General features: G+C 43.4%; 4 protein-coding genes and 2 long non-coding RNA genes across 9 annotated transcripts in view; 3 read left to right on the forward strand and 3 right to left on the reverse strand.

Annotated features, from left to right (window-relative positions):
* Positions 1–68,065: 68,065 nt before the first annotated feature.
* CRYGS (crystallin gamma S) lies at positions 68,066–75,257 on the reverse strand. Of its 2 annotated transcripts, none has more exons than XM_040252679.1 (3): positions 73,959–75,257; positions 68,812–69,054; positions 68,066–68,412 (listed from the first exon to the last, which is right to left on the reverse strand). In XM_040252679.1, the coding sequence occupies exons 1-3, from the start codon at positions 73,977–73,979 to the stop codon at positions 68,140–68,142; spliced, it is 537 nt and encodes a 178-aa protein (XP_040108613.1). In that variant the 5' UTR covers positions 73,980–75,257; the 3' UTR covers positions 68,066–68,139. The 2 variants fall into 2 exon arrangements, with proteins under 2 accessions (XP_040108613.1, XP_040108623.1); XM_040252689.1 differs by lacking the exon at positions 73,959–75,257 and adding an exon at positions 69,646–70,689.
* LOC120872384 lies at positions 71,027–93,992 on the forward strand. The gene is made up of 4 exons (XR_005723235.1): positions 71,027–71,111; positions 80,940–80,975; positions 93,671–93,762; positions 93,850–93,992. It is a non-coding gene; the product is annotated as an uncharacterized LOC120872384 (long non-coding RNA).
* TBCCD1 (TBCC domain containing 1) lies at positions 75,956–98,829 on the reverse strand. Its single transcript, XM_040252665.1, has 8 exons — positions 98,724–98,829; positions 95,815–96,193; positions 91,324–91,479; positions 88,555–88,921; positions 86,605–86,791; positions 85,970–86,467; positions 79,566–79,716; positions 75,956–76,615 (listed from the first exon to the last, which is right to left on the reverse strand). The coding sequence occupies exons 2-7, from the start codon at positions 96,148–96,150 to the stop codon at positions 79,587–79,589; spliced, it is 1,674 nt and encodes a 557-aa protein (XP_040108599.1). The 5' UTR covers positions 96,151–96,193; positions 98,724–98,829; the 3' UTR covers positions 75,956–76,615; positions 79,566–79,586.
* A 21-nt stretch (positions 98,830–98,850) lies between these two features.
* DNAJB11 (DnaJ heat shock protein family (Hsp40) member B11) lies at positions 98,851–117,378 on the forward strand. Of its 2 annotated transcripts, none has more exons than XM_040252710.1 (11): positions 98,851–99,037; positions 102,276–102,732; positions 104,639–104,795; positions 109,377–109,474; positions 111,196–111,328; positions 113,087–113,229; positions 113,991–114,073; positions 114,940–114,997; positions 115,958–116,069; positions 116,294–116,453; positions 116,916–117,378. In XM_040252710.1, exons 2-11 carry the CDS (start codon positions 102,665–102,667, stop codon positions 116,978–116,980), a joined length of 1,077 nt encoding a protein of 358 aa, XP_040108644.1. In that variant the 5' UTR covers positions 98,851–99,037; positions 102,276–102,664; the 3' UTR covers positions 116,981–117,378. The 2 variants fall into 2 exon arrangements, with proteins under 2 accessions (XP_040108644.1, XP_040108654.1); XM_040252720.1 differs by having other exon boundaries at positions 98,880–99,042.
* Positions 117,379–135,755: 18,377 nt separating this feature from the next.
* LOC120872405 lies at positions 135,756–142,487 on the reverse strand. 2 transcript variants are annotated; one of them, XR_005723240.1, is made up of 4 exons: positions 142,054–142,487; positions 136,743–136,938; positions 136,418–136,631; positions 135,756–135,957 (listed from the first exon to the last, which is right to left on the reverse strand). It is a non-coding gene; the product is annotated as an uncharacterized LOC120872405 (long non-coding RNA). The 2 variants fall into 2 exon arrangements; XR_005723239.1 differs by having other exon boundaries at positions 135,756–136,631.
* AHSG (alpha 2-HS glycoprotein) overlaps positions 140,286–143,604 on the forward strand; it is a 7,203-nt gene continuing 3,884 nt past the window's right edge. The window contains exons 1-4 of the mRNA XM_040252733.1: positions 140,286–140,599; positions 142,676–142,786; positions 143,108–143,192; positions 143,559–143,604. The exon at positions 143,559–143,604 is cut by the window's right edge and continues 118 nt beyond it. Of these exons, the coding sequence (XP_040108667.1) occupies positions 140,387–140,599; positions 142,676–142,786; positions 143,108–143,192; positions 143,559–143,604 (455 nt within the window). The 5' untranslated portion in view covers positions 140,286–140,386. The remainder of the gene's footprint in view (positions 140,600–142,675; positions 142,787–143,107; positions 143,193–143,558) is intronic.

The following is a 143,604-nucleotide window of genomic DNA, read 5'->3' on the forward strand; positions in this document are numbered from 1 at the left end:
TTTTTCGGCAGATTCACTTTTACTTTCAGCAATTTCATTTTCAATCAGTGTAATTAAAGGCAGTAGGAATCGCTTTTGGCAAATGCAGGCCAACAAGCTGATGACTGATCTTTTTCATTTTGAGAATAATCTTTCTGCTGATGCAAGTGTTACTGAACTATTAAGAGTGTTTTATAGGCTGTGGCAATATTGGGACAAATTTCTGATAAATTATTTTGAAATATATATTATAGTACATCTAGAGCTGATGATTCTTATGAAACAATTTTTCTAAAAAGATTTAACTCTTCTTACAAACCAGTTTCATGTAGTCTGAGTTTAATTTTAAAGGAATTTTATACAATGGCATTTTAAAGTTTCCACTTGCATTTCCTATAATTTGTGAAAGTCATACATGAGACTCAAAGTGGCCAGCCTCGTGATTTTGTATAATTCAGAACATCTGTTTATGTATTCTATTACTGTATCTTTAATTACAAGGAAGATTAATTTTATAATTGTCTTCCCCATTTAAAATTGGTTCATCTAAAGCTTCATTTGAAAAGTGTTCTTTTCCATTGACTGCAATAATCTCTAAATATAATTTCTACTCTTGTTCAGTTGCTAAGCTGTGTCCAATTCTTTGCAACCCCATGAACTGGCACCCCACTCCAGTACTCTTGCCTGGAAAATCACATGGACGGAGGAGCCTGGTAGGCTGCAGTCCATGGGGTCGCAAAGAGTCGGACCCAGCTGAGCGAATTCACTTTCACTTTTCACTTTCATGCATTGGAGAAGGAAATGGCAACCCACTCCAGTGTTCTTGCCTGGAGAATCTCAGGGATGGGGGAGCCTGGTGGGCTGCCATCTATGGGGTCGCAGAGAGTTGGACACGACTGAAGCGACTTAGCAGCAGCAGCAGAATTCCAGCATGCCAGGCTTCCCTGTCCTTCACTATCTCCAGGAGTTGTCTCAGACTCGTCCATTGAGTCAGTGATGTTATCTAACCATACTCTAAGGCTGTGCATATTTGCCTTGCAATTTTGCAGCAGTTTTCAAAACCAGAATCCAAACTCTAAAGAACACTATAACTCCCTGATACGCTTTATTGCCATGTGAATGTTTTTATTTTGTAATAATTTACTAACAAAGTTTCCTCTCTGAGCTTTGGCTGCTCCTATTTTGGTGTTTGGGCCATGGAGTTATTATTTGTGCAGAAGCTGTAGGGATGGGTTCCGAGGACACTCAGGCAAGCTGACCTCCCTCCAGTGGTCCTGCTGTTGCTGCTCCCATGCAGAAACCCCTCCTTTCCCCTAGGGCCTGGCTGCTAGGGCCACCACTGCTGCTTCCGCTGCTACAGGCACAGTCATCGCTACCAGTCTTGGCCCAGCTCCCGCCCCAGCCAACCGCTGCCCACTGCCCACTGTGGCAGCAGGGACCATTCCTCTCTGGCCTCACTCTAGGGTGTCTCTCTTCCCCACAGTCACGTGCTCCACTGTCCCATCAGATTTCATTTATAAAGCATGAGTTCTAAGATAAAGTGATTAAGAATTCATGACAGCAGCAGCAGAACATTAAACCAAGCGCAGAGCCCCTTGTGAGGAAGGGCCCAGTGTGACGGCTCAGGTGGCACACCCTGCCTGTGGGGAAGGGTCAGGTGTGTGATAGGGGTCCTGTGTTAGACTTAGACATGTATGGGCACACAGAACTGAGAAGTAGAAAGGACCCTGCACAGGGACTTGCTCAGTTTTTCCTGTGTGAAATACACAAAGAAGCTTGTGCCTCAGAGGGGAGAGGGCTGGGAGAACAAGAGGGCTCAGTTTCTGGACCCTGGCCCAGCTCTAGGGTCAGACACCCAACTGAGCCCTTTGCAGAGAGGGGTGCAGGCAGAACTGAAGGAGCCATTTTTCTCAGGGACCCTGTGATATGTGAGAACCCCACTGGACTGCTTGGGGGCGCAGGCAGGGGGTGCTCAGGTGACTGCACGGAACAGAGAGAGCCCTTCACAACTCTGAAGGGAAATCAGCCAATCAGCCAGTTGTTGGCCCACCAAGAAGATCTGGCTCCTCTGTCCCCTGGGGCTGCGGCTCTTCCCTGCAGACAACAGTGACCATAAATATGGGGCGATCCTGACTCCAAGGAGGCGTCCTGTTTTGAGCTGAAGGGGCAGGGCAGGAGAGGAGAGACCTGCTGGAAGCTGGCAGAGTGGAAGATGATGTGTGAGCTGGTGTGGGACTATCCAGGAAAAGGAGCAAGACCCCCTACTGTTGGACTGGAATCATTACCAGACTCTGTAATCTCAGGCTGCTGAGGTCCGGGGGAATGGGTTACAGATAAGATCGTGGTTTTGAGTATTTGAAGGTCCATGAGATGGTGGGGTGGGCGGAGGGAGATCAGCTCTCTAAAGAATATCAGTGTGTGTAAACACTAGTTAGAGTGTGAACCATTCTAATGTCAAAGCCTTCAGGGCAGGAAGAGGCTACCTTGAGTCAGTTCCAACAATACTGTGTGACTCTGGGTCCAAAATCTTATACAGAGGATATAAGAAGGGAGGGGGGTTAGGGGAGGGGAAGGAGTGTTTTTCAAAGTGCTGCTGGAGGACCACCAACATCAGATATATCTTGGAGGGAGGGTGTTGAAATGCAGATTCCCAGTCCCCTCGGAAATTCTCATTCAGTAGGTCTGGGTGTGGCCTAGGCATCTGTATGTGTAACACATACCCCCTACAACCTCAACGTGCACTAGAGTTTGAGAACCATGGGAGGAAACTCTTCACAGCTGTGAGACTTGACAGCTCTTCGTCCCAGCATGTTCACTGCGCCCACAAAATGCCAACAACAACTAGAGCAGAGGGAATCTCTGCATCTACAACCCACACAAGTCCCCTGAGCCTGAACAGTAAATATTAGAGAAATGAACAGGGAAAGGAATACATTTCCTATACATTTCTTTAGCCTGAAAAAAATCTTTTTTTCATAAAAACACTTCAAAGGTTTTTAACATCTCTCTTTGCACTTAAACGTGTAGGCAGCCTTCCCCACAGCATTTGAAAGTGTCCCTCTGTAAAGGGGACACTTGACACCCAAGAACTGGCCTACCACTAGCCCCATTCAGCACGGAACTCACACTTGCCCATCAAATATCTCCTTGCTCCACTTTTACTCTGTTGTGTCCAGTCCGCACAGAGACCCAACAGAAGAGGTGGTATCATGAACAACTTGCAGATGAGCAAACTAAGGCTCAGACAGAACTGCTTAAAATCCCACAGTAAGTATGGAGCCAGGATTCAAGCCAAGGAAGATGGGTTCAAATCCTGGGCTCTTCCCAGGGCTCCCTGTGGGAACGCACTGCCCTCTCCCTGGCTTCAGCAGAGCTTTGTGAAACAGTGGCTCCCTCCTTGCCCTGATGAGGAAGAAGAAAACTGCTGAGCTTCGTGTGCCTTGTCAGGAAGATGCTATAGTTACAAATGTAAACTTCTGTAAGGTTCAGGCAGACCTTGGAAATGAATGAATTGGATTCACTTGGCATATTCAGCATATACAAACAATTTTTATTTCACAAAGAAATCCTTTCTAGTTTTTTTAAGTACATGGCCTCCTCTGTCTAGCTTTCATTTTTATCACCTTTAAGGAGGCATGAGAATATGAGAAAAGGAAAATATTTCACTTTCATAAAAGGTAGCATTTACAATTGTTTGATAATAGGAGAATGATAATAACAGGCAAGCAGTAGGCAATTCCAGTGCTGAGGAGGTAATAAATACCATAGGGATAGTATGGAACTAAAAAGTCCTTGTCTAAAGGGTAACATGGAATACAAGATTCATAATTCAAAATTAGTGTTTTTTGTGTATCAAGAATATGAATGCTGGAGGATATATTCACCAGGCATAACTGGACAGCTTCTCTACCCATTTCCCTAATACAGCACAATTACAGGTTCTATGGAGTACTTGGCTGCAGTCTCAAAAATGACAGAATGATCTCTGTTCATTTCCAAGGCAAACTAATCAATATCATGGTAATCCAAGTCTATGCCCCGACCAGTCATGCTGAAGAAGCTGAAGCTGAACGGTTCTATGAAGACCTACAAGACCTTTTAGAACTAACACCCCGAAAAGATGTCCTTTTCATTATTGGGGACTGGAATGCAAAAGTAGAAGGTCAAGAAACACCTGGAGGAACAGGCAAATTTGGCCTTGGAGTACAGAATGAAGCAGGGCAAAGGCTAATAGAGTTCTGTCAAGAGAACGCACTGGTCATAGCAAACTCCAGCAACACAAGAGAAGATTCTACACATGGGCATCACCAGATGGTTAACACTGAAATCAGATTGATTATATCCTTTGCAGCCAAAGATGGAGAAGCTCTATACAGTCAGCAAAAACAAGACCAGGAGCTGACTGTGGCTCAAATCATGAACTCCTTATTGCCAAATTCAGACTTAAATTGAAGAAAGTAGCGAAAACCACTAGACCATTAAGGTATGACATAAATCAAATCCCTTATGACTATACAGTGGAAGTGAGAAACAGATTTCAGGGACTAGATCTGATAGACAGAGTGCCTGAATAACTAGGGATGGAGATTTGTGACATTATACAGGAGACAGGGATCAAGACCATCCCCATGGAAAAGAAATGCAAAAAAACAGCAAAATGGCTGTCTAGGGAAGCCTTACAAATAGCTGTGAGAAGAAAGGAAGTGAAAAGCAAAGGAGAAATGGAAAGATATAAGCATCTGAATGCAGAGTTCCAAAGAATAGCAAGGAGAGACAAGAAAGCTTTCCTCAGAGATCAGTGCAAAGAAATAGAGGAAAAGAACAGAATGGGAAAGACTAGAGATCTCTTCATGAAAATTAGAGATACCAAGGGAACATTTCATGCAAAGATGGTCTCAATAAAGGACAGAAATGGTAGGGACCTAACAGAAGCAGAAGATATTAAGAAGAGGTGGCAAGAAGAATTGTACAAACAAGATCTTCACAACCCAGATAATTACGAAAGTGTGATCACTCACCTAGAGCCAGACATCCTGGAATGTGAAGTCAAGTGGGTCTTAGGAAGCATCACTACGAACAAAGCTAGAGGAGGTGATGGAATTCCAGTTGAGCTATTTCAAATCCTGAAAGACGATGCTGTGAAAGTGCTGCACTCAATATGCCAGCAAATTTGGAAAACTCAGCAGTGCCCACAGGACTGGAAAAGGTCAGTTTTCGTTCCAATCCCAAAGAAAGGCAATGCCAAAGAATGCTCAAACTACTGCACAATTGCACTCATCTCACATGCTAGTAAATTTATGCTTAAAATTCTCCAAGCCAGGCTTCAGTAATATGTGAACCGTGAACTTCCAGATGTTCAAGCTGGTTTTAGAAAAGGCAGAGGAACCAGAGATCAAACTGCCAACATCCCCTGGATCATCAAAAAAGCAAGAGAGTTCCAGGAAAACATCTATTTCTGCTTTATTGACTATGCCAAAGCCTTTGACTGTGTGGATCACAATAAACTGTGGAAAATTCTGAAAGAGATGGGAATACCAGACCACCTGACCTGCCTGTTGAGAAACCTATATGCAGGTCAGGAAGCAACAGTTAGAACTGGACATGGAACAACAGACTGGTTCCAAATAGAAAAAGTAGTATGTCAAGGCTGTATATTGTCACCCTACTTATTTAACTTATACACAGAGTACATCACGAGAAACCCTGGGCTGGAGGAAGCACAAGCTGGAATCAAGATTGCCGGGAGAAATATCAGTAACCTCAGATATTCAGATGACACCACCCTTATGGCAGAAAGTGAAGAAGAACTAAAGAGGCTCTTGATGAAGGTGAAAGAGGAGAGTGAAAAAGTTGGCTTAAAGCTCAATATTCAGAAAACGAAGATCATGGCATCTGGTCCCATCACTTCATGGGAAATAGATGGGGAAACAGTGGAAACAGGGTCAGACTTTATTTTTTGGGGGTCCAAAATCACTGCAGATGGTGATTGCAGCTATGAAATTAAAAGACGCTTACTCCTTGGAAGGAAAGTTATGACAAACCTAGACAGCATATTAAAAAGCAGAGACATTACTTTGCCAACAAAGGTCCATCTAGTCAAGGCTACGGTTTTTCTAGTGGTCACGTACGGATATGAGAGTTGAACTATAAAGAAAGCTGAGCACAGAAGAATTGATGCTTTTGAACTGTGGTGTTGGAGAAGACTCTTGAGAGTCCCTTAGACTGCAATGATATCCAACCAGTCCATCCTAAAGGAGATCAGTCCTAGGTGTTCATTGGAAGGACTGATGTTGAAGCTGAGACTCCAGTACTTTGGCTACCTGATGCGAAGAGCTGACTCATTTGAAAAGACCCTGATACTGGGAAAGATTGATGGCAGAAGGAGAGGGGGATGACAGAGGATGAGATGGTTGGATGGTATCACCGACTCAATGGACATGGGTTTGTGTGGACTCCAGGAGTTGGTGATGGATGGGGAGGCCTGGCGTGCTGTGGTTCATGGAGTCGCAAGGAGTTGGACACAACTGAGCAACTGAACTGAACTGAACAGGTATTATTTTATCAAGCTCCTAGGTGGCTCAGTGGTAAGAATCTGCCTGCCAATGCAGGAGACACAGGAGATGCAGCTTTGATCCCTGGTCAGGAAGATCCCTTGGAGGAGGAAATGATAATCTACTCCATTATTCTTACCTGGAAAATCCCATGGACAGAGGAGCCTGGCTGGCTACAGTCCATGGGATCACAAAGAGTAACAAATACAAATTGTGATCCCCTCTAAGAATCGCCTGGTGATCATGTGTGGGGAATAGCATCCTGACACTCAGGTTAGAAAACCCAAGCAGGCCTTAGAATTAAAGAGTGGCAAACTTTATAAAGGGCTTGAAACAGCTAATCATAAAATGAATTTGAAAAGGGTGACAAAATTTACCCCATCAGATGTTAAGGTCCTATCCACTGGGTGGACCTAACTTCCTTTCCTGCACTCCTGACAGGCAGTGCTGTGGTTTGTGGATGAGCTATTTCTTCATCAGGTGGGGGAAGCTGCTCTTAGCTCCAGTTCAAGAAAGGCCCAATGTTGCAGAGTTACCTATGTTTTAAAGAGAAACTTGAGATCAATATTCTTACACGAAACTTCAAAATTTTTTAAAAGTTGCCTTGGATTAAAAATAAACTAATGAAACCCCACATGGACCAAACACAGCAGGTCTGGCAGTCACCCTCAAGCCTACTATTCTGCAGCCTCCATGTGGAGAGGGCAGTACACAGAGCAGTATCAGTATTGGGGTCTGGAGATTCCAGGGCAGCAGGTAATTGGAATGAGACCTTCCACCCTTCCCCTCAAGGTTCTGTTAGGGGAAGCACACTGATTGAAACCGCCCACCCTAGCCAGGCACCACAGTAACCATTTGCATGAGTTGTTTTATGACAGGAGATCCTGATAAGGAATATGGAACTAATAAGCCACCACCAACAGGAAGAGTTCGGGAAAAGTTGAAAGGAGACACCGAGTGTCCGTCCACTTGCCAGCATCCCTCTCGCTAGCATCCATCTTGGCTGAGTGATGCGTGTGCCACCAAGAAAGACTCTGAATTAGAATGATTGGCCAAAGACCACCCGGAAACTAACCCCATCACCATAAAACCTGAGACTGCGAGCCATGCAGAGCAGTTCTCCTGGGTTCCCTTACCCTACTGCCACCAGTAGCTCTCCACCCGAGGTGCCCTTTCCCAATAAAATCTTTTGCTTTGTCAGCACATGTGTCTCCTCAGACAATTCATTTCCGAGTGTTAGACAAGAGCCCAGTTTCTGGCCCTGGAAGGGGTTTCCCCTTCCTGCAACAAACGGCGACTCTGGTGGGACTCTTCTTCTCTGAGACTGACTTCCTGACCACTTCGGGTACTCAGGGGCCAGCTTGCCTGCCAATGGACCAGACCCAGTGGCTGCAACTGGGACCCTTTTGTCCCTGGTCTCCTTCTGACATGGACAACTGGCCAGAGTGCCCCGACCGGTAAGGAACATGACACTTGATTGACCTCTCTCCCATTTTTCTAGTCCCCCGGTCCTGGATGCAGGAATCTGGTCGAAGGGCCCTCAGCCTGAGCTGAGGATTGGAGACTGATCACCTCCTCTTGGCAGAGAACTCGAATTCTGGTTCTGGTCTGGTCTGATTTCTGGTAGGGCCGAGATCCAGTCCTCCCTTCTCTGGAGGCCCAGGCTAAAGTCCCATAACGCCTGGGTATCTGTAGGTGGCAGGAGACATCTGTAAGGCCATCCCTTTCAACCCCCTCTCCCGCCTCCTTCCTCTTCTTCTTTCAACCTGGCAGGCTTCCTTTCCTCCCTTTGAAATCTTTGATCTGAAGTTCTGTGTCTCTATAGGAGGTTTTCTGAGAGACTGTATTCTTGTATTTAAGGGAGTGTCTGATGAGGACTGGCAGGTTTATATGTGTGTGTTTTAACTCTGTGTTCTGTGTTGTTATTTTTGATGGCCATTTTGCTTTGTCTGGCCACCATTGGGTTTAGACCTGCTGCCATTTTGTTAAAACTTGATTTTCTTTCCCTGTGCTTTGAGACCAGGTTTCTCAGGAACACTTATCTAGACCGTCTCTAACTCCTGTTCAGTTCAGTTCAGTCGCTCAGTCACGTCCGACTCTTTGAGACCCCATGAATCGCAGCACGCCAGGCCTCCCTGTCCATCACCAACTCCTGGAGTTCACTCAGACTCACATCCATCGAGTCAGTGATGCCATCCAGCCATCTCATCCTCTGTCATCCTCTTCTTCTCCTGCCCCCAGTCCTTCCCAGCATCAAAGTTTTTTCCAATGAGTCAATTCTTCACATGAGGTGGCCAAAGTACTGGACTTTCAGCTTTAGCATCATTCCTTCCAAAGAAATCCCAGAGACTAAGGGAAAAGAGGAAAAAGACTTTAAAATTTTTATTTATTTCAACTGTTTTTTTTATAAACTAGTAAATTTTATATTATAATATCTAATTCATGACTAAACTTAGAAAATGAAGCTAGATCTTGCACCGTGTCTGTCTAAATATGTCTTGGTATGTCTTTGTCTCTGGGTAATATTTTTGAGGTTAATTTATAAATGAGCTCTATTTATTTGGCTTTAAAAAAGGTAAGTGCTTACAAATCAAATAATTCTAAATTACACAATAAATTCCAGGTTCATGTGAACTGGGAAATATTCAGTATTAAATACCTGATATTAATGTTTGTTTGTTGACCTATCTAATATAACATGTCTTAGAGTAATTAACATTAAGTAGAATATTTTCATTGTACCTAGGTTTAATATAAATTAAATATTATATCTGTTACAAGTTTGTCAACAACAAAATTACCTCGAGTGAAGAAACTTCTAAAAAATAATGTAAATGAGATATGAGCTTTTATATGAACCCTCTTAAGAATAATTATTCTTTAGAAATATCTGTCTAAAATAGTCTCTCCAGATTGGTGTAACTTAAATTTCTAAGGGTTGTGCCAAGCGTGCTAACTGTTGGCAGTCTATTAAATAGTTAGGTCATTTCCAAATAAGATTTTGAAACATTTACTACTAAACACTAATTTCCTTTTACAGAGTAACTAAAGAGATTTGGGACTATAAATGAATAATGTTTGGTGCCATCCTAAAATGTTCTAAGAAAGCAAGGGTTTTAGAAATTATCACTGGTATTTATACTCACCAATCTATAAAATGCTAATGTAAAAGTTAGTTCTTGGTTGCTAAAGGAAAGTAGGAAGTGTGTTTTCATTAAAAAAAAAAAAGAAGAAGAAAAAGATATGAAAAAATACTAAAAAGTGTTACGCATAATCAGGACTTTCTAAAACTGGATGGATTACAATTAGTTAGATAAATGGATTTTGTTAGAAATGACACAGCCATAAGAAAACTGGTTAGGGTCAACTAGGTCCAAGATGGTGGAGCTGACTTTCACTAGACCTTGAGCCTTGGTATTTGGGCCTATTGTGACATATCAACAAGCTAAATGATACACCCATCAAAATTGACTAAATCTGACCAAATGTTCTAAACACTTTTAATTGATCTTTTCAATAAAACTTCCTAAATAGAATTCTTTTGAAGTTCTTTTGACCTCTAGCTAAATTTGGGGTGTTTCAGAGGGCCCCTGAAACATCCCAAAGAGCGATATTAAACTGTGTTTATTTGGTTGGTTAAATTACCTGAAAAAGATTGTCAAATGAGTAATAAATCCACTCATGTTATAATGTATGGTAAAATTACTAATACAGATACCCTAGAAATTATATGGAGTTCTTAACATTCTGATATATCCTGGTATTCTAATGGAAAACCTGATGACTTCACAAAAGTTAACAAAAGGACTAAATGAACCTGCGAATATGTTAATAACTTTTATGGTTTCTATCTGAAAAATTATGGGTTTTCAGGGATCCTACTCTCTGAAAACCTTCTTCTGAAACTAATTATGACAACACTTTGGTAAAATTAAACGTTATAAACAAAACAATTATATTTTTTCTCTATCTGACTCCTCCAGAAATTTGAAATTCTTAGATTTCCAGTAAGTTTATCAAATGAGTTAGGAAGGTTATCTCACAGGTAAAAAAATCTCAAGAAATTTTTGAGACCTTAAAAAGGGAAGAATTCACCTACATTTGTTAGGTAAAATCTGTGATAAGCCTTTGGTGTGAGTTTCCCAGCCCTGTTTTATTTTAAAAGTTCAGTCTGAGACTCTATAAATGTTTCAGCAAAATAAAAATTATATAATCAATTATGGTTAGATAAATCATCAGACCCAAATTAGTGAGAACAGACCTATTTTGTAAACAAACTAGCCTTAATTTGGTTATATTTGATAAAAATGAAGGTAACTTTAGGGAGAAAAAGATATTTCAAAAAATGTTAAATCCCAGTTTGTTAATGGAGGTCTGCATCTAGTAAGACTCATCTCTTAGATAGTTCTTTGCTGTTATGTGATATTAATGTAAAATTTAATTGAATTCTTAAAGAACACCCTAAGTTTGTTTCTGAAGCTTATCTCAGTAATCTGTCTTTGGATGAAGATCAGATGCCTCATGACCTGCAACCAAGACTGGAAAAAGACATAATTTAAGGGACTGTCTCCAACCTGGATGGAAGGACTTTTTTTTTTTACCAGGTACTCTTAACTAACTCATGCACAATGAAACTGAAGGGAAATTAACTCTTAGATTAATTCCCACTTCCAAAGGCCCCTACACTGGATTGGTCTATAGAGAAGACAGCTGACCTGATCTCACCTTAAAATGATGCTCAAGCAGGAGAAACTACACTACACCAGGATGAGAAGATGACATCAGAGGTAAACAGCTTGCCCAAGATGCTGGACCTGATTCGTATGGTCATTAATGTTTTCTTGACTTCTTAGACCTTTGCATATAAATCAAATGCTTTTCTATCATAGGCCTGATTCTATGCTAGTTTTAGAAATCAATTCAATTGTTCGGTTTGTGGCCAATTACCTGTGTCTAGTTCTGGGTTACCTTGTTAAATTTCTCTACTACAAGACTCTAACTGGTTGGCCCTGAGAAAATTTACTTAAAAAGAAATTATAGTCATATTCAGGTTACTGTGATATTACTAGATGGGATCCCCTCACCAGACCAATTAATAATGCCTGCTCTGACTCTGGCTATAAATTTGAGCTTTTTTCTATTACTCAAGCTCAATCAGAGCAACAAGAAAAGTTTCAGCAAAGGAGGAAAAAAATCTCCCAGAATTATGGGATGGATTTATATAGATAACACCAGGCTATGGTAATTTAGGTTCAAAGTCTCCTCTGTGTTGGAAACAATTAAATCATACTAAGGATAACCAGTCTAGTAACACTAGAAAACTGGGTTATGTGCCTTATAGACGATGGTGCCAATATATAATTTCCCTGGAAGATAAAGTTTCTACAGAGCTGACCAAGTCAGATGACCTGAGATATACGGGGCTACATCTAATGGAAGCTCTTAACTTAAGTCTTACTTGCGACTTTACTAATACTGCTGGCTATGTTATTTGTATGTCACCTATTTTACAAACTTACTGTTTCTTACACCGTCAAATGTGTGTGTGAGGCCTCTAATAGAATAATATGTAGTCCCATATGAGATCGATGATGGTAACAGTGTAACTCTAGATATGGGAAGAAGCAACAAGAGGGAATATTTTCCTGGACCAAGAGGCTAGTAAGACAGGTGGTCCAGAGAATTTGGGATACTGTTTTATGGCCTAGTCCAGTAACAGCACATTGAGTGACCTGTCAACAAAATCTTTGCCAAACCTGAGAATGGACATTCTCAGCACCATGGGATAAAATGGTCATGAAATGCCCCCCTCAAAATCATGGTCAAGTTTATGAGTAAAAAGGGGCTCTGCCAACTGAAGACTGACACTTGCCATCTACATCTACAAAGATTAAATCATGGCCGCTGCAACTGCTGACTTTCAACGCCCCTGAAAGGAGTTCAGAGTGAGAATCACGAATGAGGCACTCTTGCTCTGGGAAAAACTGGCAGAACAGGCCTTCAGATAGTTAGATCTTTTCAGGAGAAGATTTTATGAGTCCCAATTCTTGCATCTTCTCATACCTAGAGAAACACTGACGTCATTAACTGTGAAATCTGCTTTGGCTGTTAAGGAAAAGTTTACAATTAAAAGTCAAAATAGAGTAGCTATGGTTCAGATATCCTGGGAAATAACTAGGTGATGCTATGGGTGTACTTTCAGATTAGACCTGGTATTGCTAAACACTTGAGTTTTCTGAGTCATGTGAGGCTTGGATGCAACCATTCTCAAAACTATGTCTGTTGGAAGCTAGTAAGCTTACTTTTTATAAAACTAGACATCTGGCTACCTGGCTACAAGTCTCCCTGAAGTGCCAGGTCCAGACTGGGTTTCAGGCCTATTCTTCTAAAAAGAAATTAGATTTATTTTGTCTACTAAATTCCAGTTATCACTCCTCCAACTGCTTCTAATTGGGTCTGTTATACCAAAATGGCAGATCAAGGGATTGAGATTTTAATCATACAAGACTCAGATCTAGAACTTGGAACTCAGAAATTCCAATTCAGTGTCTCTACTCCAAGCTGAGGCAGTCCTATGCTCCATTTTGACAGGAAGTTATCACAGTCATAGTTGCCTAGTTCCCTAAATTAAAACTGAGTAGAACTCGGGCTCTGGAGTAGAGATCTGTTCTGTGTTCTCCATTTCTTGTCTGTAAGATATAGGCTTCATTCAGCCTCCTTGACCTTCCCTGAGTTCCAAAGGGTGGATTCAAACCATTGCTAATCAGGGAAGGGAGGGGATACAGAAACAGGAGAAACAATCAAAGGTTGGTACAGCCTCCAGACAGAGTCCTGGTTCCTACTCAAAGAAATATGCATAACAATGTCTTTGAGTTCTTCTACAGAACTGGAGCCCCAACCCAGGTGGAGGATGGTAACTTCACACTGAACACAAGATTCCTGGAGCACAGCTCTGTTGCCTCACCACCAACCAACCAAAAAGGGTCACAAACCCTGCAACCCTTACCCCAAATGTTGCCTTCTGTTTCCGGGGACCAGAGATGACCTGTTAGGTCTCCTGTTTGGTCCCTGTCTATTTCATCTCTGAGAGGGGCCAACAGTTTCAAACTAAATTGCTCTTATTATAAGGATGAATGCTGGTTTCAGGCAAAAAAATACCTTGCCTTAGATCTGGTAGAGAGAGACATCTGCTCTGCTAGGCAGGCCTACGCCCATGCACAGCAGGAAGAAGTTATAGAAGAAAGAGACCTCCGCCCCAATTCCCAAGAAGTATCTTGAGTGTGAAGTCTCTCAGGGGGAAGTTGTTAGGGGAAGCACACTGATTGAAACTGCCCACCCTGCCCAGGCACCATAGTAACTATTTGCATGAGTTGTTTTATGACAGGAGATCCTGATAAGGAATATGGAACTAATAAGCCACCACCAACAGGAAGAGTTCAGGAAAGGTTGAAAGAAGACACCGAGTGTCCGTCCACTTCCCAGAATCCCTCTCGCTAGCATCCATCTTGGCTGAGCGATGCGTGTGCCACCAAGAAAGACTCTGAATTAGAATGATTGGCCAAAGACCACCCGGAAACTAACCCCATCACCATAAAACCTAAGACTGCGAGCCACGAGGCAGAGCTGTTCTCCTGGGTTCTCCTACCCTACTGCTCTCCACCCGGGCGCCCTTTCCCAATAAAACCTCTTGCTTTGTCAGCACATGTGTCTCCTCAGACAATTCATTTCTGAGTGTTAGAGAAGAGCCCAGTTTCTGGCCCTGGAAGGGTTCCCCCTTCCTGCAACAGTTCCATCCCTGGCAAGAGGGACCAGAATAAATCAGCTGGATAGGATCAGGTGAGGGCAGGTCAGGGGCTGTGCCTACTTTGTGAGGGGAACATCTTCATCCAGGTCTGTTGCTCCCCATCTGAGCGGGAAGAGTGAACCCTAGAACTCCTTGTTTCAAGACTTTTTTCCAGCTGGCTGTGCGGTCTGAGAAGTCCCCTCTCCCCTCCAGGGTGATGTGTCCTCATCACAGAGGGTCAGGAGGTATGAGCTCTAGGATCCCTCCTGAGCTTCGTGGCTTTCTGACCTTCAAGAGACAGATGATTTTCAAGCATCCCTGTGGAGTTCTCTCAGGGCTTCTTACCAGCTGCTTCCCACCAGCCTCATCAAAGACCTGCACCATTTGTTCTGCCCTCAACCTGCTTATCTGGTTCTCTCCTGCTGCTCCAGCTGGGTCCCCACAGGGTGTGAAACCACCTACTTTGAGGTGCAAAGTTTCCAAAACCAACCAACTGTCAGGAAGGAAGCAGTTAATGCATGTGTTTTCTCCTCCTACCCCTGCATGGTGCTCAAAAAGCCTCTTCTAACTTTTTCTCTTCTGAAACAGATTTTCAGAGATTTTATTTAAAAGCTGATTGTTTAGCTTCCCACCGGATTGGCTCCCCAAGCCCGGCTTTCTTCTCTTTTTTATTTAATAAGAAGCACAACGTACTCCACACTACCATGTGCCTGGCACCCTCTTCCCCCCGCCCCCTCCAGCGGGTCCGTTCAAGTTCATCATCTCACTTCACTCTGGCTACCTTGCAAAGAGGGCATGGGGAGTCCTACGTTACATATGGAAACACTGAAAGAGCCTTGGAGTAGCCAGCACATGCCTAAGGTTCCCCTGCCACACACACACATACACACACACATACACACACACACACACACACACACACACACACACACACACACACACACACTATGTTGGGACTTCGGTTAGAATGGGTCCTCTTGTTTCTAAAGCCTGTGTTGCACCCTAAGTGCCTGTGGGTGCAGCATGAGAAGGCAAGTTTCATCAAGGCTGGGATCTTTGTCTGCTTAATTCAGCTCTCAGTTTCCAGCACCTAAGGTAAAAAAAACAAAACAAAAAACCCTGGCATGTAGTAGACATTCAGTGAATATTTTCTATATGAATGAATGGAAAGTGAAAGTCAAGACCAGTGGTTCTCAACCCAGGCTGTACACTACAATTATTGGGGACCTTTAAAAAATGTTGCCTGGGCCTTCCATGGAGAAATTTTTCATTTAACTGACCCTGTAGAAACCGAAATCAATATTTTTAAAGGTTTCCCAGATGATTCCAGTGTACACACAAAGCAGGATTCTCCACCATAGGCATGTAGCAGGGAAACTGATGACCAACAAGAACTTGGGCCTCTCACCCACAGCCCCTGAGCAGCTCTCCTCCCTTTCTTCCTGTCCTCCTCTCCTGTCTCCCCAGTAAGAGATTGTGAATTGGAAGCTTTCTGGGCTGTAGTGTAATTTCCACTGGGAAACATTTAGGAACTAGATTTTAGATAGAAAATAGACCTTGCATGATACAGGGTGCTCAGGGCTGGTGCACTGGGATGACCCAGAGGGATGGGATGGGGAGGGAGGTGGGAGGGGGGTTCAGGATGGGGAACACATGTACACCCGTGGCAGATTCATGTCAATGTATGGCAAAACCAATATAATATTGTAAAGTAAAATAAAGAAATAAAACTGAAATATATATATATAAAAAAAAAAAAAAATAGACCTTGGTTACGACCGAGGAAGGCAAATTCTAAACGGCATTAAATCCATCCAATCACAAACCATACAACACTAATTAAGAACTTACGGTGTTCTAGACACTGTATTTTGCCCTAGAAGTGCCCAGAGCTTACCCCAAAGTCCTCTGTGATGTGGCCTGATATTTGAGAAATTTGTCTGAGAATGTTTCAGAGGAATAGCCTGACCTTGGTGTCAGAAGCCAATTAACTCCTAAAATTATAGTGAAGCATTGCCTTTCTGTCTAGTGGTCAAAGAGTGACTTTTATTTAAAGATTTTCCATGCCACATAAGAAAGCACTTTATTAAACACTGCTGAACTGATTCCTAATTGTCCTCTTGCTTGCATTTTGCACCTGTAATTTTATACTTTTTAATTTTTATTGAAGTGTACAGTGGCAGATTTTATTTCCTTGGTCTCCAAAATCACTGCTAACAGTGACTACAACCATGAAATTAAAAGACGCTGGCTCCTTGGAAGAAAAGCTATAACAAACTTAGACAGTGTATTAAAAAGCAGAAACATCACTTTGCCAACAAAGGTCCATATATAAAGGTCCAAAACTATAGTTTTTCCAGTAGTCATGTATGGGATGTGAGAGTTGGACCATAAAGAAGGCTGAGCGCCGAAGAACTGATGGTTTTGAACTGTGGTTCTGGACACTTCTGAGAGTCCCTTGGACTGCAAGGAGACCAAACCAGTCAATCCTAAAGGAAATCAACCCTGAATATTCATTGGAAAGACTGATGCTGAAGCTCCAATACTTTGACCACCTGATGTGAAGAGCTGACTCATTGGAAAAGACCCTAATGCTGCGAAAAATTGAGGGCAGGAGGAGAAGGGGGCAACAGAGAATGAGTTGGTTGGATGGCATCACTCACTCAATGGACATATGAGTTTGAGCAAACTCCGGGAGATAGTGAAGGACAGGGAACCTTGATGTGCTGCAGTCTGTGGGGTGGCAAAGAGTCAGACAGGACCTAGCTACCAAACAAAAACAGCATAGTTGATTTACAATGTTGTATTAGTTTCAAGTGTACAGCAAAGTGATTCAGTTGTACATATATTTGTATATACTCTTTTAAAACTTTTTATTTTATATTGGAGCTTAGCTGATTAACAGAAGCAGAAGATATTAAGAAGAGGTGGCAAGAATACACAGAAGAACTGTACAAACAAGATCTTCATGACCAAGATAATCACGATGGTGTGATCATTCACCTTGAGCCAGACATACTAGAATGTGAAGTCAAGTGGGCCTTAGGAAGCATCACTATGAACAAAGCTAGAGGAGGTGATGGAATTCCAGTGGAGCTGTTTCAAATCCTGAAAGATGATGCTGTGAAAGTGTTACACTCAATATGCCAGCAAATTTGGAAAACTCAGCAGTGCCCACAGGACTGGAAAAGGTCAGTTTTCATTCCAATCCCAAAGAAAGGCAATGCAAAAGAATGCTCAAACTACTGCACAATTGCACTCACCTCACATGCTAGTAAAGTAATGCTCAAAATTCTCCAAGCCAGGCTGCAGCAATATGTGAACCATGAACTTCCAGATGTTCAAGCTGGTTTTAGAAAAGGCAGAGGACCCAGAGATCAAGTTGCCAACATCCCCTGGATCATCAAAAAAGCAAAAGAATTCTAGAAAAACATCTATTTCTGCTTTATTGACTATGCCAAAGCCTTTGACTGTGTGGATCACAAGAGACTGTGTGGATCACATGAAACTGTGGAAAATTCTGAAAGAGATGGGAATACCAGACCACCTGACCTGCCTCTTGAGAAACCTGTGTGCCGGTCAGGAGCAACAATTAGAACTGGACATGAAACAACAGACTGGTTCCAAATAGGAAAAGGATTACGTCAAGGCTATATATTGTCACCCTGCTTTTTTAACTTATATGCAGAGTACATCATTAGAAATGCTGGACTGGATGAAACACAAGCTGGAATCAAGATTTCTGGGAGAAATATCAATAACCTTAGATATGCAGATGACACCACCCTTATGGCAGAAAGTGAAGAAGAACTAAAGAGCCTCTTGATGAAAGTGAAATAGGAGAGTGAAAAAGTTGGCTTAAAGCTCAACATTCAGAAAATGAAGATCATGGCATCTGGTCCCATCACTTCATGGCAAATAGATGGGGAAACAGTGGAAATAGTTACAGACTTTATTTTGGGGGGGTCCCAAAATCACTGCAGATGGTGACTGCAGCCATGAAATTAAAAGATGCTTACTCCTTGGAAGGAAAGTTATGACCAACCTAGATAGCATATTGAAAAGCAGAGACATTACTTTGCCAACAAAGGTCCGTCTTCTCAAGGCTATGGTTTTTCCAGTGGTCATGTATGGATGTGAGAGTTGAACTATAAAGAAAGCTGAGAGCCCAAGAATTGATGCTTTTGAACTGTGGTGTTGGAGAAGATCTTGAGAGTCCCTTAGACTGCAAGGAGATCCAACCAGTCCATCCTAAAGGAGACCAATTCTGAGTGTTCATTGGAAGGACTGATGTTGAAGCAGAAACTCCAATACTTTGGGACCTGATGCAAAGAGCTGACTCATTTGAAGAAACCCTGATATTGTATAAGATTGAGGGCAGGAGGAGAAGGGTATGACAGAGGATGAGATGGTTGGATGGCATCACCAACTCGATAGACATGAATCTGGGTAAACTCCGGGAGTTGGTAATGGACAGGGAGGCCTGGTGTGCTGTGGTGCAGACGTGACTGAGCGACTGAACTGAACTGAACTGGACTGAACTGATTAGCAATGTGTTTGTTTCAGGAGTACAGCAAAGTGATTCAGTTACACACAACAATGTATCTATTCTTCTTAAAATTCTTTTCCCTTTTAAGTTGTTACATGTTCTTTTTCAGATTCTTTTGCCTTATAGGTTTTTGTGTGTATATGTAATTTTAAAACCTTTGAGAGCAGGATGTATAAATGATATTGATTTTATTCTAGCCCCCAGACTCCTCCAATGCCTGACCATGAGGATCACAGGAACAGTGACTAGATATTTTTAACAAAGGGTTTTTGCAAAAGCTCAACAAGGAGAACCTCGCCCAGGGATAGAGGTGGTGGTGGGATTTTCTGAGGGTAGTGAGCAATGTCTGAGCATCTTAGAGAATGATCATGCATTAAACAGGCAAGGAGAATCCCAGGCTGATGGGAAAACATGAGCAGAATTGGGTAAGGAAAAACTACAGGGATTCATGGCAGGAAGTGGAGAAAGATGAGGCTGGAGAGGCAAACAGGGGCCAGGAAACAGAAGGCCTTTTATGTCATGGGAGCAACTTGGCCCTCATCCTGAGGGCAATGAGAGCCCATAAAGGATTTTAAACAAGAGAGTGACATAACCGTATGGACAATGAATTTATGGGAGCCAGGAGTGCAAGGAGGTATGCCATTGTACTCCTCGGGAGTACACTGGGAGACCACTGTTAACGGTCCAGCTGAAGGACGATGTAAGTGTCAGTTAAGACAGTGATGCTAAGAATGGAAGACAGGAGAGATATAAGGAATAAAGTATGGCTTCCCTTGTAGCTCAGTTAGCAAAGAATCTGCCTACAATGCAGGAGACCCAGGTTTAATTCCTGGATCGGGAAGATCCCCTGGAGAAGGAAATGGCAACCCTCTCTGGTTTTCTTGCCTGGAGAATCCCATGGACAGAGGAGCCTGGCAGGCTATAGTCCTTTGGGTCACAAGAGTCAGACATGACTTAGCAACTAAACCACCACCATCACCAAGGCATAAAGTGGCACTGAACTCTTTGTTCCTCTCATCTCCTCTTGTCTGCGTAATCTCTCTTTGCTTTCTTAACTCCCTTCCTTTTAATGCCTTGCAACATTTTATTTCTACCACCTCTCCCTTCCCAACCTCTTCACTTGTCAATATAGCAGGATATGTCTTTTAGTTGCCAAATTCTACCCACTCATAGCTTTTGGTCTAAAGAAATTATTTTCCTGAGAAATAAGTAGACAAATTTGTGTAGGTGGCAAGGAGCTTTCTAGAAGAAAGAAATCAAGCCCCTAATTGCTTTTGGTTTTGAGGCTCAGTGTTTTCAGAACTCATGTGATGAGTTTCAGTATTAAAATGCCGATTGGCCACAAGCATTCATTTCTTGCCCTAACAAAATTTTCTGAAGTATTTATTTATTTATTGAGGTGCTCTGGCTCTTAGTTGTGGCATGTGAATCCTTAGTTTTGACATGTGGGATCTAGTTCCCTGACCAGGGATTGAACTTGGGCTCCTTGCATTGGAAGCTTGGAGTCTGAGTCACTGAACCACCAGGGAAATCCCTGCCCTACCAGATTTTTGCCAAAATGATAATAAAGGAGGAAAAAATGGACACAAGAACATAGAGAACAAGAAAGCAAACAGCAGATATGACATTTAAATGAATTTTTGGAGGATGGAAAGCAGATAAAATAGTGGTCATTGACCTAGCAGAGAGGAGCAAATGATAACTTAAGGGTCTGTCACAGAAAATTCTTTTATCTTTTAGAATGAAAAATCCGCATGCTCTTCCATCCAATGGTCTCTCTTCTTCTTGGAATCTATCTGATAGAAGCAAGAGTCTATGGGGATATAATCATTATTATATTTAATGAATTTTTCCAAGTGGCCAATCAAAACCAAAATTAAAATCCAAACAAAAGGGAAATAAATTTAAAAACAGCAACAAAACAGCAGGGACTAAACCGGTAAAAGGAGATAGACCTGTATAAGAAGACTTGGTGCATTTTTTCATATTTTTCTCCTGCCTCCCTGGTCTCTGGTCTGCAAAGTAGTTACCTGGAATGCAAATGGGTTGATGGTGGCGGAGGGGGATGTAAGCCATGCAGAAGGAGAGCAGGGAATTAGGGAGCAAAAGACTGCAGTTAAAAGGGTATGTCCCAGAATAAAGATAGCATGCATGAAACCCTCATTCGTGTCAAATGATACATGTATATATACAACATTTATGTATATGCAAAATACTGTCAACAAATTGTTAATGGGACCTTTTTGGGGTGATGAGATTTTCAGTGATTTTTTTAAAGTTCTTCCTTCCACTTCTACACATTGTTCAAATTATTCCAAAAAGCATGTGTTAATTATACAAACCAAAACAGCAATTACTCTGTTTTCACAGTGAGAGAAAAACAAAACAAAAGTTTGCCTAGTATCCATCATCTACCTGATGCTTTCTTTAAAACAAAATCATAACCAACACTGTCCTGGAGCAGACGTGTTGTTTCATTTTATCATGTGACATAGGAGGTGGTATTTCTTTTATGTATTTGAATGCTCCCTCTCTCTCTTGCCATGAGGAGGGTTCCTTGGCATTTTGAGACAGTTATCCTTGCCCCATTTCTAACCCCGGGATCATTTTGCAGATTTGGTTATTGTCTGCTCCATTGATTGTGCTATTCCCCTACTGCAGAACAGAGCAGAACACCAGGGCTGAGAGGATCAAAGCCCCAGCCCAGCACCACAGAACTGAGAGCACTTCAGACACAGCCCCCAAGACCTTGAGATAAGCTGGAATGACAATTTGGGACCTGCTTGGTCTCGGAGGCCAACTTCATCCTGCTGCCCCATAAGCATCCATGCAAAGCCCCCCTCCCCATCCACCCTTCTCTGGAGGGGAGCTGCAAGGGGCCCAGCCCCTCTGCAGATGCTGAGTCCAGAACTAGTATAGTTCTCCTTTTACCGGTCCCTGCAAAGTCAACACAGCAAGCTTTCGAGAGGGATGATGTTGGCTGCTTTCAGACCCCAATCACTGCTGGCTTTCCCTTTTCATCATAAGCCGCTGAAAACGAGTTATTTAAGCCAACAAAACTCCCACAACAGAGACCAGCTGGAGGAGTGCCAGGCAGGGGCCCTGACATCCGTGTTCCGGGCCCTGGGAAGGATGACACCGAGGCCAGCGCAGCCACCGAGCAGTGCCCAGCTCCTCCAGCTGCACACAGCTGCTGCCCTAGGGCTCACTCTGCACTCAACTAAGATAACAGGCTCTTAGAATAATACAATCAGGGCATCTTTGAACATAGAACCATTGATTCTTGGAATTAAACTCTTAAAAGCAAGAATCAGAGAATGTCACACGGGTAGGTACCTGCAGGTCACCTGGTCCTGTCTTCCCTCTGAGGTGACAGGTGTTTCTTCTGGGAAATTTGAGTGAAGTTAGGGGGTGGCCACAGAACCTCATGATATGGAGACATGCCCAAGGAAGCAAAAGTAAGGATTGCTGTGGCTCTAACTTCTGAAATAGTACATGAGGCCAAAAAATGACCCTCCTTCTTGGTTGCTACCTGAGCTACCCCATCCCAGAAGTCTCTGACACTCTTGTACTCTCTAGAGACAATTTGAGGAGGAAGGTTTAAGGAGGAAGAGGAGGATTTGGAAACTCTTTAATATGCCTTTGTCCAAGAAGCTAGTCTTTCAGACCATCCCTGAGAAAAACAAGAGAAAATGGGAAATTCTTACATCTCTCCACTTCAGAACTATGGACTATTTTCGTTGAAAATTTTGCCCTTCCCCACCTTTTTTGGCTCTTATATCTAAAAACAAGCAAAAACAGCCTGTTCTGTGAACGATATAGAATGTGAGCTAATTTGGTCCCCTCCATTGCAGGCTTTGGCCACAGCCCCTGAGCATTAGAAAATAGCTTGTCACCCACTTGACTCCCCATCTCATTCTTAAAGGAAAATATTTATATTATGCCACAGAGAGAGTTTCCATGGTAGTGACGATGGGAACACAGTTGCCCTGGCAACCACATGAGTCCTTCTTGAATGATCTGAAATCCCCTTCAAAGACAAATAAGGAAAGTCTGTCAAAAGAGTTGTTTGGCTGGTAGGGGGCTGGGTCTGAAAGATGGCTTTCTCTCCCCTCAAGTTTTTCTTCTGATACTTTCTCCTTGGTCTCTAGCTCACTTCCTTTTGTACACTCTCGAGGGAACTTTCCCTATTTCTTGCTCTTCCAGGGCTGCCTCGTCCTTTTCCTGATCCACTGTGGAGACCCTTCCCAGAGCTCCACAAAGGGTTAAGGCCTGGCATGCAAAGCCACGCCAAAGATAATAGGAGGCAGAATCAACACACAGATTGTCCTTTTTATGGAGTTTGCTGCCTGCCCCCTGGGGACTGGGGGCACGTTCTTCTCTGTCAGCCCAAAGCAGCTCTGATGGAGAGTTTTACAGGGAAAACAGACCAGGCATCCCTGAGGCCCCACTTCCGGTCATCACATGTTGGCAAGTCACCTTTCTGGGTCTTGTCTGTGAGATAAAGGAGTTGCATGGAGTATCTTCTGGCTCCTACATTCTAGGAATTTTTATGACTCAAGAATGTACCATCCTCCAGCTCCCAAAGGCCCCAGAGATCACTCTTGGCGAGCCTGCTGGGAACTCAGACAGGAGGCTGGGACAGAGAAAGTGCTGCAAGGGAAGCAGCATGCCCACATTGCACATGTCAGTGCCATTTAAACCAGAAAATGCAATATGCACACATGTGGAAGCACCATCATCGTTATCAGCCTCAGTATTAATTAGCACCTGCGAGTACGCTCAGTCGCTAAGTCATGTCTGACTCTTTGCAACCCCATGGACTGTAGCCCACCAGGCTCCTCTGTCTGTGGGATTTCCCAGGCAAGAATACTGGAGTGGGTTGCCATTTCCTTCTTCAGGGGATCTTCCCGACCCAGGGATCAAAACCACGTCTTCTGTGTCTCCAGCAGTGGCAGGCAGATTCTTTACCACTGAGCCACCTGGGAAGTCCAGAAAGCACTAAACTCTAGAGCCCTATTCTCAGGGCCACTCTAACTCAATATCTTTTTCCTAGAGCAGGTGCGTCATCAAGCCAAGTAAATAGTTAAATGAGCCCTCTGCTGGAGGCAATCTCTTCAGCACAATTCATGCCTATCTCCGGGGCTTTATTTGCCTCTTTGCTTATTGAAAAGCAGCTTGAGAAGCTAGAAATGCTGACTTGTTTTCTTTCGTTCTTCCTGCTGCTCCCAACTGATGGGAAGAAAGCTTTTTCAAGAGAGGAAGAAAGCAGTTGAAATCATATTTATCATTCCACTAGTAGGTAAGGACACCACTCTTCCAGTTTGGTATGGAGGCTGGGAGAAATGCAAGGAAAAAGAAAAAAGAGAAAAAGGAGAAGTAAATGCCATCATATGGTTGTTGTTGTTCAGTTGCTCAGTCATGTCTGACTGTTCTGCAACTCCATGGCCTGTAGCCCACAAGGCTCCTCTGTCCATGGGATTTTCCAGACAAGAATACTGGAGTGGGTTGCATTTCCTTCTTCAGGGGATCTTCTTAACCCAGGGATCAAACCCATGGCTCCTGCATTGCAAGTGGATTCCGTATCACTGAGCCGCTGCTGCTGCTACTGCTGCTAAGTTGCTTCAGTCGTGTCCGACTCTGTGTGACCCCAGAGATGGCAGCCCACCAGGCTCCCCTGTCCCTGGGATTCTCCAGGCAAGAACACTGGAGTGGGTTGCCATTTCCTTCTCCAATGCATGAAAGGGAAAAGTGAAAGTGAAGTCGCTCAGTCGTGTCTGACTCTTAGCAACCCCATGGACTGCAGCCCACCAGGCCCCTCCGTCCATGGGGTTTTCCAGGCATGAGTGCTGGAGTGGGGTGCCATTGCCTTCTCCGCACTGAGCCACTAGGGAAGCCCACATGCCATCATGAAGGAAACTGAAATACCTCTTCCCCAAAGCCTTTCTTGGAGAGCAGAAAGTCCACAAAGCCCGCTCAGACTCATTCTGGCTTCAGACTTAACTGAGAGGCAAGAGGTGCGGGAGTTAAGAGGGTGGGCTTTAGGGGGAGTCATTCAGGGCCAGGTGCAGTAAACCACCCTTCAGACCATAACCTTTCTAAGTCTTGGTTTTTTCATCTCTAAAATGAGAGAAATAATATCTACCTCATGGGTCTATATGATGGTTAGTGGTTTTGTATCAATCTGGCTAGATTCTAGGGCTCATTTATCTAATCAAGCATTCAGGTGTCTCTATGAAGGCTATGTGTAGATATGGTTAACATCTATAATCATTTGACATTAGGAGAAAGAGGATGAGATAGGCAGATGGCATCACCAACTCAATGGACATGAGTTTGAGCAAACTCGGAGATGGTAAAGCACAAGGAAGCCTGGTGTGCTGCAATCCATGGGGTCGCAAATAGTCAGACACAACTGAGAGGCTGAACAACAAGTCAAAGACGTTACTCTCAATAACATGCACAGGCCTCATCTGATCAATCGAAGGCCTTAACAACAAAACCTGAGGTTTCCCTGAGAAGAAATTCTGCCTCAAAACTGCAACATTAACTCCTGCCTGAGTTCCCAGTCTGCCCTGTGGATTTCAGACTCAAGATGGCAACATGAGCTCCTGCCTCAGCTTCGAGTCTGCTGGCCTACCCAAGGATCTGGGAATTTCCAGTCCCCACAATTGTATGAGCCAATTCTTTAAAATAAATCTATCTGTGTGTATGTCTATTCACACATATATATATACTTACATAATATGAATATATATTATATGTAATATGAATACATATATACTTATAGAATATAAATACACTGGCATACCTTGTTTTATAGCACTTTGCTTTATTGGGCCTCACAGATAGTGTGTTTTTTACAAATTGAAGGTTGGTGGCAACCTGTGTCAAGCAAGTCTACTGATGCCGTTTTTCTAACAACATTTGCTCACTTGATATCTCTGTGTCGCATTCTGGTAATGCTGGTGATATTTCAAACTTTTTCAATATTATTTCACTTGTGATGATGACCTGTGATCAGTGACCTTTCAGTTACTACTGCAAAAAGATTACAACTTGCTGGAGGCTAGATGATGGTTAGCATTTCTTAGCAATAAAGTATTTTAAAATTAAGGTGTATTGTTTTGCACATAATGCTATTACACACTTGATAGACTACAGTTCAGTTTAGTTGCTCAGTCGTGTCCAACTCTTTGCGACCCCATGAACCGCAGCACACCAGGCCTCCCTGTCCATCACCAACTCCCGGAGTCTACCCATCGAGTCGGTGATGCCATCCAACCATCTCATCCTCTGTTGTCCCCTTCTCCTCCTGCCTTCAAATCTTTCCCAGCATCAGGGTCTTTTCTTTTTTTTTTTTCTTATAAATTTATTTAACTGGAGGCTAATTACTTCACAATATTGTACTGATTTTGCCATATATCAACATGAATCCGCCACGGGTGTACATGTGTTCCCCATCCTGAACCCCTCTCCCACCTCCCTCCCCGTTCCATCCCTCTAGGTCATCCCAGTGCACCAGCCCCAAGCATCCTGTATCATGCATTGAACCTGGACTGGCGATTCATTTCATATCTGATATTATACATGTTTCAACGCCATTCTCCCAAATCATCCCACCCTCGCCCTCTGCCACAGAGTCCAAAAGACTGTTCTGTGTTTCTTTTGCTGTCTTGCATACAGGGTTATCATTACCATCTTTCTAAATTCCATATATATGCATTAGTATACTATATTGGTGTTTTTCTTTCCAGCTTACTTCACTCTGTATAATAGGCTCCAGTTTCATCCATCTCACTATAACTGATTCAAATGTATTATTTTTTAATGGCTGAGTAATACTCCATTGTGTATATGTACCACAGCTTTCTTATCCATTCATCTGCTGATGGACATCTAGGTTGCTTCCATGTCCTGGTTATTACGAACAGTGCTGCGATGAACATTGGGGTGCACGTGTCTTTTTCAGAGTCTTTTCAAATGAGTCAGCTCTTCCCATCAGGTGGCCAAAGTATTGGAGTTTCAGCTTTAACATCAGTCCTTCCAGTGAACACCCTGGACTGATATCCTTTAGGATGGACTGGTTGGACCTCCTTGCAGTCCAAGGGACTCTCAAGAGTCTTCTCCAACACCACAGTTCAAAAGCATCAATTCTTCAGTGCTCAGCTTTCTTCACAGTCCAACTCTCACATCCATACACGACCACTGGAAAAACCATAGCCTTGACTAGATGGACCTTTGTTGACAAAATAATGTCTCTGCTTTTAATATGCTCTCTAGGTTGGTCATAACTTTCTTTCCAAGGAGTAAGCATCTTTTAATTTCATGGCTGCAATCACCATCTGCAGTGATTTTGGAGCCCCCAAAAATAAAGTCAGCCACTGTTTCCCCATCTATTTGCCATGAAGTGATGGGACCAGATACCATGATCTTAGTTTTCTGAAAGTTGAGTTTTAAGCCAACTTTTTCACTCTCCTATTTCACTTTCATCAAGAGGCTCTTTAGTTCTTCTTCACTTTCTGCCAGAAGGGTGGTGTCATCTGCATATCTGAGGTTATCGATATTTCTCCCGGCAATCTTAATTCCAGCTTGTGCTTCATCCAGCCTAGCGTTTCTCATGATGTACTCTGCATATAAGTTAAATAAGTAGGGTGACAATATACAGCCTTGACGTACTCCTTTTCCTATTTGAAACCAGTCTGTTGTTCCATGTCCAATTCTAACTGTTGCTTCCTGACCGGCATACAGATTTCTCAAGAGGCAGGTCAGGTGGTCTGGTATTCCCATCTTTTTCAGAATTTTCCACAGTTTATTGTGATCCACACAGTCAAAGGCTTTGGCATAGTCAATAAAGCAGAAATAGATGTTTTTCTGGAACTCTCTTGCTTATTCCATGATCCAGCGGATGCTGGCAATTTGATCTCTGGTTCCTCTGCCTTTTCTAAAACCAGCTTGAACATCTGGAAGTTCATGGTTCATGTACTGTTGAAGCCTGGCTTGGAGAATTTTGAGCATTACTTTACCAGCATGTGAGATGAGTGGAATTGTGCGGTAGTTTGAGCATTATTTGGCATTGCCTTTCTTTGGGATTGGAATGAAATCTGACTTTTTCCAGTCCTGTGGGCACTGCTGAGTTTTCCAAATTTGCTGGCATATTGAGTGCAGCACTTTCACAACATAATATCTTTCAGGATTTGAAATAGCTCAACTGGAATTCTATCACCTCCACTAGCTTTGTTCATAGTGATGCTTCCTAAGGCCCACTTGACTTCACATTCCAGGATGTCTGGCTCTAGGTGAGTGTACTTTCATATGTTTAGGGAAACTGAAAAAGCTCACATGACTGAGTCTACTGTGATTTGCTTTATTGTGGATTGCAACCAAACCTCCACTATCTCCAAGATATGCCTGTGTGTGTGTGTGTATATGTGTGTGTGTGTGTGTGTGTGTATGTATGTGTGTACATATATATATATATATTCTGCTATTGTTCTGTTTTTCTGGAGAATGCTGACAGATACAGGCTGTTTGGAGACTGGGATAGCAGCTGTGGACTAGACATGTTTGCAGCGCCCACCCAACTGTAACTGTGCTGGTTTAGAGCACATCTTGCCCCCCACCCCTTGGTGCCTGCTGACCAAAGCTGATTGCACTAGACAGGAGGAACAGGCACCTGACCTGAAGGCAACCAGCCAGTCATGGTCTGGCCTGATCTGATCCAAAAGAAAGAGCCAAGCCAATTAGTTTTCTTGTTTTAGGAGCCTAAATAGGAACTAAAGAAAGAATTCACCAGCTGGTAGAGGACAAGCAATTGAAAGAGAGAATAACTGGGAGTCAGAGAAGAAGACTGTCATGGGATGTGACCTCATGGTGGTCTGCATTTTTGTGAGTCTGTTACCAATCTTTAAAATTTGGGAGATTTCACATTAAAATCCAGCCAGAAGTAACACAGGGTTGCAGTCTGATGGAGCTGGGGTGCTGCCTCTTTACACGGGCCTTGTATTTTCCCATCCAGCCCTCACCATACTCCACTTGGCTCTATCTAGGCAGCCTCACATTTATGTTACCTGCCTGGCACATGTGAGTACTGTTGCTTGCAACCCCTGAATTGGAGGATAGGTTCTTAGAATTACTTCTCAGAAACTAGAGTTGTTTTGAATACAGAGCCTTCAGAATTCTGGAAGCAAAACCCTAATGTGTTTCCTGTGCCCAAATTTCCTTGAGATGCCCCTCAGTCTTCAACATGGAGCCTTATAATAAGTCTTCTTTACTCAGACTAGGGTGAATGGGTCTCCATTCCCTGCACTGGCAAAAGTCCTGTGCACACAAAGGTAACAAAGAAAACTCCCCCTTTCTCTGCCCAGGCCTCTCAGAGGCTGCAGTTTGCACAATGGGCTGCTCTCTTAGGAGGACTCCAGAGAACACTGGCTGGTGATGGGGACCTGTAGCCTTGGGGCTCAACTGGGCACCAGTAACTAGGGTTGGGCTTATTTTTGCCAGAAGAGATAAAGGTGGTAAGAGTTGCCACAGGCTGGCTCATGGGCCAACAGTTTGGTGACTACCAAATGAACTCCCACAAGGTTCCCTGGAGGTTCCCTGGGGCCAGGTATAAGCAAGGCATAGATTGGTCCTCCAGATGCCAGGGGAAACTAAAGGTGGGGTCCAGTGGAACCTTGGGGAAGCTGACCCAGGCCAGGAAGGAGAATGAACTTTAGCCCTAGCACAGGAGCTGGGATGTGGAGAGCCCAGCTAGACTGTGGAAGGGGCACAGCATTGGTGCCTTTGTGGGGCACTGCTGGCTTAGCCCTGAGAGTCTTCCCATCTCTGCACAGCCACCTCCAGCAGCTCTGCTTTGGCAAGGATTTCGAGTCGGAGACATGCAAGCTCCAGGGGATTGCACTTGGCTCTCACTAAATCCCAGGAACCCTGGACATGAGCCACCAACCTCAGTGCACAGTAAGGATTTTTTCTGCCTTCTAGAGTCAGAGGCTGCAGCTGAGACTCATGGGGGTCTGACCCGCAGCCTGGGCCCTGGGGTAAGCACAGGATCCCTATTCTGAGACCTTAATGCCTTTTGACAGTAGGAAGCTCCTCCATGTCAGGCTTTCATTCAATAGTGGGAGTAACTAGCATGGTTATCTGAGAAAGGAGAAAAGCAGAGTAGTTTTCTTGACATTGTCCATGACTGGATGAATGGTAAACCACTCTCTGAACTCGACTTGGGTCTCTCTCATTTGAAACAGGCTTTTAAAGTTAGATTATTTCCTGAATCTAAAATAACAACATTCAAGGTAGTGAATTTGGAGAAGACAGAAAAGAATAAAAAAGAATGTAAATACTATTGTTGCGTAGTGTCAAGCATATTTACTGATTCCTCTCGGGGCAGCCTCAGAGCTGAGGAAGTAGCACTGGGGATGTGGTCTGGTCTGAGTTGAAACCCACCATGAGCTTTCCCCCTGTGGAGCCAGCCCAGACTCTGTGGAACACCCAGCAGCAGCCATCATGTGCCAGGGGCTGCTCTAAGCTCTGGAACAATAGCTCCCATTCCTAAAGGCAATCATTATCTTCTCTTAGAAAGCTCCAGAACTGGCTCAGTAGCCAGAAAAATCCCTAAATTCCTTTCTACATTGCTTTAAGTCAAGTGTAACCTTCCAGGAAGCCTTCTCTACCTACCCCAAAGCAGCTGTAATTAATTATTTCCATATAGCCATGCACAATATACCACCCAAAACCAATGGCTCCTTTTAACGCAAAATGACCCTAGTGTGTGTCTCCAAGCCGGCCCACCACACTCAGGTCTGTGTCTAGAAGGCCTCTGCCTTCCTCCCAGCTCACACCTCTGCCTGGCGGATGTCCCTGCACTCCCTGGTCTGGCTTCAACAGCTTGTTTTCCATCGGCTAGTTCAGCACATGTTCTTCCAGGGCCGTGTGACACATGATTAAAAACAAGTTCTGAGTTCTGAGACATCACTTTAAATATGTTGCTCATGTAATAGATCTCCCAGGAGAACATCTTTTCTTTCCTACAGGTCAACAGCCCCGAGTCAATTTCTAACCAAAACATACTCCCACAAATCCTGCTTAAACCTCCAAATTAATTTGACAATAAACCTCTACTAAGCACCTATCATATTCAAGGTCCTCTATGGGTGCAGGGGACACCAGCCAATTAAGACGTGTTCACCATCAATGAGTCATGAGACTCCAGAATGTGAATGAGAAAGGAAAGGGCCCACAACCATGGGGAGCAACCTCCCATTATGCTGGAGAGGAAAATGAGGCCCAGCGTGCGGACAAGTCTTATTTCTCTAGTGTCCCGTGGTTATTGTCAGAGCCAGGCCTAGAGGCAGGTCTTTGAACTCCTGGGCCAGGTCATTGCTATTTCACCATGAAGGGGCAAACTTGAGCTTTCCAGGCAGGTGACATAAAGGAAAGAAGTGGACTGAACACAGACCTCTAAAGGCAACCTCTTCTCAACCTCTCCTACCTCATCCAGCCTGCTTATCCCACAGACAGGACTCTCCCTCCAACATAGTAACTGCAGGTGGGGCCACAGGAGTGTGGATAAAGTCAAGTTAGGTCCATCCCTTAGCTCTGCTGGTTTAAAACATTAATCATTGATGTTTGTTTAACTTTATTTGTGTGAACCAGACAAAGGGCTCAAATTAATGTGCAAAACAATCACCTCCGCGGTGTTTTAAATGTGGATTCCTGGGCCCTCCCTTGTGATGCTGAACCGGAACCAATGATTCTGATGTGGCTGTTTCCCTCACTGAAACGTAGGGATGAGTAGTGCACTCCATCTCACCTACCTTCAGTAATCAAGGTCGTTTTAAAAATTTCATGTCCTCCAAGTGGATGTCTAACAGTAAGATATCTACCCAAGTTATTTCCCAGGAACTTGGAGTCAGCTGTCTGGTTCAGCTGAGTTAAAAGTCAGTTACGCGTGTCTAGTTCTAGCTGAGCTGGTAAAGACTACCAGCTGGATAGGATCATCGACCCTCCAATTGGGCACACGTGCGTGTCTGGCTTGGTGATGTTTTGACATCAGAAGGCTAAAACTCCACCCTCAGAGGCCTGTAGCCTAGTTACGTCTGCATAGAACTTCAATTCCTGCCCCTTTTTCCAATCACCTTTCCCCATGCTTCCTGTGTCTTACTCTACACTGACGCCTTATTCCTAAGCCTATAAATAGCCCTGTCCCTTTGCCTTTGGGGAAATGGAGTTGAGACTTGTCCTCCTGTCTCCTTGCTTGACTGCCTTGAGAAAAAAAAAAATTTTTTTTTTGCTGCAAACCTCATCGTCTCAGCATTTGGCTTGTTGTGGGTGGGCAAACGGAAACTGCATCAGTGGCATGGCCTGGAGCAAGCTATGAGGAGAGGGAAGAGGCTGGGGAGGCTGGTTATCTGGAGCTGGCTGGCGAGCTAGCTATATGACTTCACTCCCAAGAGTGTTGTTAAATGAGGAGCTCAGGTGGGATAACCCAGTAGACCCTGCAGCTCTAACTTTCCAGGTTGGGTCAAAGGCTGCATCCCTGATGCTCAGGCCCCTTGGCTTGGCCCAGTGGACACACACAGAGTGACTGAGGGCACCAGCCACACTGAAATCCACCGGCATGAGTTTCCTTGGACAAAGCTCTCTCCTGCAGATGAACCTGGAGATGAGTCCCTGGCCCCATTGGAAGATCTTAGGCCTATTGACCATTTCCCAAGGTGTGTGTCCTTCCCAGGGGCACTGAGAACAGTGCCCAGGCCTGTCTAGGTGGGAGAGGTCCTCCTGACTTAGACATCTTGTTTTTCCTTTCTTCCACTGCTGTGTTTACTTCTGAAGTGCTCATACATGTAGGAGGGGATGAGCTCACAGACACAAAACACATGATCCTCCAAAGGGAGAGGAAAGTAGGGTCCTGGGGACAGTCAACTATGGGCCAGAGAGCCTGGAGGCACCATGGAGGCAAGACAGGGTCAGACCCGATTTCCAATCCCGACTCTGCCACTTACCAGCTGGGGGTAATCCAAGTGACTCAACTTCTCTGAGCCTCATCTGAGGAAAAACAAGCGGGACTAATCACCTTTATCTGCAGGGTTGTGGTGAGAATGAAATCTGATTACCCACACGGAGTACCTGACACTTAACAGGGGCTCAGCCATCCAGCCTTCCCCTCCTCCTACAGCTTTCTCTGGCCCCCACCCTCTGCTGGGGGAGGCTGTTGCTGCCTGTCTCCCCAGCTTTGGAGTCATCGGAATAGAACAGGAGTGGGGGCAGGACGCCTTCTCGCTTTAGTGTTATTGAAAAAGAAACGTTTACTCCCAAAGCAAACTCTGGGGAAACAAAGGGAAATGAACAAAGCAAATATAAATCCATAAAATGAAATGCAGATTACAGCTCCCACAAAAGCCGGGATAACCGCACCACCACCCCACCACCACCCCGCCCCAGCTTCCAGGGACAATGGGGCCAGTTGGAAGCTGCAGCTCCTCCCCAGCTGAAAATTGAAGCCCTGTCCCTCCCCTGGGGCTTCCTCTGCCTCCAGGCTGTTTTCTCAGCCCAGGAGGGTGGGAGGTGCCTAAACTAGAGACAGAGAATGCACACTCCTCTGTGGCTTCTGGCCCAACCCACACAACCCTTTCCTGCATCCCCATTCCTCTGGCGGCCCCTAAAAGGACAAGAACTACAGCCCGCCCCCGTAGAGCTGCACGAAGCCTGTCACGACTCTGGGCTCAGGGTGACGGCTCCTGAGTGGTGGGCGTAGGACAAACGGCAGGAGGCTGACAGCCCTGCCTTTTCTGCATCTGGACCAGGCCTGCAGTGCGGCTAGCTGTTGGGCAAAGGGAGACAGAACAGCAGCGGGGACGCAGTCCTGGAATGCATGTCTCACCTCCTGAACTCAGCCTGGAGGGGTCAGGGTGGGGGTCGCTTAGAGGGCTGGCCTTGTACGGCAGGCACCTCAAGGGCAGGGCTGGTTGAACCAAGGCTCTGAGGAGTTGGGACAACTGAAAGGAGCCCCACCCTCGGCTCTCTAAGACTGAAGGAGGAGACCCTCAGCTGCCAGTGCTCCCCGGGGGAGTGGCAGGAATAACCACCACCACACAAGCTGCCTTTGCTGTGAGAGTTAAGTGAGGCTTCCTGGGCCCGGGCCTGAAGGTGAAACTGGAATCTCATCAGGAGGAATCCAGAAAACTGTACAACGAGAGATTTAGGGAGCGGAGGGTGCTTAGCAGGGAGAAAGAAGCCTGGGGCACCTGGGTTGACATTAGTGAGGGTCCACCTGTGGAAGAGGAATTTGCCCTATTTAAGGACACCTCAAGGCTTTGCAGGTGGCGCTGGTGGTATAGAACACGCCTGCCAATGCAGGAGACCTAGAGATTCGGGTTCCATCTCTGGGTGGGGAAGATACCCTGGAGGAGGGGATGGCAACCCACTGCTGTATTCTTGCCTGGAGAATTCTATGGACAGAGGAGCCTTGTGGGCTATTGTCCATGGAGTTGCAAAGAGTCAGACACAATTGAAGCACACTCACAGGGACACCTCAAGGCAAAACCCAAGGGTAGAAGGTGCAGAGAGAACTTGCCACCACTCAGAGCTATTAACAAGGGAGCACTGCGGCCTTTAGAGGAAGGGTCTGTTTTGAAGTTGGAAGAGACATGCCCCAAGTGAGAAATGTCAACGGGCATACCAGGTACAAATCCAACAACAGGCTCAGAGAGCCCTCTGTGATACTTTGAGCAGGCTAGTGGTGCACAAGAATGACTGAGCACATGCGTGTGAGCTTCCCAGCCAGACAAACCAGCATCTCCGGGAGTACTTCCAACCCTCGCCTTGAACATCACCAACTCCGGACTCTCAGAGCTGCTCCTGAAGGAGTCCAGCCCTCAGCTCCAAGGTGTCTGCAGCCAATGCCTGCTAATCTGAAGCTCTGCCTGTGCCCTTCAGGAACCTGGGGGTCATGCTACTGGATCCTAGGAGTGTACATCCCTGTCAACAGAGGCACAAGCAGACTCTGCCAGAAAGAAGGGATGGTGTGTCATTCACCATGGAAAACTTCCCTGGGGGCACATTCTTTTTGCATCAGGACCCAGTACAGTGGGTCCAGTTGCCCATGCAACCCAACCTACAGCCTGCCCATTGTTTATAGCACCCTAGCTATGAGGGCTTATGGTCTGTAAAGAGGGAATTCCACAGAGGGACCCTCCAAATGGCTATGCCTATCCATTCCCTATGGACTATCATTGCTTGTCCTCGTCTCTTGGCTGGAGGGATCTCTTTCTATAATCCCGAATAAGGACATCTCCTATCAGGATATATTTGAGACCAGACATGGGGAGAGAAGCAGTTTCTCTCTTGGAAACACAACAATGAATAGGCAGAATTAAACATTTATTGCATCCAGAGCTGTACATCCTCTAATGTGGTCCTCATGGAAATTTTTTCAGATGAAATACTTTCCACAAGCCTTTTGGATCAAGGAACTATAGAAGGGAATGGTCCTTCCATTTGTTTTGATCAAACAGCTCATTTTGTTTGGACTTTTGGCTGCACCTGGGAGTATCATCTACCTTTCTCCAGGATGGGATGAAACATCTTTCAGTCCCTCCAGGAAGGAAAGACAGGATGACTGTGTTCTCCGTGTCCACCCTCTGTGCCTTCAAAGAAGGAGGATCCTAATTTTTCCTTCTTTTATTTTTAATTACTAACGATGTGAGCCCTAGTTTTTATGGATGGGGTAGGCATTTGTGGTTTTGTGCATCACCTTGGCTATCCAGAGTTCTTTTCCTAAAAATACCTCGGTTCCTTTTGGGGGGCTCACCTCTCCCCATTGTGGGCAGGTTGGTGCGTGCTGTGTGAGTGTGTTTTCCCCTCAGTATAGCAGTAAGGAGCTCGGGGAGACTCCCTTCATCAAACTCCTTCTGTCACCTCAATACAGCCAAGGAGGTGAGTCTGTGATCTAAGTCCAACCCATCAGACTCTTCTCCCTCCTCCCCGGGATTTGAGAAGATTAATGCAAAGACAGGACATGCTGACTGTCAAGTACGAACTGTCCTGGCTCCTATTCTGCTTCCAGGCTGCCTTCAGAATTCCCATCACTTCCATCTGCTCCCTGACAACTTCCCAATACATTTCCTTTTTGCTTAGATCTTGTTTTAGGACTTGGCCAAAATCAAGGATGACTCCCTTCCTTGGCATTATTTTGATCCTGTATAATAAGCAATACGATGGAAGAATCAAGTCACCAAGAGATTAAAAAGTCAGTGTACTTTCTGCTGCCCCCTTCTTCCCCTTCTGAGATGTTGTTGTTTAGTGAACAGGCTGAGAGAAGAACAGCTTCGATGGAAACATTCATGTAAGCACTCAGGAGCCAGGTCAACAGCTTGCCATTCAGCCTCACTGTTCCCATGAGTAACACCTTCACATTGCCTTCCAGGGGCTCAAGGCCGTCTCCTGCACAGCCTTCAGGTGAGGGGAGCTCTCCTTCCAGTGCCACTCAACCACTACCTTGGGGTGGCACCTGGTCCCTACTATGAGCCACTGTTCTGCCCTCATTTGGCCTACCCTAATGAGGATGTCCTGTATTGGGCCCCCAGGTCAACTGGAAGCTCAGAAAGGGCAAGGACTCCAAGGGTGGTCTAGAAGCTCTCGCACACAGGCTCAGGAGCTGAACTGAGCCCTCTGAAGAAGCAACTGCTGGGCCAGTGAGTGGAGCCCCTGACTCACAATCAACTGCACAAGCACAGGCTGGGGGCCACATGTCTCACTGTGGCCCACAGAGAATCACCTGGAAGTTTTAAATGACTCAGCAGACAATGGAGTGATGCGATCCCAGTGAGATCATCCAATCTAGAGATTCACTCAATGATGCCTGGGATGTTGGGCAGCTCTGTGCCCTCCACTGAAACACCTCCACACCAGAAGATGGGGGACATGAGAACCTGAGCTGGAGAAGGTGGACGGAAGATGGGTGTAGGCAGCTAGCTTCTTCACATTGAAGAAGGGTTGGAGTTTTTCTAAATTAAAACCAGATGGGTCAGAGTTCCAGGGCAGCAGACTCAGACTGCTGCTGCTGCTAAGTCACTTCAGTCGTGTCCGACTCTTTGCGACCCCATAGACGGCAGCCCACCAGGCTCCCCCGTCCCTGGGATTCTCCAGGCAAGAACACTGGAGTGGGTTGCCATTTCCTTCTCCAATGCATGAAAGTGAAAAGTGAAAGTGAAGTTGCTCAGTCGTGTCTGACTCTTAGCGACCCCATGGACTGCAGCCTACCAGGCTCCTCCATCCATGGGATTTTCCAGGCAAGAGTACTGGAGTGGGGTGCCATTGCCTTCTCCAGACTCAGACTAGAATAGGGAAAATCTTTTAAGCAGAGGAGCACTGCAGCCAAGTGGGCTGCCGGAGGGAAGCTCTCAGGAAAGTGGACAAGAATGCGGTCTCAGGGACTTCCCTGATGGTCCCGTGGTTCAGACTGCACTTCCATCCCTGGCTGGGGAACGAAGATCCTGCATACCTCACAGTGTGGCCAAAAAATAAAAAAGAACAGAGTCTCAGGGGCAGCCACCTCAGGTTCAGCTCTAGCACAGAGCTGTTATGTGGCCATGGCAAATTTCTTAACCTCTCTGTTCTCATCTGTAAAGTGAAGGAAATAATGGTAGCTACCTCCAAGGGCTATCGTGAGAGATAGGAGGCAATGTTGGTAACAGTGTTGAACAGCGTCTGACACACACTTGCGAGGAGTTCACTAGGACTGTTACTTCAAGGCTGTGAGACCTCACTGCTGGAAGCAGTGGAACCTGGGCCGGCAGGAGACGACCCCTGCCTTGGGCGGGAGACTGGACCAGACTTTGGTACAAAGAGTGGAGTGTGGGCTGGGTGACAAATGGCACGAAGTGAGCGCTGTGACTTTGGGCAAACCACAAAAACTCCAGGTCTCAGTTTTCACGGCCGTCAGTGAGACTGATGGCTCGCACTCCACAGCACGGTCACAAGGATTAAGTAGCCACATGGACAGATTCTGTCTGACTACTTGTATGATTGTGTGTTTTTGAAAGTAGTGATAACAAAAAGTATTTAAAGAATGCTCCTCTATGGATGGTCCCTGGCAGACAATGGACCCAAAGCTGGTGTGATCCCTTCCCTCCCCCGCTCCCACGTGCCCTGTGGCTCCCAGTACCAGATCTGGTCTTCAGCCACCTTCTGGCAGGTCTTTTGTCTTTTTACAAAGAGTGCTCTCTCCTCTCAGACGGCTCTGTGTGATTCACACTCCTTTGCAGTGAATATTCTGCTGGAGGCTCCCATTACAGAGAATGAGCAGAACAAGCACATTGGTCTAAAGAGGGTTTGATGGGCAGGATGTTTCACATTGAGTTTTACTACCCAAAAGACAGAAGATAGGCCCCTGGATGGGTGACGGCTGGCCTGACTCTCCTGTCCAACTTTGTCCCCTGACCTGTGTCCACAGTATATTCAGTCCCAAGGACCAGGCCTACTCACTCACACACGCTCACCTGCACCTGGCTGGCTGGCAGGAGCCAGGAAGCTTTGCTGGCAAGGAGAGAAATGATACTTCTTGGAGCTTGTCTTGCACTTAATGTGGGATGCTTTAATTGAACACCGACTCCGTTCAGGATTCCTCACTCCCTATAAACTTAGAATGTACCAGGAGATGAAGGCAGATCCATGAGCACCTCCGGGTCTTTCTGACAGCACCGTGCGTGTGTGCCCAGGTGCCCAGTTGTGTCCTTGTGCCCGACTCTTTGCCACCCATGGGAGCAGCCCACCAGGCTCCTGTGTCCATGGCATTCTCCAGGCAAGAATACTGGAGTGGGTTGCCCTTTCCTAATCCAGGGGATCTTTCCAACCCAAGGATCTCCTGCATTGCAAATGGGTTCTTTACCACTGAACCACTGGGGAGTCCCATGACAGCACAGAGAAAGTGCTATAAAGTATAGAGAAGAAAGAGACTTTCCAGTCAGAGGGGCCCAAGAAAAGCTTTACAGTTGCCAAGAAAAGCTTACTACACCGTGTAGGTACTTTCTTTATCTCATTTAACCAACACAATCTGTGAGGAATGAGATTGTTACCACTCCCATTTGGTAGATGAAGAAACTGAGGTTCCAAAAGGTAAAATAACATTCCTTAAATTATTCAGCCAGTAAAAGGCAGAACCAGGACAAAATTTCTGAGTCTAAAGCATGTGTTCTTCCAGAATGCCAGGCTGTCGACCTCTTAAAGAAGGCTGAATTTGACCTGAGCCTGAAAACAGGTTGATATTTTAGGCAGCTCTGGAGGTAGGAGATAAGGCATTCCTTCTGTTTCCCAGCTTCTAGACGGGCACCAACTGCCTGCTCAGAGACAAAGCTAATGGTCTTCCCTTTTCTTCCCACAGGTGGCTGATGAACCTTGTGGCAGGCTTGGGGAAAGGCCCTCCTCTAGCCCCTGTGATTCAGCCCTAAATAAATAACTACACTGTCCAAATATTAATAGCACTGCCTGCCCACTAGAACCAATAACCCAGATTGATTTAGCACTTTCTGGGAGTTATTACTTGGTTATGCACCATTAATGCCTCATTCAACTTTAACTAGCTGAGCAGACAGCACATCCTTAATGCTGCTGCTGCTGCTGCTAAGTTGCTTCAGTCGTGTCTGACTCTGTGTGACCCCATAAATGGCAGCCCACAAGACTCCCCCATCCCTGGGATTCTCCAGGCAAGAACACTGGAGTGGGTTGCCATTTCCTTCTCCAATGCATGCAAGTGAAAAGTGAAAGTGAAGTCACTCAGTCGTGTCTGATTCTTAGCGACCCCATGGACTGCAGCCCACCAGGCTCCTCCGTCCATGGGATTTTCCTTAATGCTACCTCAATGCAAGTTTGTTCTTGTCTTAGTCATAGAATTGTGCACTATCAGAGCTGCAAGATGATGACTGAGTTTACTTGCCTCTTCTGACAGATCCCATACTGGAGTTCAGAGAGGGGAAGCAGCTGAACCAAGGGTTCCAACAAAGGACCACAAGAAGAGACACTGCTTTTCCACAGTCCACATCCTCTGAGGGGCAGAACCAAGATGTCTTGAGCACATCTGCAGATATTTGTCCCAGGAGTTCTTACGGGTCATCCTCACCACAGCCCTGATTAGAGGGCCTTGCACCTCATTTTCAGATGAGAAACTGGATGAGTTGAGGAGCCATGGACCATGCCCATGGTCATATGAGAAGAAGCACAGCCAAGGTGGGGGACGTTGGCTGTCTTCAAAATCCCACCAGAGAATGGAAGGAGGCAGGTGTTTTCCCCCAGCCCTTTTGGGGCTTACCAAACAGGCTAAGGTTTGGCAGGGACCCAGAAGGTACATGCCTCAGTTTCCCTAGCACTGGACCTTTCCACAGAAGGGGATCTGAGCTGCCTGAAGTAACAACCAGCCCCAGACAGCCACAGAGTGACACCCTGGGGCTGTGTGAAGTGTATTTACATCTCTAGCTTTGTTCCTGGATGACTCATGCAGCCCACATAACAAAATCACCATCTCCTCCAGCTCTGGCAAACTGCACTGCTTTCTTTAAACAAATCACAGTCAGCCTGTAAATGGCCCTGGCTTATTCTGGGGACATGGAGCCATCCTGTGGCCACTTCCCTGGACATGCTGGAAGCTGCAGTCAGGACCCCAGGAGTGGGAGGCCTCCCCGAGGCTGTCTCCGAGTTCTGCACTTGCTTTGGGCCAGACCTTCTGCTCCATGTCAGCAATGTTACAGCCCAGTCTCCTCCGAACTGATGTTCTATATACGGGCCAGTGCTCTGGAAGTTCCATGACCACTGCCCTTATATGGCCCCTTTCCCCTGGGTGGCCACGGTAGTCACCTCTAATGTTTCAGCTCTAGGCCCTGCTCTGTGAGCTTTCCCTGCCTCCTCCGGTGCCCCCACCCCCGGGTGGCATTGCCCCTCCTCACTTCGTGGTCTCACTATCTCCATGTACACAGCCACTACTTACATAGTATTTTCAATGCACCAATCACATAGTTCTAGGAAATATATACACACACACACACACACACACACACACACATTTTACATATGTGTGTGTGTATGTGGATCACAATAAACTGGAAAATTCTGAAAGAGATGGGAATACCAGACCACCTGACCTGCCTCTTAAGAAATCTGTATGCAGGTCAGGAAGCAGCAGTTAGAACTGGACATGAAACAACAGACTGGTCCCAAATAGGAAAAGGAGTACGTCAAGGCTGTATATTGTCACCCTGCTTATTAGCTTATATGCAGAGTACATCATGAGAAACGCTGGACTGAAAGAAACACAAGCTGGAATCAAGATTGCCAGGAGGAATATCAATAACCTCAGATATGCAGATGACACCACCCTTATGGCAAAAAGTGAAGAGGAACTAAAAAGCCTCTTGGTGAAAGTGAAAGAGGAGGGTGAAAAAGTTGGCCTAAAGCTCAACATTCAGAAAACAAAGATCATGGCATCCGGTACCATCACTTCATGGGAAATAGATGGGGAAACAGTGTCAGACTTTATTTTGGAGGGGCTCCAAAATCACTGCAGATGGTGATTGCAGCCATGAAATTAAAAGACACTTACTCCTTGGAAGAAAAGTTATGACCAACCTAGATAGTATATTCAAAAGCAGAGACATTACTTTGCCAACAAAGGTCCATCTAGTCAAGGCTATGGTTTTTCCAGTGGTCATGTATGGATGTGAGAGTTGGACTGTGAAGAAGGCTGAGTGCCAAAAATTGATGCTTTTGAACTGTGGTGTTGGAGAAGACTCTTGAGAGTGCCTTGGACTGCAAGGAGATCCAACCAGTCCATTCTGAAGGATATCAGCCCTGGGATTTCTTTGGAAGGAATGATGCTGAAGCTGAAACTCCAGTACTTTGGCTACCTCATGCGAAGAGTTGATTCATTGGAAAAGACCCTGATACTGGGAGGGATTGGGGGCAGGAGGAGAAGGGGACGACAGAGGCTGAGATGGCTGGATGGCATCATGGACTCGATGGATGTGGGTTTGAGTGGACTCCGGGAGTTGGTGATGGACAGGGAGGCCTGGCGTGCTGCGATTCATGGGGTCGCAGAGTCGGACACGACTGAGCGACTGAACTGAACAGATACATATACTTTAATCACTAAGTCATGTTGAAATCTTTTGCGATCCCATGGACTGTAGCCTGCCATGCTCCTCTCTCCATGGGATTTTCCAGGCAAGAATACTGAAATGGGTCATTTCCTCCTACAGGGGACCTTCTCGAGCCCCTCCTCTCGACCCAGGGATTGAACCCACATGTCCTGCATTGCAGGTCTTAGACTTCTTATTGTCTCCTCACGTGCTGGAAGGGGCCAGGGGGTCCTGGAGGGTCTCTTTTGTAAGAATACTAATCCCACCATGAGGGCTCCACCTCTTAATACCGTCCAACTGAAGTGTGTTAGTCGCTCAGTCCTGTCTGACTCTTTGCACCCCCGTGGACTATAGCCCACCAGGTTCCTCTGTCCATGGGGTGTCTCAGTCAGACATGGCTTTCTCAGCTAGAAGATCAGATGGCTTCTGGAGGAAGCAGCATGTGTTCGTGACCTGAGAACAAGCAGGAGGTGGCCAGAAAAGGGGTTGCAGGCAAGAAAACCACATATGTGAGCAGAGGTGCTCCTGTATTGATGGGTTTGCCTGCATCTGCATCCTTTCACCCACCTCTCCTTCAGTTTCTACCCTGCCCGCTCGCCACTGGCCAGACCAGGTCAGTGCTAGTCTGCTGCTGAACATTGCTGGAGATGTTCGCCAGCAGTGGTTCCAACACAAATTACAGTCTCATCCCAGCGGGACCCTTGGTCACTCAGCACTTCTTTCCTTGATAATTAGCTGCTTGCCACATTCCTCACTGCGCGTACTCCAGACATTCTTTGTCTGTCTCCTCTTGCTGAGGGTGACCTGACCTCAGACTATAATGTGACCTCCCCTCATCTCTTCTGATCTTCACTTCCTAGAAGATTTGTATTTTCAACCCTCATCTCCCTCAAACAGTCTCAGAAAAAGATCTCATCATTTTTCTTGATTAACCATTTATCTTGCCTTGCCTGGGTGGATTGTAGTTCAGGGTAACCAACTAGCCCAGTTAAATAAGAGAAAGTTCTTTTTAAATAGAATTCCAGCTTAAAAATGTGAATGGAATGCAGAACTGCAAAAATCATCCTTTTGCAATCCTGTTTGGTTCAATGGATGATCCAATCCGATGATCTGTTAATGGGAACTGTGCCTGGAGTGGTATGCATACCACCACCTGAACCCACTGTTTTGTCTTAACGAGATCACTAAGGATGGGATAACCAACAAATAAATGGGCCTTTGGATGAGATGAAACAGTAGTGGATAGTGCACATTGAAATCACCTGGGAAGCTTTAAAAAGTACTGATGCCTGAGACCCACCCCCACCAATTATGATTTAAAAGTTCTCGGGTACCAAAAAAAGAGATTTTTTTGAAGTGCTCCAACAGATTGTAATGTGTAGCCAAGGTTAAGACTCACACCTGGCACACGAACCACAGCCATGGACAGTGCTTGCCCTCACAAAACTTGCTCCCATCAAGCCTTTTAAATTAATCTCTATATAAAGAAATTTCTAGAGCAGCAGGAGCAGGAGGGTGTACACTAGACCTTGGACTGGCAAATAGAGGCCTGGAGTGGGAGGTCAGTGTACCTCAGTTTCCTCCCCAATGACAATGGAATTTTTATAATAACTGAGGGGACTTCTCTGGTGGCTCAGACAGTAAAGAAGCCACCTGTAATGCAGGAAACATGGGTTTGATCCCTGGGTCGGGCAGATTCCCTGGAGAAGGAAATGGCAACCCGCTCCAGGATTCTTGCCTGGAGAATCCCTTGGACAGAGGAGCCTGGTGGCCTACAGTCCATGGGGTCACAGAGTTGGACACGACTGAGTGACTGACACACACACACAAAGACATTTCTAGGCATAAAGGAACAAGTGACACTGTGAGGGACTGACAACACAAACGCCACAGTGACTTATTCTGCCAAGCAACTGACTCACGTCACTCTTCAAGAATTCAGTGGCATAAAAGAGGAGGAGGGCTATTTCAGATTAAGAAATATTAAAGACATGTGAACCAAATGAAGCACCTTGGACAAACCATTTTTTTACACAACTGGGGAGACTTGATTATGGCTTGGACTTTAGATACTACCAAAGAGTGTGAAACTATTGGTTCGGTATGTAATTGTGATGATGAAAGAGCAATGCTGAAAAAAAAATATAGGTTTTTAGGGGTAAAAGCGTGAAATGATAGGTCTGGAATTTGTTTTAAAATGTTTTAGCAACAACAAAAATTGAAGCGAGTGTGACAAAATTTAAGAGTGATTAAATCTTGGTGAGAGTATTTGGATGCTCATTATGTTAGTCTAATTTTGTTTGTGTTTGAAATGTGTATAATATGTTTTTAAAAATGTGAACCCTTTGGCTTTTGCAGTACCAGATATCATTATTATTTGTGTCATTACATCTGTTCCCTCCTTTCATCCTCCCAACCAGCTGCAGAGGCAATACTAGCCCCACTTGAGTGAGACCAGGGATTACTGCTGAGCACTGTAATTCCCACCACAAATCAGTAGGGTGGATGCTGTTATCCTTGTTGTAACAGATGAAAAACTGAATTTCAGAGAGATGGAATTACTTGTTCAAGGTCACATAAATGGTAAGAAGCAATTAGAACTACAAGCCAGATACAAAAGCCCCTGGTCTCTATCACTAAGCTCTCCCTCCCTCTCGCCTTCTCTCTGTCCCTCCCTTTCAGCCTGGAGGGATGCTCCCCTCAACCCTGCTGTGACTCAGTCATCTCTTTCTCCTTTTCTTCCCTTTTCCACACTGCTGGGAAAAGTAATCGACACTTGCCTGCCTCTATTCTCACCCCTGTTCCCTCCTTAGTTCCTTATACTCTGATTTCTACTCCCTCGAGGCCACAGAAGCCCTCCAGAATGAAACCTGGTGGCTGTTCTCAGTTGACCACCCTGCAGCATCTGAGTGACTTGCCAGCTCCTTCTTCCCTGAAGCCCACACTCCTGCTGACCTGGCAAAGGCAAGACAGATTCTCTTGATAACTGCCCTCACTCCTCTGGCTCCCTGCCCTCCATTTACAAACTCAATGCCCACCTTTCCCAATGTTCTAAGCACTATGATCTTTGTTCTTTATACATTTCTCAAAATAGGGTTCTAGGACCAACATCACAATCACTTGGGGTATATGTTAAAAATGCAGGTCGCAGGGTCCAACCCAGACCTGCCGAATCAGACTCTCAAAGTGGTGTGTCTTCATTTTAATCACTTCTCCAAGAGCTCTTCTGTCCCTAGTGTAACAATGCTTTCCCAGTGTCACATCCCTTCCAAGGCCTCCACCTGCGACTTGCAGGATGACGATTCTGAATTCTGCAGATTCATTTCAGCTTTCGGTCTTCTTTCCTACCCATCACCTGATCTCGAAATCCATTTTTCCATCTTTTCCTTCATCTTCTTCCTCATTTTCCACACGTGATCAATTGCTCCACCTTGTTCATTTTGTTTCGGAAACTTTCCCTGCGTTCATCCTTTCCCCTTGTCCCCCTGAGCCCCAACAACCCTGCCTTTGGTGAAACTCTCAGCCTCTCTCACCTGGCCTGCTGCATTCATTGTCTAAGGGGTCCCTTAGCCTCCAGGATCAGTTGTCTTTCAAATTGTCCTCTACCTTGCTGCAAGGGAGTTCAAAACAGAGCTCTGGGGACTTCCCTGGGGGTCCACTGGTTAAGACCCTGCAGTTCCACTGCAGGAGTGCAAGTTTAATCCCTGATCAGGGAATGGGGATCCCACATACTGTGAGGCATGACCAAATAAATAGATAAAACTACTTGTCAATCACAGATGGGAAGTCACTAGAAAGACCGGAAACATTCAAGGATGGAAACATAGACAGGAAGTCACTGGAAAGACAGGAAGCATTCAAGGATGGAACGCATCCCCTTCAACCTGGTCATTGTGCATAGGAGTCTTTGCAGATGAGCTCCAGGGTCCTTAAAACACAAATAAAAAGAGAAGCTCTGATCTAATTATGTGAACTTTCCAACCCTGCAACATACAGTGCTTCCCTATTGCCTACAGAATAAAATCCACCTTCTTCCTTCTTCCTCCTTCTGACCTCCACCTATTTTTCCAGTCTTAACTTCTGTTTAGATCTTTAAATGATCAAAACTAAAACAACTTTTGTTCTCCACACATACCTGTGCCCTGCTCATGAACTCTCTTCTGCCAAGCACACTTCCCTCCTCCCATCTTGGATTTGGATGTTGAAATCCTACCCTCAGAAATTCTCTGGCAGTCCCGTAGTTAGGACTCAGCATTTTGACTCACGGGGCCCGGGTTTGATCCCTAGTTGGGGAACTAAGGTCCCCCAAGATGTGCAGGGAAGGAAAGAAGAAAGAAAGAAATCCTATCCTTTGTAGCAGCTGGACCCCAAAGAGCCTCCCCAGTGAACCATATTTCCTAGTCATCATGCCCTTGTGTAATTCCCTCCTGCTCAGATCAGGCCTGTCCAGTAAAATGCAGTTGAAGGGACGTTGCCTAACTCCCAAGGTTAGACCATGAAAAGCCTTGCAGCTTCCACCCTCTTGGTCTTGTGGAATTATGCTCTGAGGGAAGTCAACTGCCATATAAGTTCAACTGCCCTGAGTTTTACGTGCTGTGGGGAAGCACAGCTAACCACACTGGAGAAACCATATACAGCCCAGGCCACTCCAGCCATACCCAAACTAGGTACCAGACGTGAGTGATGCCATTTTGGATGTCAACCTGCAACCTGACTGCAACCCTACAGGAGTCTCTCCCAGGGAGCCCAATCAACCCACAGAGCAATGAAAGAGAGCAGTCAGTTGTTGTTGGAAGTCACTACATTTGTTACACATGATGGATTCTTTTTAAAAAATTAGTTTATTTGGCTGCATTGGGTCTTAGTTGCAGCACTCAGGATCTTCACTGTGTCATGAGCAAGCTTTTTGATGTACCACTTGGACCCTCTAGTTGTGGCTCACTGACTCAGTTGCTCTGAGGCATGTGGGGTCTTAGTTCCCCAACCAGGGATTGAACCCTGCATTGCAAGATTACCACTGAGCCACCAGGGAAATCCCCACAACGATAGATTCTAGAACATCTTCATTCTCAGTACAGCTCAAACACCCTCTCTTGAGTGTGGAGAGTCCTGAGTGCTTGGACAAAATGGACTATCCTTTCTCATGTGCTCCTGTAGTTCTGTGTCCAGCAGAGGTTCAGGGTAGCCTGACACACAGTTTAGGTGGGGAGGGTGAGGATCTGACCTCGTCATTTACATGACTGCCTGTCACTGTTCATGGCAGAGCAGATGTGCTGAATTGACTTCCTCTCCCTTTGTCTGGTCCCTTGAGGGAGTCAGGCAGCCTCAGGAAGATACAGGCACAGGGCATCAGGGAAATCCCAGGGTACGCAGTGTCAACCAGCGAGCTTGAATGTGCTGAAACAGTCTCAGCCAAGCTTTCCAACCAGAGGGAAGAACTTTTGAGGCCATTTTAAAAAGCTGAGCTGAAGAGAGAGATGGAAGAGACAGAGGTGACTGCTTCCTCCCTGACTGACAACAGACAAGCACCTGTGGGCTGGAGCATCTTGTGCCAAAAGCACACCTCCCCAGCAACCTGGAAGCTTCCCACAGGTTCTGGGCTGTGAGGGATAGCCAGGGGCAGCCGCCACAGGCCACCTGGGATGAACGCTGCACACAGGTTCCCTGGACAATGCCACTGAGGCCTCTTAACTATTGCTGAGCCTCAGAATCAGAAATCCACTGAAGCCCTCATGTGGACAGGAATAACTTCTATATCATACTCCCCCCACCCCCACCTCCCATTTAAAACATGCTCCCAGATCTCCCTCTGATCACCTTAATTCCCCCGTCCATTAAACAACCCTCCCAGTATTCTTGGGCTTCTTGGGCTTCCCATGTGATACCAGAACTCACCTGCCAGTACAGGATAACTAAAAGATGCAGGTTCGATCCTTGGGTTGGGAAGATCCCCTGGAGAGGGAAATGGCAACCGACTCCAGTGTTCTTGCCTGGAGAATCCCAGGGACAGGGGAGCCTGGCAGACTACAGTCCTTAAAGCTGCAAAGAGTCAGACATGGCTTAGCACCCAGTATTCTTAGCCATATCCTGCCAAACAATTTTAAGTATGTTTTTAAATTGCAGCTGTCACACTCTGCAGATGGCAAAAGTCTTTATTATAGGACAGAATTCTAATTAAAAAAAAAATTTTTTTTTTACTGTGCTCTGCAGCATGGGGAACCTTAGTTCCCTGACCCAGGGATTGAACCCTTGCCCCTTTCATTGGAAGTGCAGAGTCTTAACCACTGGACCGCCAAGAAAGCCCCTATCATAGGACAGAACTCTAACTGATCTGCCCTTATCCTCTACGTGCCACATGGTGAGGACCTTTCTAAGGACTCAGTCTGTTACACTGGTGGTTCTCCATCTCGGCTGCACATTAGGATCCTTTGAAGAAGGATCCTAGGAAAGCTTTGAAAAATGTATTAGTACTTCTGCCAGGGTTCCTTCCCCAAACAACGAAATTAGAATCTCTGGGCACAAGGTCTAGGCGTAAATATTTTAAAAAATTTCCCCAAGTGATTCTAATGTGCAGATGAGCTGAGAACCATTGTTCCAACAGAACATAAACATTGATCATGTCTGGGATTTCAGGCAAAAACAGGCAGTTTTTCACCCTGTCCTATTTCTCATTTTGGTTACAAATGATCTTTCGTAAAATATTATCTAGGACAGGAGGGACACCAGAAAAACACTTAGTTGTCAAATTTATAACTAAATTCAGACCAGGCATGTTTCATGAGTCCAACTCTGTCATTGAACGTGGATTTGTGGGTTTTGCTTTTTTTTTCTTTGGTGATAACCCTGAAACCTGTAGCATGAGGAAATATCATACTATTGAGTAAGAATTTTCTCTCGTGTATGAGTGCAACTGCATTAAAAAAATTGTGTCTTTAAAGGCCTGGAAATGAAAGAACAAAATGATCATAATTATAGCATTGGATGATTTCTTTTCTTTCAAACTTTGTGTTGACTATCACACTTGGAAAACTTAAAAAATAGAAGCAAGATATATGTTTAAATACTTGGGTTTACTTTTGGAGAGACTGCCTCTGGCCGTCAACAAAAAGACAGGTCACTATGCAACTCGGACAAGTGTCCCCCACCTGGACATCGGTCTCCTGTCTGCAGATGGCACCAGGAGAGCGGCAAGGCCTCTGGCAGGACCACGTGCTGATTCCGGGCTCCCACAACACTGTTTCTATGAGACCAGTTTAACAAATGTTATCCAATATGCTTCCCTTGGCGATGAGTCGGGGCCAAGCGGGCTCTGAGCCGAGCTGTTTCACCTCCTCACCTCCAGAACGCGGTCGCCCACAGTTCTGCCTTTGCCTCCGCCTACAGGGTGCCTTGCACTTGCCAACTTCCTCCCTGCGGTCCCCTTCGCCCACTCACAACTGCAGGCCTCCTTCCGGGCCGCCTCTACATGATGAGTGGTTTGCCAGTTAATATACATCAATCTGCCACCTCCAAACAGCTTGGAGAGCCCCATCTGTTCTCTGGAGCATTCTAGCTAGAGGGACCACCCACCATCCACTGCCAGCAGCTCATAGGCCAGCCCGAGAGGGTTTCTATGAGTGCTGGGCAGGGGGCCCTCCTCTGAGCCCAGTGAGGCTTGGCTGGGAAGAATGAGAGGCAAGCACATCCCTTCACTTGGCTGGGCTTAACGGCCTAACACTGCACCTGATGAGGATCTCCTTCTCATTGTTGGAGGCTTTGTGAGTCTAGGTCCACCCCGAGCCACCCTCCCCTGGAGAGATCTGAGGGCTGAGGACCACAGGGCCCTGGATGCCAGCCCAGGGTTCAAGGAAGAGTCATCCAGCATGGATCTGGGTTTCTTGGCCCTTACATAGAGTCAAGTGGTAACTGCTGCCCCTCGTCGTCCCTGCTCCAAACTCCTATCCCATGGAATGTCTCAATAACCCTGAATGTAGGAACTGTTATTATAACCATGTTTTTAGATAAGGAAATTGAAGCTTATTCAAGGTAAGTAACTTCCTCCAAACACGTAGTTAAGTGATAAGACTGTGTGAAGTATTGGCTCTGAACTCAAACTGCATGGGTTTGAATTCTGGCTCTGTCACTTGTAAAGTATGTAACTTTGGGTGAATTGCTCTGAACATCAGCTTGTGCTTCCATTACGTGGTATAGTTAGCCCCCTTTATCAGGTCTAATGAAAAGAGCTTAGTTCATAGTGTGGGCTCAAGAAATGCAAATTATATCATTTTTAGCTGGATCTGAACCCTGATTCCTCTTCCAGGTGCTCAAAACTGACCTCCCTGTAGGTGTTGAGTTTGTCTGATTTGCCCCTGCACACAGGCTCTGGAGACTTGGACTCCACGTGCCACCATTGCCCTTCAAAGCCTAGCCTTGAGAAAATGAATAACTGAACAGGCATTACTGAGCAAATCTTATTTTAAAGGCCACCAGCTCCACAGCCTTGTACTTCTAGATGCACCAACTCTCTTCTGTTATCAGAGATCAATTGCCCTGGGTCAAAGGGATGAGGTGGGATGGGGAAAGTAAATGGAACATTTAGAAGAAATACAATGAGATACCCATCCAAACACACCTCAGTGAGAGAGCCTCTTGAAATAGGCAGTCTTACATCCCACCCCTTCTGCCCCCTGCTACCCAATCAAATAGAGACAGGGAGAATGCTTACAAAGCAAATACATGACCACTTACTCTATAATACATATAGTGTGTGGACGCCCAGTTGACCCCTCTGCCTCTGAGACTGAACAATCTAAAGGATGGATTTTGGTTGCATTTCTCCTGCCCCAGCATTCAGGTAGGAATGGATAGCAGCAGTGGCCACAGGGAGTACTCCTGACTTTTTGAACTTATAAATTTGCTCTGCCCAATTATAGAAAACCACCCAGAAGGACTGAAGGGTGTGTGTGTTTTCTGTGACTTCAGCATCCAGGCCACAAATAAACTGAAATATTGGTGACATCCCTGTGGAAGGAACCTCAGAGGTACACCCTCCCGTCATGTCCTTCTGCAGGCCACTGGCTTATTGAATCCAGAGAAGAGGCAAGTTTAGTTCTTTGTCACTAAGCACTGTTGTGCACACAGTTTGCAGCCACTTGGGAGCTGGTGGTGAGTGAGCTCCCACAAGACAGCGCTGGGGGACCACTTAGGAAACCCTTCCCATTAACCTTTGACTCCTGTGCACACAGCCTGGGGCTTCTGGAAAACAAGGCTGTATGGGTGTAAAACTCATCCTGAAAGGACTTCCTTCTTCTTTCCTGTCACACTTCATTCTGAGCAAGACTCTCTGGCTTGTGACTAGTTGGTGCCCTAGAGAGGGACACAGGGCTTCTGCTTCTTTTTATCCCTCTGGTGGAAGGTCATGCTTTCCTTCTCAGCTCTCTGGACACTTCTTCCACCAGGTGGCCCCTCAGGCGAGAATCCCCCCTCTCAGAGGTCGGGCAGTTTTCCCTTCTTGCTCCTTTGGAATAACTGGCCCTCACTTGGCAGTGGCTGACCCCACTCGCCTCCTGGGAAGGCTTATGAGTCCAGCCTGGCTGCCACGAGGTGCCAGGCCCTGTGTGGAACGCTAGGCTGTTCGTTAGCCTCTGTCCACCTCCCCGTTTCATTCTCCCACTCAGCCTTCAAACCCTTCCACCTGCCATGCTCCCACACGTGGATCGGGAAAGCTCATCTGTAGGGGAGAGGTGGTTGGCAAGAGTGAGAGACAGACAGAACTAAAGACAAAAGACACAGAACGTGTGCTCCTGCCTGGCTTGCCTTTGGTCCTCCAGGTCTTCATTCCAGGTTTTCTAGAATGCTGCTATAATCATATGAAGCCTTTTTTTTTTTTAACTGGAGTTAGCTAAGTTTGCTTTCTATTTATTGTCCCCCAAAGAGTTCTAATATATATCTCAAGCCCCCCACCCCACTTCACGAATCTTCTGCATGTCTGTGCCTCTCTTCTCTGAAAGCTCCCCACGGGCAGGGTAAGTTGACCCCACCCCCTTCCCAAGGCATCTGTAGACAACCTGCTGTACACAACTTGTGTGGGTTAAACATCTCAGCAGCCCTCTGCCCATTTCCTTTCCCCAGGTTCTCAGGGCAGGGACTGAGTCTCTTATCAGACCAGGGACCAGGTATCTTGCATTCATCCAGGTATCTTCAGATGCCCGGAACACTGCCTCGCATAAGGCACATGCTTATTAATGTTGGATGAAAGAGTGAATCAGTGAAAGAATGATTTGTCAGTGCACCAAAATGCATGTTGTATAAAACTCTCTAAAATAGCTCTGGAAATTTCCATTCTAACTTAAGTCTTAAGCATGCCATTTGGTCCAAGAAACATCGGACTGGCAAGGATGCCGCCCAGAAGGGTGACTGCCAGAAGCCCATTAAATAGGACTTAGTAACTGTTCTGTTTTGAGAACGTTCCCATGCCCCTTCTCCTGGAAATAGACACCATCTCCCTGGACAAAAAGGTGAGCACATGCCCCTGTTCTGGCCAATAGGTATCCTTGCCTGACCTGTAGTACCCTTGTTCCCCCCTCAAATGCAAAGGGTCTGGCCAAGACTGATGTCTGGGGCCCAGGTGACCAAAACAAAAAGACCTCTGAGTTAGGTTTAAACATATCCTTTATTATTAATCTCCTAGAAACAGGATTAAGAGAAAAAAGCAATGTATAGGAAAGTGTGTAAAATAATGATTGATGTACTGAAGCTGAGGTGGACGTGGTTATAAAACCAAAGAAAGCACATACAAGGGGCTTCCTGGGTGGCCCTAATGGTAAAGAATCTGCCTGCCAGTGCAGGAGATGTCAGAGACATGGGTTCGATCCCTGGGTCAGGAAGATCCCCTCGAGTAGGAAATGGCAACCCACTCCAGTGTTCTTGCCTGGAAAATTCCATGGACAGAGGAGCTTGTACGGCTGCAGTCCATGGAGTTGCAAAGAATCAGGCACATCTGAGCACGCATAAGCCCTGCTGCACATACAAAGGTCAGAAGTACCATCTGTACGTAAGCTCTGTAAAGACAGGAATTTTCGACTTCTTAGTCACTGCTCTATCCCCAGTACCTAGAACAGGCTCTCGATGAGTATATCTTAATTGAGCAAGTAGGACAAAATGAAAGGAATATCCCTGAGGGCAGAAATGAGAACATGGAGTGGGTGGTTGCCCGTTGGTGGGGAGAGCAGGGGTGTCAGGATAGAGGAGGGCTGCGAAGGAGACAGAACACTGTTCTGTACTGTGTACAGCTTTTACACACGTGGACTGCCTTAAACAGCAAATGTAAAGGGGTAAGACCAAGAAGACAGGACACCGTGGAGCTAAAAACAGACTGGAAAAAATGTGAAATCTGGATGAGCATCTCTTACCGTCCTCCATGACAGCAGAGGAAGAAAGCTAACTGGAGGATTAGCAGTCCACTCTCTTCACACAGCAGCCCTGTGGGGCTGATCTGCACTGGCTATAAAGATGGCAGCCTTGAGTGTTCTCTTACATAAGCAAATTAAGCTACCATAAATAGCACAGCCAAGTCCTTTGAACACTGAGGCAACAGCCCTTCGTTTTGACAGCCAGCCCTTGACATCTTGTCAACCTCATGGGAAGGCATGGCTGCCTGTTCTCTGCTAAGCTGGTTTTACTGACATCTTTGGAAACAGTAGGCACTCTTGGATAAAGAAAAGTTTTCTTTTGTTTAATTTGGGCCAATTCCTATTACAATCAACATTTCTTCTATTTCTAGAAGAATATTCCCAAAAGTTTGATTTCAGGGCTCCCTCTGAAAGGTGGGCAGCATATGAAGGACAGAATTAATATACTTTATCTTTGACAGAGAATTTAGTAGTTAATATTTTGACAGAGAAGTATAAATTTATATAAAGCATCTCATTTAAATCTTATTTCAGCTTAGAAAGGTGAAAAATTCAAGAGATGGATGAAGGTGAGAGTTGTACAACAATGTGAATATCCTTAGTGCCACTGAACTATGCAGTTAAACATGGTTAAAATAATATGTTTCATATCAAGTGACTTTTGCCACAATAATAATAATAAGAAAAACATTGGCCTACAGAAAATGTCTCTCAGATACTTCATAAATTTTACCCTGAAAAAAAAAAGTCAATGAAAACATCTTAAAAAGGGGGACAAACATGCATCTTTGAAGGTTAAAAAAAAAAGTCAATTATAAAAATTAAATAAATAACAGCTTTATGCAGAAGATGGGATCACCCCATTTTATAGAAATTGGGGTTTAGAGAAGCAAGTGGGAAGCAAGTGTTCCAACCAGGCCAGTCTCTAAAACACACATGTGCTCCTCACCACTGCGTACCCACACCTGTATAGTACCTGCAATTTACAGAGCAACTCTCAGAAACTATCCCATTTAATTCTCTCAACAATCTAAGAATTATTTTAAATTTCCATTTGCTTTGGACTGAATGTCTGTGTGTCCCCTGTAAATTCATATATTGAAGCCTAATCTCCAATGTGGTGGTATTTGAAGGTAGGGCCTTTGGGATATATTTAGGTTGTGAGGGTTCAGTATCAAAAAAAAACCAACCCAATCAAAAAATGGACAAAAGACCTAAGTAGACATTTCTCCAAAGAAGACATACAGAATCTCCAAGTCACTAATCATTAGAGAAATGCAAATCAAAACCACAATCACTTATCACTTCACACTGGTCAGAATGGCCATCATATATATATATATGACCATTATATATATATAACTGAAAAAAAGAAAGTTTCTCTTTCGTGTGTCTCCAAAGACACCACGTTCTTTTTCCAAGAATTACACAAAGTCTTGTTAAAATCTGCAAGCTAAGTCACTTCATTCGTGTCTCGCTGTTTGCGACCCTTGGACCATAGCCTGCCAGGCTCCTCTGTGCATGGGATTATCCCAGCAAAAATACTGGAGTAGGTTGCCATGCCCTCCTCTGGGGAATCTTCCCGACCCATGGATTCAATCTGTATCTCTTATGTCTCCTGCATTGGCAGGTGGGTTCTTTGCCACTAGCACCACCTGGGAAGCCCAACCTAGAAATGTTTAATTACCTGTGGCTTATACAAATTACTAAGATTTCAACTGAGTCAAGGCTTAAGTTATTATTAAAATGATCTGTCAGGACAAACTATAAAACACAAAATTAGGTTGTGAGGGTAGAGCCCTCAGGAACAGGATTGCAGACTTCCTCTCTGCTCTCTGCCTGTGAGGACACAAGATGGCCATCTGCATCCCGGGAAGCAAGCTCTCACCAGACACCAAATCTGCCCATGCCTTGACCTTGGACTTCCCAGCTTCCAGAACTGTGAGAAATAAATGTCTCCTACTTAGGCTACCCAGTCTATGGTTATTTGTTACAGCAGCCCCAACTGACTACAACACCATTTTACAGAGGGAAAAAAACGGAGCTTAGAGAGGGGAATACAGAGGTGGTGTGGTATAAGACAGAGAGTGCTGGTCTGGGGAAAAAGACCTGGATCCTACTCCCAGCTGTGCCCTGTTGAACTTGGTGACCTTGGGCAAGGCATGCATCCTCTCTGGCCCTGTGTCCTCCTCTGCCAGGCAGGGCGATGGACTAGAAGCTCTAGCATCTGCAGCAGCTCAGATAGTCTTTGATCCCAGGAAACCTCTTGGTGTTCCTTGTGAAAAACTAGAACTTGAGTTGCGAAGGGGGAGCCAACCAAAACTGACATACACAGCTGGCTCTGGTGGGATGTTGGCATTTGTTCCTATGCTGCAGTTCACACTTCTAATTTTCTACAGTTGCAGTGTCTTAATCATAACGACACTGCTTCTAGACTGCCATTAGTATTCCCATCAGAATTGGAAATGCCAAATTGTTAACAGCACCCTGGGGGCTTTGAATCATATGCTATCATCACTTTAGATAATTTTTTATCATATTTAAGTTTATTAAAATATCAACCTTTTTTTTCCCCCAGTTAGAAACAGGGAAGTCTATACCAATGTTTATATAAGGGCAGGAAAAAAAATTCTGTCCACCTGAAAGAAGACAGCCCACAGCTCCACTGAGAGGATAGAAACATCTGGAAAACCCACCTCTGCCTGTCTGCCTGAGGCTTCCCTTTGCTAGTGGATATTGCCAGCAGCAGTGGCAGGTCAGTGCTCAGTTAAAGCAGCAGGTGGAACCAGTGCAAGTAGAGGCCCGGGGCCCCTATCTGTGGTTCAGAAACGGAAGCTATGGTGTCTTGCCTGGTAAGGAAGTGGATAGGACAGAAAGGGAACAGGCAGCCTGGGTTTGAATCTGGGCTCTATCGCTTGTGGCTCTGTGAGCCTGGAACAGTTACTTCAACCCTCTGAGCTTTAGCTCGCTCACCCATAACTTCTCATTTAGCATTTCTGGCTGAGAATCAGTGCAATGATGGAACAGGCTTAAGATGCAGAGAAAAGCAATGGTGGAACAGGCCTAAGATGTAGAGAAAACAATGACAGCTAGGTAGGCAGTTTCACTATTCCCATTTAGTAGATGAGGAAATTGAGGCACAGAAACAGTAAATAATTTACCAGAATTTGAATCTGTGTCATCTATTCCTAGAGCCTACAGTTAGCCATTATACTTGGCCATATGTCTAAATTCAAAAAGTTCTCATTCATAGCTACATAGCTCCACTGACATGTCACCTCCTGGGAATGCTGCTGTATCCTAAGGTTTTTTTCACAGAATACCTTTCATCACTTTGGTAAGGTTGTCCTGGTGCAAAATTTGTTCTTCAGCATTGTAAGTCCAGAAACCAATTTGTATCAGTGCAATAAAGATGGGACAGTAATTTATGAGTAATAACAACTGGAGGACACAGAACTCTTAGCCCTTATGCCCAACCCACAGTCACATTAGTTAGAAGCCAGGTCAGAATAAGAGTCGAGTTTGAAAAACATGGACTCAGACGAGGATAGCTGCAGGCCTCATGTCTGACAGCTGTCAACTAGAGAATCCAGCCATCAAAAGCCCACCTCCTCCACCTCCTGTCCTTGGGAAGGTACCCCCAGGCTTCCTCTTCCAAAGTCATCTCTAGGACATTCTTACCTACTCACCCAACGTTGTCCCTGAGACTCGACTTTTCTTGGATTCCATGGCTCACCAAACCTACCCTGTTTATTAACTCATCCCTGCTCATAAAGTGGCTTCCCAGGTGACACTAGTGGTAAAGAACCCGCCTGCCAATGCAGGAGACATAAGAAATGTGGGTTGGATCCCTGGGTTGGGAAAATCCCCTGGAGGAGAGCATGGCAACCCACTCCAGTATTCTTGCCTGGAGAATCCCATGGACAGAGGAGCCTGATGGGCTACAGCCCTTAGGGTTGCAAAGAGTAGGACATGCTAAGTGAAGCAACTTAGCATGCACACCTGCAATTAAAATTTCCATTAGGATACAATAAAACTCGGAAGGTGAGGAGTCTTTCTGTTGTCCAAAGATGGCTTTGAACATCTCTGCTGTTATTCTTAGTAAATTATGCCTAAGTTTAGGTCTTCAGGAGAAGTCTTTCTTCCTAGCTCAGCAGTACGGGCAATGTACACAAAACACCTGACACATAGTATGTGCACAGTAAATGTCCATGTAACAACAGACACCCGCCCTGGTGATATATGGATGAGATACAGCCTCCGACCTCAAGGAGTTCATGGTCTAAGGAGAGAAATGTGGAGAGACAGCTGTGACTGAGGATACAGAGGACTGGGGTAGTGGTGAGGGTGGGGAGTGGCAGGAGCTCAGATGAGAGCGTGTAACCAAATGGGAAGAGGTGATGTCAGCAGAGGAGACCCTCCCTGCCCTCCCCGAGCTTGTTCCCACACCCCTACCCCTACCCCAGGAAACATCTGAGCTGATGGCCAGGATGAGGAGGAGACTTACCTGGGAAAGGTAGGGAGGGTGATTCCTGGTGGGAAACAGCAGACTGCCTTTGAAGGATTATCAGTGATTCACCGATTCACCGTGAGTGCTGTGGGTTGGAGGTGGGGGTGAGGGAGCCTGGGAGAGTGGAAAGAGATGAGGCCTGTGAACCCCTCTGTGGGCCTGGGGTTTTCCCAAGCCCCTTTCTCCACGTGGCTGGATGGCCCTGCACAGTCACTGCACAATAGCACCCCAGGCCAGGGGCACAGGGTGCTGCCTCATGGGGGTTGTGGGCCAAGGCCTGGAAAGTCTGGATTCGGTTCAGTTCAGCTCAGTTCAGTCGCTCAGTTGTGTCCAACTCTTTGCAGCCCCATGAATCGCAGCGCGCCAGGTCTCCCTGTCCATCACCAACTCCCGGAGTTCACTCAGATTCACATCCATTGAGTCAGTGATGCCATCTAGCCATCTCATCCTCTGTCGTCCCCTTCTCCTCCTGCCCCCAACCTCTCCCAGCATCAGAGTCTTTTCCAATGAGTCAACTCTTCGCATGAGGTGGCCAGAGTACTGGAGTTTCAGCTTCAGCATCATTCCCTCCAAAGATATCCCAGGGCTGATCTCCTTCAGAATGGACTGGTTGGATCTCCTTGCAGTCCAAGACACTCTCAAGAGTCTTCTCCAACACCACAGTTCACAAGCATCAATTCTTCAGCGCTCAGCTTTCTTCACAGTCCAACTCTCACATCCATACATGACCACTGGAAAAACCATAGCCTTGACTAGACGGACCTTTGTTGGCCAAGTAATGTCTCTGCTTTTGAATATGCTATCTAGGGTTGGTCATAACTTTCCTTCCAAGGAGTAAGCGTCTTTTAATTTCATGGCTGCGGTCACCATCTGCAGTGATTTTGGAGCCCCCCAAAATAAAGTCTGACACTGTTTCCACTGTCTCCCCATCTATTTGCCATGAAGTGATGGGACCAGATGCCATGATCTTCGTTTTCTGAATGTTGAGCTTTAAGCCAACTTTTTCGCTCTCCTCTTTCACTTTCATCAAGAGGCTTTTTAGTTCCTCTTCACTTTCTGCCATAAGGGTGGTGTCATCTGCATATCTGAAGTTATTGATATTCCTCCTGGCAATCTTGATTCCAGCTTGTGCTTCTTCTAGCCCAGCGTTTCTCATGTACTCTGCATATGCGTTAAATAAGCAGAGTGACAATATACAGCCTTGACGTACTCCTTTTCCTATTTGGAACCAGTCAGTTGCTCCATGTCCAGTTCTAACTGTTGCTTCCTGACCGGCATATAGGTTTCTCAACAGGCAGGTCAGGTGGTCTGGTATTCCCATCTCTTTCAGAATTTTCCACAGTTTATCATGATCCACACAAAGGCTTTGGCATAGTCAATAAAGCAGAAATAGATACTTTTCTGGAACTCTCTTGCTTTTTCCATAATCCAGAAGATGTTGGCAATTTGAACTTTGGTTCCTCTGCCTTTCCTAAAACCTGCTTGAACATCTAGAAGTTCATGGTTCACGTATTGCTGAAGCCTGGCTTGGAGAATTTTGAGCATTACTTTACTAGCATGTGAGGTGAGTGCAATTGTGCGGTAGTTTGAGCATTCTTTGACATTGCCTTTCTTTGGGATTGGAATGAAAACTGACTTTTTCCAGTCCTGTGGGCACTGCTGAGTTTTCCAAATTTGCTGGCATATTGAGTGCAGCACTTTCACAGCATCGTTCAGGATTTGAAATAGCTCCACTGGAATTCCATCACCTCCACTAACTTTGTTCGTAGTGATGCTTTCTAAGGCCCACTTGACTTCACATTCCAGGATGTCTGGCTCTAGGTGAGTGATCACACCATTGTGACTATCTTGGTCATGAAGATCTTTTTTGTACAGTTCTTCTGTGTATTCTTGTCACCTCTTCTTAATATCTTCTGCTTCTGTTCGGTCCATACCATTTCTGTCCTTTATCGAGCCCGTCTTTGCATGAAATGTTCCCTTGGTATCTCTAATTTTCTTGAAGAGATCTCTAGTCCTTCTCATTCTGTTGTTTTTCTCTATTTCTTTGCATTGATTTTGTTCAGAAGACTCCAAACCTGAGAAATTCACTAGAAGGGTTTAAATCAAGGAAGTGACACAATCACAACTGTGGTTTTGAAAGAACACTCTGAACACAGGAAGGCTGATGGATGGGCGAGGAGTGAGAGAAGCCTGGAGGCCTGGGGTAGGGAGAGGGGAGGATGAGCAGAGGCACAAGAGTGTGGGGGGGGGGGGGGGGGGGGGGGGGGGCCAGGGTCAGAAAGGGAGCCTTGGAGGAATCCATGGAAGTTAGGATTTTGTGATCGGGTAGAAATGGGAGGAGACAAGGACACAATGAAAGCTGGAGCCTGTGGCTCAGGAGACTTAGATACGGGAGTCTTTATGTGGAGAGAGAGGAAGGTGGATCCACCCTTGACCAGAACAAAATGTCAGAGACCCCTGATGTTTTGGAGACAGGAAGAATCCTGTGGGGAGTGGGGAGGGGGCTGAGTAAGCCTGGTCCTGCGGTCTTTCTTGTTCCCACCAAGTAGGAGGTGGAGGTATCTGGAGAGACCGGGTGTGTGGGGAGCCTGGAGGGTGGTGAGGAGGAAACAGCTGCTGTGGGGGGTGAGCGAGGCAGTCGATCAGGACGCCGGGGAGGACTGCCAAGCACGGGTTGTTTTCTCCTGGCCGGACAGCTGCCGTCAGTGAGGGGACCAGATGGAACAATGAGGTAAGATCCTCCCGGCACAGGAGCTATGCTCTGGAGGCAGAGCAGGTACTTTTAGACACGGAATTGTGTCCTCTGTGCCACTAGAGGGCCACCAGTGCAGAGGCAACATTTGCTGATGAGGAGGCCCCAGGCCAGCCTCCCCAGCTATCAGCGGGAGCAGGCCTGGAGCAAGAGTGAAAACTGAGGCCCATACACCCAGATGGCTAAAACTGGAGACACTGCACAAAGCTACTCCCTCAATGGGCCTGGGACCTCGCAACCTATTCCCCAGCACCACCCTTGCCCCCCAGAGACTACAAGCGGTGAGCTCTCCCCTGGGTCAGCCTGGCCACCTGTGAACCTGTGAGCCAGGATAGGGCATTAGCTGAACCTAGGCCCAGGACTACCAGTTGGCGACTAGACCCTCAGAACCGATAGGGACAGACCTAATCAAGGTCGCCAGGGAGTTGAGGTAAGCAGGTTCCTCTCTCTGAGTCTGAGTGTCATTTTGCCAAACCAGGAATTCCAGGCAATTCTAAGTACTTCCCTAAACTACATCACCCAAGTACAGAGAAGAGAAAGAGTTATCTTATAGAAAATGCTTTGGCTAAATGCCTTCTTTGTGTGATAGGAAGTGACTGTCAACAAGGCAGGCCTTCTGGAAGCAACCCAATTTCCTTCAGCTGGTAAGTGATAAAGCAAAATGTGGTATATCCATACAGTAGAACACCACTCAGTAACTTAAAAAATAGACTACTAATATGCAACAAGTCAGATATATCTCAAAAGCATCATGTTAAGAGAAGAATCCAGGCACAGAAGGCTCCGGGCTGCATGATCCACCTTCATGGCATTCTAGAAGGGGGGCTATGGGGAGACACGACAGATCAGTGGTTCCAGAGAAAGAAGGGTAGAGAGGATTGGCTGCAAGGGGGCAGAGGGGAATTTAACTGGGTGATGAAAGCGGTCTAGACCTTGATCGTGCAGGTGGTTACACAACTATAGACACTTATCAAAACTCATCAAGGCAAATACTTTAAAAGGGTGAATTTAATGAAGCATGTTGTTTCTAAGTCATGTCTGACTCCGTGCTCTCTGTGACTCCATGGAATGCAGCGTGCCAGGCAACGCTGTCTGTCACCATCTCTTGGAGTTTGCTCAAATTCATGTCCTTTGCATCAGTGATGCTATTTAACCATCTCTCCAGGCAAGAATACTGGAGTGGGTAACCATTCCTTTCTCCAGGGGGTCTTCCTGACTCAGGGATCAAATCTGCATCTCCCGCATTGCAGGCAGATTCTTTACCATCTGAGCCACCAGGAAGCTAATGAAGCTACCCTTCCCAAACAAGTAAATAAAAACCTGAATCAGACCCTTTTTCTCTGTCCAGGACAGAGACTGTGATTTTCTCCCTCTTCCCTGGTCTAGTGGATCCATTTCAGCCTAAGTGACCCTCTCCTGGATAATTACCATTATCCAACTGGTTACCAAACCAAAGAAAGACAGACAGAGATTTAGACAAAAATGCAGAAAACAGTTTGTATTTTGGAGTTTGTGATATGTAGGATCCTTCTGGGGCTTCCCAGGTGGTGCTAGTGGTAAAGAACCCTCCTGCCAATGCAGGAGATATAAGAGATGCAGGTTCGATCCCTGGGTCAGGAAGATTCCTCAGAGAAGGGCACAGCAACCCACTCCACTATTTTTGCCTGGAGAATCCCAAGAACAGAGGAACCTGGTGGGCTGCAGTCCATGGGGTCACACAGGATCGGACGCAGCTGAAATGATGGCACACACAGCACACAGGATACTCTAAAGTGTGGGCCCCAAGGCAGAGAAAGGGTCTTCTTTTCAGAGTGTGAGAACAGGAAGAGACTGTCACAGACTCAGAGCATCTCCTTTGATAAGTCTGGGTACCTCAGCTTTATCTACCCTGTGATAGATTCTCACTCAACACACAACTCTTTGATAGTAAGCCTTCCATGAGCATTGCATTTTGCTGAAATTTTCAATGTAAGCTTTTAAAAGACTCCTGTAAGTAGCCACTTTAAAGTTAATATTCTCCCCCTAATTTACTTGTTTTGTACATTTGAAACTTTTCATGAACTGGATTTGCTTAAAAGGATAAGCCTGAAGGATAACCCATCAAACCTCCACTTTGCTTGACAGATCTGTCAGATTGTCCTGTTGTGGCAGGGCCCAATCAGAAACCAGAAAAATGAAAGACAGGAAGAAGATAACACAAAACAAGGCCTAAACAGAAAGCATCTCCATGTGTCTTTCTGATACATGCTTACTGACACTCACACGCCTCTCCCCAGCCCAGCAGTCCTGTGCTCACCTGGATTTCACTCAATCACAGAAGCCACTACTCTGAAAGTATGAGCCCTTCTTAAGATGATCTTTACAAAGTTGTCATATCATGGGAGAGACTTTTGGCATGAACACCTGTTATACCAAAGGGCTGCTGCTGACCATGGGGACCCAAGAGGTCTATAATGACAGTCACATATTCCTTCAGTGACTCAGTATATTCACATGTAAAGTGGGAATAAAATATTGTCTTTTTTCTCATAACCGTGATGAGGGGTACATATGGAGTTGTGTATGAAAGGGCCCTATCAACTCTGGAATAGCACCTATATAGCACCTGTATGACTGTGAGCCTGAGACACAGCCAGCTCCCTCTCCATGGCAAAGACCCCTGGGTTTTAGAGGAGGCCTCAAAGCTTGTTAGTGGTTGAGATGCTTTTGTTTCTAGTTTATAACCAACCTGCAGGAAGCCCCCTGCCCCTTCCCGGCTCACCGGGACACATGGTCTAAAGATTTCTCTTGCTGTCCTGAGTGCTGGGCCCTGCAGAACCAGTCAGGGTCATCAAGTTCCCCATGAGCTCCGCGCAGCACGCGGTGTGTGCTGAGAAGCGCGGAGGTCAGCACCCCAGACAGACCCCCATTGTCCGGGCCCACGGGTCAGTGCGCGGGCTAATGTGGCCTGTTCAGGGAGGTGGGGCGTGAACAATGGGAACAAATCTCTGCCCAGTGTCCTCCCAGGGGACAAAGTGCTGGCAGGCTTTCCCTTGGAGCTCATCAATTCCAGAACCATTCAACCAGGTTGCTGAGCCCCGGAGGCTGCTGACTCACAAAGGGCCACCGGGGTACTGGGGAAACAGGAAGCCATTTCACCAAAGAGAAAGGAAATGAGATGGTTTACAGAGGTAAGAGAAAACCAAGGGGGCATCCCAAGGCCTGGAAGAAATGAAGTGAGAGAGATCACCTTCCCCTTTCTGTGCAAGTAGCTGCTCCCCTCAAGGGCAGGAGTTCTCTGCTCTCCTGTAATCCTCCCCAGCCTCCATAAACCGCCCGCTTCCTCCCTCCTCCGTACATGTTCACCAGACACCATCTCCCAGACGCTCACGGATCATTAAAGTGGGGAGGGACTGAAGAGGCCACCAGCCCACGCGCTCCAAGCTTTTCAGCACCAGCCACTCTTATGCCTGCTCCTGCAGGGACTCCCTCTTTGGGAAGATTTTAGAATAACTGCCCTTACTGAGTACCTGCTCCTTTGGATCATTCACTGAATTAAGAGTTTCCCTTTAATTATCACTTCTAGTGCCAGCAAAACCCCTGGGAAGTGGGTGTAATTATCTTTATTTTACATACAAGAAAACAGAGACTAAGACATTTGTTTTTGCCTGAAATCCTATACCTAGAAAGTAGGAGAGTTTTGAACCGAGGTCTGTGCGGCTTCAAGTCCCCACAGGCTTCCGGCATTTAAGAAGAAACAGCTTAGGCTCCCTGACCTATTTGCCCTGCTGGGTGTATACTCAGGCAAAATGAAACTATGTGTCCACATAAAAATTTGTGCAGGAATGTTTATAGCAATACGATTCAAATGTTCATCAGCTGGTGAATGGATCAACAAAGTGTGGGACAGCCACACAATGGAATATTATTTGGTCATAAAAAGAATGAAGGAGATTGGTGATTGCCAGGGCTGAGGGGTGGGGGTAGGGGTGGGCAATGGCAGTGATCCCCAAAGAGTGCAGGTTTCTTTCTGAGGTGACAAAAATGCTCTAAAATTGACTGTGGAGATGGTTGCTTATGGCTGTGAATACACTAAAAACCACTGAGCTGTACATTTTCAACAGGTGAATTGTATGGTGTGTGGATTCTCTCTCTATAAAGCTATTTAAAAAGAAATAGCTCATGTTATGACTGAGAAGGTACCCTGGTTCTAGGTTGTGAAGGTTGAGAAGCAGAAGTTGCATGCTGCACCGGAAAGAACCAGAACTTGGGAACTGGTAACCTTGGACAAGTTGTTCATCCTCTCTGAGCCCGAGTTCCTTGTCTGTAAACTGGGGTTAAAAAGCCTATCTCTCCCTTGTTGTAGTGTATGCAAGACCCCCAGCCCCCGGGCACACAGTTCTCTGATTTTGAAGTTTGAGGCTTGAGTGAAAGAGGCAGAGGGAGGAGGTGCCCGTGGACACAGTGGCTTCCCCTGCATAGAGGGATCCTTCTCTCCAGATACTAAGGGCTAGTCAGGCAAAGGGCTGGAAAGAAAGCTTGGTGATTCACTGTTCTCTGTTACCTAAGAGACCCCAAACAAGACAGACTGAGGAGAAAGTGAGAAAACTATGTGTATGTGTGAGCTCTCTGGACGACCCTGCTGGCCCGGGGACTGGTGGGACTCAGAACCAGGAGGGAGGTGGGTGTGAGAACTAAGGGACAGCCAGACTCCTGTGGAGGGTGGCTGTTTTTCAAGGCAACAGGATGGGGTGGATGATTCTGATATGTTTCTTCCCAACTAGGATGCATCTGCCAAAACGCCGAGATGCTTTTCTGAAAACAACTGGGATATTAGAGTTATGAAAAAGCTAAACAAGTAAAATAACAAAACCCAGAAAACAGAGAAACTTGACAACAGAGGTCTAATGTCTTGGGGAAAGGTACCAGGTCAGGCACCAAGGTGGGAAAGGTACTCGATCTTCGTCATTCACAGATTCTGTACTCGTGAATTTGCCCACTCACTTCCGCGCATGTGTAATTCCCGAATCATGGCTCATGGTCTTTTGAGGTCATTCTCAGACATGAACACAGCAGCGAAAAATTGGTCACCCCGTGTGCACATTCCCAGTTGAGGTGGAATAAACGCTCTGCCTTCTTGTTTCAGCTCTTGTACTGTAAACAGGAGTTCTTTTTGCAGTGTTTCTATGTTTTTTGCATTATTTCCTTCTTGGTTCATGATTTTGCTATATAGAACCGCCCCAAAGGCAGTGCTAAGGTCCTGTCCAGTGTTCCCAAGCATAAGAAAGCTGTGATGTGCCTTACAGAGAAAATAATGAATCAATAATATATATTACAAGAAACACATATTTTAAAAGGTTATATATTGATTAATTGACAAGAATGTTGTGACCAGAGGCTCACAGGAACCCAACCCTGTATTTCCTTTAGGAAAAAGTAGCTCAGTGTTTGCTATTCCGTGTTCACACTTTTTATAGACTACAGCTACTATAAATAATGGATGCTACGTATTTTTCATATATTATCTCATTTTAATGCCCACAAACTGTTATATCTTACAAATAAGGAAATTGAGGTTATGCATATTAGACAGTGTGACTTACAGTTAACACGTGCCAGTGGAAGGATTGGAATCCATTTCTGACTCTGCCACGAGGAAAGGAGTTGTCACTGAGTAATGTTCAGGATGGAAGCAGAGCTGAAATAGTCTAAGAATGCTTTTGTCCAGGTTTCTTGAAATCCCCCATTTCAGAGCAACAAAATAATAAAAGGTAGAGGGAGATAATAATTCTAAATATCAGTGCTTTTCTGGGTATGCTTGAACCAGGGTGTGGGGTGGGGTGGGGCATTGGGGGGGAAGGGAGACACTAGCTTCTCACTCTAATGCCAAAATATTGTACCAGAACTGAGATTGATTGATAAGAACGCAGTGTTCTTGACCTCTAATATCAATTGCTAGTAAAATTCCTTTTATGTGCAAGTTGATTGATGTCTCTACAGCTAGGGAGAACGGTTGCAATTGCTTTCTGGATTAGGGCATGAACCAAAAGGCATCTAACATCTAGAAATGATAATTCAGTTTCATCTGTCAAAAGCCATCTTCTGCTTCTCTGAGGCTGTGGTTAGTCATCCTGACACTTGTTTTCCTATCTTTCTGCCAGAGCTGCTTTTCTGGCTGTTTTGAACAGACTGCGGCCGACTCACCATGGAATGGAACATGGCAGCAGTTGATATGAGAGGAGAGACTGGCCCTAACTCACTGTTACCACCACTCCAGTTTCCTGGCCAGAAAAGGAGGAGTGGCATCTCTGAACCACTTCCTGAAAGTATGCCTCTAAAAATGAGTGTCAGTGGTCCTTAGTCATCAGCTAGTCCTCAGCCTCCAGAGAATGTTGATGTTTGACAGGACCTGAGTGAGCCTTTGGTTCAGCAAGCTGGTTTTGGAGGTCAGAAAAGTTAGCTTCAGGTCGGGAGGCCCAGAGCTCCCTGCAGCTCAGTGCTCATCCTCCCATTTCTCTACCCCGGTTTATCAAAACCCCTCACTCAAAACAGACAAAATTACAAAGGGCAGGGGAAGTTAACAAAATGAATACTTTTTGAGAGAATTACCGCACAGGGCTTCCCAAGTGGCTCAGTGATAAAGAATCTGCCTGCCGATGCAGGAGACATAGGAGATGCAGGTTTGATTCCTGGGTCAGGAATATCCCCTGGAGGAGGAAATAGCAACCCACTCCAGTATTCTTGCATGGACAAGAGGAGTCTGGTGGGCTATTGTCCATAGGGTTGCAAAGACTTGGACACGACTGAGTGACTAACACACACACACACATACACACAGACACACGTGCGCACGCACACACACACACAGTTCTATTATTTTCAAGTAACAGTCCTGTTTTCACTGCCTAATTTTGATAGGTGTGCTGGCTCAAGCAGAACTTTGGGAGGCCCTGTCCTTCCTAGCTTTTCAATTTCTCGTGGTCTTACATTACACACAGAGATCCCCAGCCAATGTGTTGAAAGAGTTAGAAATAAAAAGGACAAGGGCTTTTGAAATATAAATGTCCTGTACCAAATCCAGGTTCCTCCATTCACCAGATGGTAAATTTGGGCAACTTTTGAACTTCTCTAGGCCTCAATTTATTTGTGAAATGCAAATAGACACTGCCCCCCTACCCCCTCACTTATAGGGCTATTGTGAAGAGAAATGGGAAAATGAAGGCACACAATAAATGGCAGCTATGATGACTGTACCTTAAGCAACAAGGGCCACCATGTGGCAGTATGATTTTCTATCCTTTTAATGCAATCCTATTTTGTTTGGCACAAAGATACAGAAGGGTAACCTGAAGGGTGAGTTGCTTTATGTAACTGCGTGCTGTGGCGGGCACTACTTGGCTGGTCCCCGTTTAAGGTGTTTAAGGAGTGGCGTCACAGTAAACAGTGGAATGCATGCCAATTGTTTTATTTATAATGCTTATTTGGATCACAAGGCCAGCCAGCATTTGGCTGCATCTGTATCATCACTCCACAATGCGGCGGAAAGACTGGACAGCTGGGGAAGCTGCACCCCAGTCGACGGGCTTCCGGTACTCCTTCTTGTCCAGCAGGTACTGCCTGCCACGGTAGTTGGGCAGCTCATAGAAGATCCAGGCGCCCTCCAGCACCTTACAGGAGTGGACCTCCCGCATGTGGAATTGCTCCATGATGGAAGGGCAGTCTTCCGTGGCCTCATACATCTGACCATTAAAATCCCCTTTCTCAAAGATCTGAATCTTATACTGGCCTCCACTAGACTGAAAAAAAAAAAAAAACAAAACCAGAAAACAAGGGGAAAAGAACAGCAACTGTTACGGAAATGAACAGCAGGCTAGGAACTCAGAGAAGAGGGCAGTTCAGGACCCACCATCTTGAAGGTGAGATGATCTAAACTCTAACCCTACTGTGTACTGACTAAAACAGCTGATGTTCAATAAGGAAAACTTTATTCCTTAAAATATATAAGGGGTAAAGAAAGTGGAAATAAAGCGTGTAGTCTTATGATGAACTGATCTAACATTTGACTGAAGCCTCAGCAGCCAACAAGAGACAACCACCCATTAAGAGGTAGGCAAATCTTAAGAAAACTCCTCTGCATAAAAGCCTAAAGGGGTGGAAGGGGAAGGAGAGAGGGAGTCCACCACCTCCAGACTCACCAAGTGAACAGCCCTGCAGGAGCTGAGGCGGTCGTTGAGGCCCATCCAGTGCTGGTACTCGGGATACTCGCCCCGGGGTACGATGTACATGTACCCAGCAAAATTGGGCCTTTCATACACAGCCCAGGTGCCTCCTTCCACTCTGATGGAGTTGCAGCGGCTCAGGTACATGTGGAAATCCGCACAGTCGCAGTCGCTGTCATAGTGGCGGCCTTGAAAGTTTTTGTCTTCAAAGAAAGTAATCTAGAGTAAGGGCAAACAAAGAAAGGACTGAGGGGTGAGGTGGCTACGCTTACAGAAAAATGAAATTTAAGGGCATATTTCCCACTCTAAGAATTCCTTTTCCCTCCATTTTGAGGAAATATATAGTTCTACTATACCTCACATCTGCCTTCTGGCAGACAACTTTAGTTGTCAGCGACAGGAATGAGGACTTTACGAGGGCTTAAGATGAAGCCAAACAAGAGTGCTCTACTATAAGCCATCATTTTCAGACTCAGGTTCATGGCTTCTTCCTCACTCTGCTGCTGCTGCTGCTGCTGCTAAGTCACTTCAGTCGTGTCCGACTCTGTGTGACCCCATAGATGGCAGCCCACCAGGCTCCCCTGTCCCTGGGATTCTCCAGGCAAGAACACTGGAGTGGGTCACCATTTCCTTCTCCAATGCATGAAAGTGAAAAGTGAATGTGAAGTCGCTCAGTCGTGTCCGACTGTTAGCGACCCCATGGACTGTACCACATCATGTAATACGTTTTTCACTTTTTTATCTGTCTCTCCCACTGAGACTTCTTGTCGCTCAGTCGTATCCGACTGTTCACGACCCCATGGACTGTACCACATTATGTAATACGTTTTTCACTTTTTTATCTGTCTCTCCCACTGAGACTTCTTTCAACGGCAAGGATCAAGCCTTATTTAAGCTATGGATTCCTATGCCCAGAACTGGACAAAACCCTAAACAAAGGCTGGAAGATGAGTGAGTGAAGTCACTCAGTCGTGTCCAACTCTTTGCAACCCCATGGACTGTTGCCTACCAGACTCCTCTGTCCATGGGATTTTCCAGGTGAGAGTACTGGAGTGGGTTGCCATTTCCTTCTCCAGGAGATATTCCCGAACCCAGGTCTCCCGCACGGTAGGCAGAAACTTTACTGTCTGAGCCACCAAGATGAGTGAGTTCCAAATACAGAAATTCATTTTAGGTGATAAGGAAGAAATATAAAAACAAAACATAAACTTTAGCTTAAGAACTTTAGATAATATAGAATATGAAGATATAAGTTCTGTACTATTATTTTGTTGCCAATAGAGTCATTGCAAAGTAACAAAATGACAAGGCAAGAATGTTCTTTGCTTCAAGCTCTTATCAAGTTGCACCACAATCCTCAGGGTAATCCTCCAAGGCCTGTGACAGCACTGGGAAATATGCAGCCCTGGGAAACAGGGAAATACTACGCCTGGCTGGAGAGCTGCAGCTCTACAATCCGCCCTGCTATTTTAATCAAGCCATCGCTCCAGGCTGCAGCTTCTCATTGGTCAAATAAAAGGATTGGACTGGAGTTGAAGCCCTGGCTGTAAAATAAAACTTCTCTCTTTGCACAAGGCAGCCGAGTCCCCAGGAAGTCCCAGGGCTTCATGACGCAGTTTCTGAAAACCACTAGACCAAATGGACCACAGAGTTTGTCCCTTCTTCTTCTATGATTCCACACCCATGATCATTGCCAGGTTATAATTCCAACTGAAATCACAGGGGTCATTCCCTGATGCTGTGCCGCCACCTGGTGGCTAACGTGCTTTATCAGTTTGGAAGGAGGAAAAACCAGGTCAGCCATTTTAGACGACAGCAGCAGAGCCAGTTACGATCTGGAGAGGACTTTTGAAGAGAGGATCTCTGGGGTGAGGGCTGAAGGATAAGGAGGGGTTCTCTAGAGGCAGAGGGAAAAGGACAGCTTGTTTAAAGGAATAAAGGAGTGAAAGAACATGGTCCACCATAGAGTGGGGACAAGTAGTTCACTAAGCCTGGTGCGGACTGAGCGCGGGGTGAAGAGTTAGGAAACAAAGCCAGAAGTGACCCAGAAGCCATGCCAGAACAATGTAGCGGCGTGTGCCTAGACAGAGTTGACTGCTATGGCGGCGTTGAGAGCTGCTGACGACCAGCCAAAGGCAATAGCAACACGAACGGCACTGAGGAAACACTCACAGAGATGAGGATCTGGTGACTAGTCAGAAGCAGGGAGTGAAGGAGAGGTAGAAACCAAGAATGACTTGCAACTGAGCATATCCCCTCATTCTTTTCTACCCCAGGTGAGTCTTTCCAGATGGTAACCTACTAAGAGTTTCTTCCTTCCACTGTAAACTTTCCCCTCCTGGCCCCTTCCGTTTCTCTCTTCTCTTTCCTGTTCCCTAAAAGCTTCCTTACCCTTCCCACCCCTAAATCATATACTCCACCCCCTTTTGCCCCTTCCCACATTCATCTCTTCCTGCTCCCTTTTCCATTTTAGCATAAGACAGGTTTAGAGATATGTGGTACCTGTTTACAGATGAGAAAACAAAATTGCACCACCACTAGTTAAATCTAGGTAACACTGTCCACTGCAGAGTTGTTCTGAGGGTCTGATGGCACAGTGCCAGTAAAGCAATTTTAATAGCTGCCTCATGACTGCCAATAAACTTTTTCTACATTGGTGACAGATAAAGAAGTTAAATGACTTGCCCAAGGTCACTAGCTAGTTACAAGTTGGTTGTGGACAGCAGTGCAAACTTCTGGCCAGTAGTCAGTGGTTACTTCATCTCCCTCTGTTGTCTTCCTACCTGCCCAGCTAGCTCTGTTCAACATATGCCACTTACTCTTAGAAATGGAGCAAGACTGATCCTTCTGACAGGATTTTCCCAAAACCTGTGGTGAGATCTTTAGGAACATCAAGGTAACCTCTCTAAGAATGGATAGATTTTAAACTCCTTCATTCAACTGACCTTTGGTTTTTGGCCAACTATTCACCAAGTAAGATGTTCTACAAGGGATATGCCATGGAAAATTAATATCTTTCTTCCTTCATTGTTTCTCACACTTACTACCTTCTGTACACTTACCTGACTGACTTCAGTATATGAACAGTAGAAATCTGTATAATTTTTTGCTTACTCTTCACCTTCCCAGCAGACCAGCCAACCACCCCAAGGTTGAAACAAAGCACTAGCATTGCCATAGTACCATTACTGAGCTCCAGGACCAAGCTGTTCTTTTAGCTGGACACCTTCCGAATCTTAGGACCCAGGTGCACCTCTACTCAATTTCAGTTTGTAGAAGGACCATGAAATCCACTTTATAGTCAGCTGAGAGGTTGGACAAAAAAAGATGTTGAGAAGGCTAAGAAATGTGCAGATTTTCCTAAAGTTATTACAAAGTCCCTCCAATTGTCAATTAAAAAAAAAAAAAAAGCCTGCTAATCCAATACAGAAGGGAAAATGTCTTGAGTATTCTACAGACAACAAAAACAAACAGAAAAATTGCTTTTGCCTAGCCCATAACTCCTCTGATTAAACTGCTAGCAAGATAGTGAGAAAGGAAGAAGCAATAAGAATAAGAGATAAATTACTATCTCCTTTGACCTAGCAAGTAAGTTTTAACTAAGTGAATAAACCAGCTACAAGGAATAAGAATACTCCCACGCTAGAAATCACTGAAAGTGGGAGTTATTCTATAACAGTCTTCCTTCCATGCATGTGGATAGCCCTCTAAAGATTTCAGATTCTCTTTAGTGGATTTTCATGGCATATTTTTCAAAAATCTCAGAGCACTAAAGACATTGTCTCATTTTTCTCCCCAAACCTTCTGGATGCAACTGTGACTATTAGTTCTATTTTCCAAATTGGGAAAAAAAAATCAGGCATTAACCAATTATGGAACAAGTTAACAGGTGCCTCCTGAAAAAATACAATGGGAAGTGCCTGACATTGCCTATGTAGCTTTCCTGCCAAGGTGGTAGTCTAAATCTAAACATGAGAAAACAATTAGAAAAATTCAGATTTCAGTACTTTTTATAAGACATCTGGGTTTGGAGTTTGAAAAATGTCAAAATCTCAAAAGAACAACAATAAAAATAGGGGGGACTGTTCTATATTAAAGAGGCTAAAAAATGTTAAAGAAACTTGACAACCAAATGAAATGCATGCTCCTTGACTGGATCCCACATCAGCCAGCCATGAAGCATTTTTGCAGGGAGCCCTTGGAGAAAATGTGAATATAGTCTGAATATTAGGTATTGTTTTGCTAAGGATATCATGTTTATACAGGGAATGCCCTTGTTTTTAGGATATGCCTAAACACTTAAGGCAAAGTATAATGAAGTGTGCTATTTATTTTCAAATGGTTTAGTAAAAAGAGAGACAGAGAGAGAAACGAGATATGGCAAAATGTAAACAATTGGAAATTTAAAGGACAAACAAGTATTCTTTAACCATTTCTTTCTTATTAAGATTCAATGGGCTTGAACATTTTCAAAGTAAAACATTGGGGGGAAAACCAGGTACCAGAGGCTTTCCTTAGACCTATAGTCAGTGAAGAATTAAAAAGAGAAGGAAGATATATTCCCTCATTCCCAAAGAGAATCAATTTCCAGTCAACAATTATGGATCAAATATTTGAGAAGCAATTTTCCTGATCTAAGTCAGCAATTTATTTAGGGAACAGGATAAGAGTAGCTGCTGAATGAAGGGGAGATGTAGGATTTAATTCACCTGATTGGTCTACCCACTTTGGCCACTTAGAATATTAATGATTGAGGCTAAATTTCACAAAATTTTAATTGAATACTGAAAGTTTTCTGTTCCACATAATACTGTTATCTGCATGTCTTATTCCTGTGGAAATTCAAAGATCAGTTGCTAGAAGGCAGAAATCATGATGATACTTACACATTACCTACCTGTATTCAATATAGCACCACACATGAAGATAAAACCCTTAATAAATTATTTGGTAATTGCTGGAATTGAAAATATAATAAGCATTCCTTCATCTTTTCTTCAATCATCCCAGCCTTCTAACTATCACACTCACCTCCAGGTAAAGAAGCAAAAATGTTTCTTTCAATGTATCATTAGGTGAAAAGAAAGTGGGTAGGCTAGAAATCAGTGTGACCATTTACTTACTTTGGTTCCAGCTTTAGACATGTTTGGTGCATAGATTGGTTTCCCCAGTGCTGAAATCCAGGAATGGCTAGAGAGTTACAGGCAGAGACATTTATACTGGGCTGGTTTCAAATCAAACATTTGCTTAGTCATGAGAATAGGATCCAAAAATTGAGTCAGTCATTTAGAGGCTATTGATGGTTTCTAGAAAAACAATCGGGATTATGAAATAAAGGAAAGCTTCAGTACCCTCTTTAATGCTTACCAAGCCTTGCTGCATTATAGACTCTGCTGAGTCAAGACACCAAAACCCAGCCAAATTTTTCAAAATTTAAAAACAAAGAAGATCCTCCTACCTGGGCAATTTGGTTTTTTAGCAAGCAGCCACCTTGAAATCCCCAATATCTTTTTTTTTTTTTTTTTCCACTTCAACAGAGCTTGTAGGAGATGAGTTGAAAAACCACACTCTAATTCTGAACAGAAGTAAAACATGTTCCAAAGCAATAAAACTGACATGTCAACTAATGGCAGTGCATGATATTGTGTTTGGGGGGAAAAGTCAACACAAGTGACATTTTAGGAATGACTAGAAAAAGTGTAATACAGACTATATATTAGGTACTACTATCGTGTAGTACCTACCATTGTTAAAACTTCCTGAATTTAATTATATGTACTATGATTATGTAAAAGAATGTCTGGTTTTAGGAAATACATACTAACGTATTTAGGAGTTAAAAGTCCTAGATGTGGGCAACCTATCCTTAAACTGTTGAGCAAAAATAGAATAGTAACACTACGTAGAGGTTTGTAAAGTGAATATGTGTGTGTTAGTCACTTGGTCGTGTCCGATGCTTTGTGACCCCATGGACTCCTCTGTCCACAGGATTCTCAAGGCAAGAATACTGGAGTGGATTGCTATTTCCTTCTCCAAAAGTGAATGTGGCAAAATGTTAACAATTGGTCAACCCAGACATAGGGCATGTGGGATTCACACTCCTGCAACTGTCCTTTAAGTCTGAAATGTTTTTTCAACCCATACACATACATACAAAAGTTCTAGTCCATAAGAAAGGGTTCTACTGTATGTAGCCCAAGAAGCAAAAGTTACTGTGGAAATCCTGCATCACAAAGGTTTAGCTAAGCCCGACCTGCCGCCTGCTAGGTGACATTTCTCTGCCATGCTATCATCTTAGAACCCGTGTAGAGAACAGTTTTTGGCATTTAATATTATTCTGATTTTATGAATAAGATTACATCTTATGATGCAGGGAGGGATTGGGGGCAGGAGGAGAATGGGACGACAGAGGATGAGAGGGCTGGATGGCATCACTGACTCGATGGACGTGAGTCTGAGTGAACTCTGGGAGTTGGTGATGGACAGGGAGGCCTGGCGTGCTGTGATTCATGGGGTTGCAAAGAGTCGGACACGACTGAGCGACTGAACTGAACTGAAACTCCAACAACAAATCAAGTCTTCTCCATTTTAATTTTCCTGGTCAAATATACTCATCTTAAAAGTTCTACTTCCTCATCTTTCCACTAATAAAGACTCCAGCAAATATTTTTATAAATGGGATGCCCCCAGATATATTATGGTTAGTTCAGAAAATGACAAATGTGCCTTGATATGAAGCTTGTTGGGTTATAAAGTATTAAGTCATGTGCTTAGTATTCTGAATTTTACACTTTAAAGAAAGTATCTAATTAATACCATTAATTTTATTAACCAATAGCAATTTCCAAAACACACTCCTACTGCTCCGGTGTTTCTTTATTTGATAATGCTCTGCTTGGTTAAATTTCATCTTAAAATAAAAACTGTAAGAACTCCAATTAAAACATTCTGAGGGCTAATTTTCACTTTAGAAATAAGAGATATTTCTTATCTCTTCATAAGAGATATAATTTTGATATAATTACTAATTAACTGACCAAAGAGCATATGAACCAACATTTATCAGCAATCAGATTATTTATTTAACTTTTTCTTTATCTTAAAGAACACAACTCTCCTATCAAATGTAAATATTATTTTGATATAACATCACAGAATGACTTTGGAAACCTTTCCTAAAGTTAAAACTTTTTTAATCAAAAGGAGAAAATTACTTTTTAGAGTTTTATTGAAAATTTGAAGCAGAAAATGAAAAATAAAAATTCTACACAATTTCATTGTTGTATACTTTAAGGACTAAAATATCTTTGTATAAAAGCTTTTCTGCTATATTTATACTCCAACAAGTCATACTTTCATTTCAATTCTTTTTTAAAAGGCATAGCAATTTCAATTTAAATACTTACAAAGAACTATAAAACTCTTATTTAACTCTGAAAGGATGAAACCCTTTCATTACACAACTTAAAATGTAAGGTTTACTAAATCAATACTCAAGTCATTTTAATATCAACATAATGTCTTCATCAACTTTTTCATTTTAAGCATCATAAAATGAGCCTTCTGATATTCTATAAACAATATGTTTATATAAAAGAAGTTTAGACTAAAATTCAATGTAAACAGTAACAAATGAAATTGGAAGGAAACATAAAGAAAGGTCTTAAATAGGAAGAAAAATCTCCAAAGTCTCAAGCAGCAAAAGCACCTTCCCAGTTTAGTTTCAACATGTGCACAATTTTCTGTTCATCTGTTCATGTTGCCAGGACCCTGAAAATGCCTGAAAAAAAAAAAAAAACTATAATCACTTAATTTTCTGTCACCTTCAAGGAAAAATAGGAAAAAACCCTTTTCACAACATCACATAAATCAATCAGATGATAATTTAGAGTGATAAAACATGTGAGTTAAAAGTTAACTACATTCCTTTTTTCTTAGGTTCACATATAGACATAAAGAAAAGAAACTCACATATAGACAAAGTAGTAGGCAGTGGGGATTAGTCTAAAGTAAAATTTTATCCTCTTATAGTTTCCATTTCCTTTGTATAATCTTCATCAGATTTTCAATTCTTAATCTCACTATTATTAACTAAGTATTGAAAGTGACAGACTTTATTTTCTTGGGCTCCAAAATCACTGCAGATGGTGATTGCAGCCATGAAATTAAAAGACATTTGGTCCTTGGAAGAAAAACTATGACAGAATATTAAAAAGCAGAGACATTACTTTGCTGACAAAGGTCCGTCTAGTCAAAGGTATGGTTTTTCCAGTGGTCATGTATGGATGTGAGAGTTGGACTATAAAGAAAGCTGAGCATAAAGACTCTTGAGAGTCCCCTGGACTGCAAGGAGATCTAACCAGTCAATCCTAAAGGAAATCAGTCCTGAATATTCATTGGAAAGACGCATGCTGAAGCTGAAGCTCCAATACTTTGGCCACCTGATGCGAAGAACTGACTCAATGGAAAAGACCCTGATGCTGGAAAAGATTGAAGGCAGGAGGAGAAGCAGACAACGGAGGATGAGATGGTTGGATGGCATCACCGACTCAATGGATGTGAGTTTGAGCGAGCTCTGGGAGCTGGTGATGGTCAGGGAAGCCTGGCGTGCTGCAGTCCATGGGGTTGCAAAGAGTCAGACATGACTGAGCGTTTAAGTATTGTAAAATTCTTTTTTCATAAAAAGTAATACATACTGAAGATATAAACAATGTATCAACAGTAAAGAATATGCTACCCAGCTTTGGAAAACAGTTCAGCAGTTCCTCAAAAAATTAAACATATGGCCTTTCAATTCTACTCCTCTGTATTGTGTACTGAAGATAAATAAAAACATATCTCTACACAAAAATCTGTACATCAAAGTACATATAGCAGCATTATTCACAACAGCTAACAAGTGGAAGCAACTCAAATGTCTATCAACTGATGAACAGATAAAGTGTGGTATATCCATATAATGGAATATTAACAGTTGTTGTTTAGTTGCTAAGTTGTGTCTGACTCTTCGCGACCCCATGGACTGCAGCCCACCAGGCTCCTCCATCCATGAGATTTTCCAGGCAAGAGTACTGGAGTGGGGTGCCATCGCCTTCTCCAAATGGAACAGTATCCAACCATAAAAAAGAATACTGACACATGCTATAACATAGATAAACCTTAAAAACATTATGCTAAGTGAAAGAAGCCAGACACAAACGCCGTATGTTGCATGATTCCACTTATCAATATATGAAATGTCCAAAACTGACAAGTGACAAATAGCAGGTTAGAGATTGCCTGGGAACAAGGGGCAGAGGGGATATCAGAGTTGGAGGATTTGGGCTTGATTATCAATGTATATGGGCTTTATTTCTAGGGTGATGAAAATGTTCTGGATTTGTTCATGGTGATGGTTGTACAAACTTGTGAATATAATCAAAGCTGCTGAATTCTTCACTTTAAAAAATGAGTTTTATGCTATGTGAATTATATCTCAATAAAAATTAAGAATAAGTTTTCTCCTACTCTAGACATCCAGTCTCATTCCTCAGATAAACACTCTAACAATTTCTTTATAACTTTTTAAAAATTTTAAAAGCATATAATTAGTATATAAATATGTGGGATTATCCCTGCTTTTGTTCTCAAACACACAAGGCAACATTTTACTCCCCTTCTCACCTTTTACTTTCACTCCACTATAGATCATTCGAGGTGAACACCTGTAGATATACTCCACTCTTTTTAAAGATGCATTCCAAGCATGAATGAACTGGTTCATAGGCACCAGCCCTCTACTGAGAAATATTTGGCTTGTTTCCAGCCTACAGTTATTTCAAATAATGCTACAGATCTTTACAGATATTTAAACAGATCTTTACATATCTGTAAGCTAAATCTAAGATGTGAAATTACAAAGTCAAAGAATGTGTGCATTTTTAATTCTGATTTTGTCAAACTCTCCTCCAAAAAGGTTGCACAAGTTTACTTTGCTCAGTGGTAAGTGAAATGTCTTAGTGTTGTAAATTACATTTTTGACCTTTGCCAATGTGATAGATGAAAAATAGTATCTTACATTTCTAATTTTAGGTGAAAGTGAGGATCTTTGTAAGTATCTTTCTATGAACTACCTACTTATGTCCTTTGTGTTTTTCTATTTTGAGTCTTTAAAGATACTTTCAAACAGCAAAATAAGCTAATTTCTATTTTAAAAAATACTATGTATTTGGATTAAACAACTTCCAGTAAATGTGTCTGTATCTATGAATCTGCAGGTTCTGTTGAATCTGCAGGTTTCCTAGAGTTTAGTATTCAAATCTTCATTTGGATTAATTCTAGTTATTTATTAAGGCACAATTAACAAAGACTAGCTAAATTAAATGACTAGTATGTGGGTTTACAGGATAGAGGTGAAATGTGTTAGAAAGAGTAAACCTTAAAGCCATATACAGGGAAGTACAGAACAGCTTTGGACTGTGCCAGGCAAAAGACAAAAAAGACAAATTTGGCTATTCTATTTGCTGATAACGCTATAGGTTCTGTTTGAATATTCTGGTTGGTCTTCTCAGTATAAAATGTCGTAAATATGGGCATTTAAAATTCTGTATATGCTGGTGGGAGCAGTGGAAAAAAAATAGCAATGGTTGGTAACATAATAGTCTGTGTGGGTTTTTTTTTGTGTTGGGGGGGGGGCACACTTATAAGATTTCCCCCAAATAATTTACGTGGTCACCACTGTAAATACCTACCAGTGTTTCGATGAGGAAGTCTTATCCTGCTGCTTGTTTGGAGCCTGCTGCAGGAGGCACAAGACTGTCCAGCTGCTGACGGTGTCCTGTATTAATCAACCACTCATAAAACTTGTTTTCCACAAGTACCTGAAACTGCTTCCTTTGATCCCTAAAATTGCAAAAACAATGCACTCATATTAATTTTATACCACGTGGTTATAAAATGGTTTAATAGGATAAATTTTAAATTATTTCTAGTTATTCATTTGTTCTCTCTGAATCACTGCTTTGTTCAGTGCTACATACTACATCACCACCACCACCACCAAAAAACAAAAAAAAAGACTGGTCAAATACAATTCTCTATAAAAACTTGTCAGTAATTATATATTTTGTTCTACTGTGATTATTCACTCAACAGATATTTACTGAGGACCAGTGATGCTGAGTAGTGTTCTGACTGATAAAACATGTAAAGAAAACAGAAGTGGCCTCTGTCCAGGCAGATTCGCACCACACGACTCCAGAGGGAGTGGTTCCCATTGTGATCTATGCAGTCGGTGCTCCTTGTGAACTGCGTATTCTAGTAGGGAATATAGGTGATAAATAACGTGTGTGTGTGTGTGCGCGTGTGTGTGAACCTAAGCAGTTAGAAAAACAGAGCAGAGGAGGGAAATTGAGAGTATTGGGAATGCTAATTTAGAAAGGACGGACAGGAGACACCTAAGATCACACTTGAGCAGAAATCTGAATGAAGTGGTGGATTAAGCAAAATAAATATCTGGAGAAGAACATTCCAGGCAAAGGGAACAAAAACTGCAAAGGCTCAAAAGTGAAAGATTATTTAACATGTTCAGGATAAGCAAGAGAAGAGAAGCTCCTGACAGCCAGGAGTTGGCTTAGCACCTAGGCTTAGCTAGGCCTAGGTGTAGTCTGGATCTGGCCTGGTTGTGGTGCTCTTCTGTTAAACATAAATAATCCCACAGCACACCAATAGCAGACAAGATCTTTGTGGGATGATGCTAGATCAACACAAAAACAAAACCACTCCATAATCATATCTCAGGTCTGGATGAAAAACAAAAACATTTTGTGATCCAAACCATAAAAATGACCGAGCATTAGCCTTTCCTGACTAATGAGTGACTGCTGTTTCTTTATAATCACATTTTTATCCCCTTTATTCCTCTCTTAATATAAAAATTATTATAATACCAAATCACAGAATTACCCTCACTTCCAGATTGCATCCCACTCACAACAGGACCCTCCCCCAAATCATCTATCACAGCCAAAATGCAATGATCAGTTCTTTTAAACATGCTTTTATGGAGATGTAACTAATTCTCTCCCTCCTTGCAATAAGTAATGATACCCAAATTTATTCTACAGATACATTCCTAGTGGTGTATGGCTGGATGGCAATGAGTAAGTAAGATCATAGTACGGTGGGAGGACAGTGAATAAGGAAAAGAATGGCAGAAAAAATGAGGCAGAAAGGGCCTGGTAGGTACCACGAAGGTTTTATATTGCATTTTATTTCAAGTATGACAGGGACTCGTGAGAGGGGCCACAGTAAGGAAATGATATAACCTAATCACTTTAAAAGGATGATGTTGGAGTTTCCTTTCAAATTAGCAAATAATTCCTGTCTTTCCATGTTCCCAAGGTGAAATTGTGTGCTTTTCCTTGTTTCTATTGTTATCAAGGATCTTACCACTTGAAGACACTCTAACTCACAGTTAACATGTGTTAAGTGCCTTATCACATTCCAGATTCTGCACATGTGTATAAGCTTTCTGTACGTGGGAGAAAATCTAGGCATCTAAATACCAGCAGCATCCAAACAACAGAATTGCTTTAAAAGAATGTTTTTCCAATGATCCACTTTTATATCACATCATTATAATGATTATATTATATATAATAGTAGTTCACAGAAAACAGTAGAGACACTAAGAACCTAGGTTCTGGAACCAGGCTGACTAGACGCAAATCCTGACTCCTGTGTGACTTTAGGTAAGTTACTTAAATTTCTCTGTTCCTTAATTTCCTCATCCATAAGGAATTGTTCAGTTCAGTTCAGTCACTCAGTCATGTCCGACTCTTTGTGACCCCACGAACCAGGCCTCCCTGTCCATCACCAACTCCTGGAGTTTACCCAAACTCATGTGCATTGAGTTGGTGGTGCCATCTAACCATCTCATCTTCTGTCGTCCCCTTCTCCTCCTGTCTTCAATCTTTCCCAGCATCAGGGTCTTTTCAAATGAGTCAGCTCTTCTCATCAGGTGACCAAAATATTGGAGTTTCAGCTTCAGCATCAGTCCTTCCAATGAACACCCAGGACTGATTTCCTTTAGGATGGACTGGTTGGATCTCCTTGCAGTCCAAGGGACTCTCAAGAGTCTTCTCCAACACCACAGTTCAAAATATCAATTCTTCTATGCTCAGCTTTCTTTATAGTCCAACTCTCACATCCATACATGACTACTGGAAAAACCATAGCCTTGACTAGATGGACCTTTGTTGACAAAATGATGTCTCTGCTTTTTAATATGCTGTCTAGGTTAGTCATAACTTTCCTTCCAAGGAGTAAGTGTCTTTTAATTTCATGGCTGCAATCACCATCTGCAGTGATTTGGGAGCCCCCAAAAAAGTCAGCCACTGTTTCCACTGTTTCCCCATCTATTTCCCATGAAGTGATGGGACTGGATGCCATGATCTTAGTTTTCTAAATGTTGAGCTTTAAGCCAACTTTTTCACTCTCCTCTTTCACTTTCATCAAGAGGCTCTTTAATTCTTGTTCTCTTTCTGCCATAAGGGTGGTATCATCTACATATCTGAGGTTATTGATATTTCTCCCAGCAATCTTGATTCCAGTTTGTGCTTCATCCAGCCCAGTGTTTCTCATGATGTACTCTGCATATAAGTTAAATAAGCAGGGTGACAATATACAGCCTTGACGTTAGGAAGAAGAAATGAGTTAATACATAGAAGGTGCTTAGAACAGTACATGGCACATAGTAAGTGCTCAGTACATCTCACTTACTTTTATGGTCATCAGCATTGTTTTGCTAAGCTAAACATGACTGATCCGTATTATTAGTATCCTGGTGGCTCAATCCATGAGATACAGACCAAGTGGAATGTTTGTTACAGATAACAGCAGTATTTTTACAGTGGATTCCCAGATAAAGCATGAGTTGTGACTATTACTGATGTTTATATTTTTGGTAGCCAGCAACTGTTTTGAAGAAGCTAAGTGCAGTCTTACTTACAAAACAAAAAGAGCCTCACAGACTTAGAAAACAAACTTATGGTTGCCAGTGGGAGGGATGAGGGGAAGGGACAGTTAGGGAATTTGGGATGGACATGTACACACTGTTATATTTAAAATGAAATACCCAACAAGGACCTACTGTATAACATGTGAAACTCTGCTCAGTTTTATGTGGCAGCCTGGATGGGAGAGGAGTTTGGAGGAGAATGGATACATGTATATGTATGACTAAGTCCCTTTGCTGTCCATCTCAAACTATCACAACATTGTTAATTTGCTATACCTCAATACGAAACAAAAAGGTTTTTAAGAAAAGAATCTAAATGCAAGTGTGTAAGTATATCTTACATACTTCCTTCCTTAATCCATATGCCACAAAAATGCTCCAGAAAATTAGATGGCTGGATCGAGTCTTTTTTCAACAGTTTCTCTTAGAATGAGGTTAATTCTAACAGGTCACGTCTCAGATATTGAGTAAACAATCTCACCTAGAAAATGTGTCTCTCCAACTCATCACTAAGCAGGGTGTCTTACACTCACATTACCACACATGGTACAGGACACACCACTACAGTGTCTTATACAGGCGTCATTACTATAGGTTATCTTTATTAATGAACCCTTCTATCAATCGTATCAGTTAGAAAATACACTATATATATGTGCTATAGCCAAGAGATAGATCAGATGACACCTTCAATGTCACACAGTAAGTGGCATGGTCTGTACTAATTCCTGAGTCAGAATACTTTCCACTACAGTACAGACACAGCTGTCCAAAGAACAACACTAATTTTAACATCCAATAAAATCAAGAGATCTAATTAAAATAGGCACTCCTACTTACACATCAAATCATAGCTCTGGATCATGAGAAATAGAAACATTTTTAGAATGGCTGCTATTTTCCAAGATAATAATAATCAGGAAAAATAATAACAAAAAATGAATACCAAGCAAAAGGAATCCAATTATTAAAGTAAGAGTTTTTCTAAGTCTTAAGGATCAAGACATTATTAGGATATAGGACATTTCATGTACACAGCCTCCAAAAGAACTTGATACCCTGTTCTCAAACCAACTCCAGCTCCCAAATGGACAGTGTTGTAGAAGAAGCACCCCTCCATCTTGTGGTACTATAATGTTTCCTAGTTATCTTTCCTAACATCTCTAACAAAATTAAATACCAAAATATTATACAGACAATGATTACTTAATTATTAAATAATTACTTCATAATTATTCTGAGCAACAACTACTTTTTAAGTTGTACATGCTATTCTGTCCAGAAGAAAAGTGATCAAAAGTGTCTAAACTGGAGTCCAATTTTTGAAGTCCTCTTTGTCTTTTTTAGAAAATCTTGTACCAAGTTCAGCCTCCTGTCAAAATATTTCTGGTTTCCACACCCTTTATCTCCACTCTAGTCCAGTTTCTTAGTCTAGAATGTTGTAATACCACCCTGACTTCCCTCTTTCAGATCTAATCAGAGGATCTTCATATGTGCCAATCACATTTATCTGCCATACCATCTAATAAGGTGGTTTGCATATTGCAGGCATTCTATAAATGTTCCTGAATAAATGAAATGGCTTTCTGAACTTCATTCCATTGTTTAAAACCCTTTTATGCCTTCTATTATTTAATTCCACATAAATCTAACTCTTACTGACTGATATGCAAGATTCTACATGATCTGGCTTGATCTACTCAAGCAAGTTTAAATATCATTATCCACACCCTGAATCTTGTTTAAGCAACTGATTTCCAGGACACCTTAAGTCTGCTTCTGCTTCTACATCTGTTCCTCTAATGCTATTTCAAGTATTCTGCCTAACCCTCAATTCCTATCCAAACTCTGCTCATTTTTCAATGTCCAACACAAATTCTTTCCATCAATCTTCTCCGACTACCCACATTCATGTTTTCTGAATCTTTATATATGCTTTATATATAGTGTGTCCCTGGCTCCTAGAGTTTAAAGACAAGTACCCTTGAAATAAAATTTTGTGATGGACATAATAAACCATAAACATCTATTATATCAAGCATGTTATTAAAAAGAAGATACTTCAGTACCTACAAAGTAAGAAAGAAACAATTTCAGAATAAAAGACAGTATTCTAAGTTGACTAAATTTAGCACTACTTAAAAACACTGTACTTATTTTTCACAATTTACTATTAATTAGGAACTTTGACAAAAACTGGCAAGAGTCCATGGACCAGCATTAGGAATCCACTTTTGGGAAGTCTATCTGTAGAGTTGAGGAGCCAGGACCTGTATTTTTAACAAGCTCTTTAGATGATCCTGATACACAACCCTTTGAAAACCACCAATATAGTGCAGAGGAGAAAATTAAAAACTAAAAGTAATCCATTTATGATTGACCTCATATACGGTCCTTCATTTAAGTCTTATATCTGCCAGTTAAACTGAAGCTTCTTAAAAGGAGAGAGTCTATTTGGGAAGGTCATGTACATACTGCTATATTTAAAATGGATAACTAACAAAAACCTATTGTATAGCACATGGAACTCTGCTCAGTGTTATGTGGCAGCCTGGGTAGGAGGGAATTTTAGGGGGAGAATGGATACATGTATTATGTATGGCTGAGTCCCTTCACTGTTCCCCTGGAACTATCACAACATTGTTAACTGGCTATACCCCAATACAAAGTGTTTTTTTGTGTATAAAAAAAATAAATTTACTATACCAAAAAAAAAAAAAAGGAGGGAGTCTAATACTTGAGTATCCACTTGCTCCCATCCCCCAACCAAACAGTACCTGGAATAATGACCTTGACAAAAGACACACTGTGTCTTTTTTGTTTGTTTAGCACAATTATAAACGTGCAGATTAATTTGGGGGGCTTCTCAGATGGCGCAGTCATAAAGAATCTACTTGCCAATGCAGGAGACGCAGGTTAGGGGGTTGGGAAGATCCCCTGGAGTAGGAAAAGGCAACCCACTCCAGTAGTCTTGCCTGGAGAATTCCATGGACAGAGGAGCCTGGCGGGCTTCAGTCTATGGGGTCACAAAAGAGCCAAATGCAACTGAGAGACTGAGCATGTATGCAGATTAATTTGCTTTCCTGTGGAGTTTTACATAAGACAAGTTACTACTTACTTCTAGAAAATACTCACTTTGTTAAACGAGCTTCCTTCACAGTTTTCTGCCAGACCTGTATCTTTTTTTCCCTTTGGCTCAGTGCTTTCTGATATGCAGATGGAAGACCCCCAGGTATCTCTGTTGTGTCCCCTTCCATTTCAAATGGAATAATAAACACATAGAATTCACACGGTGGTAGGAGTCGGAAGACACTTGGGCTGCTGTTCTCTCTGCACACAATCATGGGATTATCCCAATAGTTAGGCACTGTAGCAAGGCCGGTCCTGGCCATGTGGTCCTCCAGCATTGGGTAATGGGTATGAAAAGGGGCAAAAGTTACTCTCTGGTTCCCAGAGAGAATAAGGGGGCGTGTAGGTGTCAGAATGTGAAAGGTGCAACCTGTCGTTGACGAGATGGACAGACGATGGCAAACAGCAATGACTTTAACATTGTCACAGCTGTGGAGGTGAAGAGCAGTCTGTACAGGGCCCAGGACAAAGGTGCTATTTCTGCACTTCTCAATTGTCACGGATCTGAAAAATGAGGTAAATTCCTTTGAACAAGATTAAAAAACGTTTGACTATGATATTATTCAGTGATGACAAATAAAAGGACCAACCCCATTCTAAAGAAGATGTAACAATGTCAGAACACTATGAAGACTGCTTACCGTAAGGGAGAGAGCAGATATATAAAAGACTCGTTGCAACGATGGATCTTTACATGTGCCCCCACCAGAGTATCTGAGCTCTTGGCCAACGTTTGCTTGTAAACCTGGCTCATCACCACCATGTGGTGCATCCTTGGAGCTACGTGAGTATTACAGGCAATCTTTGCTCTCTTGGTTGTCCCTTCAACTATTTAAGAAAAATACAAACGAGATAGTTTCAAAGGAAACCCATCATCCAAATGAGCTTATACGTATCTACATGTCCACATGTCTAAAATTAGATACATAACACGTTTAAAAAGTGTTAGTTCTGGGTGTCAGGTAAAGAGGTGTATGCTATACTACTCTCTGTGCTTTTCTGTATGTTGCCAAATTTTAAATTTTTTGTCTTTTTAAAAAAAGGTGAAATCTACAATCCATCCAAGATTGCCTATAGATCTAAGATCTTTTTCATGTCTACTCTTCAAGTTAAGTAACGTGCCTAAGGCCATATGGCTAGTAAGTGGTAGAGGTGACGCAGTTCAAGTATCTTCCCCAACTCGCCTTAATTTATCATCCCAACTCTGAAATATTCTTTTTAAATTGCCATAATACAAATTCTGAACTCCTCCTAAGTTACTTACCACATCATTCCATGCATTCTATTTAGGTTCATGTCTTTACTCTCAGGATCTTTACTCTTAGATATGCTGCCTTGCACAAACTCATACTCAAAAACTCTGTGCAGGCTGCCCTCCTAACACAGTCTCACCATGATGTCATTGCTTTCTCAGACTGTACTTCCCTGCAAGCCATCAGGACCACTCTTGTAAAGAAAACTGCCAAATGTGGAGAGGTCACATAGTATGCTATTCTTCTTTTAAAACAATTCTTATTGTTTTCTTTTATTAGAAAACTAATATATGGCTACTGTAGAAAACTTTTAAATACTATAAGCAAAATAAGATAAAAATTATTTGTAATCCTACTATCTAACACATTTTATAATCCTAAGAGGTCAGATATCCTTTTTCCTCCTAGTACTTACCCTAACAATGCTTAAAAACTTACTTGCACCTATATTTCTTTTATCAACATCAACAATTATATAGTATCTCCTGTTTATAGAAGCCATACATACCTGAGAGTCTGACCTCATGCTAGAGCAATAAGTTGGTTGCGTGTAAAATACTTGGATCATTGTAGATGTTGCTTAACCGTTTTCTGAATTTTAGCATTACAAAAATTTGATATAAAACTGCTTTTTTTTTTTACATTTGCATGGAAACTATTTTCTCTTTATCTCTGAAACTCAGAGATTTTGAAAGTATATTCTAGTTTTTTCCTATTAATTTTGCCTGGCATTTGCCTTAGTGCAGCACCTACTTCTGAGGCCCTCTTCTCTTAAAACTTATACCTGGGCCCCAAGAAGTCATACAGTACCTGAACCTATCCTGTTAGCCATTACTGGACAATCAGAAGTAGATACCTTTGCAACCAAAGCCAAATTCTCTCTACTATGAATTTAAATTTCTAATTCAGAAATAGCTAGTCTGCCTGTGTCTGTATAGCTAAAAGAACTTCATTTTTGCAACAACTCTATGAGGGTATAACTGCAGAATAGCCAATTTCTGCTAAGCGGCACAGAAAATGGGAAAGCTTCAAGGAAATCAGCATGAGAGTGAGAGGGAAAACAAGCCAGAAAAGACGAAAGTAGAGCACAGAAGGGACTAACTGAAGTTGGAGTTTCTGTTAGTTGCAACCAAAGCAAGTTGGACTAATGAGTCAACTGAGATTGTTGCTGCCTTGAGAAAAAGTCATTTACAATAGAGATGTTCCCCTTTTTCCCTTTTATAGTAGCAATATTCTTGAGGTCTTCCACAAAAGATGTGTGATCACTAATACACCAGAAAATACTAGGTTCCATAACCTGTCAGTCAATTTAATATAGAGTAAGATATTAATAAATACCTTGGTGAGCCCAAGCCAATTTCTTCCCAGACTTGAGGCAAGCAGATGTACCAAATGGATTCCCAGTCAAGCAGGTTCTCAACCAGGCTTCCAGCTTGTAGAAAGAAAAAGTCTTAGAGGTCTTTGAGAAGCCAGTTTCCGCATGCAGTGGTTGCCACAGTGCAAGTTCATAAAGCGGATATATCTTCCTAGCTCCACTCACTGTACCTTCGATAAGAAAGCTGAGTGCCACAACAGCTTCCCGAGAGACTAGACTACTGTGGGTTGAATGAAATGATGCAGTAAGTTGCTCTGGGTCTAAAAGCAGCTCAAGGAGATCTGACAGATGATCACAGACAAAAGCCTGATGACTGTAATCATTCCAGTTCTAAAAAATATCAAAAGAAAGCACTCTCAACAGAACAAAGAGACTCAGTGAGATCTGAAACTTTTATATTTTAATTGTTTTATGTTTATACTTTGCCTCATCCCCCCAAAAGCATTCAAGGTGACTATACAAAACTTATAAAGATTTTCTGTGCATGTGATAGATATAAAGAGATTCTATCCTACCTAAGATAATCCAAAAGTAACACTAGTAGCTAAGCTTCAGTGTGTGCCAAACACTGTTAAAGAAACTTTATCATTATTTAGTCCTAGCAACAGTCTTAAATTAGATGCCATTACCATGCCCATTTCACAGACGAAGAAATGGAGATACAAAAAGAAACTTGCCCAAGGTCACACAGCTAGTAAATATTCTAAAACATTTCATGAAGCACTAGGTTTTTTTCATTTACCTTCTCAAATCACAGAACTAATTTCAAAATCCGATGAAAAAAGGCAACTGATCTTACAGTAGTCAGATTTAAAAGAAGTTACTACTTTGGGAATAAGCTTTGAGTTGGCGGACGTTCTAATAACTTGGCTCATTCGACAGATATTTTTTGAATACCTCTTATGTGATATGACCAGTGTTACGTGATGAATTATACAAACTGAGTAAGACATAGTTCGTGTGCTCAAGGAATTCTTCATCTGTGTAGTGAAATGACAACATAAAGTAAAACACAATGAGATAAGACCTATAACAGAGATCTGAAAGATGTTCTATGGGCAGGAGAGGAACAAGAACGTCATTTGGAGAAAACAAATCTTAGTGTAGTGCGGTTTGAATAGATTCTTGATTGACACTGGTAGTTTTGCAAACAGATCAGGAAAAAAGGCATTCTAGCCCTAGGAAACTGCATCCAAAGGCTCATAGGAGTAAAATTATGTGCTATGTTGAGAGAACTGAAAATCCTGGGTAGGGTGTACGGAGCATGCTGGGAAGTGGCAGGGGAAGGTAAAATGGTAGGTAGCGTCCATTCAGCAAAAGCCTTGCACGAAATACTAAGGTCTCTGGGCTTCATTGTGTGTGCCAGAGATTTTCAAACTATTTTGTAAACAGCTATATACCATTTTCTCTTTTGAATAAACTCTCTTTTGGATGTTAGGGAACACTTCAAAGCTGCCCACAACCTCACCTGCTCTTCCTCCCTCTTGCTGCATCTCCCTCCCCCATAATAAGCAGGCTGGAGAGGACTCCAAAGAGTACAAGGGTGCAAACAATAATGACAGTGAGAATTCACTGATGGAGTTCTGACAGGAGATGGATGCAACTGATCTGTGTTTTGGAAACTCCAGTGTAGTAGGTGGGCTATAGATTAAAAGCAGGATGATCAAGTAGGATCTAATACCAGAAATAAAAGCAAAAAAAGACACTAGGACCTATAGAAGAAGAAGAAGAAAGACAAATTTTTAAAGTTATTTTGGAATCAGAATCAGTAAGGCTTGACAACTAACTAGGAAAGGGTGGTGATAAAGAGAGCATGGGTGGCTGGCTGGTAGTAACTTTCACTGGCACAGGGAATACAAGTTAATTCAAGTGAAGGGAGATTTACTGTAGGGACACATAGTCATCTCCCAAATGGAAGTACAGGGAGGCCTCATCAGAACCGGAACTGGAAAGCCAGTTTGAACCTCTTCCTCTCCCAAGACGCTGTGCATATCTGTTCCATTCTCTTCTTTTTCTCCGATTCCCTCAGAGTTTCTAATCCATCATAACTCCAGGTGACTCACAGATGTGGTAACTGTGCTGGTCTCAATGCCACATGAGCTACCAGCTCAAATACCCATCACCAATTGGTAATTTCTTCAACCCCTTGGGGTATTGTTTGGACCATGGTCACCATTTCAAATCAAACCAATTTCAAATTCATGCCAAGGAATGGGTTACTCTAGTCAAGTGTCCATCCCTGGTCCAGTCAGTTGCTGGGAGATGCCATACACAAACTAAAGTCACCATATCCTGCTGCTTACTGTGCAACAAGTCATGTGCTATATATTACTGAATTCTCACAGCCACTCAGAAATAGGCATTATCATCACCCTGCAGAGAAAAGAAGCCAAGCAAGAGAAGTTAACTGACTTGCCTACAATCATATGAAATCGAATTCATCAACATTTGCAAAAATGTGAACACTAATTAAGCGTCAAGTAAATGATTTGCGAGAAAATTATCTAAGTGATTTTTGTGTCATTGAAGGAACTGAAATCACTTCTCTATGTTGATTAAGACTGCACATGTTGATTTTGTTTTATAAATAGGAAAAAAAGTAAAAAGCAAAACAAAACAAGCCAGCAAATCTCTGGCTTATATAAGTTACTCAAAGTAATTTTTAATGAAGGCAATATATCTCCCTTGAAAATTGTCCCTTTCAGAGAAAGAGACCATAATTTAAACAGTACCTTATTATGACAACTGGATTTTTCAGTCAGGTCAGGAGACTGAGATCTGTGTCTGGGACTAGGCCACTCTTCCCCAATCAAAGATGTCCTCAGGGAGACCTTGTTTAACTGCTGTATATGTAAGAAGAGCAGAAACTGCAGGGTGTCCACTGAAAGCTGTCCAAGAAGAAAATAAATGAGGAACCCATATCCTAAAATGACATCAACCACTAGTCTACAACTAAGTAGATATAGTAAAAGAAATTCACAACAGTGTTCTGATCCTAAAAGGACAAATGCAAAAATGTTTCTAGCATTGGATACATATGTCTCTGGTACCCAGATGTAGGAGTGTCTAAAACTAATTAAACTGGAGTCACTTATCTTCTCAGAAAGCTATGTAGCAGCTATGGCCATTGATATTCTCTCCCAAAACTCATGAAGCACATTCTTTTTAGAAGTATATTATTTCAGAAGTTTAAAATTATATTTAAAAAACCTTAGTAATTTGAATTAAAAAGTAGAAAGGCAGGAAATTTAATCAAGACACAGAAGTTAGTTAAACATAAATCATAAACTAATCAACAAAGTTTAGGATATCAGGGCAACATCTGAAATTGTATTTAATTTTTTGGTGTATGGTATTCTGTGGAGGAGTAGGCCTCAGGTTTTCATCAAATTCTTTAAAAAGTGCTTGATTGAAAAAAAAATACTACTGGCTTGACAAATGTTTCTAAATCATTTCTTATTTGAAGAAGGTATGGTTTGAAGCTCATAATTACCCTCATATACCCATTCCCATACACATACAAAGGAGGCAAAAAAGTGAAGCAATACCTCTGGGGCTACAGCTATATTCACCCTGATTGCCAACACAGCTCAAAATCATGAAGTCTAAGGAATTTAAAAATATGGATTCTCAGAACCACCTAAACCTAGCTGTTCAAATCAGCAGTCAACATGGAACCTCATGAATCTATGTCTTTTTTTTTTAAGTTTTTTTCTTAACTAAACCTTTTGAGGTAACTGTAGTTTCACATGCAGCTGCAAGAACAAAGATCTGATATACTCTTTACTCAATTTCCCATCTTGCCAAACTATTGTGCAATAGTATTGACAGGATACTGACATGGATGCAGTCAGGGTAGAGAACACTTCCATCCACACACGGATCCTTCATGTTGCCTTTTTATAGCCACACCAACTCCCACCTTCCCTCACCCCTTCTTCAGCCCCTGGCCACTTTTCTGTTCTCTATTTCCATAATTTTGTCATTTCAAGAATGTTACATAAATGGAATCACAGTATGTCATCTTTTGGGACTGACTTTTCACTCAACATAATTTCCTGATTTTATGCATATTAGTACTTCCATTTAATAATTATTTGTTATACTGTCATTACTTCTCCATATACCTGCCTCTCCATGAAACTATGAGATCTCTTTTTCATTTTTATGTTCCTAGTAACTAGCACATCTAGTAAGCACTCAAAAAACACTGGGGCTTCTTGAAGGTTTTATTCATCTCTGTATCCACAGCACTCACTACTGCACTCAATAAATGTTTAAGGGCTGATGCTGAAGCCGAAGCTCTGACACCTTGGCTAATTGATGCCAAGAGCGGACTCCTGGAAAAGACCTTGATGCTGGGAAAGATTGAGGGCTGGAGGAGAAGGGCAACAGAGGACGAGATGGTTGGATGGCACCACTGATGCAATGGACGTGAACCTGGGCAAACTCAGAGAGATAGCGAAGGAGAGGGAAGCCTGGAGTGCTGAAGTTCATGGGGTCACAAACAGCTGAACATGATTTAGCAAGTGAACAACAACTAATTATAATGCCCTTCTCCTCCTGGTTGTTTGCCAAACTTTTTTTCAATTTCCAAAACCTTGTTTAGATATTATTTCATGTGGTAGAGTCTCGCTAGATGCTAACTAAATACCTTTCCCTCCTTGAGCACACAATTAGATGGCATTTCCCAGCCTCCTTTGAAACTGGATATGGCATAACTGGGTTACAATCAGTGGAATATGGGTAGATTTACACATACCACTTTCAAACCTCCCAAAGAACAGAAGTGAAAGACTCAGGCCCTAGTGGGCATGGCCGTAGCAAACTGTATTTTATTTGCAGTTGTTCACGTCCTCATCTTCCAAGGGGCTTACATGGCTCTACCCATGGCCACAGGATTTCCCTACTTCCTATGAGGCAGACTCCCTCCCATCTTAATAGTATCAGGCACGGACACATGACAAGGCTTTAGCCAATGGAACAAAAGTAGTTGCTGTTTATGTCACATCTGAGCAAAAGTTTTAAGAGGTGTCAAAACTTTTCTCCTATTCCTTTGCTCTTCCCTTCTATCGTAAGACAGGTATGACCTTCACAGAAGCTGTTTCTTCAGCCTGAGTCCCCAAATGGGCAGAAACAGAGCCAGACCTTGGAAAAGAGCCTTCACTAAAGTGCAAACTAAAAGTCAAATAAGCAAGAAATAAACTCCAGTTACTGTAAGCCACTGGAATTTCATTTTTGTTTGTTTTTAACTGCAGCAAAGCAGACTAGTACAATAGTGGCTCCAAAAGACAGAAGATGCCTAGACCCCTGAGTCACTGCTTAGACAACAGCAGCCTAGAGACTCATCCAACCAGATGCCTTATGTTGGACTGCCGCATGAATAAGAAATAAAATGTTATTGCACTAAGCCACTGAAATGCTGGACTCACTTGTTACTGTAATAAGCTTATTCTGATTAATATACTTTCCCTGTGAAGTCTTTCCTCATCACCAGAATTAATTATTCTCTTCTCTATTCTGTTTCTGTACTCTATGCATACTTTTACTGTACATTCCATACTATTAAATAGTACTTTTTTAACTGAAGTATAGTTGATTTACAATATTGTGTTAAATTTCATGTGTACAGCAAAGTAATTCGGTTACACACACACACATTTGATTCTTTTCCATTATAGTGTATTACAAGATATTGAATATAGTTCCCTAAGGCATATAGCAGATCCTTGTTGTTTATCTATTTTATATATGGTAGTGTGCATCTGTTAATCCCATACTCCTAATTTATCTCCCTACTTCACAAGTTTGTTTTCTATGTCTGAGTGTTTCAGTTTTGCAAATAAGTTCATTTGTACTATTTTCTATATCCACATAGAAGTGGTATCATATTTGTTTTTCTCTGTCTTACTTCATTTAGTATGATAATCTCTAGGATCATCCATGTTGCTGCAAATGGCATGATTTCATTCTTTTCTATGATGAGTAATTAATATATGTATCTTCCTTATCCATTCATCTGTTGACAGACACTTAGGTTGCCTCCAAGTGTTAGCAACTGTAAACATGCTGCTATGAACACTGGGATACATGCATCTTTTCAAATTAGAGTTTTCTTTGGATATAGGTCCAAGAGTGGGATTGCTGGATCATATGGTAGCTTTATTTTTATTTTAAGGAACCTCCATACTATTTTCCACAGTGGCTGTACCAATTTACATTCCTGTCAACAGTTTGGAAGGTAATCTTTTCTCCACACCCTCCCCAGCATTTATTATTTGTAGATTTTTTGATGATAGCCATTCTGAATGGTGTGAGGTAATACCTCAAAGTGGTTTTTATTAAACAATTTTTATTACAGTATAGTTGCTTTGGGCTTCCCTAGTGGCTCAGATGGAAAAGAACCTCCCTGCAATGCTGGAGACCCAGATTCGCACCCTAGGTTGGGAAGATCCCCTGGAGAAGGGAATGGCAACCCACTCCAGTATTCTTGCCTAGAGAATCCCATGGACAGAGGAGCCTGGTGGGCTACAGTCCATGGGGTCACAAAGAGTTGGACACGACTGAGTGAGTAATACAATAACAGTTGATTTACAAGGTCTGTTAGTTTGAGGTGCACAGCAAAGTGAATCAGTTACACATATATCCACTCTTTTTTAGATTCTTTTCCCATATTGGTCATTTCAGAGTACTGAGTAGAATTCAATGTGGTTTTTGATTTGCACTTCTCTAATAATTAGCATTGTTGGTCATCTGCATGTCTTCTTTGAGGAAATGTTTATTAAATAGCACCTTTTTACACACACCAGCTTCCCCTACTAGTCTATGAGCTCCATGAGGGCAGAGCTGCTGTTCTAATCATCTTTGAATCCCAGCACATAGCAGATGCACACTTAATAATAGGCAGGTGCTCTTATCGTAACAGGTCAACAGTTCATAAGCACTCACATACCTCAATATTAGTTTTAATGTCAATGAAAATATTTCCTTCTTCCAATTACAGGGTTTCTATATCATTATCACTTTGAAAGTAGATGAGAATGGATTGCTAAGTAAGGACTAATTCACTAAATCCTGCCAAACTGGAAATGCTAAAACTTAAATGGTGCTTTGGGAGCACATGGTCATTAAAATCTAAAACTTGCACATTCTACAGTTAGTACAAAAATTTTAAATAGTTTATTTCCCAAAGTAACTAAACACACACACACATAAATTCATACCTGATTTCTTTGCTTTTCGACTTCATCCTCGGACATGCAGTTGGACAGAATCTCAGACCATTCCAGGCGCTCCTCTGGTGTCTTCATTGCAAGACTATCAAACATTTCAAAGTAAAGCCATGCCAGATCCTTAGCCAACTGCAGCTTCCCACATGCAATGTGCCTCCACGTAGACCAAGACAGGCGTGGGTAACCTCCCTCTACGGTCCGTGTTCGCACATAGGTGGATATCTTCCTGAGATAGTGAAGACTGAACTTGGAAGGAGGGGGAATCTGCAAGGCACCCACTATAAAGGGTTCTGCTTTCACCCAGAGGAGAACTCCGGACTGATCCATATTATCTCTAAGGACATCTGCATGAAAAGGCTTCTTTGCATACCTAGGAAACAAAGTTTCTTTACAAACTAATTTGAAACAAAACTCATTTACACATTTTCTTGTAAGGTGACCTCTCCCTTAACTGTTTTTAAATGTACCGCTGCTGCTGCTGCTAAGTCACTTCAGTCCTGTCTGACTCTGTGCGACCCCATAGACAGCAGCCCACCAGGCTCCCCCATCCCTGGGGTTCTCCAGGCACGAACACTGGACTGGGTTGTCATTTCCTTCTCCAATGCATGAAGGTGAAAAGTGAAAGTGAAGTCGCTCAGTCGTGTCCGACTCTTAGCGACCTCATGGACTGCAGTCCACCAGGCTCCTCCATCCATGGGATTTTCCAGGCAAGAGTGCTGGAGTGGGGTGCCATTGCCTTCTCCGTTTACTAGGTCAGTTTAAAAAGTGAATAGATTTTTTGGTCAGATCTCATCATAAACTATTTGAGCAAGTAAAAAATGTGATAAAACCATCTGACTTGTTCAAAGTGGTTGTTCTAGGAAGAGTATAAATGCGTGAGGTATGAGATAGATGCCTGCTCAGGATAAAGAAAAGAAGAAATGGAGAAAAAGAGCCATCCTATCACCAGAAAGCTTGCTCTACCCTGAGGGCAAACACTAATCAAAATAAGGGGAATAACATTTCAAAGTCCAATCACTTACATATAGAGGATGAGATTGATTAAAGGTTTGGATGTGTTAGTGGCCCATATGAGTGCAACATCAAGCACTAGCACGAGGTGGCAGACAAGAACGCTCATGTAAACATCAACCGAAAAAACTGACCAAGGAAATTAAAGCACCTTTATTCTCCGTAACAGTTAACCTGCTCTGGCATATTCTACTGTCCTTAGTTCAGGAGCAATATTTTTAGATTTTGTTGGTTCATTGCTTGTTGTAACAACAAGACACCATTTTAATGGAATATTTATTAAATATCTAAAAATGGAAGGGGAGGAAAGTATCCATAGGCCTACCACCAAAGGGAAACTGGTTAATATTTTACTGTACTTCCTTCCTTTTTCTACACAGGTTTTTGAATGTTCATAGTTGTGATAATACTGTATATTTTGCATTGTATAATACAATTCTGTTTTATTTTAAAAGCTGAAAAAATATACTCCAGTTTACTCAACTGTTCTATTTTCAGACACCTTGTAAATTTAAATTTTTTCACAAAAACAAGACAGACAAAATAGTGATCACTGTTGAAGCTGGATGATGAGCACGTGGGGGTTCACTTACCTATTCTACTTTTATATCTGTGAAATTTTTCCACGATAAAAAGTTTAATGTTTTCACTTTTATAAATAATGCTATAATTACCACCTTTCTGCATATATTCTGGCTTGTGATTAATTCCCAGAGAAAATTTTCAAATGTGCATTTGTGAAATGAAGTAATTGACATTTCTCAAGTTCCTGCCATATATGTCCACTGCTTTCCAAAATGATTATATAAAAATTTCCATCAGTTGACCAAGCAATGGTTTTCATCGAGCACACCTCAGCATTAACCTCACTTTAAAAACCTTCATTTTATGACTGGATGAAAAAAAGTTTTACTGCTATTTTTGTTTGGCACTTGATTCTAAGAAAGCTGTGCTTCTTCGGGGAATTCTCTGTTCAAAAAATAACGGACATAAATTACATGCATATTATGTGCCAGGTAGCATTCTAAGTATTTCATGCTCTTCACCTTCTTTCATCCTTACAATCACCTAGAGATACATATATTATCCCCATTTTCAGATGAAAAAACTGGGGCTTAGAAAAGTTAAGTGAGTTACTTACCTAGAGTCACGTACTTGAGTTGACAGAGAACCCTGGATTAGAATTCAAGTCAATCTGACTTCAGAACTGAGCTACTTACAAATATATACATTAATACTTTAGGAACCCAGTTTTAGGCGAATCTGGAAAGTGGGAGTGAATCCAGAAGAGAATTACCAGAATGAGTGGTCTTAAACGGAGGGCCACCTAAGGGCCGGGTGAAGAATCATGGAAGCATGAACCCCAGAAAGGGTGTGAGAGGGTGAATGACAGCTATCTGCGAACTCTCTGAGTAAAATCAGACGATGCAGGTTCTGTGAAGATCTTGGTCCGCTCCCGTATAGTCCACCTGTCTCTACAGCGAGCAATCAAAAGCTCACTGGAGACGAACCCTCTATTCTAACCACGAAATTCCGGACGGCTAAATTCATAAACATAAACGGAAGCTCCTTTCCGCTTCAAAAGCTTCCCTGGGATGCCCTGGGATCCTGGTTTTTTAGGAAGGGAGACCAGCGTGAGGCCCAAGGCCGTCCTCCCGAGGCTTCGCCGCCACCTCATCCGCTGTCCGGGGTACGACGCGGTCCAGGTTGGGAGGCGGGATGTGCAGCCCGAGAGCGCCCCGATGAGACTTCGGGAACAGAGAAGCCCCAAGTAACAGGGTTTGTAGAGGACCCAAGACCTGGCGAGCGCAAAGGCTGCCTTCCCAGCCGGAGCCCGAAGCGAGATGGTCCCTCTCCTCCCTCCCTGGCGTGGGCCCGCGAGCGGTTACCTGCGAAGGCAACGGGCCGTTCCAGCGGACCTCTCAGGGTGCGGCCGTGCCTTGGCGCGCCAGACCGGCCCAGCGCTCGTCGCCCACTCTCTGCGCAAGCGCGAGGCCTCGCACCACCGAGACCTGGCGCGCGACATTGCTAGAGCGGCCCAGTACTTCTTTCGCGATCTGCGAAACGCTTGGCTGGCGCTGAGAGTCCTTGATGCTGGAACCTGGAACCAGACCTGGCTGCTTTCTGGAGTCGCGCTTTTCTACTCAGGGTAGTAGGAAGTTTTCTATTGCTCCACAGAGCTGTGGTCAGCAACTAGCTGCTGGTAAGGTCAGCACGCTTTCATCAGTAATAATAATGAAAGTGACAGTTTACTTTTATAGAATACTATGAACTGGGCTCTGATTAAAGCACCCTTATCTGTCTTCCTAAGAGCACTCTAAGTACACTTGTTTTACAGATGAAGAAACTAGGGCTTAGAGAGGTGAAAGTAACACAGTGACCGAGCAAATATACAAACCCAGGCTATCTGAAGCGAGAGCGACCAGGGTGAGCTCATGTTAACCATGTTACTGCCTTTAAGAAGTTTTTTTTTTTGGATTTCACCTAGTATAAGAACATCACTCCTTTCTCTAAACTTTCATTTTATGATTTTTGGCCATTTTCTGCTTTCTTAGTTCGTTTATGGCCTCTAGGTGTGGGAGATACAAAGGTAAATAAGACCATAAAATGCAATTTAGCTCCTCTTGCATGTGGCTTCTCTCCCTTAGTAGGCAACTTCCTGAAAGCAGTAACCTGGTCTCCCTCTTAGCTCTGCACTGTATCTGGCACAGTGTTAGCCACTTGAATTACAGTAGGGAACAAAACATAAAGCCCTTGTTTTCTTGGAGTGTATATTTTGATAGGGAGAATAGGTGAATGCCAAATCTGAGCTGAGGCCTGAAGAATAAGAAGCCAGCACACGAAGATCACAGTCAAAGCGACTTTTACGCTGTGGCAGACTCTGTTCTAAGCTGCTGCCTTAAACAGCTGTTAAGAGAACAGTCCATATTCATGCTCTCATGAAACTGGCATTCCAGTATGTGTGTGTTAGGGCAGGGATGAAAATAATAGAACAGTATAAGAACAGAGATTCAATAGTTGCTAATTTTGGTTGCTTGGTCAAGGAAGTCTTCTATAAAGTGGTGAATTTAAGCTGTTATCTGAGTTTAAAAAGGAGTAACCCCTGTTAGGATCTGAGGGAAGCATGTTTCAGGCAGAAAAGAACTAGAATAAAGGCCCTAACTAGGAATGAGCTTGATGTATTCAAAAAAGATAAAGGAAACTGTTTTGCTGGAAAACGTGGTAAGGAGTATACTAGGTGAAGGTACAGATCATGTGCGTTTTTTGTTCTTTTTTTCCCAGCTTTATTGAAAAATAATGTTTCTTACTGGCCACATGTGGCTATAGAGCACTTGAAACTTGGCTAGTGGCACACTGGAATGATGCTGAGAGTCAGGGTGCATTCATTTATACATGCCTCCCCATGTCCTGCTTCCTAATTCTGACTTCTGCCTGCCACCTGCTGTGATCACTTGATCACCATAGCTGCATTGCCAATCATGGTTCAAATATTTATCTGTGAGGCTTGCTTTTTCTATTTAAGTTCCCATAAATTGTTATTTCATTATATTTATTCTGCAGATGATCATTGGCATGTTTGAACAGTATCATTCTCCCACTTCCCCAGCTCTTTATATTCTAGACTGATTTTATTTTTGATTATCATCTTAATCTGACTTTATACACATTCCTTATTTTTTGAGATGTAACAGTACAGACTTTTAGGATTGTACAGGAAGAGACTCTCGCCGTTGGGATGTTACTAGATTTTAGAACTAAGATATTTTCTAGGATTAACATTATTCTGAAAATTTGAGTGACTGCTTCAATTTCTTTCGTCTCATCCTCAATCACACCTTCTCTTCCTGAGGATGAGATAGGTGGATGGTATCATCGATTCAATGGACATGAGTTTGAGCAAACTACTGGAGATAGTGAAGGACAGGAAAGCCTGGCCTGCTGCTTTCCATGGGGTTGCAAAGAGTCAGATACAAACATGACTGAGCAACTGAACAAATCTATTTCTTTATATTATCAATGTTTTAACATTGACTCAGCTAGGCCAGTATTCCTCTTTAAACTTTTTAGGCACTAGTTACCCACTTAGAGAATAATTAGGTAGATGGTTTATTTAAAGTTATATATTTGTCTTTCACTGCCTATTAATATTTTTATGTGTATGATACCCAAGTGATATACATATATATAATTGATATATTTTAAATCTCTTTAGACATTTCTTATGGGGCTTCCCTGGTGACTCAGTGGTAAAGAATCCGCCTGCCAATGCAGGAGACATGGTTTGATCCCTGGGTCAGGAAGATCCCCTGGAGAAGGAAACAGCAACCCACTCTAGTATTCTTGCCTGGAGAATCCCATGGACAGAGGAGCCTGGCAGGCTACAGTCCATGGGGTGACAAAGGGTTGGACACGACTTAGTGGCTAAACAAGTAAACATTATTATATTATCTAATAGCTAGTATAAAGGCTGGGGATCTTATTGTTAAGTGCAATGGAAAGTCATTCGAGGCTTTTAAGCAGAGAAATTATATGATCTGACATGTGTGTAAAAAATCATAGCAGGGAAAAGGGTCGGGGTGAGAAAGAGATCCTAAGATATTAGGAGTGGAGGCAGGGAGACCAGTTAGGAAGCCGTTGCCTGGTGGGAGATGATGTGACTCGGCCAAGAGGTGGTGGAAATATATAATAGTGGACAGATTCAAGAAATAGTTTAAAGGTAAAGATTCGGATAGGGGACACAGGAGAGAAATCAAGGAAGATACCTGAAGCTTTGCAGTGAACAACTAGGTGGTGATTTACTGAAATGAGCAAAGGGGTGGGTGGAAGGGGTCAGAGGGTCGTTTCTGGGTTTTTTTTTTTTTTTTTGGTTCTTTTAAGTGTAATATTTATTATTCTTTGCGTGCTTACTATGTGCCAGACGCTGCGCTAGACGGCTTACAGATTAAAATTTCACAATACTATCAGTAAATGCTATGCCTCAGTTTTGCAGAAAAGAAGCTTAGGCTCAGACTTGGGACAAGGCGCATGTTCTCACCGCTAGAAGTGGTGGAAGCTGAATTCGAACCTAAGTCTGTCTGCTTCCACGGACATCAGGCCTCTTTGCGAAACCAAGACAGTTTTCTCGTGAGTTTTGTTAGAAGGCAAAACATGACCTAAGCGTCGCGTCCGTTGTACCGTTGACTTTCAGTCATTGTCCCCGCCCATCTCGCTCCCGTACCTCCTCCCGGGCATCCAGCGCCTAGCTCTATTATGAATGAAATTCCTAGACTTGTAACCAAGATAAAACCTCCCTCCTGCAACTGGCCAGTGCTGGAGGAAGAGCCTTGTGATTGGTAGAGAGTCCAAGGAGGCGGGCGGAGGGAAACTATTCGTACCGTGGACGCCGGCTCTAGGACGCGTCCTACATCACCAATCTTTACGTAATTTTCTCCAACTGGCAGGTGCCTGGGCCGGACGGATTCCTGCGGCGGCGCGATTCTCTGACGTTTCCCCTTCTAATTGGCCGGGAGCTGCGGCTGCAGTCCCGAAGCCTAACTGGCCGCCCGCGCCGCCTCGGAGGTGAAGTGTACCGCACTGATTGGCTGTGAGGCGCCGGCCGCGTGTGATGTCCGGAGCAGCGATTGGCTCTGGCCCGCTAGGGGCTTCTCTCGCCGGGACTCGGGACTCCCGGGAAGTGGACTGGTAGAGGAGGGGGCAAGCTAGCTGTCGCTCCTAACTAAGTCGGAGACCCGGGCGTAAGGCGGCCTCTCAGGGCCCGGTGGGCTGACGAGCCGACGCGGCGGCGGGGGCTGTGAGGAGTGCGGGGGACCGGGGCCGGCACAGAGGGACTATGGCCCCGCAGAACCTGGGCACCTTCTGCCTGTTGCTGCTGTACCTCATCGGGACCGTGATCGCCGGGTGAGGAATTGGAATCTGTGGGCACGGGGCCATTAAGTCAGTCTTGGCTGGGAAGGAGGCTGGGGAGAGAAGGGGACATTGTCCGACGCGGGGAGTGGTAGGGGGCGTTGCTGTGGTGAGGCGGTGGAGAGGGGGAGTAGGTAGTGTGGGCCAGGCTAGTGGGATAGAGAGGAGGACAGTGGGTGACCCGGGTGATAGGGGCTTAGACTCGGAAGCCCTAGAGCTAGATTTGCCCAGAGAAGCGAGGGTTGGATGCAGTGCCAAACGCAACGTGGGATGGGGGGCTGCTGAGTTTGGAGAAAGGGACGATACAGTGTTAAGTCTACAACGAGCCGTTGGACTGGCATTAAAGTGGGTGGGTTGTGATGCCAGGCAAAGTGAGGAAGTGGGGAGAATAGGTAGGGTAGCCATGCCGGGACTGAAAGAAATTGGATTAAAGGAGCAAGGCAGACCCTTTGAAGAGCCCTTGTACCTTTCAGCTTCGTGAGATACTGAGCCTAAGCTGTCATGCCTCATTGTCTCTCCAGGAAGCATTCTTAGGGAGCTGAGTAGTATTACAAGCAGAGGGGAGAAACATTTCACCAATAGCCAGTAGACTGGAATTCTAGCCCCACCCAACTTATGAATTATGTGACTTTGAAAGAAAACCAAAATTCCCATCTTTGACATGAGGATGATAATGTGGCACCTGTTTGAAGGAAGCAGGACCTCCTCGACTCTAGAGATTCTCCAGCCTTTAAGATCCACTATCCTGTAGGGCCGGTGCCCACTGAATTTGATATGCCAGGCTCATATTTAGAATGTGGAAAATAGTGAATCCTTAGCTTCTGACAAATTTGTAGGTTACTCTGGAAGGAGAAAGCACTACCTAGAAGAACTAGACACTTTAAGTGCTTATTATTCTCTTAAAATTTCCGCCCCCGTGTGCATATATGCTTAAACTTTGTTGGTTTTTTTTTTTTTTCCCTTGTGAAACATATTTCTAAAATAAAAATCTTCTTCTCCTAGGTAGAACTTTATTGTATTTTTAACATGTTTTTGTTAGCACTTTTTGCACTTAAAGCAATATGTACCTTAAGTTGTTTGAACAAGATGTCAGTATGCTGCTGCTGCTGCTAAGTTGCTTCAGTCGTGTCCAACTCTGTGTGATCCCATAGACGGCAGCCCACCAGGCTGCCCCGTCCCTGGGATTCTCCAGGCAAGAACACTGGAGTGGGTTGCCACTTCCTCCTCCAATGCATGGAGTTGCAAAGAGTTGGACACGACTGAGTGACTGAATGACTGCAAAATGGATATTTTCTCTTTTTCGGCGCAAAACTCCACAACTCATACATTCAAATGAATGTTATTCTCTTTTCAGGCTTCTCTTGTTTGGGCTTTGACTTAACTTCTGTGTTAACCTCTGAAGTTAATTTCAGTCACTTCATCTTTAACATTCCAAGAGTGCTACTGTTAGTCAAAATGTTTATGTGATACAATCTTTTTGGATAAAGAAAATCATCCTTTGAGATTATTTGGTCTTTGGAAGCAGTCAAGTCATTTGAAGTCGGTAATAGAGAACGACAAAGAGACTCAATTTGATTATAGCGATGTGTGACCATAAAATAAGAAAATGACTTTCTTGACTAAAACTAGTTATCCTAAGAGAAGAATGCCACAGATACTTTGAATAATCCTAGCATTGTTCAAAAAGTACATAGCCTCTCATTATGATTGCTTCAGTGTATGAAACTCATTACAAATTCTGGTGTGGTTTTTTTTTAAGTCATTCTTTTTGTATATGTACCTTCATTTTCCTACCTCTTTGCTCAGACACAAACCTAAATGTAAAGGAAAAATTTTCACTTTTAAAAATGTTATGTATAACCCTTTAATGAAGTATCTTCTCCCTCTCCTGCATCCCCAGGCGAGACTTCTATAAGATCTTGGGGGTGCCTCGCAGTGCCTCTATAAAGGATATTAAAAAGGCCTACAGGAAACTAGCCCTGCAGCTTCATCCTGACCGGAATCCTGATGATCCACGGGCACAGGAGAAATTCCAGGATCTGGGTGCTGCTTATGAGGTGAGCCAGGAAGAAGGTAAAGTATAAACAAAACCTGCAGATACAGAAAAGACCATGTAACACAGAGTAACACTCCCGTTTTTCAGGTCACTTTTTAAAAGAAATAGACAATAAATAAAAGTAGTGCTCAGTGCTATATTGTACATGTATTTAGAAGATACTACTTCCTGCCCTTTTCATATCAGCATTTGTTTTATTAAGGATAGTAGTGTTTAAAAAGATGAATGAAAGCAGATAGAATTGGTAGATTAATTAGTAGATTGGAAGTTGGAGCCAGAAGCAGAAACAAAATCTAAATGAGGATTGCAAATCCACCTGCCTATGTGGACCAGGCAGATAATATGCATGGCAGGTATAAGATAAAACAGGAGAGTGGATATTCTACCTCCATTTTAGCAATCATCAGGGAATGAAGAGGACTGTGACAAACTGAAGACTTCTTGACTCATTTCAAGGGAGCAGCTGTTATTCAACCCCAACCAGTTTTTGCCATATATAGATGTAAGCACTGTGTTGCCAGATCATTTAATTTTTCTAGAGGAGTGGAATTCCTGATTTTTTGGTAAATTTTCCTGGTTATAACATGTTGGGAACTAATTCAATTTAAAATTTTCTCTTATGTGCAGATCAAAGAAAACATAGCTATCGTTTGAATTTGCAACCTCTAATCTAGAGGTTAAAACATTTTGATGTGTATCATTTCATTTAATCTTCATTAGGACAACATGAAATATAGTAGAGCTGGACATAGTCTTACTCCCATTTTCTTTCTTTTTCATTTTTAACAACACAGAGGAATATTTACTGAATCCTTAATCACCTTTTTTATTGTTTGAAAAACCGTTTCACACAGAACCATTTTATACAACACCATGGTGAAAAAATTTTTACAAATAGGCAGCTGATAATCTTTCATGTGTATTAATTTAAGAGTTAGCTGCTTAGCATGTGTTGCAATTCACCTTTCCCCTAGAAATAGGATAAGAGATCAGTGGTTATATATTTTTTTTCAGCTTTGTTGAGATATAATTGATAAATGAAATTGTAAGATATGTAAAGTGTACGTTGTGGTGATTTGATATGTGTATACATTGTGAAAGGATTTTGCTCAGTCCATCACATGTATTTCTTTTTATAGTGAGGACATTTACGTTCTGATTTCCTCACAGCTTGCAGCTATACAATACAGTGTTATCAGTTCTAGTCACCATTTATTCCCATTTTCTAAAAGGGCACAGAAAAAAATAATTTGACTCCAGTAGTCAGGGAGCTGACACTGTTTCCACTGTTTCCCCGTCTATTTCCCATGAAGTGATGGGACCGGATGCCATGATCTTCGTTTTCTGAATGTTGAACTTTAAGCCAACTTTTTCACTCCTCTTTCACTTTCATTAAGAGGCTTTTTAGTTCCTCTTCACTTTCTGTCATAAGGGTGGTATCATCTGCATATCTGAGGTTATTGATATTTCTCCCGGCAATCTTGATTCCAGCTTGTGTTTCTTCCAGTCCAGTGTGTCAGACTTTATCTTTTTGGGCTCCAAAATCACTGCGGATGGTGACTGCAGCCATGAAATTAAAAGATGCTTACTCCTTGGAAGAAAAGTTATGACCAACCTAGAGAGTATATTCAAAAGCATTACTTTGCCGACTAAGGTCCGTCTGGTCAAGGCTATGGTTTTTCCAGTAGTCATGTATGGATGTGAGAGTTGGACTGTGAAGAAGGCTGAGCGCCGAAGAATTGATGCTTTTGAACTGTGGTGTTGAAGAAGACTCTTGAGAGTCCCTTGGACTGCAAGGAGATCCAACCAGTCCATTCTGAAGGAGATCAGCCCTGGGATTTCTTTGTAAGGAATGATGCTAAAGCTGAAACTCTAATACTTTGGCCACCTCATGCGAAGAGTTGACTCATTGGAAAAGACTCTGATGCTGGGAGGGATTGGGGGCAGGAGGAGAAGGGGACGACCAAGGATGAGATGGCTTGATGGCATCACTGACTTGATGGACGTGAATCTGAGTGAACTCTGGGAGTTGGTGATGGACAGGGAGGCCTGGCGTGCTGTGATTCATGGGGTCGCAAAGAGTCGGACACGACTGAGCGACTGAACTGAACTGAACTGAGTCAGGGAGCTACAGCTTCTGAATTCAGATTAAATCCCTATATAGTAAGAAGATGGGAAACAAGTCTGGAAAATATTTTAGTGGAAAAAACCACAAAGAGGGGATTCCAAGGCCGCCTGGGTTAAAGAAGTGAATGAAGTAAAAGTGATTTATATGCACGTGAAACTTAAAATTAATGGGGTTTCCCTTTCTTCTCTCAACACCTATAGGACCAAAATTCCTAACCTTAGGCTCACAAATAAACTTGAGAGGGTTGGTGGACCCTCTTAAATTACTGTATGTAACATTTTGTTTCTTGTTAATATGGATTCCATGTTTTGCACTTTATTTACCATGAATACTCCCCTTACTTGATAGAAACCCAATAATCAAAACTATTTTCTGGGAGAACTGTTGCTAAGAATTTTCCATGCTCTTTATAGATTCTCCATGTTGTTTCACCATGACCTAGGCAGGCTATTCATGCATCATTCAATGAGATTGCAGTTTAACTCAGAACCTTTCTAGTCCCCAGTTCAAATTTTCTTTCTTCTTTGTGTCATTCACTTGATTGCCTGTCTTTGGTCCTTGGATAAATCAGTGTCCACAAATCAAAATCTCACTAAAGTTGAAGGGTCTATTGTGAATACGTCTGTCTTCTCTACTGAGCTGAGATTACTGCAGGCAGTTTAATTAGTTGAGACTGGTTGATTGGCCAGTCAACTAAGAAATTCCTCTCTGTCTCTTAAAAGTTTCCAAGACTGGAATAAAACTGCTTTCTTTAGATAGAAGAGAAGTGAGGAGTAATTGAATGATAATAGATAACTTTAAGGGTAGTTTTGGATGAGTTATTACAGAAGCCTCCTATGTCCAAAAAGAAACTGACTTAAAAATAGTCTTTGTTTGGGGGGGTTTGAAATGGAATTTCTTATGGATCCAATGTGGAATTAATTTCTTTGCCAAGACAAGAACAGAGAAGTGGACTTGAAAGTGAAAATATTGAAAATCCCGATAACATAATAATGAGGTTTTTTTTGTTTTGTTTTTTAAGTTAACTCTGCCCATTTCTGTTTCCCCAAAGTAGCTTTTTTTTTTTTAAGGATATTTATCAAACCCTTTATTTTTCACCTGCTCTATCGTAGTGGCTTTAGTTGAGTACTCTAGTCACTTCTAGTCTAACTCATTTCTCTTTGATTTTAAGAATGCTCACTTTCTTATACACTGACTTTCTTCTTATCCTTCTGAATGTATCTTAAATGTTAATAGGTTTTTTTTTTTTTACTGTGGCTCTTTACACATCATTCAGGCCCTGAGCCAAAAATGTGTCCTATTTACATATGCCAATCAGATCTTCCCTTTCTTTTGCTGAGTCAACAAGCCCCATATATTTCCAACCTTTTTTTTTCCTGAGCCAACACAAGTATGAGTTTCGAATAACTTTTTCCTTCAGTCTGCTGTCTAAATAGAAATGTAAGAATACCAAAGAGGATAAAGTTGTTTAATTTTCAAAGTTATGTTGTTGTTTAGTTGCTAAGTTCTGTCAGTCTCTTTGTGATGCCATGAGACTGTAGCCCGCCAGGCTCCTCTGGAGAGGGTTGCCATTTCCTTCTCTAGGGGGGTCTTCCCAACCCAGGGATCAAACCTGCATCTCCTGCTTAGCAGGTGGATTCTTTACCACTGAGCCACCTGGGAAACCCCTTCAAAGTGCATATATTTCAGAATGCTGTCAGTAAATGGGAAGCTTTTTTTGGAAGGCAAATTTTGAATAACACTGAAGCTTATTTTGTTTTACATTCTTTATTCTAGATATGAAATGGTCCCAATGAGAAAGCATATACTTATGACTGAACATTGTTTTCTAAAACCATTAAAATTTTAGAAAGTCTTTTTTCAAGTTGTGAAATTGAGCTTGAGCATCCTTCGTAGAGCAGTGTCCCTTTTCACTCTTTGCAATTCAGACTCAGGACATTATGAGCTGTATGTGCCAGACAGCACTCTTCCACAAATGGATTTCTACATATATCAAAAGAATGAAAGGGGAATATGAAAATATTGCAGTGTAGACCTTTCTGGAGACCCGTCATTTGATTTTCTTGACTTGCCAATCTCTTAATTTGTGTGGGGTAGTGTCGGGTAGAGCTTATGGTATAGGATTTCATCTCACTCTTTCCTGTTACTGCCCTCACATTCATAGCCATGTCGCTAATCTTTAGTGCTAATCTGCATGATGTTTATGCAGCTCCGTGAGTTCTGATCAATTTAAATTAAAAACATGAGTTGAGCATTGTGAATAGTTACAAAATGAATGCAGATCAAAGAATTTATTAACTCTTAAACATGCCTTAATACCATACATAATGAAAACCACCATCCACTAAAATTTTACACACAGTCTCAGAGTTTAAAAATTTTAAAACGTAAATGTGAATGCACCTTACCAAGCTATTTCTCATAATCGTTTCCTCCACTGGCTTTTGCCCCCAGGTTCTGTCGGACAGTGAGAAACGGAAACAGTATGATACATATGGTGAAGAGGGCTTGAAAGATGGCCATCAGAGCTCCCATGGAGACATTTTTTCACAGTAAGTAATTTATCCATCTGCAAAGTATTAGTGTCTGAGAGTGGATCACTTAGTGATTATTAAAGAATTATCCTTGTTCCCTTGCTCACAATCTTTTGATGAAGAGTACAACTCAACTGATCCTTGACCAGAAGGTCATTCATCATCGTTTGTATGGGAATATACTTCTCTATTTTCACACAGCTCCAGCAAAGATGGGTAGTACTTATAGGGATGTCCTCCTAGCCAACCATATCAGTTGAATCAATCCCCTCTCTGTTGGAGGTGATATATGTTGGAAACCAGTTCATTTTGTCTCCTCACTGTCTTTAAATCTGTAAACCACTTACTGAGCAAGGTGATTCTTGTAAGAGAGAGAAATTCCTGCTCCTATACCCAGAGCTGCCTCTTCATCCTGGCAGCAAGAAAGGGATGATTGTGATCATCAGCATTGGTGGAAGGAGTCAGGGCAGAGACTCTCCGTCTCTTGCTGCTCCCGGCTTTCTGAGAAAGCTGAGTGGCTGGATGATAAACACCTTACCTTCCCACTCTTTGAGGCCCACTTTATTGAACATTTGAATTTTCATGTGCTCTGATGATGCATAAATAGGTGGTCTTGATCAGGGGTTTTGAGTCAAATTATAAATAAAAAGATATTTGAATATGCATTTCTGTGGGGGGAGGATGCAGTGCTTTCTTCAGATTCTTAACGAGTTCTGCGAACTCAAAAAAAGTAAGAATCACAGTTGCTATGTTTAGTTTTTGGAGGTGATGGTAGATTTTCAGGACCTGTGAAGATGTGTGAGTAATACGGTTAGGAAATCCTGCTCTTCCCCAGGATTGATTTGGCTGCTTTAGCCTACCAGGGAAGTGTTCTCTTCAAAGCTCTTGGCAGTTAGAAGTGATACCTAGAGATGCCAGAAAGAGAAAAGGCTCTGCCCATGCCCCTCCTTCACCAAAATCCTCCCCCTCTGCTTTTATTCAAGATTCAGGGATTCTGTTCACCGAGACTGGGGGATTTTTTGTCTTTTTTTTTCTGGAGGGAGGGGTTGAGGGGTTGTATAGTTGTCATCACTATGCTAACATCTGAGACTTCTTAACCAAAATTTAAGACTAAAATTAGAACTCCTATGGAGTTAAAGGTCACTGTTTATATTAATCTTAAAGTGATGCTTCTGTTATTTAACACAAGTTAATTTTGATCATATGAGACCAGAACTTCCTTTTCTGTCAGATCCAGATTTTTACTGAGGCTTTTTTAGTTTAATTATGTATCCAAGATTTTTGTACAAAGCAGTAGCTTCTTTCACCAAAGTTAGTATCTAAAAAGCATATAAAGGTGAATACTACAAGAGTCCAAAATTACCGTTGGTTTCAGCAATACATGGGCTTATATATACTATACCTTTTCTCAATATCCCCATTATATTCTGATATTTGTCAGTATTAAAGAGATTATTTTTTCATTGATTTATAATTCATTGGCATACTTTATACACTGTATTGTATATCTAGACAATATTAAAAAGTAGTTTTTTTGTGTTGGGGCAATATATATGTGCCATATATTTATACTATAAATACTATATAAGTTATATATGATGTTATTACTTCAGTGTATTAAAAATGTCTTTCAGTTTTGCCCATTGGTAGGTCTAAATATTTTATCAGTGTGAAGAAAACTAAAATTGTAAGAGGTGAATTCTGACTTCTTTTCCTGATGATTTTACACTTACCAACAGCTTCTTTGGAGATTTTGGTTTCATGTTTGGAGGAACCCCTCGTCAGCAAGACAGAAATATTCCAAGAGGAAGTGATATTATTGTAGATCTAGAAGTCACTTTGGAAGAAGTGTATGCAGGAAATTTTGTAGAAGTAAGTCCAAATTATGCACCTATTCATATTAACTCTAGAATGTGTTCTTATGACTAAAACTAAGAGGTTTCTGGGTACCTTCTCTGTGTTTTAGGAAGGGGGGCAGTGCATAGAATTGAATGAGTCATAATCCATGATTATGTTCCATGATACGCTGTAATTGTTTCATGAACTCATCTCTCAGCCCAAGAACTTAATAAAACAATAAACCAGGACTTATATCTACCTATATGCTACTTCCCTATTCCATCCCCCCACCTTCCTTCCAAGGTGCCTAGGTCATATCCTGAGTTTCGTCTCTATTGCCACTCTTTGTTTATTTGTTCTATTATATGTGTATGTATACCTGAATAGTATTTCGTTCACTCACATTGTTTCTGACTTTTTGAAAACAACATCAGACTGTACATTATCTTCTGAGACTGGCCTCTTTTTACTTACTGTTAATATTGTCAGGATTCACCCATGTTGTTGCTTACAGCTATAATTCTATTGAATAGAATTTCACTGTGACCACATTGGATCAATAGGCATGTAGGTTGTTTCCAGTTTTTTTCCAATTCCAGACGGTGCTATTAGGAAGCCTTATACCTGTATTCAGGTACAGAGATTAATTTCCCATGTTCCCTTGCAGGCCTGTTGTCTGTAGTCATTGACTATACATAATGTACACATCACTTTCTTGTAGTTAGCATGCTCCTAAACAAATTCCTTGTTAATCTAATTATTGTAAAGAATGTATGTGACCTGGCTATTTAAATGCCCCCATGGTCGATTCTTTTTAAGAAAAATAATTACTCTAAAAGAGCATAGCGGTTAGAAGTACAGACTTTGGAGCTAGACTTGCCTGATTTAGAGTCCTGGCTCTGCCATACATTGGTTGTGTGACCTTGGTCATATTACTGAGCCTTTCTGTGCTTTCATTCCATTCTCTGTAAAATGGAGATGATAGCGGCATCTATGTCATAAAGAGTTCGTAAATACATGTGATTAGGGCCTTGCTTGGCACATAGTAAGTGCCATAACTGTTAGCTCTAATTACTTTTATTGTTTATTTGGTTGAACTGGGCTTCATACGTTAGTAGGCTTTGAGGGATTTTTCTCCAAGCATTCGCCTCATTCAGCTACATAGGCGTGAATTTCTTCATGTATTTTATTATATATGAAGGATATAATACATATATCCTTTGATTTGGAGGGATCAGAAGGTTTGATTGCAGTCAGCTACAAGGAGATGCTCATTGTGTCTCTTCTTACAGGCTGAGTATCTAGAATGAGGCAGCATTGGAAAACACTGCCAGATTGAGTTGCCTGAAACAAGGAAGTGTTTTCATGAGGTTAATCATGGCTAATCTTGGAGTGGGAGCCACATGCCAGCTTTTGAAGGCTGTGGTTGTTCTTCAGGGCTCCTGCTTTACACAGCTCAGATTTCTCAAGACATAGTAATTCTGTGGACTGTGTTAACTCAGTAGTATTTCTCTGTGGCTTAGAAAAAGTGATCCTGTGCACACTATCTTCTAGTTCTCTTCTTTCTTACCCCCTCTCTCTCCTCCAGCTTTAGAATTTGAGTCCGTTAAAGATCCATTTACTACAGTCCTGTGTGGGGGCTGACTTGTAACTCCTCCAGGACTTCTCTCAGCTGTGGGTCTCCCTGAAGGATGGCTTGGGAGAGAAGGGAAGGTTCCAGCCCAGATCCGGTGAGGAAACTGAAATCTGGGGGATGCAAAGAGAAGCTTATGCTGTGTGTGCACTTCCTAGGTGGTTAGAAACAAACCCGTGGCGAGGCAGGCCCCTGGCAAACGGAAGTGCAACTGCAGGCAGGAGATGCGGACCACCCAGCTGGGCCCCGGGCGCTTCCAGATGACCCAGGAGGTGGTCTGCGACGAGTGCCCGAATGTCAAGTGAGTAGAAGCACCTTGTTTGCTCTGCCAAGGGACACTTTAATCATCTCACTGGTCTAATAAAATGCTCGTGGTCCATACCTAGATTTTTTTTCTTCCCTCTCTTCCTCATCTCCTGCCAGAGGACAGAGCAAAGAAATTTACATTTTTGTTTCTTCTTAAAGTATCTCTTCTGAATGTCTTCTTTTATGTCTATAAACGAATCAGTTTTATTTCTGAATATTCTTAAAGCTGTTGATATTCCATTTATTTCTACTTGGAATATTTAGAGCACTCTTATATGTCCAGCTAAGTTTCAGATTGGAGACATACTGTTTACTGATTATATTATGAACACAACTGTTTATTGTACCTTCAGTTGTATATATTAAATCTAGCTCATTTATTTGTGGGATCGGGGCAGAATCAAATAGGATAAACTCGCCTGTTAGATTTTCTGATAAACATGACAGTGTCCTTTCAGGTGGACACTTACGTAAGTGTGAGTGCTTTTCTCTGTCATTGATCCTCATGTTAAAGCAGCCAGCCAACTGTAGGCCCTTTTGGAATCAGTGGTTGCCGTGATGATGTGATATATAGAAGCTTTGCCCTGGAATTGGCAGTTGGAAGGTGTAAATGGATATCAAGTGGCTTTATCACCTAGAGATACAGGCTAGTCTTCCAAGAAAAAGTAGATTGAGTAGATAAAACTTGAATTATCTGTGTCTGGGATTTGGTTTATATTCTCATTTGTTTTTCCTTTTAAATTCTCTTTGTCTCAGACTAGTGAATGAAGAACGAACACTGGAGGTAGAAATTGAACCTGGAGTGAGAGACGGCATGGAGTACCCCTTTATTGGAGAAGGTGAAATATTGACATTGATGTTTTATTATCATAACTTTCTGCTCTCTGATTGCTTATGAATACTTCCCACCTCACTTCATACTTCATGGCCACATAGTAAATGCATGCATCATTTCCAACACACTTCCATCGTTTTTTAGGATACAGGAAGCTTTTCGTGACCATCTTTAAGCTCTAGCATTACTGTTTATCCTTTGAATACGATGGCCAACAGTTACTGTCCAGTAGCCTTAGTTGGGCTTCCCAGGTGGTGCTAGTGATAAAGAACCTGCTTGCCAATGCAGGAGGCATAAGAGACGTGGGTTTGATCCCTAGATCAGGAAGATCCCCTGGAGGAAGGCATAGCAACCCACTTCAGTATTCTTGCCTGGAGAATCCCATGGACAGAGGAGCCTGGAGGGCTGTGGTCCATGGTGTCACAAAGAATCAGACACAACTGAGTGACTTAGCATGCACACACAGCCTAAATTATATCAAAGTTTAAGATGTTCAGAACTTAATGGATTAATTTGAACTCCCCAATAAAAGAAGAGACGTAACTCTAATTGGCGTTAATAAGATGCTCTCAGACCTCATTTTGGGGTTAAATTTAAAACTCTAGAAGAAAAAATAGCTTTAAAATATAAGATTCAGAAATCAGTGAATCATTCTTTGTTTAGGAAATAGGTCAACTTATTTACTGCTGTGCCTGAGGCACAGGTGAGCCTCACTAATAATCTAAAATTTGATATAACCAGGTAGAGAGACTGTGCTCACAGATAGGCTTAACAGTCAAAGCCCAAGTTAGTGGCTTTAAAAACTTTTTTCAGCTACCAAACAGATTTGCAGTGTTCTGCTTATAGTGTGTGGTAATCTCTTCTGAGTAGGTGAGCCTCACGTGGATGGAGAGCCAGGAGACCTGCGGTTCCGAATCAAAGTTGTCAAGTAAGTCATCTCAGTTTGGAAGGCTTCTTTGGATTGGAGCCTCTTATTGAGCCTAAATATTTATTTACTTAGGACTTAAGATTCTAAACGATGTTGGGTGGAGAGCATTGATAAGACAAGTAAGGAGCTGTGAAAGAGAAGCAGACGAGGAGGTCAGAGATATTAACTGAGGAAATGCGCCCCATGCAATAATGAGACTTTTCCATAGACAGGACCTACTGTGATGTCATCTGCAGCTGCTGAGCAGCTTCCCTGGTTGACTCTCTTCAACATGCAGTGCCCCTTACATAAGAATTTTGCCTGGAACTCAGGCTTTCTTGTTTACCACTTTGGAGACCAGTGATGCCTCTGCTTCTAAGGATTCACTGAAACAGGATTCCCACCCAAATATGGAGAAATGGGCCCCCAGTGCCAAAGACTTTTCTCTCTCATAGCACTCCTTAATCTCAGTGATTTTTCCCCAGTGTTCTTTATCTGCCTTGCCTTTCTGATCACTTCCCGGGAAACTGGGATGTGTTCTGTTTCCTGAATGAACCTAGTCCCTTCTCAAGTCCATATCTTTGCCAGAATTCCCTCTTGTCCTGTCCCCAGCCTTCCAAGCACCCTCCTTATCTACAGCTTCAGAGCTGACCGGGCCTTATAAACCCAGCTCTGGGATCCCCACCAATCTCTGACGCCCTTCTCCCCCAATTCCATGGCCAGAAGTCCTTCTCTTTTTTCCATAATCTGATTACTTGTATTTTAATTAAATGCTTTTGCTGATCATAAGCTCCTAAAGATGAGGGTTTAATCCTACTAACTTTATAGTCTCTATTAATACTATACACAAAGGAGTGTCTTAAGAGATGCTTATTGTTTGAAAGAGTGGCATCCATCCTTTTCCATGACTTTTCTAAAAACTTTTTGAACTTGCAAAAAAAGACTTAGGAAGTTACTGATCTTTACCTTGTTCTCTTCCAGGCACTCCATATTTGAAAGGCGAGGAGATGACTTATACACAAATGTGACAATCTCCCTCGTAGAGTCTCTGGTGGGCTTTGATATGGACATCACTCACTTAGATGGTCACAAGGTAAGCAAACTAGTTCTTTTAAAAGTCCTGTCCATTTAAAGCCTTCCTATGGCTGATGTTGAGGTTATTTCAGTCCTTTGGAGCCACAGAGACATGTTTTGCTTGCCCCTTCATCCTGGTGCTCTGCTGAGCTGTGAAATGAGCTCTGGGTACCAGTGCTCACTGGAAGCTGTGTTGTGTTCCGAGAGTACAGTCCTTCTCTAGCATTCCCTTTTGCTTTCCAGGTACATATTTCCCGGGATAAGATCACCAGACCCGGAGCCAAGCTATGGAAGAAAGGGGAAGGGCTCCCTAACTTTGACAACAACAACATCAAGGGCTCTTTGATAATCACTTTCGATGTGGATTTTCCAAAAGAACAGTTGTCAGAGGAAGCAAGAGAAGGTGAGGGTGTAATGTTTATTGTTCAAGGAAAGATGAGTTCTGCTTTAGAAGGATCAGAGGCTTGGAGGGTGAAGGCTGCAATGGTTGCTTGAGAAGAGGGCCCAGGTGGTGGGTTGTAAGTAAAAAGGAAAAGGTAAAGGAAAAAGGAAAGAGGTCAAAAGTGGAAAGAGGACAGAGAAGAAAGGATGGAAGACAGCTGAAGAGCTTTCTGTCCATTCCAATTGCCTCTTCTCATGGAATTTTGTGGGATGTGTGTGTTGTGTGTCTGCCTGAGACACAAAGACAAGGGGTCACCTTGGACATGCATGTATGGGTATCCACACGTGATGAAGTTGGACATGGGTAGTTACTTGTTTAATTCAGATCCATGCTTGTCCTAGGGCCTTTTGTGGAGCCTTCCTGTGAAACATGCTCTTTAAGCTACATTTTTGTTAATGGAGTCATTTGTTCATTCTTTCTCAGGTATCAAACAGCTACTGAAACAAGGATCAGTGCAGAAGGTTTACAATGGACTGCAAGGATATTAAGAATGAATAAAATTGGACTTTGTTTTAAAATAAGTGAATCAGCGATATTTATTATCTGCAGGGTTTTTTTTTGTGTGTGTGTGTATTTTTGTTTTCATTTTCAATATGCAAGTTTGATTTAATTTTTTTTCTTCTAATGATCGTCATGAAATGAGTAAGCGGGCTTAAGAATTTGTCTATTTGTGTTGAGAAAAGAATGACCAGCAAAAGGTTTAACAATACCTCTCCCTTTGGGATTTATGTCTGGTGCTGCCGCCCGAGTTTCAAGAATTAAAGCTGCAAGAGGACTCCAGAAGCAAAAAGACACTATACAAAGGGTTGGAGTTAATTGTTAGTTGTTTCATTTGAAATGCCAACTGGAGAAGTCTGTTTTTAAATACATTCTTTTGTTAATTTTTTTCTTGACTCCTGTTTCTTGTTGGTTTAGCTCCCCTGTTGTCTTTCCCATCTCCATCTTTTTTCCTTGCTGTTTTTCCTTAATCAGCCTCATTTCCCTCCCTGGGACCTGTGTGCTAGTTGGATTTTGCTCCCATGAGGCAAGATGAATGCACAAACCTGTGAGAGAGTGGTGAAGATCAAGTCCTCATACTCAGTTAAACACACATGGCACTTTCTAGAGAGGAGCCTGAAGAAATTAGAGATGAGAGTGGATGAAACATGCACCTGATTATCCTTGAGAAAGTATATTCCTTCTCATTTTAATTAGGGAATAGTAAAATCTGACATGGGAACTTTACTGTTTAGAAAGCACTTTTCATGTGTCCAATCTCAGTTGACATGTTTAACAAGTCTTTGGCTTGTGTTCGGAACTAGGATTGTTGCCCCTAGAAAATGAAATTTAAAGTACTAGAGTAACAAATTTACATTTTCTTCTGTCAGTGGCACCTAATTCAGGTGGTATTTGACTTCAATATATGTGAATTTGGAACCTCTTTCCTTTTTCTTCATTACATGGTCAGATCACACTCTACTTTAGCTAGTGAATGTTTCAGTGTTGTTGAACAACTGCTGCAGAGGGTTTATGGAGCGGCTGTCTAGCCATCAGTATGGTTCCAGCAACATTGCCGTCTGTCTATATAACAGCCAAAGCTGCTGTTGCCTTTTCATTTATTTTGCCCTGTTTTATAAAAAGGGAAGAGGGAAAGAAATTTCATCCATTTAGAACAGTTAACAAGCACATCATTTAACCTTGATCAGACACTATTTGGATTTGAGTGATCCAACTGTGCATTTACTTGTAAAGAGAAAGAAAATTGAGGAATATTTAAAATGCTAAAAATCTTAGAAAGTAAATGCACCACATAGATACATATGTATGTTTCATGGACTTTCTGTACATTTAATATTCATATGTACTAAGATTCTGTAGTTAATTTCTGAGGAATAATTATCAACATTTATCTTCTATATCTTAGCCCAGGAGAGCTCTCGATCATGATTTGCACCTATTGATTTTTTCAAGATTTTTGCAAGAATCAGTCACATACTAAGCTAGAACTGTTCTTAGCTAGGAAGACCCCAGATATAATTCTTATGCTGCAAAAAAAGAATGTTCATGGGGCTTTGTCACTATTTAAGTGCTTTCTCTGAAGCACATTGTAATATGGAAAGACTTGTATCAGAGCTCCACAGGTTTTCTTGTAATAAAGCATAGTAATACGATGATGTGGTGGAGATGACAGGAAGATTGTAAAACCAGGCTTTAAAGTCCAAGCTTTTTGCACTAGGGTACAGCTGCCTTCCCAGAAGTTAATGCTGCCTCGAAGTGGAGCAGAAATCCCCAAGGCAGCAAGCTTCCTACGGAATGGGCTTGGGAGGTCATAGTGGTCAATATGTAAGCTCCCCTTGAGCCAAAAGTTTCTGTGTACCAAAAAAAAAAAAAAGTTTCTATGAGTTACAAAGTTTTCGTGCGAAGAACTGAAAACTTGTCCTCTTATTCACTGAGTAGAAAATATTTATCAAGTCCTTACTATGGGCCAGTTTCTGTTCAAGTGTTTTATACGGATGAGGTTGTTTATATGGAAGAGAGACTGTTATCCTCAATCTACAGATGAGGAAATTGCTCACAGCTTACAAGCATTGGGTCCAACATTTGAAGCCAAGCAGTCTGCTCCAGAGAATGTATCTTCAACTACCATGAACTCATGATTTCTACTCAAAGAAAACAGGTGGTGTGGAGGAGTATTCTAGGTAGTGATGGTGGGAGGATAAATAATAGTGTCTTAGCCCTGCAGGGAAAAATGTCCCTGCAGTGAGATATATAATGAAGCAGAAAGGGTGGTTGGCCTGGGATCAGACTCAGTTCTGTGACACTGGGCAAGCCAGTTGGAAATGATGATGGGTGATATATTTTAAGGCGAGTTTTTGCACATTTCTAACATATTTTGGCTATACATTTATGTAAGTTTAGTTTCTGCTCTTCAGCTACATTCACTATTGGTTATATTGCCAGATTCCTGAATGGGTGTTAGTGCTCAGAAATCACTGTTGTTGGAAAAGGGAACAGGATATGGAAACTTAAAACTAATTGTAAAAGTTGCATTGGTTGGTCTTAAAAATGGAAGGAAGATTTTACTCTAGTCTTTGAAAAAAGTTAAGCTGCAATTAGCTCCAGTAAAAACATCTATCCTGAACAAAGACTCCAGGAGATAAGCAGAGAGGGAAAAAGTTTGAGGAGTGTTAACTTTAAAAATTCTAGACTCTCAGTCACTGGCATGGTACCAGAACTCATGATGAAGGGTTGACTAGAGGTCACAGATAGTGGGCGCCGGTGCAGCTTCCACCATGGTTTATGTCAAGGAGCCCAGACCCTTTCTCTTTCCACTAAATGAAATCAATACTTATGAGTAGAACAACTGTAAGTATGGTATCTCTACTCATGCAGCCAGCCTGAAAATGCCATGATCAGAGTGCAGTGCCATCACAGAGCTAAGTGTCAATGAGAATGCTCTAGAGCCACTCAGTCCAATATGGGACATATGTCTTATATGTCCACTTCTGAGCACCTGAAATGTGGCTGGTGCAAACTGAGAGATGCTATACATGTAAAGTACACAGCAGATTTTGAAGACTTGGTACAAAAAAAGAATGTAAAGTAATGCAATAATTTTATATATTGGTTACATGTTGAAATGATAGTATTCTGGGTATATTTGGTAAAATATATTATTAAAATGATAAAATACATTATAAAATTCACCTTAGTTTTGGTTTTTTACTTTTCAAAATGTGGATTCTAGAAAATTTTAAATTATGTGTGTAGTTCACTTTACTGATAGGGAGGCTGCCAAGTTACTTCTCAATATGGAGCAAATTGACTTAATACTTTGGGATGAAGGGCCTCATGTTCACTGTTATTCAATTACATCTCATTCAGTTCAGTCCAGATGGTTAAGATGTTTTGGGATTCCAACTCAGGCATCTGATATTCTGTGCTTCTCCACTTGATTGTATCTGTCCTCTGTATTGGCTGAGACATCAAGATTTTTTATCCAAATAGTGAAGAAAAGAATTGAAGGCCAGCTCTTGAATTTTGCCATTGAAAGCCTTGCTCCAGGTTGTCATCAAAACGTCAGCATATGGTCATATCAGCCTCCATGAAAATAGCTGTTTTGCATGTAGCCATATTTCTTATCATGTCCACAAGGATATGCTGAGAGGCCTTGTTGAAATCCATTTATACAACAGCTTATTAGGAAATGAGGTGGGTCTGACTTGACCCATATTTGGGTCAAGCCCATATTTGCGCCCTAGGGATCAATACTTTCTAATTTACATGCTTACAAATGATGCCTAAGTTGACTATCATGTTCTTAGCTTTTGGAAAAACCGCGCATCTTCAGTCTTTCAGCCTCTCACTCCTCCACAGTCCCTCAACATCACAGCCATGTTTAACAACCTCCTCTATATTGCTTTAAGCACTTAGATTTTGTCTAGTCCAGAAGACATGATTTCCTTTCAAGTGGTAAAAGTGTTTCTTGTCATCAGCCCTTCCCTCCTGGGCTTCCATTTCCTCCTACTGATGTTCATTCTGCCCTTTACATTTCAAACGTTCTTCCTGACAGAGTACAGATGCAAAACTGGAGGTTTTATATACCATAGTGATTAAAATGTATATGATCTAGAATCAAACTGCTTAGAATCAAACTCCAGTGCCACCACTTACAAGCTGTGCCTCAGTTTTTCCATCTGCAAAATGGTAATAATAATAGCACCTATTTCACAGGGTCATTGGACATTTCCAGCTGGAATCCCTGGCTTGGGGCAGATAGGCAAAAAGGAGCAAGTTAGTATTTCTATGTTGCTGAACTAAGGTTTGTTAAGGTTTATGATTTTTTTTAAATTTCCTCCCCTCTGTAATGCATGAGGTTTGCCTCAAGGTGGCACTAAAATAGTGCTATGCTAGTGTTAAAATTCAGCCCTGAAACTCCAGACTTTTTTAAAAAGCCATTTTCTGGCTATTATCACTTTTAAAAAAATGAGTTATTCATTAAAATGACAAGAATGATAACTTTCAATGCAAATTCAAATAAATAATTCACCTTGACTGTTTCTACCGTCCTCTCTTAGCCTCACTTAATCCTAATGTAGATTCCACAGGGGCTGGATTTTGATTTAGAGATCAATTTTGCCAAAAAACAAAAATAAATAAAAGATGGATCCTGAGAAAACAGTTGTGGAAAACATCATGAGGAGCCAGACTAGATGATTAAAAACAAGTCAGGTAATTAAAGCCTGTGTCTCTTCTGCTGCTGCTGCTGCTGCTGCTAAGTCGCTTCAGTCGTGTCCGACTGTGTGACCCCATAGACGGCAGCCCACCAGGCTCCTCTGTCCCTGGGATTTTCCAAGCAAGAGTGCTGGAGGGGGGTCACTAACCTAGGACAACAGAAAATTGATAGACAAGGTTTTCAGCAAGGCATTTTATGATCCATACCTTTATATCTTTGGGGGGCAGAATTAGAGACATATAGTTGGATTCATAACTCACTAACTATGGCTGAACATGCTGTTGATTAATGAATCAGTGTCAGCCTGGAAGGGAGCTGGTCTCTGCTGGCACAAAACAGAGCTATGTCCTCTCAGTCTTGATCTATTCAGTACTTTTATTAGTGGTGAGCATTCAGGAAGAGTTTAAAATGCCAAGTGCCTAGTATGTGTGTAACAGTTTCATAGCCCTTATGTGCTTGTAGGTCCAAAAGTCCTAGGAGAGAAGCTGGACACGTTAAAGCTGACCAGACAAGCTTTGACTCCTGCACAATGCTCTGGATGGGGGAAGCACAGCACAACACAATTACAAGGGGACTTGCACTAAATTTTGAGGGCAAGTAACTGTAACAACAGCTTCCCTGGTGGCTCAGTGATAACCTGTGTGCAATGCCGGAGATGTGGGTTTGACCCCTGTCGGGAAGATCCCCTGGAGGAGGGCATGGCAACCCACTCCAGTATTCTTGCCTGGAGAATACCCATGGACAGAGGATCCTGGTGAGCTACAGTCCACGGGGTTGCAAAGAGTCGAACACAACTGAAACTACTAAGCAGGCAAAACTGTAACCAACTAAAGAATCAGTTGATTCGAAGTTTTATACCATCAGGACCACTATATGAAGCTGTAAGTCTCCAAATGGTATGAGTTAGATGTTTCCATATTTTGAGGTTTGATAAAGGAATTTTGACACTGGTGGGAGCAAGAAACTTCCCCTAATTCTGCTCACCAAGTTTAACAAGAAGGAAGCCAGGTGAGCAGCCTGATGATGCTGTTAATGGTGATACCCCAGTTACTATTGCCGGATATCAAATTATGCCAAACTGAGCGGCTTGAAACAGCAACATTTATTTTTATTGCAAGCCTGCAGTATGGGATGGACTTGATGAAGACAGCTCCTTTGTGCACGTGGTGTCTACAGGGACAGCTCAAAACCTGGGGACTGGAGTTCTCTGAAAGCTCTATTCACATTTCTAATAGTTGACCCTGGGAGGATTCAAGCAGCTAGTGGCTGGAACAGTGAGACTTCTTGGGGATTTTTATCCCCATGTAACCTTGGCTGCGTGGCAGCTGTAGCATAGCTGACCTTCCTCTATGTTAGTTCAGGGCTTCCAAAACACATGTCTCAAAAGACAGAAGAAAGGAAAAGCTTTATTTCTTTGTATGACCTAGCCTCCTAAGTCACACAGCATCTTGTCTCCATATTCTTTCTATTCATGGCATCCACAAAGGCTCACCTGTATTCCAGGCGAGAGAAATTAGACTCAACCTTTTGATGAAAGACTCTTCAGGTTCTGAAAGAGTACACAGATCTGCATATACTGCTGGGCCCCCCCTTTTTTTTCAGAAAATACAATTTGCCCTGGGAGATCACATGAGATAAACATAAGAGCAGTAACCATGAGCCAGGGATGTTAGAGCAGAAATGGAGAAGCCTCATGGTGCTCTTGCAGCATGAAAGAGGGCAGCGAAAGTCAAGAAGAATGAAGGGACTATCTGCACATCCATGAGCACCTCCCTGTCCCTGCCACCCAGGAAGGGAAGGATTCTGGGAGCAGGAGTCTTGGAAATGGAACCTGAGCCAAAGGTAGCACCATTCTAGTCCATGGGGTTATCCCCTTCTCTGCTGGGGGGGCCTGAAAAATGTGGGTTACACATCAGTGACCTTCCATGAGAACATGAAGGATGCTGATTAGAGCCATGGACACTCAAACCTGAGACCATTGTCAAGAGGACAGGTCTGGTTCCTTTCATTACCATAGCTGAAACCTCTCAGAACCTGGTTCTGGGAAAAGAGGACTACTAATTGTGTTTCCCTGGAGGAGGGCATGGCAACCCACTCCAGCATTCTTGCCTGGAGAATCCCCATGAACAGAGAGGAGCCTGGCGGGCTACAGTCCGTGGGGTCACAGCGAGTCGGACACAACTGAGCGACTAAGCATAGCACAATTGTGTTTTAAACCAATAGCACAAGGAAAGTCCTTAAAGTCAATTGCATCTTCTGGTAGCCCTCGGGACTTGCCATAGTGTGATCACTGAATTCATCCCCACCAGCTGCCAGGTGCTGTGCAAGGTGCCAAGGACAGGTGTGTGTAAGGTGCTCAAATATGCTTCTCAGCACGGGGGGGCCTCACAATCTAGTGCAGGGGGTTCCCACACTGACCCCTGGCCCCATATAATTCATGTTCAATGCAGAAAACTTGGAAAACACATGCAAAATGTCACACTTGAACCTAAAACTCTAGGGAAGAACTCAAAACACAGTTACTCCAAGATGTGTGTGCATGCCGAGAATTTGATCAAAAAGGAGATGCAAACTCAAACTGTTATGAAGTACCGCACTATGAGCTGTCTTTACATTTCTCTGATGGTCTTTGTTTTACATTTCTTTGAAGTTTCAAGCCTAGATCTAGTCAGCGTGGCTCACTTTCTAGAGAAACTGGCTGAACTGAGACGAATCCTTGGCTACGTGTAAGCCATGGGCGTGTGGTCCCTGGAATTTTGGTGACAGCATATAAATCCAGAATGACCACAGAGTCTCAGACTGGCTAAACTCTGGGCAATTCTTGGATTCATTCAATGTACAACTATGTTTATCTTTTACTTAACTCTTGCTGTAGAAACTGAGAGCCCCATCAGTGATACAGATATAGGTCCAGGAAGACATAGGTTCAGGAAGGAGATGCACCCTAACTAATACTCGCTCCATGATTGCCCAGAACACTGTCTATGAAATTGCAATGTTCTCAGTTTGCTTGAGTGTGGTCCTGCTTAGCTCCAGCTCTGCGGTTCTGAATCCAAGTGCTGACTCTGCAGTGAGACTGTCTGAATTCAAAGCCCAGATCTTCCCATTATCAGCAATGTGACCTTGGAGAAATATCTGAACCTCTCTGAGCCTCAGTCTCCTCACCTACATCATATTCTGAAGATACACAACATGATGTACTTAAAAGTACTTATCAAAGTACCTGGTATGCAGCAAATACTCTTTAAATATTAGTTATCACTGTGGACTGGATGTTTGTGGCCCTTAATTCTCCTCCAACCACCAAATTCATAGATTTCAGCCCTAATGCCTAGTGATGGTATTCAGAAGTAGAGTTTTCAGAAGGTAACAAGGTCATGAGGATGGAACCCTTATAAATGGGATTAGTGCCTTATAGAGATGTGAGAGAAGATCTCTCTTTCCACCATGTGAAGATACAAGAAGAAGACAGCCATCTACAAACCAGGAAGCGTGCCCTCACCAGACACTGAATCTGCCAACACCTTGGACTTCTCAACCTCTGGAACTGTGAGAAATAAATGTCTGCTGTTTAAGCCACCCAATTTATGGTAATTTGTTATAGCAGCCTGAGTGAAGACAGTTATTATTTACTATTATGAAATAAATGCAATTAAACTTTTTTTTGAAGAAATTTGCACTTCTGGTAAAACATCACATTTTTAAAACCTTAACAGGTTATCTTCCCCTAGTGTCAACCAGTGTAAAACATTCATTGACCTGCTCATGTGTGGATTTCTGACCCTGTAGTACTCCCCACTCTGAAAAAAAACAGAAATGTCCCTGCTGAAGGATTTCTGCAAAGAGCGGATGGAAACTGACCCTACATTCTCAGTGGGCTCCAGGGCCAGAAAGACAGGAACTGCCGTGAGGGGGTGTACTATAAAGCATTAATAGAGAAACTGCAAATAGAGTTAGGAGACCAGAAGGGGGCACTCTCACGCTCTGGGAGGACAGCAGAACCCCAGAGTAAGCAAGACTTCTTTTTCCTAGCAAGGACTCAGTCAGTGGGAAACCATGGACTTCTTGTTTACTACAGCCCTTCCAACTTCCTTTCACTCTTAATGAAAGGGTTCTCCTTCCCTTGCTGTTTGGGACTAGCCTGTAGCTCACCATGGTTGCAGACACTGAAATGTAATTCTCTATTGGTCAGAATAAACCCATCTTTGCTGGAGAAATATCTAACAGTCTATTTGTTTCAGTCAATATTTTGGTGGCCTAAACAGGAACCAGGAAAGACTTTCAGTGGTTCCAGGACTGCTAAACAAATAGGTATGGTATCCACAATTGAGCCCAGAGTGGCTTACTGCTTTTCTCATGAACCTGGAGTCGGAAGGTACATCTTTCTCCTGGATCTGACCTCACACTCCCTTGTGTTTAAAGCTCTCCTTTATTTAGAATCTATTTAAAGGTTTCATCTTTCTGGTTAAAGCTTTATTCTCTATGTGAGTTACTGTTTGGAACTTTGGTCTGATCTTAAAATCAGACTGTTTGAAGTTCTCATGCCCTGAGATGACAGCACAGACCAACTGGAAGAAGAAAGACTCCTCTTCTTTCCTAGCAAGGACTCAGCCGATGAAAAGCCGTGGACTATTTGTTTACCACAGCCCTCCCAAATTCCTTTTCCTCTCTATAAAAGTGTTCTCCTTCCCTTGCCATGCTGGGACTTGTATGTACCTCGCCTTGGTTTCAGGCTCCGAACTCCAATTCTCTGCTGATCCAGCAATCCATCTTTGCTGGAGAAATATCTGGTAGTTCACTTGTTTCAGGTCAACAGTACTAAAGGTTAAAAAGGGGAAAAGCAAACCAACCACAGAGTCTTATAAGAAATAAACACAGGTGTCTCCAGAATTGACCTGTGGTGTACCATCTGTCAGGGTGTTAATATAGCAGGAAGCCTTAAATTTCTTGGGCCTATGCTGCTGAAATTCTGAAAGTCAAGACTCACGGTACTTGGTGTGACCTGTACCAGCGCTAGGGTGACCAACTCATCCTTGTTAGTTTCTGGTCTTAGAATTAGAAGTTTCAAATTCCAGAATGAAACTTGGGGTCCATGGGTTGTGTGCCTGAGCCTGCAGGCACAGATTGCAAAAAACCTCCAGAGGGAAAGCCCAGGCCCATAAGAAACATTTTTGAGACGGTTTCTTTATTTCCACGAGAAGGTGCTGTCCACTCTGGAGGGGTTTGTTCTTCAGTCCCTCGGTCATGTCCAACTCTTTGAGACCCCATGGACCCCTTAGTCAAGCCAGGACAATTGGTTACTCTACGGTCTAGCATTGAAGGGGCAGCTTGCATGGAAGATGCGTGTTGTTTGTAATTGCCATGGGCAAGAGCGATGGCTGAAGGGACTGGTTAGGCAGAGCCAGGCTGAGTTCTGACAATGTTCCATGAAGGAGGAATCTGTGAGAAATGTGCATGGAAACCTAGAAGAGCAGGGCCAAGACATGACTGTTGATGGGTGAGTGTGTGCAGTGACAGGCCAGACCCTGGTGAGTCCTTCCTGGACTGGTGCATGGATTGGCATGCATTGAAAACTGCACGCCACTTTGGACATTTATGCAGGGGAACAGAGAGGCAGTGATTTTCTTTATACATGCACCTCATCCTTTATATTGCAGCTGTAGAAACTGTTACATGTGCTGACAATATGGTTAAAATGTAAACTTGTCTTTCACACATTTCCATTTATTTTAATGAATAACTTTATTCACTCATACTTCCTAAGAGTACAAGCTACTTATGTGGTTCTGGGCTTAAATTCCCTAAAAAATCTTTAAAATTATTTTTCTGACTATATGTTGGCAAAATTCTCTCACTTTTTGTTTGTTTTGTTGTCTCTTAATTTTTTTGTCGTGTGATTATTTGTTTTGTGCCAAGCATTTTCTTAAAACCCATATTAAGGGTTTTCATTTTATATAATACTAATAAAACACATTAGTTTCTGTGAACAGTGGTATTATTCCATTTCGGAATTTCAGCCTTCCCTGACTACAGACAGTAGGCAATGGCCAGCTGGCTGACCTCAGAGTCCCTGTCACAGCCTGAGCCTGCAGGCACAGATTGCAAAACCCCTCCAGAGGGAAAGCCCAGGCCCACAAGAAACATTTTTGAGACGGTTTCTTTATTTCCATGAGAGGTTGCTGTTCACCATGGAGGGGGTTGTTGTTTAGTCCCTCAGTCCAGTCCAACTCTTTGTGACCCCATGGACTGCAGCATGCCAGGCTTCCCTATCTTTCACTATCTCCTGGAGTCTGCTCAAACTCATATACTTTGAGTCGGTGATGCCATCCAACCATCTCATCCTCCATTGCCCCTTCTCCTCCTGCCTTCGATCTTTCCCAGAATCAGGGTCTTTTCCAGTGAGTCAGTTCTTCGCATCAGGTGGCCCAAGTATTGGAGCTTCAGTTTCAGCATCAGTCCTTCCAATGAGTATTCAGGGTTGATTTCCTTTAGGATTGACAGGTTTGATTGCCATACTGTCCAAGGGACTCTCAAGAGTCTTCTTCTGCGCCACAGTTTGAAAGCATCAATTTTTCGATGCTCAGCTTTCTTTATAGTCCAACTCTCACTTCCATACATGACTATTGGTAAAACCATAGCTTTGACTATGGAGGGGACAGGCTGATATAATATACATCCTACTGACTGAGGAGTCAGGTATGGAAACTTTGTGAAGTAAATGGCAACCTACTCCAGTATTCTTGCCTAGAGAATCCCATGGACAGAGGAGCCTGGCAGGCTACAGTCTATGGGGTCGCAAAGAGTCACACGACTGAGCAGCTGAGCACATTCACTCACATGGAAACTTTGACTGACCGTTGCCAGGCTTCCAGTTTGTTCTAGAGTCATTTTAGCTCCTCCTACTGATTGGCCATGAATGCCAGCCCCTCTCCCTATGACTCAGGCAGGGGCTCCATGTCCTCTCTTCAGCCAGGGAAAAGTCCAGTGTCTGTGGGGCAGAGAGGGAGTGGGTAGAGATATGCCAAGGAAGAAGAGAGAACTTGACTGTGGAAGACTTTTCAGGCTTGCCTGTGTGTGTGCTAAGCCGCTTCAGTTGTGTCCAACTCTTACCGATCCTGTGGACCATAGCCTGCCAGGCTCCTCTGTCCATGGGATTATCCCGGCAAGAGTACTGGAGTGGGTTGCCATGCCCTCCTCCAGGGGATCTTCCCCACCCAGGGATGGAACCCACATCTCTTATGTCTCCTGCATTGACAGGTGAGTTCTTTATCACTGGCGCCACCTGGGAAGCTCCTTGCAGGCTTAATTTGGTATAAAAAACAATTAGAAACAATTGCAGACTTTTTCAAAGGGAAACAAGAAGAAAACAATATACTCTGTTGATTCATTACACATTTATCAAGCAGCCTCAATGTACAAGAACTTTGGAGACCCTGGGGAACCAACAATGCCCAAAGGCCAGCTTATGCATGGGGGAACCAGCCAGTGTGAGTGGGGAGGCAGGCTTGTTCAGTGATCTCCTCTCTAAGAGTCATGGCTGTTCTCCTGACCTTGGTAGGAAAATTGGCCTCAGCATGTTTGTAACATCATCAGAGTGGCAGAGCAGAGGTGGAACTGAAGCCTGTAGGCATTGGGGGTTAGATTCCTATTCAGCAGTGGGGCTCAGGGTAAGCTAGCTGGGGTTGGAGGGAGAGCAGCTGACATATCATAAAGTGGCACTCCTGTAACATTTCATGTCAGACTGGATGAAACATCAATCATTCACATCAAAGGCAAGGCAGTGCTGATGGAAACTAGGGCGTAAACCTCACCCCCATCCACTCCACTAAAGGCCCTCCTGCCCCCTGCCTCAGGCTCTCTGGTCAATACTTTTCCATGGACTTATCTTTAAGCTCATGGACAAAGGACACAGCAATAACAAACGGAATTTGACTTCTATTACATCAGAAAGTAAATCAACCTTGAACTGTTAGTTTTGGAATTTTCACAAAGAGATAATGCTGCCATCCCCTCTCCCTCCATAATCTGGTCTCCCTTGGTTTAAACTTCCCTGGGTAACCATTTACTATTCCTTCTTAAATACAACGCTTCCAAATTTCTTTAGGTTAAATGCTTATCACTAGAGATACATTGTATAATAGCTATTTACAATGAGTGGACATTGTTTTCTAACAGCAATCAAATGCCATGGGGACTTTGAGAGCACCACTGTCTTCTGCAGGGCACACTGCCTGCCCCTGGACTCTGCTGCCTGCCTCCAGGCTCCACTGGCCCTTGTCCTGGGCACCACTCCTGCTGCTGGACCTTGGCTTATCCCGCCCCAGCGGAGACCCTGGAGCACCCAGGGCCATACTGAGTTCTGTACAGTCTGTGGGAGAAGGTCTCTTCACTGTTCTGTGTTATAGGCTATCAACAGGCAACAAAACATAAATGCTGGAATTTTCCTGAGGTCCTCTGGGGACAGCCCTCTTCAGTTCTTTCTCATAATAGAATTCAGATAATGAGTTCAATGCAGTGCCAGGCCAGGAGACAAATCTGAGTGACACTGTTGTGTTGTTTGCTTTGACTGTGGAGGGGGCCTCCGTACCAGGCAGGTCTGTCGGCCCTGACTCTATCCAAGGAAGTGGGTGCTGTCCCAGAAGGTGCCCCACCCCTCCAGCAGACGGTGTCTTTGTGGTCTGTTCCAACAATGCCCAGACACACAGCAACAGGGCCTAGAAGGGGGCTGAGGCTCTGGGACCACAAAAAAACCAACTAGCTATCTCTATAACTCTGTCTCACTTAATTTAGAAATGGGAGCTCCAACTTTCAGAAGCCATGGCACGCTTATATTGGAAAAGGTAAATCAAGGCATGTTGATTGAGCAACAAAGTTCAATGTTTATGCAAATCAAATGGAAATATCACAAAATGTATGTTGGAGTGCCATTCATGATCCATTTTGTTCATTGAACTAAACTTTTTTTGGGATCTTAGTTCCCAGACCAGGGATTGAACCCATGCCCGTGCATTGGACGTGCAGAGCCTTAATCAGTGGACCACTAGGGAAGTTTGAAATAAAACTCTAAAGATAAATTTTAAGGTAGGAAGGTTGGGGATAGAGATTGTGAGATGTTTAGAACAAAATATCTTTCATGTTATCTCTCCTCTGAATGGCCAGAGTATGACCATAGCTAAATTTATAAGTACCAATGCTGGCAATGCTTTCTAGATCACTCCAGGAGTCCGTTTGGGGAAACCCCACCACTATGGAGTAAAATGAGGGCCATGGCAGTGTGGGGTAGTGGACAGAGGATAGGATGTGGACACTTTCCAGAATTCCACCTTTACACCACGTGCCTGCTATGCAAACCCCCACACAGAACTTGAGTTCCAAAAACCAAGAGAGAGCAAGTTAGATGATGGGGATTCCTCGTTGAATTTTTTCCTGGTCTGCATTTGATCTATTACTTGACCTATTGAAGTATTTTTCATTTTTATTTCAATAACCACACTTTTCAATTTTCTACTTGATTCTTTGTTATATCTACCTTTCCTGCCTGCTGCCTTGCTTTGTGGTTTCTGTGAATAACATGGCTAAATTTAATGCATGAGTTTGACAGGCATCTAGCAGAATGAATCTGGAGGAAAGGTCTAAGAGAAGTCTTGGGGAAAAGGCTGCCCTGAGAAAGTCCAGCTGAGCACAGTGCTGCCCCGGGAGAGCCCATGTGAGCAGCTCAGGAGTGGGGACTCTGAATTCACAGGGTTTCTTACCATTGCCTAAACACAGCCCATCCTCCTCCACCTCTTGACTTTGTCAGTGTGTTTCTTCCAACCAGCCAGCCATACTCTGATTTCTACCTATCCAAACCCTGCCCATTTTCAGGGTCACATTCAAAATGCACCCCCATCTGTGATGTCTTCTTTCCTTTCTGCTGCCCACCCTCAGTGGGGAATGATTCTCCCCTCCTCCCATGGATGCCTGTAAGCTTGGTTCCTTTTATGATTAACAGAGCTGGCTATATGATTTCATGGCTCAATGCAAAATGAAAACACAGGGCTCCTTGTTCAAAAGTTATTAGGAATTTCAGTTCGGTGACAGCAGAGTGTAACACCAAGTGCAGAGCACTGCTAAATGCTTGCACTATCTGGAAGTACCTGGACCAGTCTGGAACACAGCCAGCAGCCAGGTGACTACACTGGAACCCTCCAGGGGAAACTGAGAGGCCCATTGGGCAGACACAATTGTTTAAATGCTCCTTCGAATCCCCTCCCAGGGAATCTCCTGAGTTGCTCACCTACCTGAGCACTCCAGCACCTGTCTGCCTGGCTCTCCCCCTCACAGGCACCTAGCTGAGGCCTCGCCTTCCCCAGCCTTGCCAGCCACTGATCTATGCCTACCATCCCTTATCCCTGAATCCTGCCTTATTGATGGCACTAGCACAAGGAACTTGGAAGAACCTATAAGTAGCTTTCCACAATCCCACTATCCCCCTTTCTCCTGCTGCTCCTTCCTGTTGCTAAAAGTTACACACATGTGGCCCTTTCTTTGCCAGCTTGTTGGTGCAAAAAATGCAGTCACATTCCTACACATGTTCTAGTTCTCCTATGTGGCGGTGTAGATACTAACTTGATGCTAGGAATATTAAGTGTACTATCTCCTGTAATGTTCTCTGCAGCCTCCGACGTACACACTGTTATCGGTATGTCTTTTCACGAATGAGTAAACCAACTCAGATGGGTTAAGGAACTTGTCAAAAGTGATAAAGTTGAGGATCCCTCATTCTTAGCCATTGGCCTATATTGCATCTGAATAGGATGTTGTCATTGTTAGTCACTGTTAACTGAAGGCAAAGACCATATCTTAGTCACATTGTATTCCCCTTGCCCTGTGATATCTTTTTTTGCTTTCTATACTAGAGTGCTGTTGGGGTTATTCAGAGCTCCCATTTATTGATAGCTCAAAGTGTGCCATGCCCTAGGCTGAGTATTTGCAAATGTTATCTCGTTAAATTCTCAGAACATTTGTACTAGCCAGGTTTTACTGCCCTAGTGAATGGATGAAGAGGGCTTCCCCACTGGCTCAGGAGTAAAGAATCTGCCTGAAATACAGGAGACCGCCTGCAATGCAGGGAACGTGACTTCAGTCCTTGGGTCAGAAAGATCCCCTGGAGAAGGGAATGGCTACCCACTTCAGTATTCTTGCCTGGAAAATTCCATGGACAGAGAAGCGTGGTGGGCTATAGTCCACGCGATTGCAAGAATCAGACACAGCAATTAAACCACTACCACTACCTAACAGATGAAGAAACTATGGCTTACCATGATTGAATCTCTAGTTAGATCAAACAGCTAGAAAAGGGCGGCTGCCGCTGCTGCTAAGTCACTTCAGTCGTGTTCGACTCTGTGCGACCCCATAGACAGCAGCCCATGAGGCTAACCCGTCCCTGGGATTCTCCAGGCAAGAACACTAGAGTGGGTTGCCATTTCCTTCTCCAACGTATGAAAGTGAAAAGTGAAAGTGAAGTCGCTCAGTCGTGTCCGACTCTCAGCGACCCCATGGACTGCAGCTTTCCAGGCTCCTCCGTCCATGGGATTTTCCAAGCAAGAGTACTGGAGTGGGGAGTCACTGCCTTCTCCAGTAAAGGGCAGCACCTAAGTCTAAATGCAGCACCTAACTCGCCCTGCCTTCCTGCTAGCGTTCATCCTCCCACTGCCTTAGGATGTCTGTAAATGCCTGAAGCCCAACACTGCATCAAGAAATCGATTTAGTTAATGTAGTTTCTGAAGGGAGAATCTGCATCCGTTGGTGAGACTGCAAGTTAGGCTGGTGTTGACTCAGCGTGAAGGAAACTAGTAACTTCCTGGTTACTAGAGGGATTCAATAACAGACGGGTGGCCACAGTGGTGGAGAGGTCTGTATCCAGATGTCCTCAGGAAGACTCCAGACATTGGAAGGAGGCTCTGAGTTGAGTAGGAGACTGGCCAAGAGTCCCTCAGTGATCATGTATGGGGCTTAGTCTTACAGAGTTGGGCAGGAGGCAGGTGCTAAGCAAATAAAATTGAAAATGACATAGACCCTGCTGTCCTCCGAGAACCTTCCAACTCAGGCTTGTGTTCCTCTGGATTTAATGCAGGCTGAGGGCAGGACCTACAGCCTATACTCCTCTAGTATGTGCACAAGAACTAGCAGAGTGCTGTGGAGCTAGACTCAACAGTGAGCGTCGAAGACAGGAATGTCACCTTCCATCTGTGCATCCTGAGCACTGGGCACAATGTAAGTGTCCAAGAAACAGTTTGGAGTTAATGTGTGTCCAGAGAATAACTCAATACAAGTCAATACATGGATCCCATCAAACTTCCAATACTGACTCACTGTCAAAAAGGACCCATTCCAACCCCAGTCATCTACATGCTGGATAAAGAAGGGCCCAGATTTACTAAGGTGCAATGAGTTGGCTGATTTCAGTGGCCTCAGCATAACCATACGACCCAAGGCCACAGCTCCTCTGAACACCTCCATGTGCAATGGCTGCAGATGGCACCCCAAGGTGCTCATTAGAAGACAATGGTTTCAGCTCTCATCTTCCTTCTGGTCTGAAGACAGCCACTCACTTATTTGGAAGATATCAAATGTTGATGACAAACCAGCAGGAAGGATGGATGTAATTCTCTGCCTTGACTAGCATTCCCCTGGAAAACATTTAACCAGAAATAATGTAATCATTTACCTTTTATTTACCTCCTAAACTGGAGTTAGAGATAGTTTCAAAAGCGACTGAAGTCAAGAGGTGAAAGTCTCTTCTGCAAAATCGATTTTTAGCTATTTTCCACTGACTGAAATGAGGTGGATAAACTAATTTTTTTCCTTCTTTTAATTGTTAACCACACAATACATTTTTCTATATCTTTTGCATTTCTTCAAATATGGCATACAGCCATGTTTCCTATTGCTAAGAATAATGATTTATTCACTTTTAGGCAACGTTTAGGAGCCAACCTCCTCAGTTTTGGGGGGGTCCTATATTCTTTTGGTTTGAGGTTAATAGAGAAAAGCAATTGGAGTAAAGCCAGGGTTGACTACTGTGTGATATGGGCAGGTTTCAGAACATCTCTGAACCTCTGTTACTCTATAAAGGATGGAAGATGAGACCAGTACAATTCTCAGGCAGTTATGAAAAAAAAAAGCACAAAGCCTTTTACAGAATAAGGAATCAATATCATTTGCTCTGATGATGATGTTGTTTTCTGAGGGGAAGCTGTTACAGCTTCAGAAAGTCCAAATCTCCCCATTCTTTCTTTAATCCTAAATGATTCTCTCTCATGAGACAGAACGTTGGAGCGGGTATCAAGGCCACACTAAGCAGTGTATGATAGTAAGTCTTCTTCCAAACAGAAGCGAATAGAAGGTTCCCCATAGCTTCCTATATGATAATGAAAGCCGAGGACAAGTGTCACTGAGTTCTTGAGGCTGATTTCACACAGAATATTAATAGCTAAATAGAAAGAAAAACACTATACTTGAAAGACTTGATGAAATACATTTTTTCTATTCTGGGTTTAGATTCTGCCTCTTCCCCAGGGCCAGGACTGGAATCCAGCAAAGTGCAGGATGAAGGCACATAATTTAAGGAGGTGTGACCCTCAAAGCAAGCATTTCTTTCCATGGATTAGATTTTTGAGCCGGATCATGGTTATGAGCAGGATTGGGGGGGAGGGGCTTGCTGAGCCCTTTCTCCACCTAAAGAACAAAGTAATCACCTGTGGTCACTGGGGTTTAATCTATTTTGCCAAACTGTGCTCAAGCCAGTGTCTCCCAACTTTGGTGCATCGGTCCTGAAAGCAAAAGGCTCTTCTAAATAACTTACAGGGCAACTAGGGCTCCGTTACCTTCACAAGAAACTTTGTGGGGGACTTCCCTGGTGGTCCTGAGGTTGAAGCTCCATACTTCCAGTGCCGAGGGGTTACAGGTTAGATCCTTGGTTGGGGAATTAAGATCCCACATCCCATGCAGTGTGGCAAATAATAAATAAATAAAAATTTTAAAAAAAAGAAAAGAAGCCTGGTGGGTCCTTGGAGAAGGGCAATTTGCATTCTATTGATCAAGGGTTTTACACTGGAGATATAAACCCCAACCTGTCTCCCTAGGACATACAACACAATCATCTCATATAACTTACAGCTCTTGGCTGATCAGATGTTGCTGGACCAAGGGAGTCAAGGTAAGCTCCTTTAGTGCAGACTGTTTTCTCATCACTCTGCATACAGGCACCTGACCTCGCAGATAGTAGGTGTTCAGTAAATACCCATAAGGATGAAGAAATACCTGGCTAATCAGAAATCACTACTGGGCTTCTTAGGACCTAGGCCCTTTAAGTACCACAAAGGGCAGAGCCAAGAATCTGGCCCAACAATTTAAACACCAACCACTGCCACTTCCTCCCTGTGAAAACCAATGGTTCCGCTGGCTTTTGCTGACGTGCACTTGTTCATGTCACTAGCTCTCACCTGAGCCCTCACTGCCTGACTTGATATTTCACCCCCTTCTAGCTCTATCTTTCCCCTCCGAGATTCCTGTCTGCTGGCAGGGCCCAAACAGAACCAACCCCCAGCAACTCTGACTCTGCACTTGCCACCATCCTTATCTGACTCCCAGCTAACAACTCTCAAGGCTGAATTCTGCTTTGGAGAAACTTGAACGCATCGCCGCCCTAGTGGACAGCCCTACTCACAAATGCAGAGCAGCTGGTGCCAACCCTAGCTGCCATCTTGGAATTCCGCCATCAGCCACGTGAGCTCCATACACCAAGCACTGCTGCCATCTCCTGGTGGTTGTTGGTCCTCTTCTGCTCCTTGGATCTTTGGGACTGCTCTTCCCAACCAGCTCTAACAAGTTCCTGATGTTCTCATTGTGCTACTAGACGTTGTTTTATTGCAGACCTGGGCCTCAAAGAAAAATGCAAAGAGAAGTCATTAAAGTAAGGAGACCCACGACCAGAAAATGGAGTAAATGCTTATCTCCTCTTGATATGCTAGAGCTAAGTAGGTGAAACTTACCCAAGATCACTCAAGGATATATGCATTTGGTGTGTGAAAATCTTTCAGAGTTTGAAAGTGATGTCGTCAGGCACGGTGAAATGCTTGGAGCCTCCCTTGGGCATCCTTTGTCACAGTTTTCTTGGAAAACATATCAAAAGATCCTCTAGTGTCTCCTTCATTTTCAGTAAGTAAATGGTAATCTTTCGTTTTCCAACTGAAAAAAATTGAGACCGTTTTATTCAGCTTGACACCAAAGCTATTTTAGTTTACAAGCATTAGACATATAGAATAGTTGAGCTAAAACCAAAGATATTCATAAAATACATTAAAAAAGAGTTCTGATTATTTTCCCATATCTAAGATCCCCCAAAAGTCAGCACGGAAGCAGTGGCAGAGGAAAAAAGACAACAGGTGACCTGGCATAATATACCAGTTAAATGGTAGGGGTAGAAATTAATGTAGAAATTTCTGACAGACAATTTGGCCACAGAAATTAAGATGTTTTAAAATCAATGATTCACTAATAAATCTCTATCTTGCATAAAAATAACTAGAAAATCAAAGATTCCTGGATTAAAAGTTCATTACGACTTTGTATATGAGCGTGCTCGACTGAAAACAAACTAAATACACAACAATAAGAGAATGGTAAAATCGATTATGATACAACGGAATCATAGGTAGTCATTATAAGCAGATTTAAAGTATTTAATAACCTGAAGAAATATTCAAGTTATGTTAAATGAAAAAAGAACACTAAGCTGTATATAAGTATGATTATATTACACTGAATTATATTAAAATAAGATGCAGATGCACCAAAACATTAACACTGTTGATCTCTGGGTGATGAGACCCTGGGTGAATTTGTTTCAGTGTTTTTCTGTGTTAGGATGACAGCTGAGATATTAATTGCTCTTTACTACATGCTTTGTTTTTTCTAGCATCAGCAAAACAGGACAATACCTGGGGCTTTAGAAATTGTCACCCATGAAAGATCCAAGAACAAAGATATCAAAAGAAATGTGCCAAGTATAAGATAGAAATGGTCAGACAGGATGATCAGAGAGAACTTTTTTTTTTCTCCTCTACCCTCAGGTTGGGATGGCAATAGAACCACCCCCAGAACAGTGTGGGAGTCCTGGAGAAGAGCCTCCAGAAGAGCCTGGAACCTCCCTGCAGGGATACGGAGGGGAGGTGACACACAGGTAGCGCAGTGAGATACCACGTGGCAGGGAGAAGCCCCCTGAGTGGCAGGGCTGCCCTAGGGCAGTGGGGGGTGGGGGCCGGTGGGCTATGACAGCAAAGTCTAAACAGACAAGTCTGAGTCAGCCTCAGGAAGCCCCCACAGCCTGGGAGGGCAAGCAGACAAATTATCCTAAGCTTAAAGAGGCGGGTAGCTCTGGGACTTCTGTGGTTGTTCAGTGGACTCTCTGCTTCCATTGCATGGGGCGTGGATTCTATCCCTGATCTGGGAAGTTCTGCATGTTGCGAGGTGTGGCCAAAAAAATAAAAAGAAGTGGGTAGCTCCCAGCTAAGAAAAGGTGCCACAGCTTTGATAATATGAACCCTGATCATAGGATGTGGGAGAACTGTCTTTCTACGGATTAGATGGAGGAAAGCAGCCCATTAGCTCAAGAGTGCATTTGTCTGAAGACCACATGAGACAGGCTACCTGGCAGAAGATGCCAAGGCAAAAGTAGATACCTCTTGACCTTGACAAAATCAGTATTTGCATAAATCTCCCCCTCTGCACTTCAGGCTTTCTTCTAACCTCATCAGAAGAAGCATAATGGCAAACCTAAATTGGACCGGCCTAAATTGGACCGGGTTTCAATCCAAGTACCTGGAAAGCTGAGTTGCCTGGAAGTGAGTAGATTCCATTTTCATGAAAGAAAGCTCAGAGTCAGAAATCCAATTGTGTTATGGAAAATAAAATTATATTGTAGACACTTGAGCTTATGTGAAACATGTACTCACTGCATATATTTTTAGTAATGACCATATTTTGCATTTTAAAAGAAAAGCAGAGCATCTGCAAAAAGTTTCTCATGAGTCAAGGCCCTGGAGGCAATGGGGCACAAGGCTGATGGAAAGTCCCCCTGTTCCGAGGCTTATCCTGATGGATGACCAGAGAACCTGGGGTCCTGACCATACCTTCTGAGCCTCTGGAATTAAGAGTCTGTTTGTGAATAGCTGGGAGCAAATGTGAAAACCGTGCTTACACTGCCTACTACCTTCTCTACCCATCACAGGCTCCCCCCGCCCTGCTTATCTCCCTCTTTACAGGAAGTCAATATTATTAAGCTTCTCTACAGAACATACTCCCCCACTTTTAAACCAAGTTTTGTTCTCTGAAGCAATAGCAAACAACAGAGCAAGTCCATCCCCATGTAATGATAACCTCTAAATATTTGGAAAACGTGTTGGTTTCCACGTTTCGGGCTTCTTTGCTCCAGGCTAAACCAAACTAAACCTCGGGTGATATTTTCCAAGGCTCTCGCTATCCTGACCACCTCTCCTTGGAGGTCACACCTGAGATCATCATGGGCCACAACTGAGAGGCAGTGTCTGAGCCAATATTGTGACCTCGTGCTCTGACCACCAAGATTCACTCTAGTTCTGCTAATGCTCCAAAGGGCCCTAAGGAGGCATCTGTGTTCTTAATGTCCTCATAGAGCCTCAGCCTGCAGTGCAGGATTCAAAGCCAGAGGTCTGCCAAGTGAGTGGCTATTGGACCAGGGCTCCTCTCTGCTGCACTCGTCTACTGGCTGAGGGCACAGGCCATGGGAGCACGGGGTCACTGGTGACACTTGGTCACTGGTGCCAATCACACTCAGCCACCCAGGGAACCCAGGTCAGGGTGCATCTTTGCAGTGTGTTGGCAGTCTGGTCTGGAGAGAAGGGGAAGTGGCAGTGGGGAAGCTCTGCGGGCCATAGCCCTTCGGGCCCTGCTTCGGGGAGGAAGGGCTCTCTCCCCATTCTCCACTCCAGGCAGTAATCTCTCTATTTCTTTCTTCTTTTCTCTAAGGATCTTATCCAAGCTCTTATCCAAGATCCTGTAGCTCTCCTTTTTCACTCCAAATCATTGGTACCTTTGCTACATCTGTGGGCCTTGTTCTCCCTCCAGAAGAAGGTAATTGTCCCTGACATGTGAAGATTTTAGTAAATTGCTGAGCATCCCTACTTTCCCCAACATGGACCCCATGTTGCCCTTAGCTCCCAATGGAGGGCACTCTCGCTGCTGCCAGAATCACAGCGCTCCAGGGCCGACTATGCCAGCCCCTTGTCACCTTGGTGCTCACCTCGTCCTCTCAGCTGCCTCCCCTCTTTGCTGCTGTTACCGTGTTCCAGGCCAACTCTGGAGCATCTCCCCAGCCCACCCCCCAACCTGCCCACACTGGGCCCCAAGCATCATTGACTTTGGCAGATTTCTTGGGGGCCAGCGATGTCATAACCTGTTTGCTTTTCCAGGACTGATGTTTGCAGGGGGCTTTTTTTTGGAACCAGAACAGAAATCATCCCATATCCTTACGCAATCCTTACGCAGGCTCCAACATATAAATAAAGCCTTTCGACACTCCACCAGGCAGAGCACCTGGGTTGGTCCAGAAGCCTCCAGCTGCCTGCCTGCTGACACACCGGGCCTCTCTGAAGCCACCATGAAATCCTTCATTCTGCTGTTTTGCCTGGCTCAGCTCTGGGGCTGCCACTCGATCCCGCTTGACCCAATTGCAGGTTATAAGGAACCGGCCTGTGATGACCCAGACACAGAGCAAGCAGCCTTGGCGGCCGTGGACTACATCAACAAGCACCTTCCTCGGGGCTACAAACACACCTTGAACCAGATTGACAGTGTGAAGGTGTGGCCCAGGGTAAGTGAACCTGCCCTGCCAGGTGGGACAGGCTGGCGTGGGAGGCTCAGCTGGGTGTCTCTGAGAGCCTGCCTCCCAGAACAAAGGAAACTGCATAGCGAAAATGCCCTGATTCCTCCAAGGAGGGAGGGAGAGGGCAGGCTGAAGGAAGAGAGCAGACATTCTGTACTGTGGTCAGGGTCTCCAGGAGGGTGCTGGATGGGAGCAGGAAGTGTGAGGAGAGGACGAGGCTTCAAGTGGTATTTTGAAGGTCACAAGTAGCAAGTGCGACTTTCTAGAAAAACTAGCACCAGAGAAAGGCTTCTGGCTGCCAAACTACCACTGGCCGGAAAACATTTCTTTTTCTTTGTTTCTGTTTCTCTGCATAAAGACTGAGTGTGAATGAAGTGCACATTTTTTAAGTGCCTACTATGTGCCAGGCCCTCTCATATAGTTCATCTCTGTAATCCCTTCCCTTGTCTTCCCAGTTCTGTGGGGGTACTGTCCTTCTCTTACATAAGAGATAACCAAGGCTCTGACATATTTAGGGCATTTTTTTTAACCCCAGGTCATAAAATAGTAAGCATCAGGCAAGCATTCTATTTCAGTACTGTATTCCTTCCTCTACACAAGCTGCTTTCCCAAGAAAGGTACCCACATCCCAGTGAGAAATCTTGGCATGAAAGGATTCACCTCCTCATATGCTGGAGGAGAAGCAATGCGGTCTGAAGCTGGTGACAATGATCAGACTGGGAAGTGTGCCTTGGAGGTCAGCTGAGTGATTTGGAGAGGAGGGGGGAAGGCATCTGTCTACTGCCTACTTTGCAATTAGATTTTATAGCTGATGAAGGATAATTCTTTCAGCCTATGCTAATTACAAGTCTTCCAGGACAAGAACCAGTGTCAGGCGCTATGGGACATGCTAAGCGGAATCATACGAAATAGCCAGCTTCACGTATTAAAAGCAGTCAGATATTGGCATTTTAATGATTCAACCTAACACAAAGATGAGAAAGACATAATTAGTGCCACAGAAGAGTCACCATCTAGGAAGGAAAATAAGGCAAAGCTCAGGATGTCTGGACTGACTCACAGACCTCTGATCTTACAATGGGACAAAATAATTGAAATCAGGATTGTCCCGGATGGAATTTAGGAGTTCTGCAATAGTGAAGTACAGTGGTGGTTCAGAGGAAGCAATGATCAGTTCAGGGGAAATAACACACAACCTGCATATTTGAAGGAAAGAAAGAACAACGCTGCAATTTTCACTTATAGCAGGGTTTGAGAACCGCAGGAGTGCCCGGCTCCTATTCACTAGCTCTGAGTGTTTTCAGGAAGTTAATTTGGGCACATCTGCACAATATAAAACAGGAAAGGAGATTCTGAGGTTTCAGGTACTAGTGACATCAGGCACAAAAGAAATGAGAGGCAAGCAGAGTTGGGCTGAAAGAAAAAAATAGGTATATGCGTACCTTCTGGACTTTCTGGTCTTTGAAGAAAGGATGCAGAAACAGGTGAACTGGCAGGGAAAACTCCAAGGAATCATCCAAGCTCCCCTGTCACTGCCTTACCCACTACTCCTTTCCTCTGTGCAAGTGAAGGACAGACACACTGCTTCCCCCTTACGACCAGCAGGGGACAATAGGGAACCCCAGCTTTGCATCCCAGGCATCTACAAGACAAAAAGCCACAGAGGACAGCTTTTCCTTCAGGAAGGAAAAGAAAATGGGGAAGGAAAGGAAAGTAGGTGTTGAGAAGGAAGGAAGGAAGGAAGGAAGGAAGAAGTAGAGGGAGGGATGGAGAAGATAAAGGAGAGACAGTAAATTATTATCCTACATCACCTTACTTTGCTGCTCGACTGAGAAAAATCCCAAACTGACTTTTTCAAAGTACCCTTGAAGGGTAAGTACCGACAGTCATTTTTGCCTTCCAATTACATCTGAGAGCGATGACTGTGGTTCCATCAACCTGTCCAAGCCCATGCCCACTTCTTTCTTACCCTTCCAACAATGGGTGTGTGGGCACCCAATGGGGGCTCACCCGTGGACCCGCTTAGCAGGCTCAGGCTCACCTCTTCATCCTCTGTCTCCACAGCGGCCCACGGGAGAGGTGTATGACATTGAGATAGATACCCTGGAAACCACCTGCCACGTACTGGACCCCACGCCCCTGGCGAACTGCAGCGTGAGGCAGCAGACGGAGCACGTGAGTGGCCCTCTCAGGGCAACTGCGGGGGTGGGGCGGGGTGGTGCCCCAACTAAAACTGCCAGTCAATGGCGCCCTCCCTAGAGCCGATTTTTCACAATTCCCCTTTTTGTTGCACCCCGCCCCCCACGCCTCCCCCGCAACCTCTGTAAAACCAGACAGTGTCCTGTTTCAATATCACCAAGTGAAGGAGATTTTGTGAGGCTCACCTTTGACATCCACGCCTGAGGGACCACGCCCTCCTCCCCTCTCCTCCCATCTTCCACCTTGAGAAGTGAAGGTCAGCCCTCTGGGGCCCTCACTGTGGGTTTATTTCTCCAGGCGGTGGAAGGAGACTGTGATATCCACGTGCTGAAACAAGATGGCCAGTTTTCCGTGCTGTTTACAAAATGTGATTCCAGTCCAGGTAGAGTTGACTATTCTTATTACGGTTACCCGGTAGAGAGAGTGAGGAAGGGACCTGAATTGGTTTTAACAGAAGCAGATCTAGCCACTTTATTGGTGATGAAAAGGGGAAGCCAAATTTCCTGAGTTTGGGGGTTTTAAAACTATTTTTTAAGGAATTGTTCAGCTCAGAGGTTGAAAATCGCCCCTTGGTGAGAGGAGCTCCTGCAAAAATGCCAGCACGCCAGGGGCCACCCGAGGGTTTAAGTAAGATGCAGAGAATCAGCCTGTAACTGTTTGGAGCCTGTCTTAGCCCTCTCAAATAAGCAGAGCTGCGACAAATGCCGCTGAGAATTCCAGGCCCGAACCGGGTTACTTCTGTGCGCAGATTCCGCCGAGGACGTGCGCAAGTTGTGCCCAGACTGCCCCCTGCT

This window comes from Oryx dammah, unplaced genomic scaffold, assembly GCF_014754425.2.
Source record: "Oryx dammah isolate SB20612 unplaced genomic scaffold, SCBI_Odam_1.1 HiC_scaffold_2, whole genome shotgun sequence".
Taxonomy (NCBI): Eukaryota; Metazoa; Chordata; class Mammalia; order Artiodactyla; family Bovidae; genus Oryx; species Oryx dammah.

What these genes read in the sequence shown, in the direction of transcription:
- DNAJB11 (XM_040252710.1), top strand. Translation starts at nt 102,665, where the DNA reads ATGGCCCCGCAGAACCTGGGCACCTTCTGCCTGTTGCTGCTGTACCTC. An exon ending in GACGAGTGCCCGAATGTCAA is followed by an intron (nt 113,230 to 113,990) that starts GTGAGTAGAAGC and finishes TCTTTGTCTCAG; the next exon opens with ACTAGTGAATGAAGAACGAA. An exon ending in GTACCCCTTTATTGGAGAAG is followed by an intron (nt 114,074 to 114,939) that starts GTGAAATATTGA and finishes TCTTCTGAGTAG; the next exon opens with GTGAGCCTCACGTGGATGGA.
- TBCCD1 (XM_040252665.1), bottom strand. Translation starts at nt 96,150, where the DNA reads ATGGATCAGTCCGGAGTTCTCCTCTGGGTGAAAGCAGAACCCTTTATA. An exon ending in TATCTGCTCTCTCCCTTACG is followed by an intron (nt 86,468 to 86,604) that starts GTAAGCAGTCTT and finishes CTCATTTTTCAG; the next exon opens with ATCCGTGACAATTGAGAAGT. An exon ending in AAGGAAGCTCGTTTAACAAA is followed by an intron (nt 79,717 to 85,969) that starts GTGAGTATTTTC and finishes TTGCAATTTTAG; the next exon opens with GGATCAAAGGAAGCAGTTTC.
- CRYGS (XM_040252679.1), bottom strand. Translation starts at nt 73,979, where the DNA reads ATGTCTAAAGCTGGAACCAAA. An exon ending in TGTCTAAAGCTGGAACCAAA is followed by an intron (nt 69,055 to 73,958) that starts GTAAGTAAATGG and finishes CCCTTACTCTAG; the next exon opens with ATTACTTTCTTTGAAGACAA. An exon ending in CCTGCAGGGCTGTTCACTTG is followed by an intron (nt 68,413 to 68,811) that starts GTGAGTCTGGAG and finishes TTTTTTTTTCAG; the next exon opens with TCTAGTGGAGGCCAGTATAA.